The 118459-nt window shown below is 34.2% G+C and overlaps 1 protein-coding gene and 7 pseudogenes across 1 annotated transcript; 2 read left to right on the forward strand and 6 right to left on the reverse strand.

Annotated features, from left to right (window-relative positions):
- Nucleotides 1-5066: 5066 nt before the first annotated feature.
- Nucleotides 5067-17013, reverse strand: LOC110685949 (actin-related protein 2/3 complex subunit 2A-like). The gene is made up of 11 exons (XM_021862505.1): nt 16656-17013; nt 10783-11012; nt 9585-9651; nt 9175-9382; nt 7924-8093; nt 7700-7777; nt 7405-7543; nt 7227-7318; nt 6684-6740; nt 5690-5761; nt 5067-5599 (listed from the first exon to the last, which is right to left on the reverse strand). The coding sequence occupies exons 2-11, from the start codon at nt 10842-10844 to the stop codon at nt 5543-5545; spliced, it is 1002 nt and encodes a 333-aa protein (XP_021718197.1). The 5' UTR covers nt 10845-11012; nt 16656-17013; the 3' UTR covers nt 5067-5542.
- A 17646-nt stretch (nt 17014-34659) lies between these two features.
- On the reverse strand, nt 34660-36679 carry LOC110686286 (annotated as a pseudogene).
- A 2534-nt stretch (nt 36680-39213) lies between these two features.
- Nucleotides 39214-43601, reverse strand: LOC110686287 (annotated as a pseudogene).
- A 6249-nt stretch (nt 43602-49850) lies between these two features.
- On the reverse strand, nt 49851-81850 carry LOC110685951 (annotated as a pseudogene).
- Nucleotides 60418-62038, forward strand: LOC110685954 (annotated as a pseudogene).
- On the forward strand, nt 64216-67325 carry LOC110685955 (annotated as a pseudogene).
- A 10100-nt stretch (nt 81851-91950) lies between the features above and the next one.
- Nucleotides 91951-104628, reverse strand: LOC110686289 (annotated as a pseudogene).
- An 11751-nt stretch (nt 104629-116379) lies between these two features.
- On the reverse strand, nt 116380-118170 carry LOC110686290 (annotated as a pseudogene).
- Nucleotides 118171-118459: the final 289 nt, after the last annotated feature.

A 118459-nucleotide genomic window follows, 5' to 3' on the forward strand; every position in this document is an offset into this window, starting at 1 on the left:
TCAATTTAAAATCTTCCTCAAATTCTCAAAACCACCCATTATTTTTCTTTAATATCCCCAAATATACCCCTTTTACGTTTCTGAGTTTTTAGACCAATTGAGTGTAGTTTGCTCATTTCTATGCTCACACTACAAACTTGTGTCTCCATATTACATAAATGAACCTACGTGGGATTCAAACCCACATCTTTTGTGCATTTGCACAATGCTCTACCCTTGAGCTACTAGGCTAACGTATTCAAAACATTCAAACACACTCACAAATGAGCATTAATTTGACAAAATGAGCAAGAATCATTTGCTCATTTGACAAATGAGCATTAAATAGTTTGCTCATTTGACAAAAGAGCATTGAATTTTTTGCTCATTTGATAAATGAGCAAAAATTATTTGCACATTTTTGCTCATTTGATAAATGAGCAAAATATTATTTGCTCATTTGACAAATGAACAAAAAAATCATTTAATGCTCATTTAAATGAGCAAATAATTGTTTGCTCATTTGATAAATGAGCAAAAAATTATTTACTCATTTGATAAATGAGCAAAAAATTATTTGCTCATTTGATAAATGAGCAAAAAGTTATTTGCACATTTTATCAATATAAAATGTGTTTCCTAATATCAATATTCTTACATTCATTCCTAACAACTAACTAAATTTTACTTACAACAAAACAAATAATTCTGGTGTTCAGAAGGTATAGGAACTTCAGAGTCCATGTTCGCTTATTGTTTTTCCTGAGTGGTTCAGCCACAACAAAATAAGATGACAGAAGCTCTTGAATTTGTGTTATTGAATTTGATAATTTGGGATGTGTGACTTTTGTGCATATCTTATTTCACGAGCTAATTTATTTATTTATTTTAATTTGGAGATGGAAATGGATTGGGCCGGCACTAGGGTTTAGACATGACACCAAAATGGTTCAATCCAGCACGAGCAAGTCATAAGTCTAGCACAACACGAGAGGTATGCCATGAGCCATGGTTGTGTATGGGTTTCATTTACAAAATTTAGTACGAATCCAGCACAAGTACGACGAGCTAACTCACGTTTTGGCTCATTTTTTTTTTTTTACCAATTTACCAAAATATATACTACTTCGTATATCATATTAGGTTATTTAGGTGGCCCGTTGGCACAACACACGGGCTAAGTTGTGTATGAGGTCCATTTGTGAAAGATTGGTACGAGCTCGACAAGACACGACTCTTTCTTGCTTATTCTAGGTACGGCTCACTTAAGCACGAGATGCGCTAGCACGACATAACTTGTGCCTGTCTTTGGCCCATAAAATACTAAATAAAATATAGGTGTAAATTATAGCATGAATCTCCAAAATAATACGCCATAATCCGATTGTCGAAGTGACTAGATATGTAATTTGATCTGCATATATAGAATAATTTAGCATGATTCAAATCTGAAAACAACCCAAATCAATTAGATCCAACCCTAACTGATGACTCGAATTAACACCTCTTCGGCATTTTATTAAAAAAAAAGAAATGCGCATACATCCTTCTTACTTGAAGGATTTCTCTCATTATAGAATTTTTTTTCTTTTTCCTTTTTTTTTTATTACAAGAAAAAGAACATTATAAAATTGTTAACCAACGTTATTGTCTTTTTGAAAAATACCTTAATTAAACGGTATATACTCTTCAACTCCAGTCCGCATACGACTAACTAATCTAAGTAAATAAATATTAAACTTCGTAAAAGATCCAGACTAAGGGCCCGTTCACTTCACCTTATTTTTGCTGAAGTGAAATTATTTTTACTGAACTGAAATTATTTTTGCTGAACCTTAATTAATTTTACTGAACTTAACTTATTTTTACGGAACCGAAATTATTTTTGCTAAACTGAAATTATTTTTACTGATTTTCTATTATATATCTTCTTTAATTTTACTGATTTTTACGAAATTATTTTTATTGAACTAAAATTACTTTTGGTGAACTGAACTTATTATACTGAACTGTAATTATTTTTACTGAATAATATTTTTTTAAGGTGAAGTGAACATGGCCTATTTCTATTGTATTTTTTTTAGAAAAAAGTATTAAGTACTTGTAAAATCTAATGTAATCAACATTTTTACAGTTTAATTAAGGAAAAATTGTGACAAAGGTCTTTTTAAAGTGACTCTCTTGTCACAAAGGTCCTTATAAAAAAAAAGGTGGCACTAAAGGTCCTTATAAGTGAGTTTGGTTGTGCAGAGGGGCCTTTGACCGAATTCCGGCCAACTTCCGGCGTTGACTTCTATTTTCAGGCCAAAAAAAAAGGTCTTTTTTTTTTTCCTTTTTCCTTCTTCTTCCTCGATTTCCCCTTTTCCTCCATTATTAACATTTTCTCTCTCCTAATTTCTTCATTTTCCTCCGTTTCAGATACACCTTCAATTCCATTTTTCTGGAAAATATTTTATAGTTTGAGCTTAAATTACTAGATTAATTGAAATTTGAACTTAATTAGTTAAATTAATAGAAGTTTGAACTTAATTTGTTGGATTAGTTGATGTTGTTAATCTTATTATTATGAGTGTCGGAGCTGGAAAATGTTGGATAGTTCCGACATTGCCGTGTTGACTCTGATGGTGATGTCAATGGCAGCAATACAAGTTAAAACTCAAGCCAAGTTCAGAGCAATAATGCTCAAGGGGTTTTTAGAGTGGGTTGTTCAGGCCGGGGAAAGGGGATATTTAGGGGCGGGTTTTTCAGGGCGAGGGGGGTTTTGGGTGGGCTCAAGCGTTCAAGCCACCGCCGTTTGTGGGGTTGGGTTTGCAAGGGGTTATGGGTGGCTGCTGGGGATAAGAAAGCAAAGATGAGGATAGGGTGTTAATGGAGGAAAAGGGGAAATCGAGGAAGAAGAAGGAAAAAGGGGGAAAAAAAAGTCGTTTTTTTTTTCAAAAGGAGAAAAAAGAAAAAAAAATTTAAAAAGCAGTCACGTGCAAGGCATGTGATAATTTTTTGCCTGAATTCAAAAGTCAATGCCAGAATTTGGCCGGAATTGGGTCAAAGACCCCTCTGCACAACCAAACTCACTTATAAGGACCTTTAGTGCCACCTTTTTTTTATAAGGACCTTTGTGACAAGAGAGTTACTTTAAAAGGACCTTTGTCACAATTTTTCTTTTAATTAATGTTATCTATGTGATTAAGGGTTAAATAAATAAATAACATTCTTTCAAAAAAAGAAACAAATAAATTATGGAAAATCTAATTTTAAGATGTATAACCATGAAAAATTAAACTTTAACTAATTAGCAGAAAAAAAAAAATAAAAAAAAAATAGAACCTTCTATGAGAAAGCAAAGATATACAATAATACAATGTCATAGTTTCATAAACTCGACTGTGATCCTAACATCCTTTCTTCACCTCCTTGGTGGCAAATTAAAATTCGAACCAATTTATGCACTGTGAGACAGTATTGGCAACCTCATTATTAACAATGTACTATCCTTAAAATATGAGGCATATTATATTGTCATACTACGAATTAAAATAACACAAACTTAAACAAATAAATATAGAATAATGGCTTTTTTTCAAAATAGAGATGCAAAACTTAAGGTTGCTTTTTACGTTCTTGTTAATTATAGGTGTGGTTGAAGGGGAGAGCTGTGGGAGTTCTTCATTTGGTTCAAGGCGTACGACATCCACCAAAACCCTTCGAACTCTCATGTCACCCCGACGATGCTAGGGTCTTCGAAGTTTCGTACGACCATTCGAACTAGCAATCCTAACCATGGAACAACAATAATATCTCCAAACTCTACTGCTTATCAACAATCTGTTAAGCTAGTTTCGTTTGCTTTTGCTTTTTATACATTTTGGTTTTTGGTGGTATTAGAAGATCTACATAGTCAATTGCAAATTGTTATAGATATTTTGTTATTATTATTTGTATATCTAACATACGTATATGACTTATGATGTTAACCGGTAACTTTCCAATAATTATGTACATATATTATGAATCATGGAGTATAAATCAAATGTATAGTAATGATGCCTTGAAAACACTTAAAACTATTGTTGTGAATTTGTAATCTTGCCTTTCAGTCTAGCTAATAGCTGGTAAAACAATTTAGCTGAATTAGTTATATTGGTTATTTGACAGCCAATATTTAGCTTGAAAGAGAACGAACATAATTTTATTTTTATTGTTCTTCACTTTTTTTTTTTGCTTTAAACACGAAAGAGAAGGAAAGAGCGAAGAGGTATGATGGTCATTTCCATCTACATGTGAGCTTATTGAAGCTTTGTTGGGCAAATACAATCAAAGGGATGATCAGGAAATTGCTCATAATCTTGAAGTAAAATATTAAACTTCCATTAAAGGATTCCATAACATAATGGTTTGCAACAAAGTATTAATAAATTCACTTAAAATGAGCAAGGGGGATTGTTATTTTAATTACTGTAGTCGTCTGACCCTTAAAACATAATTACAGCTGTCATTTCTAACTTCTGAGAAGAGTAAACAGGAATGTCTTGAAAGTGTAGCAGTAGGCTTATTACAGTAAATACGAAATACTGTACAAAACTGTCTCCGTATAGATAATCTACTTCTCTCTCTGTAATGAGATTAAAGCTGACTTAAAACTTCAGAGGGGTTTTCCTGAGGCTACTCTGCCATCGGATGGCTAACTCTTATACCTTCAAGGGGTATGCAGCCATCCGGCGCAGGTTTGTACTATTCACAAGCATTACTCTTTTATGGTTCATTAATTCAAACAAAGAAACACTGTGCAGTACATTACTATCATTAAATGACGTCGGGATTCTATGGATCGGAAGACACCCACACCCAGCTCCTGCGTAGAATTTGCAATCTGTTTACAGTTTGTTTGTCAAAAACACTCCAGCTGATGAACACAGATCAGAAACTTATTTCTTCAATGTAAACAAGTAGCACATTTTATTTCTGAATTGAGGTGTGGACATTCACCACAAACTATTTAGGTTCAAAAAGAAGCTCGACGTTTCACAGGAAAGAAAGTAGGGGTGCTTTTTGTAGAGGCATTCATGTTCTAGGGCAGAAAAAACAAGGGAAAGCATAAACTGAACCATAATGTCCTATCTCAAAAACTACAATGTACAAACAGCTTTCAAAGTCATCAGACATAGAGGACCATTGACACTATGCCAACACCAACTAGCATATGATAAAGAATTCTAATTTCAATTAGTATCAACTACAAGAATCAGTTTCTCACAAGATAAATGACAAAATATACCTAACTTCAAGACTATGAAAAAGAAAAGGAAAAAGAAAAAAAAAAAAAAAAAGGCTAGGAAAAATGGAGCATTTGATCTGCTCAGCTTTTAACTCCATGGGCATGAAACTCGTACAAGATAGCCAGAAGGATTGATAGAAAAGTTAATAAAATTGCACCTTTCTGGAAGTTGAGCAACCACATGAAATGACGTGCCAGGCACAATTTGTCAAAATCTGGAGCTGAAGCTATTCGATGCAAATGTGTAGAGCTCTAAGTTTTCAAGGTTACCTCCAAAATTAACCATAAAAATTATCTCCAACTGGCTGAAGCCTTTGAATTTGAATTGCTCCGAGAATCCTTTAGGCTCTAATCAACAATGGAAATCAAATTATCAGGGCAAAGTTCTAACTTGCTGATACTATCATTTTATGAACAAAAGAAGCATCACAGGCTTACCAGTCGCTTAAAGGATGTTTTAGTCCCAACTTTCTTTGTCTTCTCCGGATCTGATTTGGCACGATCAAGTGCCTGAGACATGTAAGTTATATGTTACTATGCATGCGAGAGAGAGAAACTAAACATAACTGATTACTTCTAAAGCTGTTGTCTAAAAAGAACCAAAATGATTACAGAACAAGTATACATCTTTACAGCAGGGTCTACTAATTTTCTCCCCCTGTTCTCGGTTATTTATGAGCACTACACTTGGAGAAGCAAGGGTGCATGCATCAAGGCCATCAACTCCTTTTTGGCTTTGTGCCTCAACATAGGTGCCAACGTGCCAGGTGGTAACTTTGTAAGTGAAACCATTCAGCAATATGCAAAGCTAGTATGCTAATATCAAAATGCTACCCTGTGTACGCATACTCTTTATTTTACCAAAAACGTGTCAGATTCTCAACACTTCAACATCAGTAAGGACTGTCGAGCACGTCAACAGTTCACATTATACCAAAATTAATACTTTCTCCATTTTAATTAAACAGTTTGACTTTCACACTTGTCAACATATTTATTGTTCTCTTAGTAAAAACTAAAAAGTATTAAAAAGCTGATATTCTAAAAATATACATTGTGACTGATCCAATATCAATACATATTTACATTCGTTTTATATGCTAGTAAAAAATACGGTCAAAGCTAAGGCAAATCCGACACGCATTGTTTTCTGATATGATTTTTCAAGTACTGGTAACATCGATGTTTTTTTTTTTTTTGAAGAAGTAACATCGATGTTTGTACACTGCATCCAACTTATAAATAAAATTTAGCAAAGAAAATGCAGGGACATGGAAGTAATATAATTGCCCATTAATTCCAACAGAATCCAGTGTCAATTGGGAATGACTCCTCATACTATAAAATTTTAGTCAAATAACATCCTATCACAATGACTTGAGGAGATAAGTGGGACTACCAAAGTAAAAGGAGTGCTACATAAAAAGGATACCTCAATCAAAGATTCCACGCGACGCCTCATTCGAGTATGCATGAATCCTTCAGAGCACTGGTGGCAGAAATGTGAGATTCAGTGAGATGCAAGTCACGGCATTCCAAGACAAGTCATTTAAAGTAAATTAAAACAAAATAAAAGTCACGTGAGATATGGAGACTTGTAAAAGAACGTTAAACCAAGTATGAAATTTGCCCAACTTGGTTGTTAAATTAGTTTTTTTGACATCAATAAGACTATCACACAGCTGTACAGTATTCCCACATCATTGGTTTATGCAAATAAGAATCACATTACAGTATTTAGGCTTGAAAATAATATTTCTTAGTAGCAAATTTTTCTAGGGAGTAATGAGGTTAGACTGAGTTCATGCACAAGACAGTACAGGGCTTCTCAAATGTATTCTAGTGCTGCCGCAGAGATGATGACAACTACTATTGGTAACTACAAACTTGAAATTTTCAATTAAAATACAGCAAAGTAGTGAAAACTAGGGGCATAAAAGTAGATAAAGTTGGACTTGAGGATGAGGAACATTACCTTGACATGGTAACTAACATATGCATGAAAGGTTGACAAAAGCCATACAGTTCTATCTATCTTCTTGATGTCGACATGGCGTGGGAAAATGACTAAGCATTAATGAGGAATACAGTTAGACATAAATACAAGTATAAGAGTGAAAGGACACATGTTATGTAGCTAATGTGAACATTACCAAAAGAAACAAAGCCAGCATTTGCAGATAACGCTTCTGCAGGCACTCCTGCAAGTTCTTCAGGTGGTGAAGGTGACCATTGACACGAAGGAGCATTATTCAGTCCAGCACTAGCACTACGACGCGCTTCAACGAATTCCTAAACAAGATCAAAGAGTATCAAGCAAGTCAAGAGAGTCCAATGCACTATGGCAATATTTTAGTAAACCACGACGTCTCCAACACCATGTACATTCCAGCATATTGTCTCAATGATAAAATTGTGCACACTTTCAGAAATTATTAATAACAATACCTGCAGAAAAGAAGTGGCCAGACATGTATCTGTGGAATCTTTAAATCTCATAGGATATATGACTGTCACTTTTTCAGTCTGCCACAAGAAAATGCTAATTGATGTTACATTTAGAAAATCTGTAACAAGACTACAAATAAAAATTTAGCCTCACATTATTTAGTTGTGCAGCCGAACAGCTCAAAATCAAACTTTTGCCAAAAATAATGAAACAAAACTCAAACCTGAGGAATAAGAAAGAATGCTTCATTAGGCCGATGCACTAGAGCAACTAATTGATCCATATCAGGAGCAAGTGATCTTGAAGCAAGATGTTTTAAGATCACCCTTAAAGGTGCACCAAGGACCACTTCCCTAACAGAGGCAACCTTCATCAACAGAGCCTGTCTAGTTTCTGAAAAATGACAAGCAGACAACTGTCACAAGAGTGTCACTGAGAAGATGGCAAAAAGAAAAAATCATTCAAGACGGACTTGGAAGGCAAACCGAGTTTCAATCAAGTCATTGATGGTAAATGTTCACAGTTGACTGAATTTTGAACAATATCTTACATTTGAAGTCGAGACCAAAGCAGGTTAAAACAATTATTTGTGCAATATATTTGTGCAAGCAGGATATTATTCTCATTGCTATAGACCAAACACACATATTCTACATTCTCCTCCCCCCCTCCCTTCTAATCTTCCCACCGAAAGTGCTAGTAAAACGAAATTAGCACTGAATTTTCTGTCTACATACCACAAAGCATTTATCTTATAAAGGCTTTAAGACCCTATCCAAATATTATGCATGCAATTACTTCTTAATTGAAACAACACATGCACACCCCAAAGACATGCATATATACGAGTATGGTAAACATAGCACATCAAAAAAAAAAAAAAAAAAATCAGGCTTTGCAATTCTATTCATGGTACAGTCTTGCTTAAACAAACAATTTCTAATAGCTATTTCCTCTAGACCATATTCTATTACAACCAGGTTATATAAGGTGATTAGGAAAAGAACAGAACCAGTGTCCTCTACCTCTCCTAAGAAGCCTCTAGGATTATAAAACTCTAGCATAAAAGTAAATACTAAAGGGCACACTATCCAACCAAAAAGGTACTTCTTCCCTAAATGTAATCTAAGTTGTTGTGAGGATTTGAGAACCTTAAGCAAGAAATATGGGGGATGTAACATTTGAGTAATGTATTGTATATATATGCAATAAAAATGTTCCTTTCTACTCAACTTTCTATACATTACCAACTCCTTGGGACCAAGAGACTTTATATGGTGTTAAAAATCAGCTTCCTGATAGCAATGAGGCACTTTGAGTTAGAGGAAAAAAGTGAAGAAATCATAATCTAAATTATGCAGGTCAAAACGCAAAAGATATTTTGACAGGGAATTCACTGAAATGTAAGAGATCATATGATTCAGCTAGTCACAGCAAAGATCATAATGACCTTAGAAAGAAGAACTCGTAAGACCTTCATCAGAAGAAAGCTTTGAGAAATTCAGCCTCAGTGTGAGATTAAATCCATCTTTTGGAGGGTCTAGCATTTTCACCACTGTTCCATATGCAGCTTTTATAGCTTCTATAGCTCCACTAGGCAGCCCTCCAACAAATATAGCTCCAGGAGGTGGTGTAGGTAATGATACTGACAACAACAAGATGAGTGGATTCTTCATAGAAGTCTGCAAAGACAGCACAGATAATATAGTGAAACATGAAGCATAAATAAGCCATAATTTCTCATCACTGACTGTTATTCTGGTAAACAAGACAGTTCACTATAGACAGATAATATAATACAGTACTAATCTATGCCTGATATAATTTCTATCAAAACATATAAGGCCTTACAGTAATTAACTGTAATGAAAGACCAAAATATACCTGGACGTTGAATCGCACATCATCAAACTCAATCCATTGGCAGTCCAGTTCAACACCTTTGTCAAGGCTGTAGAGCACCACAGTAGATATTAGACAGCATGAAGGCAAAACAATACAAAAAGAGTCATAAAGTTTGAAGTTCAAATTACACGGAAAACATATATTTCCTCCGTTTCTTTTTAGATGCACTACTTTCTAAATAAGGAAAGATCAGTTTGGCTCATGTCATGGGATGTGACAAAGTTTTACACTGGCTGTCACTGGCTTACCGAAACCCTCCTCCTTTATATGGGACTGGCAGCGGGAAACCCATTGGCGGGAGACCGAAAATGACTTGGTTGGAAGGAGTTCTGAAGGATATGAAGTATATGGATGTACATGAGAATGAGGCATTGGATCCTAAGGGTTGAAGAAGGAGGAGGTTCTTTGTTGATGATTACACGGAATAATCAAATTTGGTTCATATAGCCGACCCCACTTATGGGATTAAGGCTTTGATTGATTGATTGACTGACTTTCTAAATAAGGAAATTCCAATTTAGATGCATCACTTTCCTTTTTAACTAACTAATTCTTTTTAAATCTCTCCTATCACATGGGCCCCATTTATTTTTCTCTCTAACTCTCTCTACTCCAGAATTTGCCTAGGAATCCATAAAAACCAAAATGACGCAACTAAAAATAACGGAGGAATTTAGATTTAGCCCCTGCTTTACCCTTCCCATGTCCATCCATAATATAAGAATTGTAGCTACCAGTTAATCCATAATATAAGCATACATGGACATGGTACTAAATCTCGGCCACATCATCGCTTTTTTAGACTACAACAGCCGCAAACCATCCAGTCCCACAAAATTGGTTCTGCAATCATAATTGTGATTGCAACTGTGACTACATCTGCATCCTAGATTTTAACCATGTCCAAGGGCACGATTAGCTATCTTTGTACAATCCTTAATGTTCTGGTCTAATTTCACCATCTCATATCCAGGGTTTCAAGCACCAGATGTCCATATCACAATTTCCATTAGGTTGTAGAAAAGTAAGCATTTACGACATAAAACAGGATAATTGTGATCTGTTCGGAGAAAAATTAACAGCAGCTCATATTTGTCTAGTAAAACCTAAAATTGCTGAAGATTCAAAAGCATAAAGTTTATGATCTTAAAATCAAGGTAGAGAAATTACAACTTACTTTTGAAGGCGATTTGTGAGGAGTTGGAGAAGATACTTCGAATGGGATTGCAGGAGTATCATTTGATAACAACCACTGCCAATCTATAGCTCCCTCAAAAGCAAAGTTAGTAGATCAAAAGAAGCCAAGCTTGCAAAATTTGGTTTCAATAACCTAATCCTCTTCTAACAAGCAAGCTTATTATGCTTGTCACCACAACTTCATAGGTTAAATTATCAAAAATTATAGCCCTATAAATTAACAAAGTTTGCAAAGGTCAGTATAACTCCCATATTAAGAGCATAGTAAGAATATTAATCTAATAGCATATCATAATATATTACAAATACCACAACAATTGTTTGCAAAATTTAAGTGTGGCATTTTCAAATGTCTTTTTTAATTTTCATAATGCTAGTTAATTTTTCTGGGCCCAAACCAAGTTCATACCACAGCCATTACAGAATTCTATCTATCAAAAGCATATTTTTTCTTTTTTATTCACCACTATCTATATAAGACTTTTAAAAACGAATTTAATGATGGAAATAAAATTGAGTTATAGGATATTTATAAAAAGTTATGATTAATTTTGTATATATGAACTATTAGAATTCTATCGATAATAAAACTCTATACAACAATTTTATCTTAAACATCTATCCAAAAACCGCTTACTTAGCATCATATGTGTCACAATAATAGCTATTTATCTCCTACGTGGTGCGACACTTGGCGAAAAAATGGAATGCCAAGTGTCGCTGTCTCGTGACCTAGCTGCAAGACCGGCTTTATTTATTAGTAATATATATATATATATATATATCCAAGATTTTTAATCAGGGGTAGCACACAATTGTTTACGAAAATTTAAAACCGACAAAAAAAGAATTACTAGAAAATCAAACTAAATTTAAGGTGGACATTATTGGAAAATTTCACCAATTATTGTTAGCAAAACAACAAACTGTATTTACTTTGCCGATTACTTCTAATTCTGGTGGTAATAATGGCCGAAAATGGAGTGATGTTTAAGGGTAGTAGGGATGAGGGGTTGGATTTGTCTCATCAAGGGAAGAATCAGGCTAAAAGTGGTGAGCATGGAGATAGTAGAGTTTGAATAACAATGGAGGATGTTGAACCAGAAATTAATTTCTGGAAATCAGCTGTTGTATGTTATGTACTAAGCTCAACTTTACCTCTTCAAATCATGAATGGATTTGTGCGAAGATCATGGGGTAGGTTTGGGATTGATAGAATTTCAGCCATGGAGAATGGAGTTTTTCTGGTGAGATTTAAGTCGATTGAGGGTAGAGAAAAGGCTCTAATGGCGGGCCCATTTTCTTTGACAAGAAGCCATTAATTGTTAAGAAATGGGAACCAGGAATCAACCTTAAAAACAAAGATGTTCATGAGGTTCCTGTATGGATGAGAATGCAAGGACTGGATTTGAAGTTTTGGGGAAGATCATCTCTGATGAAGTTAGCTGGAATCCTGGGAAACCAATCAAAACTGATACAGTTACGGCAACAAAAGAATTAGTTGGTTATGCTCGGATTCTGATTGAAATAAATGTGAGCGATAAACTGGTGGAGGAGATTGAGTTTTTGGATGAGAATGGAGATGTGATGTCCCAGAAAATTGTTTATGAAAGGAAGCCGATTCAATGCTCAGTTTGTACTGGTATAAGGCATTCTGCTGATCAATATCCTAACCATAAAGTCCGGGCTAATAGGAGGAAGGAGAGGGTGGATAAGGCATATCTAAAGGAGAAGAAAGTGTGGAGGCCTATTCAGAGAAATCCTGGTGGGGATGGTGTTAATCTGTTCCCTACTGTCTCTACAGGAAACAGATTTAGTGAACTTGAGAAGGATGATGATGATACTTCTGATATAGAAGAGGGTAATGGAGATGATAAATGGAGTAAGGCTGGTGATAACATGGCAATGGTTACTAGTGGAAAGGTGATGTATGGTAGTATGGAAGGGGGGCAATGCTTCTTGTCTGTCCATGGATAAAATAGGATTTTGAAATGTTAGGGGTATTAACAAACCTAGTAAGTTGTGGGATGTTTTATGGTTCTTGAGACACCACAATATGGGTTTGTTTGGCCTCTTGGAAACGGAAGTAAAAGGGAAGAAGTTTGGTAGGGTTTTGAGAATTTTGGAAAGGAGTGGTCTGTTATTACAAACCATTCTTTTTGTAAGTTTGGTAGAGTGTGGATTGTATGGCTGCCTAGTATTTTTACTATCTCTAGCTGTAAAATGGAAATCCAATTTGTTCATGTGTGTGTGACTCATAATGCTTTGAGGAAACAATTTTGGTTGACAATGGTTTATGGTTTGAATACTGCAAAAGAGAGGGAGGTTTTCAGATTGCTCCTCCTGCTGATGAACCTTGGATTCTTTGTGGAGATTTTAATAATATCCTTAATCTCGAGGATAGGATTGGTTCTCAATGCACTTTGAATGAAGTGGAGAAGTTTAGGCAATGTTTGAGAAGTAATAATCTCACTGATTTCAATGTGGGTGGCATGTTCTTTACCTGGACTAATAAGCAAGAAGGGGAGGATAGAGTTTGCTCGAAAATAGACAGAGTTATTGTGAATAATGGCTGGATTAATTCTTTTCCTTATTTTGCTGCTGAGTTCCTTCCAGAGGATCTTATGGATCATTCTCCATGTTGTATGAGATTGGATGGTCAAGCTGGGAATGTAAGGAAACCTTTCAGGTTTTTCAATATGTGGACAGAAGCTCCAAATTTTTTAGAAATTGTTAAAGCTGCGTGGGATGTGCCTATTCAGGGTACTGCTATGTTCAGGGTAGTCAAAAAGTTGAAGGCTGTTAAACAACAGTTGAGAATTTTGAATCTAACTCATTTCTCTTGCGTAGAGGGTGCTGATATTGCTGCTGGGAAGCTTCTGTTTGATATTCAGAAAAAGCTCAATTCTGACCCTACAAATGTTGAGCTGAGGAAACAAAAGCATGAAGCTAGATTGGCTTATAATGAGGCTCATACAGCCAGATATCTCTTTCTTAAACAGAAAGCAAAAGTACATTGGTTGAAGGAGGTTGATTTAATTCTAGTTATTTTCACTCTTGTATTAGACAGAGAAGAATTGCAAACAGGATTTGTAGTATTCAAGATCAGGATGGGATGCTTATTAATAACCCTGATGAGATAGCAGCCTCTTTTATTTCTTATTATAAGGGTCTTCTTGGTACTGATATAGGAGAGGCAAGACAGATTCACATGTGTGTTATTCATGAAGGTCCTGTTCTTTCTGAGACTCAAAGAGTTGATATTTGTAGACCCTTCACAGAAGCTGATACTAAGAATGCTGTTTGGAGCATTGATGAAGATAACTCTTATACTAGTAAATTTTCAAAAGTGCATGGGAGATTGTTAAAGGTGATGTGTGCCAGGCTGTCTTGTCTTTTTTTTATCATGGCAATTTGCTTAAGCAGGTTGACTTTGATTCCTAAGGTTGCTATTGCTGTTGCTGTGACACAATTTCGTCCTATTGCCTGTTGCAATGTGATATATAAGATTCTGTCCAAATCGCTTTGTTCTAGACTTAAGGAGGTATTACCTTGTATCATCAGTGAGGAGCAGGGTGCCTTTGTTTGCCTTTGTTTCTGGTAGAGCTATCCTTGACAACATTATGTTGTGTCAAGATCTTCTGAAAGATTATAAGAATCAAAGAAATCCTCCTAGATGCACTATCAAAGTGGGCATTAGGAAAGCTTATGATACTATTAAGTGGCCTTTCATTGAGAGAATGCTTGTTGCTCTTGGTTTTCCTAGTGTGTTTGTGAAGTGGATTATGGCCTGTGTTTCTTCTCCTACTTTCTCTCTCTTGATCAATGGAGGAAGTCATGGGTTTTTTAAAGGAGCCAGGGGAATCAGACAAGGAGACCCCCTTTCTCCCTTACTTTGACTTTGGAAACAACACAATCAGTTATTTGATTAATATGTTGTCCCATCATCGTCCATCGACCGCATATAATATCAAAAAAGTTAGTCAAAGCTTGTATAATAGTCAAAGCTTGTATCATCGTCCATCGACCTTGTACTATACAACACCTGAACTCTAAACCAAATCCCTGAAAGATCTCAACCTAAATGTTCAACAATCAACACAAACTTGAATACACCTTTTTCGGGGTCTATGTCAATGCAAATCTACTTCCCTTGTACGGTATACATGGTCTCATGACAATTAGTCAATGTTTGTTAAAACAAATCTCATGCTTTAAAACTCCAAGTTACCAGCAAATATTCTACCTCAAAGCTCAGAAATTCAGAAGCATTCATATCTATAAACATCATTTTCTATGGATGGCAAGCATTACCATTTGAACTAAAGTAATTTAAATGAACTATATAAGACACTCCCATACAGTCACAGGAGAATTGTGCATAAGTCATTGAACAATGCTACCAAGACAAAGTTCACCCCTATTGGCCCTATTCAATCATCAACAGTCACTAATCCTTATCAACTACCCATTAAACTATAAAAATAACCCCTTTACACACATCTTATGCTAGGACTGCTCATAATTTAATTAGGAAGCTCAATGCAGCAAGCTATAGTTCATGTCAACTTACAATCAAAAACTCAGAAAAATAATCCAATCTAAGTTATAAAGGATGCTCTAGAAATGAGTCAATGCTAGTGAGTTTCTCAAAAGTAGGAACTCAGCGGGCACTACAATGTTATTAATCTGCCTTTCTTAGTGCCCATGGGCTCACACAAATGCCACTCTATTTCTTAATATCTTCAAATCTCTGGAGCGTTCATCTCAAATTAAACTATAAAATAAACATTAAGTTATTTTGTCTCGGGTAATCGTACAGGGCTAAAGTAAACATTGCCCTCCAACATATCCAATCAGAGACTAAAAACTTCTTACATAATAAAGCTAGGTTCTGATCGAGCTTCTTCTACAATTAGACTCCAAGCAAAAGCACACCTGCAACTATCTCAATTAAGAGCTACTTAATATTCAGGTCTTAATTGGGTATGTTTCTGGCCCCTGCATCTACAAAGAAGGCAGTCAGATGAGATATACCAGAACACTAAACTTCTCATAAGTTCATTCGTTTATTTCACTAACATTTTCATTTTACAAGTTCATCCAACATGAGTTACATAACCCAGTGAGTGCAAAGGGAAACTCAAGTTATGAGGAAAGGAACAAAAGGAATTCCTAATCAAATCTAAATCATACAAGAAGGGTTCTCTCAAGGTTATTAAGACAAAGGTCCCCAAGTCGAGCAATTCTACCCTGTCTAATATAATCGCAGGTGAATGAGAAAAGATTAGGCCACTAAATCTTACTCATCAAACATTTTCACAATTCCTAGCTTCACTCTGTTAGGCTAGATTAATGGCCACTACATTATATGTGTCCGCCTCTGCCTGCACCACCACCGAAACCACCCTCCTTCCAGAGCCACATGAGCGCAATAGACCCCCCGCCCCAGCCCCACCAACGAACACCGCCCAAAACTTGAATTCCCCAACCCGAAACCACCCTAAACTCCCATCCCTTTCCCCACCCGAAACCCCCACCCCTTTCCCTCACCCGAAACCGCCGTAGACTCGATACTCCTACCCCTGAAACCATTCCCCCACCCCTCGGAATTTGTGAATTTGTGTTTTTCCTATAAAATAAAATAAATAAACTACAATTCACAAATTAGCAACCAAAATTGACTCAATTATCAAACTAATTACGTTAAATTCTTCGAGTATCTATAACCAATAGTTCAATTATCCAACTTCGAAGAACCCTAAATTGAGTATATACTGACAATTAAATACACGATTAACACTAGATTGTCAAAATTAATATTAGATGATTAAAGAAAAAGAAGCATCTAACCTTAGAGACTGCTTCAATGGAGGAGAGAAAGCTCAGAAGCCCCTTCAATGGAGAATTTCGAGTACGCTTAAATGGAGGAGAGAGAGAGGAAGGAATACAGCGAGAAATACATCTAAAGGAGTACAGAGAGAGGAAGGAGTACAGCGTGATTCGTGAAATTTTTTTTTTTTTTTTTAATAAAATAATAGGTTGTCCTGGGTCCCACTATGACTATACGTGGGTCCGTCACTAACTGCAGAGATTATACATGCTAAACAATATCAATCCACATAATAAATTTGATGACATTTGAAGCAAAACAATGAATAAATTGGATTTTTTTTCCAAACTAAACCATACTAGATAGAAGTCCGTGCGATGCACGGTTTTTTCATCTATTTTTAATTATTTGATTTATTGTATTTAATAATTTCAGACAACAAAAGTTTAGTATTTATTTATTTTTTACTATAATTTATAATGAATTTATTAAATATAAATAAATTGTAAATATGATATTTTTCCATTATATAAAATCTTTAATGTGAAATGATAAATTTTTAATAATGTAAATCCTAAATCATTATTCATTGTTTTACCATATCTTTTATTTCGATAGAATCACCAACCTCGTCCACAACCAACCTACTACATCAATGGATAAAAATGTTAGCCAAACTGAAATTGATATAAATTAAATCTTTACATTTATATAAAATAAATCAATATATTTACCAATAAATGAAAAATTGTTGCGATATAAAATCAAATCTATGCATTGGAATTTTTTCATCATCTCTAAAAATAACCAAAGCCATCCATATATTAAGTATACAATATTTAATCGTATGTCATTACATAAACAAATAATTGTTAAGTATCCTAAATAAATACAATGTAACTAATAATAACAAATATAAATTTAAACATAAGATATTAAAAATTACCCGGACATTGGTGACCTAAAACTAACACAAAATTACTAACACAAAATTCGCTTGATGGGGTATTGTATTGATATGAAATTTTATTTGTGTCGTATGATGTGTTAGATGTGCATGTAAAAAAACATTTAGTAAATAAAACATAAACATATAATCGTTGAGTATCCCAAATTAATACAATGTAAGTAATAATTATAAATCCTAATTTAAACATAGGATTTTAAAAATTAAGCTAAAAATTACCCGACCATTAATGACCAAAAATTAACACAAAATTCTCTTGATGGGATTTTTTATTGATACAAAATTTTGTTTGTGTCGTATGATGTGTCAATTTATAATGGTAGGTATCACAAATTTTAATTTAATTATAATTAACGAACAATTTGTATTTCTTATCATAAATGCTATCAAAATTTATCTTATATGATAGGTTTCAAACTTTATTATAAGCGTTTATCATTTAAATATTTTTTAGTATATTTTTTTTGGATTTACTCGTAGTTTGAATTAATAAATTTATCTCTTCCTATATTTTTAATTTATTTTTTTCATTAAAATAATTTAATTCGTGGACTATTATCTACGTGGCATTAAAATTTTAGATATATCAAATCTAATTCGTTACTTTTATCTAGGTTTATATCAAGTCTATAGGAAGTTTTTTTTTCATACATAAATCTCAAGAAAAGATATCTTCCTATAGACTCTAAGTTTATATATATATATATATATATATAATTATTTGATTTCTTTTACTATTTAATTATTTTAGACGAAAAAAACACATAATAATTTAATTAAAGTGCTATTGCCTATTACAAAAGTATAATTTTTTTTAATGTAATTTATTATGCGACTTTATTTATTGTTGTTTTGTATTTTATTCGTTGTTGTTAGTTATATGACAACTGAATTTAGTAATATGAATAAATTGTAAATATGATATCTGAAAAAAAAAATTGTAAATATGATATTTTATCGATTACATATTAGGTTAAAATCTTTAATGTGAAACGATAATTTTTTTTCATTTTTTTTTTGATAATTAAATTTGATTTATTTTAAAATTTAATAATTTCAGGCGAAAAAAAAAAACAAATAATAATTTAATTAAAATGATATTGCCAATTACAGAAGTATAATTTTTTTTAATGTAATTTATAATGCGACTTAATTTATTGGTGTTTTGTATTTTATTCTTTGTTGTTAGTTATATGACAATAATATAATATCTTTCAAAAAAAAAATTGTAAATATGATATTTCATTGATTACAATATTAGGATAAAATCTTTAATGTGAAAAGATAATAATTTTTTATTTTTAAAATAATTCAAATCCTAAATCATTATTCGTTGCTTTTTACACTTGAAATTAAACCCTCAAATCTATATATCATTTTGTATATTTCTTGTGATCTCTTGATCTCTAACAAATTATCTGTCTTTTCAATTTTTTTAAACATAAAATGTTTAAAGAAGGTAAAGTTTTTTATTGCGTTATAAGCTTTAAATTTTTTTTATGAATCAGGTATTTAGATAAAAAAACATCTCCTGGATAAGCTTCACGCCCAGGCGGCCTTCGTAATAGAAGCGACATTTGTCGATAAGCTTGTGCTTGTTTGGAAAGATCATCATAAATGATTAAAGTGTGTCGCTCACGGTACATAAAATATTCCGCTAGCGCCGCTCCGGTATAAGGAGCGAGGTACTGTAATGTAGCGGGGGAATCCGCTGTTTCGGATACCACAATAGTGTACTCCATTGCCCCCCTTTCCTAAAAGTTAGTAACTACCTGCGCAACAGAAGATGCTTTTTGTCCAATAGCTACATAAACACATATTACATTTTGTCCTTGTTGGATGAGAATCGTATCTGTGGCTACTGCTGTTTTACCGGTTTGTCTGTCTCCGATAATTAATTCTCGCTGACCACGTCCTACAGGGATCATTGCATCAATAGCAATAAGCCCGGTTTGAAGAAGCTCATATACGGAACGTCTCGAAATAATACCGGGAGCGGGAGATTCAATTAACCGAGATTCAAAAGCTGCAATTTCACCCCGACCATCAATAGGTTTAGCTAGAGCATTTATAACACGACCCAAATAAGCCTCACTCACGGGTATCTGAGCAATTCTTCCAGTTGCTTTTACAAAACTTCCTTCTTGTATCATCAAACCGTCACCCATTAATACAACACCAACATTATTTGATTCCAAATTCAGAGCAATACCTATTGTCCTCTCTTCAAATTCTACTAACTCCCCTGCCATTACTTCATCAAGACCATGAATACGAGCAATGCCGTCACCCACTTGAAGTACGGTGCCGGTATTTACAACCTTTACTTTCTCAATTATATCCTTCAATACGTTCACGGATAATTTTGCTAATTTCGTCTGCTCGAATGGTTGCCGTGAATCTTTCTTAATTCGTTTTTCTTTTGGAAACAAAAAAATAATACCTACATACAATTAACTAGAAGGACTAATCAGTTATTTCGTTCATCGCACCAAACATGCCAATATTAGCATTGATAGTCCGTAAATGTAACTCATTGTTCAAAGAACTATTTAGAGTCCCTAGAGCTCCTTGTAAGGCTTGTTGAAAAACCCGTTGTCGGACTTGATTAATCGCTTTTTGTTGTTCAAACTGAATGATTTCGTTTTTATAATTTTCGAATTGTTCTAAAATTTTATAAGTTGAATTAATTAAATTCATTTTTTCTCGTTCTATTTCAGAATATCCATTCACTCGAAATTGATTCGCGTCTATTTCCACTTTCTTTAAGCGAGCCCTGGCTTTTTCCAACTGTTCAATGGCCTTTCCGCGTAGTTCGTCTGAATTTCGAATAGTATTCAAGATCCTCTGTTTTCGATTATCTAATAAATCACTTAATGAAAGTGGATTATCTTTCCATTCATTTCAAAACATTCATGACCCCTTCCCGAACCAAACTTGAATCTTTCAATTCATTTGGCTCTCACGCTCAATTACTTCAATTATTTATGGCAAATTTCCATATCTTTTTTGACTGTAATGAACCTATCCTCCCTTCTCTGTTCATATGCGAAAAAAAGAAACCGATCATTAATCAAGACTAGAAAATTCAGAGGACTCTTCTGACCCAAACAAAAATAGAAAAATAGATAAGTCAGCAAAGTTGTTTTTTTTATTCAAATCCAAAAATTTGTGTTACTTTATATGTAGGTCATCGACTTGGCCTTTGGCATTTATTTCCTTAATAGTAATAAAAAAAGCATAAAAGTTTTTTCAATAACAAGAAATTAAGGGATTCAAATCATTTTATCGACATGAGTGTTCTATATCGAAAGATTTCTAACTATTTTTCTTTATTTAATTGAAAAAAATGTCTCGGTATTCGGTATATTAAGTATTAACAGAGTGGTAGAAAGAATACCCTGCTGTATTTGGACTTCAAACAATTTAAGTTTTAACCATGTTATGGTAATGATCCCACATTATTATTATTGGTTGATAGAGAATCAAAGTATAGTTACCAACAAATCCCGAAATGCTATAGTTCTTACATATGATTTCTTTATTTATTATTGATTTCAGAAGTCATTCGTGAAATCATGCAACTTCCGCCCTAATTATAAAGAAAAAGCGGGAGAGTTACAGTTGGTTGAATCCAACCTATTCTTGAAATAAACAACCCGCACACACTCCCTTTCCAAAAAAGATCAATACACCAAGCACTACACTGAGATTTATTAGATTTGTTGCTAAAATATCGGTATTAAACCCGAAACTCCCGGCGGATGGCCAGTGACCCAAGAAAACGAAAGAATCGGCTACATTTTTCATATGATCTCCTCTAATAGATAAACTAAAAAATCGTTGTATTTTTTAACTTCTTTACTACTTCTAAATTCGAAATGAATTTTTTTTTTGAATTGAGATTCCCAACAAAAAGAATACTTAATTTATTGGAATAGAATTCCTAATTAGGTACTCGGTTTCGTGTGAATTGCGAAATACTCCTTTTGTTGCAACACTTCTCCCTCGAACTAAGAAGGGGAAGGAAGGAAGAAAGCGAGTGGGTAACACGAATTCTTCATCCTCAAATGAAGTCCTTCCCGCGTATTATTTTCTCAACGAATAAGTAATTCTGTAGGAGCAATTTTTCACCATAAATGTGAAAAAGCAACCTCCAAGTTCAAGACTAGAAAAGAAATACGTATTTCTTATATTTATTTTTCTTTTCTCGAATTAAACAAAAGGATTCGCAAATAGAAGTGCTAATGCTACAACCAATCCATAAATTGTTAAAGCTTCCATAAAAGCTAAACTAAGTAATAAAGTACCGCGTATTTTTCCTTCTGCTTCGGGCTGTCTGGCAATACCTTCTACAGCTTGTCCCGCGGCAGTACCTTGACCAACTCCAGGTCCAATAGAAGCAAGCCCTACAGGCTACAGCCAATCCAGCAGCAATAACGGAAGCGACAGAAATCAGTGGATTCATGATAAGTTCCTCACACAAAAAAAAAAAAAATGTCACCAACTTTGCTATTGTTTTTTAAGGATATTTTTTTTATTAATTTTATGTAATTTATTCCCCTAATAAATATTTTGATAAGAACATTAAAAATAATAGTTATTAGATGTAATATTTCGATGTAAAAAAATTTGTATTAAAAAAAAAATTCGATAGGATCACCAACTTTGTTCACACCCATATCTCTTCCATCTAATAAAAGTGGATAAATATAACATGTTAGCAAAACTAAAATTATATAAAATTAATCTTTATAGTTTTATTAAAGAAATTAAAATATTTACCAGAAAGTGAATAATTGTTGTGAAATTAATCTAAAAATTGTAATTATAAAAAATTAAATCTATGTATTGGAATTTTTTCATCGTCCCCAATCGCCCAAACAATAGTATTTAGGAATATTGAATCATTATTTTGTTGTCACTGACTATGCGTGCGATATTGCTTCTTATTTGTAGCGACTGAAAAGTATTTAATGGAGTAAACTTTTCCTTCAATCAATTTTGAACAAAATTGTAGAACAAAGTTGACTTTAATTGAGGCATGAACGTAATTACCCTGTAATTAAAAATACAAATTTAAGTTATTTTATTACTTAATTAAGCTACCTAAATCACAAAAAATTTGTGTTAATCATAAATTAATTGATAAAAACTAAAAGGTTCATTAAAAGATTAAATAAATGTAAACGATTTACAAAGATATAATACCTCCTCATCCAATAGGATCATCAGGCGAGAAACTCGTACTTTGATATTCCAAAGATTTTTGCTCGAGTATAATTTTCTGATTAAATTAGATCTGCATGTAGAAACAAAATTCAGTAAACAAAACATAAACATATAATCATTAAGTATCCCAAACCACAATTTAAGCAATAATCACAAATATACATTTAAACATGGGTTTTAATAATCAGGCTAAGAATTACCCAGCCATTGATGACCTAATAAAACTGACACAAAATTTGCTTGGTTTGGTTTTGTATTGATACGAAATTTTGTTGGTGTCATATGATGCGTCAATCCTTTCATATGCAGTATTTTATTCCTTTAAATCTACAATGTATTTTACAAACTGAAATTGATATAAATTAAATCTTTACATTTATATAAAATAAATCAATATATTTACCAATAAATGAAAAATTGTTGCGATATAAAATCAAATCTATGCATTGGAATTTTTTCATCATCTCCAAAAATAACCAAAGCCATCCATATATTAAGTATACAACATCTAATCGTATGCCATTACATAAACAAATAATCGTTAAGTATCCTAAATAAATACAATGTAACTAATAATTACAAATATAAATTTTAACATAAGACATTAAAAATTACCCGGACATTGATGACCTAAAACTAACAAAAAATTACTAACTCAAAATTCGCTTGATGGGGTTTTGTATTGATACGAAATTTTATTTGTGTCGTATGACGTGTTAGAGCTGCATGTAAAAAAACATTTAGTAAATAACACAAACATATAATCGTTGAGTATCCCAAATTAATACAATGTAAGTAATAATTAGAAATACTAATTTAAACATAGGATTTTAAAAATTAAGCTAACAATTACCCGGCCATTAATGACCAAAAATTAACACAAAATTACTAACACAATTCGCTTGATGGGGTTTTTTTATTGATACGAAATTTTGTTTGTGTTGTACGATGTGTCAATTTATAATGGTAGGTATCATAAATTTTAATTTAATTATAATTAACGAATAATTTTTATTTCTTATTATAAATATTATCAAAATTTATCTTATAATGATAGGTATAAAACTTTATTATAAGCGTTTATCATTTATATATTTTTTAGTATATTTTTTTTTGGATTTCTTATACTCGTAGTATTGAATTAATAAATTTATCTTTTCCTATATTTTTACTTTATTTTTTTTCATTAAAATAATTTAATTTGTGGATTATAATCTACGTGGCATTAAAATTTTAGATATATCAAATCTAATTCGTTACTTTTATCTAGGTGGCGACATAATTTTTTAATTCAAAAAAAATAATACAAATCTTTCTTCTTATTGGTCGTAATAAGTATGTTTCTTACATGGCGCTCCAAATGCTCTCCAAAAATGTCTACTTTATTTATATATATTAGATTAGATTAGTTGAAAGTCCGTGCGATGCACGGTTGTTTAATACATAAATCTAGAAAAAAAAATACTCCATAGATTTCTTATTTAGACCTAGATTTTTAATTATTTGATTCATTTTACTATTTAATAATTTAATTAAACCGCTATTACATATTCAAAAAGTCTATATTTTAATTATTTTTTTAATTTAATTTATTATGCAACCTTATTCATTATTGCTACTTATGTAGTAATTTTCATTTAAAATAATAAATTTTAAATATGTTATCTCATTTGTTAGATAGATTAGGATAAAATATTTTATGTGAAAAGATAATTTTTTTATTTTTTTAAATAATTTAAATTCAAAAAGTCTAAGTTTTTTTTATTATAATTTATGATGTGACTTTTTTTTTTGGGAAACGAGATGTGACTTATTGTTAGTTACATGGTAATTTTTATTTAAAATAAATAAATTTCAAACATGTTATCTCATTCATAAGATATATTAAGATAAAATGTGAGAAAGATAACTTTTATTTTTATTTTTAAAAACTTAGATCTTAATCACTCTTTCTTGTTTTTTACATTTAGGGTGTGTTCTATTTATCTGATTTTTACTTATTTGAACTTATTTGATCTTATCTAAACTTACCTAAACTTATTAAATCTTATTAAAACTTATTTTAGTCATAATTTGAACTTAGACAACCCTTATCAGAACTTATTTTTTCTGAACTGAACTTATCTGAACTAATTAAACCTGAAATAAGTGAAAACATGTATCAGAAAACAAAAAAAATGAAAATAAGGTGAACATAATAGACCCTACAAAATTAAACTCTCAAATCTCACTTGTTAATCTTACCCCCTAAGATTCACAATCTGCTCTATTATTAAAGTATAAAATTAATTCCAACAATAAAACCAAACAATTTTAGAATAATATATGGGTTTTAAAATCCATACCAATCCATTCAAATTTAATAAACCAACAGCATCTTTTTGGTGCAGCTGGCCACACCATGCGACAGGGGTTACCCGAGTTTTTTTTATTAGGGTTTACCCGAGTTATTTTTGTTAGGGGTTACCCGAGTTTTTTTGTCAGGAGTTACTCGAGTTACTCGATCAGGAGTTACTTGGGGGGCTCGGACAGGGGTTACTCGAGGGATTCACTCGGTCAAGGGTTACTCGAGGGGTTCACTCGGTCATGGGTTACTTGAGGGGTTCACTCGAATTACTCGGTTACGGGTTACTCGAGGGGTTACTCGGTCATGGGCTACTCGACTTACTCGGTCAAGGGCTACTCGAGTTACTCAGTCAGGGGTTATTTAAGGAGTTCGGTCAGGGGTTACTCGAGTAATTTGGTCAGGGGTTACTTAAGGAGTTTGATTAGGGGTTACTTGAGGGTTCAGTCAGGGGTTACTTGAGGGGTCACTCAGTCAGGAGCTACTTGAGGGTTTACTCGGTCAGGGTTTACTTGAGGGGTTCGGTCATGAATTACTCGAGGGGTAGGGCTGGTAATGGATCGGAGGTGGATCGGGTGGAGCTCAATCCACCTCCATCATCCAACCCATCCATCACCATTTAATTCTTCATCCGCATCCAACCCGTCCATCATCCGCGGATGAATCGGGTAAATAACGGGTGAAATAAAATACACCACCCTTTATTTATAATACTAATATACATAAGCTAAGAATTTGATATATAGTTTGACAAAATCATTAAATTTCCCACCATTCACACTATTATACAAAGTCTAACTTATATTACTAGTATATATAAAGTACATACTTATGTAGTATTACAATCAAATAGGTAAAAAAACACATTTGTAATTTTGTAAAAAATATAAGCGGATGGATGGATGGGTCGGGTAATGGATGGATGAAGCTCCACCCGAATCCGACCCAATCTGTCACCCAATCCATCCATCATCCATATAGAATCCATGTTTTGTCGGGCTTTCATCCATTTAATCGGATCGGGTGGTTCGGTTATCCATGGGTTCGAGTGAAATTGCCAGCCATATCGAGGAATTACTCGGCCAGGGGTTACTTGAGTTACTCTTGACTGAGTAACCCCTCAAGTAACCCCTGACCAAGTAACTTGAGTAACCCCAGACCGAGAAACTCGAGTAACCCCGGCAACTCGAGTATCCCCTGACCAAGTAACCCATAACCCCGGCAACTCGAGTAACCCCTGACCGAGAAACTCGAGTAACCCCTGACCGAGAAACTCGAGTAACCCTAGAAACTCGAGTAACCCCTGACCGAGAAACTCGAGTAACCCCGGAAACTCAAGTAACCCCTGCCACACGGTACAGTTGGCTGCATACAAAAATTTGTGATAAACCAAACACCTCATATTTCTTACTACCATAAAATTTTAAATGATTCAAAATCAAATCTTATTGAACATATTATAAAGTTTTAAAGGTACATTAATATTAGTACCTCCATTGCTGAAAGTTCAACTCACTTACTATTTATATGGCCATAATAAAATAACTTTGACCATATATTACGATTTATACAATATAAATAAATTAGTATGAAAGATATTATTAGATTCCCCTTATTATAAATTTCCAATATCATCTTTTTATAATTTCCACTTATACATAGCCGAAAATATTTATGGTTAAAGATGTTCATTGAAAACCGCGCAAATGCAAAGTGCGTCGAACTTTCAAGAACGGAGGTGTTAGAGGACCAACTCAACCAAAAGTTTAAACAGATGGTTGAGGCCCAAGAATATGTTTTATACTCTATCACGTCCCTTCACATGAGAGCCTGTTGGGCTTGAAGTGTGGATACAGCATGTGCCCTCCTCATACCCTGTGTTAAATATTCGACTTGAAAGTAGGGGGGGGTGGATGAGATTTGAATCCGTGACCTTTGTGTCACGCTTGCTTTGATACCATGTTAGTGGACCATCTCAACCAAAACTTTAAGCTGATGGTTGAATCCCAAGATCGGTTTATATTGAAAACCGCGCAAATGCAAAGTAAGTCTAATATAATGCTAACAAATTTCATTCTTTGTTGTGGGTTAAAAAAAAATTGAATATATTAGATGTGAAGCCTATGTCATATGTATAGGGCCTATGGTAACCCACATTTTGTTGAAATAAAAATTTAGCACAAGTTTAGTTAAGTTTAAAAGTTAAACTAAATAATAATGATGAAAATTTGATAATTAGAACAACTCCAATGGTTGTAGTTAAGGACTTGCTTGCAATATTAAATAATCCCTAACTACTAGCTTAACCATTGGAGCTAGAAAATGCAATTAGCTTGGCCAAGCAAATTATCTTTGTTAAGCTAATTTGCTTGAAAAAGAACTTGCTAAAATAAAACAAATTAGATAAATAAAATGAAATTTATCAACGTAAATTAAGGAGGTGTGGTCCATTTAAATAGTAAACTATTAGCTAACCATTGGAGCTAAAATGACAATTAGCTTAAAAGCTTATGTAGCATGACAAGCTAAATTAACAATTAGCTTGCCATTGGAGTTGCTCTTACCCCAAACTAGTTCACGTGAAATAAGGTTTTATTTTCATTGGTTCAAATAAGAATTTATATATGTGGTGCACCAAATGCTTCCGAAATATATAAGTAGATAAAAAGTCCGTGCGATACATAGTTGTTTAATACATAAATCTAGGGGAAAAAAAAACTCCATACATTTCTTATTTAGATTAAGTTTTTTTAATTATTTGATTCATTTTACTATTTAATAGTTTAAGACAAAAAACATAATAATTTAATTAAAATGCTATTACATATTTTTAAGTCTAAGTTTAATTATTATTTTTATTTAATTTATGATGCGACCTTATTTGTTATTGCGACTAATGTAGTAACTTTTATTTAAAATAAATAAATTATAAATATGTTATCTCATTTGTAAGATAGATTAGGATAAAATATTTTATGTGAAGATATTTTTTTTATTTAATAAAAATTTAAATTCAAAAGGTCTAAGTTTTTTTGTTTATTATAATTTATGATGCAAACTTATTGTTGGTTACGTGGTAATTTTTATTTAAAATAAATAAATTTTAAATATGTTATCTCATTCATCAGATATATTAGGATAAAATCTTTTAGGTAAAGATAATATTTTTTTTATTTTTAATTACTTAAATCACCGTGTGTTGTTTTTTACATTTAGGGTGTGTTCTATTCACCTGATTTTTTCTTATCTGATCTTTTCTAAACTTACATGAACTTATCTGAACTTATTAGACCTTATTAAAATTTATATTAGTTATAATTTGAACTTAGGAAATCCCTATCAGAGCTTATTTTTCCTAAACTGAACATATCTGAAGTTATTAGACCTGAAATAAGTGAATATAAGGTGAACAAACAGAAATAAACTCTCAAATCTCATTTGTTTAATCTCACCCCCTAAGGTTCACTATCCGCTCTATTACTAAAAGTATAAAATATTAATTCCAACAATGAAACCAAACAATTTTAGAATAGTATGGGTTTTAAAATCTTTACCAATCCATTCTACTTTAATAAAACCAAACTCCTCCTATTGCTTACTACCATATAAAGTTTTTAAATGATTCAAAATCAAGTCTTATTGAACATAATTATATTAACTTTATTACCGTTAACTTATTTGTTGTCTACTTACATTAAAATCATAGGTTTAAAGTTATTCTAAATTAGCTGAAACTTAACTTAAATCAATTTTTTTTTTAGTATATATTTAAGTGCTTATACATAAACCCTAAGGGCTATATATATCATTACCCTAATTTAATTTCTATATCAACATTTTTTTAATCTTAGGGATGCGAGTTGACCCACCCACAAGGCCACAAGAGCAACGTCATTGATATCACTCTTTTCCATCTTTGCATCCTTTAAAGAATCTAAATTAAATTTTCCTTTTATTTATTCTCCCTATTGTTAAGAAATCCACAAAACAACGTCCCGCTTTACTGAAGAAACAAAAAGATTTTCCAATCACTTTGTTTTAACTCTCCTAGTTTTCTTAAAACTGTTGATAATTTTAGTCTACTAGAGTGTATCTGTGTTAACACACACTATTTACGTAGCAATGTAGCATGTATAATCAGAAAGAAAAAAGTGAAAAACAATAGGATATGTGGAAGTTATATAAAAAAAAAAATAATAAAAATGGAGAAATAGAAGTTATTTAATTGATGGTTATGAAAAATAAATAAAAAGACTAAAATGCATAAGAATGAGGAGTGGGATTTTGGAGGGTTGTGGTTAACCGACTCTTAAATTATATAAAAGATAATTTTAGCCAAAGATCAGATTGTTTTCAATTGTTTACAACATACATGCATGTTTTAATTGTCAAATCTAATACACGTTGTGGAGGTGACATAACAGGTTTATAAGGCTTAAAGACGTGACATGACACATATTAGTGAGTGGCATATTCATAGTCCAGTGCTTAAAAAGGTGATACGTGTCCCACTCTTATTGATACACTTTTTTTTTTTTTTTCCTTTAATTATTTATTCTTCATCATTTCTTGTATGTTGTATACTAGGGGTGTGTTCTATTCACCTGATTTTCACTGATCTGAATTTATATGAACTTACTTGAACTAATTTAAACTATCTGAATTTGTTAGACCTTATTAAAATTTATTTTAGTTGTAATTTGTACTTGGGTAACCTTTCTCAGAAATTATTAAACCTGAACTGTACTTAACTAAACTAAACTGAACTTATCTGAACTTATTACACCTGAAATAAGTGAAAATAAGGTGAACAAAACACACCCTAAAAAGACACTTGTATTTTTTTTTATTATCCTCTTAACAAACATGAAGTTAGTTTTTTCAAAAATACAATTAACAGTTCACTTGTGACTCTTGGTTGGTTCTATCAATTTCTTATATAATAGGAGATAGTTGAGTAAAAAATTATTAAGTATCACTTCATATATCTTTTTACGTGGAAATATGAAAAATTGAAAATATGAAAAAGCTTATTATTTTTATTACTATATATAATCTCAATGTACAATTAAACAACCTTTTATAAAATTTAACATGTGCATTGCACTGGCTAAATACTAGTTTTAAATTATACACAAAAATAAGAAGAAAAATAATACAATCGTGTTATACTTATTATAATTTGTATATACATGTTATTAGTCTTATTACCGTATATGACACAGACCTAACCTTCTTAATGTTATTGTAAATAAAAAGAAGTTAGTATATTTTATTTTATTTTGGTGCTCAAAGAAGTTAGTACTCCCTGCGTTCTATAATACAAATCCTCTTTTGGTTTTTGTGTGGGAATTAAGAAAAAAATGAGGCTTTATATTAGGGGACGGAGGAAGTATAATTTATCATTCGTAATATATTATAATATTGACCCTATTATTAAGGAAAGTGATTAAAAAAAACCAGGTCCATTAACCGACTTTCCTAAATGTTCGTGGAAAAAAAAAAGAGAGTTCCTAAATCTGGTTGTTTTAGGTTTCCTAGTTTGCTTAAAAATGTTCCCTCAAAAAAAAAAAAAAAAAAAAAAAGGAAAAAAAAGGTTTCCTTAAAAGCGTTGATAATTTTATTACTCCATCCGCCCACTATTATCTACAACATTTACTTAAAATGGATGCTCTCTATTATCTGTAACAATTTTTTTTTTCCTCTTTTGGTAAATTTTTACTAGGAAATTGACAATTTTACCCTTAGTTAAAAATTTTAACTTTGTTTACAATTTGTTAATTACATGGACTTACCAACTAATCCACCACCTTACCCCAGCCACCTTCGCCGCCCCTACCACCAGCCCAGACGACCCCAGAGCACCAGCACCACCGCAATTCGTCGCACAATTCTCCACCACCTTACCCCAGCCACCTTCGCCCGAGCACCACCGAATTCGTCACCACCTTACCCCAGCACCACCGCAATTCGTCGTCGTGCAATCCTCCAGATCTGGGTTTTGTGGGTTTGGTCGTGGGTTTGGTGGTTGGTTTCGTGGATTTTGGTGGTGGTTTCAGGGGGTTTCGTGGGTTTGGTTTGTGGGGTGGTGGGTTTTGGTGGTGGTTTCGGGGGTTTCATGGTGGGTTTCGTTTATGGGGTGGTGGGTTTTGGTGGTGGTTTCGGGGGTTTCGTGGTGGGTTTCGTGGGTTTGGTTTGTGGGGTGGTGGGTTTTGGTGGTGGTTTGGGGGGTTTTGTGGTGGGTTTCGTGGGTTTGGTTTGTAGGGTGGTGGGTTTTGGGGGTGGTTTCGGGGGGTTTTGTGGTGGGTTTCGTGGGTTTGGTTTGTGGGGTGGTGGGTTTTGGTGGTTCGTGGGGTGGTGCAGTGATTCGTGGGTTGGGTGTTGGTGGTTTGTGGGGTGGTTGTTCTCCATTCATTAATTGTGTGTTTTATTTTAGTTTAGTTTAATTATCCCTTCTCTCTCCTCTTACCTTCCAATAATCTTGTTTAAAAAGTTTTGCCTATGAGTCCAGATTTTAGTCCTTTGTTGCAGATAACTCCAGGCGGAGGGAGTATATAATAAGGGGTATGCATAATATAGTTGGTTGATACTCGCAAAAGATCGAGATAATAAAATTGTTGTCGATTGTTTAGTTCCTTACAATACAAGAGATTGATTTGGGGTTGTTGTTGGAAGATGGATTCAAAGGGGGGTTTTGAAATGAAATTGGTGGATTATTATATAGATCTGAAGACGGATGCTTTTGTAATCAAGCAGAATATCGCAAGGTTAGCAGAGGCAGATGCTCAAAGCGGCCTACTTGGCCAGCCAACAAATCGTCGAGGAGGAATTGCGTGCTCTTGCTCTAGCACAACGCTTGAAAAATACCAAATAATAGATTTATTAAGAGCAATTAATTCATCATCACTTTTCTATGTTAATTGATCATGGACCCTTTCTTTGTTTCTTTTCTTGTTCGATCTCCTTTTCAGGTTTGCATAATTTGCTTGGAGTCATTTAGCAATCTCGGAAGAACAACATTATTAATTGTCAACAACTTATATATTATTCTATAATGTCTTTGTGTATAACCTGCGGCTACATTGTCTATATCATGTAGTCTTTATGGTTCTGTCTACACCATATTTTTTGTGTACATTCCAATTATAAAGATTACATGATATAGACCATACCCCATACTATCTAATTTCATATCTTGGATATCACTTTCAAACTTTAAAACAAGTACTAATACAAAGTAATAGTGAAGTAAAAGAGAGTAGAGTGAGGAACAAACCAAAGATACTTGATTTTTTTTTACAGCATCACCAATAAGACACTCATTTTGAGTAAAGGCAACCCAAGACGGTGAATTCTGTTACCTTGATCGTTGGTGATGATCTCAACACTGTCGTGCTGCCAAGCTCCGACACATGAGTAAGTCGTTCCAAGATCGATTCCGATTGCCTGGACTTTTAACTTCTTTGCCATTCATTGGCATCTTTTAACACCAAACAAATAAGAGAAAACACTGGTTTGTCTGCCTATTTTTGATCAGCTCTGGTTTCTTTCTCTGTTACTAGTCTTTCCTTTGCTGCCTTGTTTTGTAGCAGACTTTTCCATTTCCAAGTCAATGTTAATCTAGTCACCATACGTGAACTAATCTATATTATGCTCATTAATAATTTTTTTTTTCCTCAACTAGATGTTTCTTCTATGGAAGGAATTGGATTTAAAACTTTTTAGTGCATATTTGTCCTCAAGCTGCACAACATCGGGCATGAACAAAAATAAACACGGTAACACCAAACTAATCATGAAACGTGTTACTAAAATTAAAATAGTACTCTGTAAATTGTATATCACTTGGAAAGAAAGATCATATATTAAAAGTAGTCGGATATAATGAGAATCCGAGTTGCAAAAATCATTTGATACTCGGTAGTAAAAGGAGGTAATTGAAAATTTTGACATGAATTTGTATACAAAGATCCATGATAATGCATATTCATCTCAAGTATCTCATTTTCTTTATAAATCTCTATTACCATCGAATACCATATGGGGGTGGGGTACTAGTCGAGCATGCAATTTTATAGAGAAAAAAATTAGTTTGGGGATGATATGACATTTCTATGAACAAAATACTAACAATTCATAATATTACTTTCCTTGCCAAATTACACTAAGATTCATTCCCAAAACTGTTATTTAACACCGGCTACCAAACAGATTAAAAGAGAAAATACCTATGATTTAAGAAGAGCATGACCTATGCCATAAGAGGAAAAAACAAGGCAGCACTTACAAATTCTTCAAGTAATTGGCAAAGCTATCAAGTGCAGCCTCTAACGAAATCCAAGCCTCAGCCTTGAAGTTGCTGGCCTCTCGAAGGTGAGCCAACTGGGAAGACTTCTGCCTGGCAACATCGACTTGAGGGCATATGGAGCGAATTAGCCTACCAAGGTCTTGATCTGCCAAGCTGAGATCTTTTTGCAATTGAGATTTGCAGTTCATTAATTTGGCTATTTCCTTATCTGTTTCAGCTATTCTTGACCTGAGCTGATCTCGAGAAGATGTCTTCTTTAATATTTGATTCTTAATAGTAACAAGGTGGGATTGAATTGCACCAGCTTCTTTAAGTTTCAAGGGAGCAGCAGCCTCCTTTCTAGTCCATTCCATGAATTGATGTTGTGAGGCCAAAATATCTTCTTCAAGAGACTTAATGACAGTCAGCGAATGCATAGGCAGGGAGGGATGAAAGCCTTTGAGTAATTGAGACATTTTCCCTGTGAAGTGAAGGTCATTTGGATTGCGCCTTATATCTTCCTATGCTTCAAGAAATGAGCTTTCGAAGAGGAGATAGATATGGATTTTTTCTTGGATACCTTAGATAGGTTCTCCAGCAGTGAATCAATGTCGTTTAAGATTAAAGACGTAGAAGATTCCTGGACTGAAAACAGGAAATGTTGAAAACATGAGTAAAATTAAACACCAATAATAATAAATTTTATTGTGGAGTTGGATGAAAGAAAGGTGTCAACCCCTGAATTGTACTGCACTTCTCGTCCTATTACAGGGAACCAAAGAACTTTCTTTAGCAGCTGCACCTGCAAGATTCAATTATGCATACTATTAGTCTATTGAGTAAAAGACCTCAGGTTTTGACCAAATGGGAAAGTCTCAGCTCCAATGATCTTTCCTGACATACTAAGATTACAGCCTCCTTCATCTGGCCCAATCATTAAGATATTATTAACATAATAGTACAACAAATAAGAAACATTATATGAACACTTGTGCACAGCTGCACACACACGCAAGGGGTTGATATGAAGCAACCTAAATCAACCTCCCATCACTGTTCAAGTGCTAAAATAAGCATCAAAAGAGATGATTAAACCAACGAGATAAGACTTTCTAGTGAGGGGGAGATAAAGTCACCAGCATCAAAACATTTTTACCAGTGTACAGTCGCTAACACCACTAACAGCCAAGAAAGGGGTGATAAGTGCACCCCAGTAACCCAAGTCATGAATAATGATGCCGATGATGCATCTCCCCCTTCTCAAAGGAGGGTGGATTTTTTTTTTATTATTTTTTTTTTAATAAAAATATAATAGAGGAGCATATATGTATCTTACCAAGATGAAGCTCAGCACTATAAAAAATAGGAGAAACATCAACATGACTTAACATTGCAGCATGGATGGCAGCCCCATAAGCAACAACCTCCTCACTGTTGATGCTATTGAAGAGCTCCTTCCAATGGAAAAACTCTTGCAACATCTGCTGCACTTTAGGGATCCTAGTCGACCCACCAACTAAGATAACATAATGAATGTCTTCCTTTTCCAACTTGGCGCTCCTCAAACACTTCTCAACAAGGCGCATACAATCTTTGAAATTTGAATAGCTAAGCCTTTCAAAGTTTGCACGAGTGATAGTTGGAGAAAAATAATTACCCGCATAATGAGAATACAGTTTGATGGCAGTCTCTGAGCATGTAGAGATACTTCTCTTTGCCCTCTCACAAGAAGCTACCAACCTTCCAAGATGTTCAGGGTTTTCACTGATACGAAAAGACCTGTACAGTTGGATAAAGTAGCTCGCCATTATTTTATCAAAAGCATCTCCACCAAGTTCAGGATCCCAACAAACTGCTTTAAACTCAACTATATCCTCATTAATTGTTAGCAAAGAGACATCAAGGGTCCTACTACCCTGGTTGAAAACCAAAACATTATTACCCAAGAAGCTAGAAGCAAGTTGCTTGTGCAAACCATAAGCAATGATGACTGCCTGTTGGCTCGTTAATAATATGAACAGATTTGAGCCCGGCCATAATTCCAGCATCTTTTGTTGCCTGCCGCTGGGAATCATTAAAGTAAGCTGGTACAGTAACAACTGCATACTTTACTTCCACACCAAGATAGGCCTCAGCAGTCTCCTTCATCTTCATTAGCACCATAGAACATATCTCTTCAGCAGCAAACTGTTTCTCCTTACCCTTGTACGAAACCACAATTTTAGGCTTATCATTTGCACCAGCAATAACCTTAAATGGCCAACTCTTGATGTCATATTGAGCTGTTACATCACTAAATGTCCTTCCTATAAGCTTGTACGCATCTGTAATTTGTTAATATGCACAACACCAAGTACGAGAGAACAATTCTTTCAAAAAAAAAAAAAAGTATGAGAGAACAAACTGACAAATAGACTTACTCATATGAGCTTCAAATTATTAATTTTTTTTTAAAAAAAAAAAAAAAAGAGAAGGAGGTGGGGGGAGGAGATTCCTATTCTACCATATAAACCAAGGGCTTAATTTAGAGACATGTATAAACAAACAATCTATGGCAAAACTGAAGTTGTGATTTATAGCCCATATGAGATTATAAATTGTGGGAATAACGAATTTGTAGTGTCCTTTTAGACAAAGTGATTCATATGATTCTCCATGGTAGTGCATTTCCAACCCAAATACGTGTAAGGTGTACAGCTAGCTTCGATTCTTATTGTCACTTACAAAAATTAGAGGTTTGCTATGATTAAAAGTCTATGAAGAAAAAGGCATAATGAGAATGAACAAGGTTCTTCAAAAAAGCACAAGAGAAGTAATGGAAGGGCAATAGAGCACAAATTAAGTAAAAGCAACTATTTCCACCAAGCACACATTAATCAGTGTAAACATATAAGATCATAACATTGAGGTCAACAAGTCTTAGTTGTATTATAAATTTGGCATCTGTGTAACTGGAAAACAAATAAATATCTCAATAGAAGTAGAGAAAGGAACACAAACCAAATATAGTGTTTGCAGGGTTTTGAGTATTTTGGTTCTTGGCAGCATCACCAATAAGGTGCTGATTATCAGTAAAAGCAACATAAGATGGTGTTTTCCGGTTGCCCTGGTCGTTGACTATAATCTCAACTTTACCATGCTGCCAAATTGCCACACGTGAGAATCTAGCCCCCAGATCAATTCCAATTGCCGGCCAGCCCCAATTACTCTCCATCTTTCTATATAGATGTCCTAAAACCTTAACCTGAAGATAAACAGAACATCCATAGACATAAATAAGATAATGCACAGATAGACAGAGAGACTTGTTCAAAGTATCATACGGAGTAGTGAATTTGAAAACTTCTACTGGCACTAATAAGAAAACATGGTTTAAATGGCTCAAAAGAATGGCTTAATTTTAAACATACGAATGATATGATATATCTAATACTATATTAAGGGTGTATCTATTCAACTTGATTCAATTTAAGTATTCAACACAATTTATTTGAAGTCACTATAGTTAATAATTTGAAAAAGGCAAACTAAATGGATTTTAATATATAATCGCATTACACTGCATCTCAAGAAATTGTACAAAACATGTCTAGGAGAAGCCCGGGTTGCAAAATCATTTTTCACGTTCATGTGTGAGTGGTTTACGAGGCTCTAGCTCTACCGCTCTATCGAACTAAGGCTCCATTTGTTTAGACGGAAAACAATTTTCACCGGAAAGCACAATTTTGAAAACAATTTTTCTTTATACGTCTCCTTGTAAGAAAAGGAGGAAATTTTAGCATTCCTTCTTTTTCAAGAGAAAAATGCTTTCTATCAGTATTGTACGGAAATTTATTTTCACATTTTGAAAAGTTCTTTAGGAAAATGTGTCATACTTTCTTAAGATTAAAATGTTTTCCATTTTCATATACCAAACGTTTTCTGTAAAACAAACAGATTCTTAGCCCTATATGAACTTATTAGCCCTAAATTTGAAGTATCTAAACTGTGAATTGTAATGGGGTAATTTGGAATCCCTTACCTAATTCTTACTTGAACATTCATAAAGACTCAAAATTTCGAGCTTATGTCTCCCATATTAGAAATTTATTTCAAGTTTAAGTCAAAAGTACAACGCCTAAACAAGAGCAAAAAATTAATTAACCCCAACACACCAAAGCAATAAGTGTAACAAAAGCATAAAACTAAGAAAAAAGAACTTTAAGCTTAGTCTAGTCTAGAAAATAAACGCTAAGAATTAAGGCATTTGAATAATTTTAAATAATTGATAAGAAAAGTTGTAAATTTTTTAACCTGAAGATGAGCAAAAATTCAATTCTGCAAAGTTGTTGAATCCAAAATTTGAAAAGGTTTTGGCACTGTGTTACACAAGAGCTTTTATATAATTATTTTTATGCCTCTGTTCTTACGCTTCCTGACTTTTGATTTTATAAGATCTTTATTTTTGAAGCTGTCTCTTCATTTCTCTCTACACGTCACCAATGCTTTGTTGATGATCATTCAATTCCATAGGCTTTTGTATTTAATTGCAACAATTTGACTAACCACTATGGTCTACAAAGCATTGAGTTACCATATTGGTGTATTTTTTTTGATCCCGTGCTTTTTTTTTTTTTTTTTGTTGTTATTTTGGAATTTTTGCAATGCAAATGAAATGTTTTGTAAAATTATGGCCTCTAAATAAATATTCTTCCTACTTTAATTTGACCATAAAATAGTCAATGTAACAAGACTAAGAATAGCAATGTTTAAAGTCTGAAGGAGTATTCAATCTTCTATGACTACAAGTCTACAACTAAACTAAAAAACAACTTACATTATCTTTGTACATGTGTCATTATCTATGAAAAAATAATTCTGTCAATATTGCTTACTCCCTCCGTCCCTAAAAGAACGATCCTATTGGGGAGTTTTCACAGGTATTAAAAAACTTAAGTTAGAAGTATAAAAGTGCATGGGAAAACTAATAAAAGTATATTAAAAAAAGGAAATTTACATGAAATTTGCAAAAAAGTAGAGAGAGAAAGTTATAAAAGTACATAAATAAAACAAAATTTGTATAAAAATAAAATAAAACCCTCTTATACTATGTATGTGAGTTGTATAATTTGTACCAAAATGACTCTATTGGGTACTTTAGACTTTTAGAATCTCTCCTAAAATCAGAATAAACTCAAGTTAGCAAATATGAGTTAAAAAAAAAAAACAAAGTACCATAAAAACTGGAAATATTATAGAGGAACATACATGCCCTAACTTGGTGTATTTATCCTAAATCAAAATTATATCACTTTAAATCAAAATTGTACTCCGTATCACTTTGGGAATAATTAAATAAATATAAGAGACACAGGTTTCTTCAATTCTTCCCATCAAAAAAGTAGAATTCTTTAGAGATCAAAAATTCCTGTACGGTAACAAATCTAACAATAACATAGCAAATTGGCTTACAATAGATAGCATTTGAGCATAGTTTTTTTTAGTGAGGAATGGGGACTAGGAACTTGTCGACTCATCTTGAAAATAAAGAAAAGGGAGTCACAAAAAGATTAGCCTATTAAGCAATTCTTTGAATTTTGAAGATATCTCAAAAGCACCTCTGCATTGCAATAATTACCACTAAAGTAAGTGTTCAAATTCTAACAGCTATACTGCTGTTTGCAACTAGACCATTGCAGCAATTACTGCCTAAATAAAACTTCTGCTAAGAAAAGCCTTCAAAACATACTCAACCACCTTCCATCTAATCTATCCCAAACCAAAAAACTTCAGAACCCTTGAGACTCCAGTCCATCCATCAAATTTCTTTCTGGCAGCAGTCCTCTCGGGTTTATCGGAACAAGCAGTGTCATATTCAGGTTTAGATGCTTCAGCAATTATGGGCTCACAGATAACTTGAAGCTCATGCATCTTTTCTTCAAACTTGGATGCTTCAGCTAGCTGAAAATTCCAGTCTAGCCACTGAATTGTCTTAACAATGGCATTTTTCATCCTCATATTATCCTCGAAACTAATCTTCTTTGCATAGTCTCCCAATGTCTCCCACATTTTGTTAGCATAGTTCTCCAAATCATTCTTAGCCTTCACCTTCTTTAAGTATTTCTCATCCTCAGCCCTGTACTTTTCCGCCTCTTCCAACAATTTATTAACCTCCTCCTCTGATAACCTACTTCGATTAGTAATGGTGATCTGGTTCTTGTTCCCGGTATCAATGTCCTCTGCGGAAGCAGTAAGAATCCCATCTGCATTGATCTCAAACCAGACATCCAATTTCGGAACATATTTTGGTGCAGGAGGAATGTCAGAAAGCACAAATTCGCCCAGAAAGTTGTTGTCTTTAGCAATTGATCTCTCCCCTTCATATACTGGAAATGACGCGACAGTTTGATTGTCGTAAACAGTAGTAACTCTGCCAACCTTCTTTGTTGGGAGAATAGTGTTACGTGGGACAATAACATTCAGCCTATAATCAAAGACCTCAATACCAAGCGATAAAGGTGCAACATCGACAAGCACCACATCTTTCTTAGTATTCACACCAGCCAAGACAGAAGCATGTACAGTGGCTCCATAGGCAACTGCCTCATCTGGGTTAATGCTTCTACAAAGCTCCTTTCCATTGAGAAACTCTTGCAAAAGTTGCTGGATCTTAGGAATCCGGGCTGATCCTCCGACAAGGACTACATCATGAACATCACTCTTCTCCATCTTAGCATCTTTCAAGCACTGATCAACTGGATCAATACACTTCCTAAATAAATCAATATTCAACTTCTCAAATCGAGCACGAGTAATAGTTGATGTAAAATCAATACCCTCAAAAGGCAATCAATCTCTACAGTAGTTTCATGAGCAGATGAAAGGGTTCTTTTGGCTCTCTCAGCAGCTGCTCTCAACCTACCAAGAGCCCTTGAGTTGTTACAAATGTCTACATTGTGTTGCCTTTTGAAGTCCTCCACAAAGTAACTCACCATGTTATTATCGAAGTCTCCACCTCCAAGATGTGTGTCACCACAAACTGCTTTAACTTCAAATACTCCTTTTTCCAAACATACTAATGATACATCAAATGTCCCACCACCAAGATCAAAAACCAGTATAATTTTTTTGCATATGTCACTCTCATTAAGCTTCTTGTCGAGACCATATGCAATAGCAGCTGCAGTTGGCTCATTGATAATACGCATAACATTAAGTCCAGCAATGACTCCTGCATCTTTTGTAGCCTGACGCTGAGAATCATTGAAGTAGGCTGGTACTGTGACCACTGCATTTTTCACCGTTGAGCCAAGATAGGCCTCTGCTATCTCTTTCATTTTTACAAGAACCATTGATGATATCTCTTCAGGAGTAAATTGCTTCTCCTCGCCCTTGTAAGTCACCACTATCAGTGGCTCCTTGTCTTCGGTCTCTTCACCTGAATTAGGCGGGGCAATGACTTTAAATGGCCAAAGCTTAATGTCATTTTGCACTGTTTCATCAGTGAATCTCCTGCCTATAAGTCTTTTGACATCTGAATGTTAACAATATGCAGAGCATTAAAATTTTTAATATATAAAATAATAAATACAGAACAAACAGAAAGAATTCCACAAAAAATTTAAACTATCTAACCAAGTCTCAGTACTAGGATCTCTTTGATTGCTCTTCAAGCAAGCTCATATGGTTAATTTCTGTGAAGTTTCCAAATAGCTACAGGCCAGGTGACTTTTAAGCGAAAGATGAGCTTATGGCATTATATTGATAACATTTAAAAAGTCCAAAAATCTGAGTGGAATTCTATAGTGAAAGTCCAACAGTACAAGAACAGGAAAATAAGTAAGCCATGGTGAAGTACATGCCACTAAGTGTCAAGGATAACTCTTGGAGGTCTGCAAAGGAATGGTGCTTACGAAGAAGAAATTTGAGTATGCCAAATGCAAGTTCAGAATTGCCCGTGTTATAAAGCAAGCCACGTCTGACAAAGGAGAGTTTGATGAAACCAGAAAGGATTAATATGTACTCGTACTACGTAAACTGGAAGCATTTACTGACAAGATGTATTAAGGACTGCAAAACATCTACATAGTTCTTTGCAGACACATTTTTTAATATGCATATTCTAGAGGTCTTTCGAGTTTTTTTGCTATCATGCTGGTTAATCCTCAAGCTCCATGTATGCATTATATCAGGTGGTTACTCAGCAGACTCAATTAGAATTGTTAAGATGATTTCCTTTTCCATGATCACTTTTCTACAATAAGATCAACACATAGCACAGCCACCCATCGCAGAGTACATGCCACTACATGTGGAGAGGACAAATTCTTTACGACTAGACAAAAAAAAATAAAGAAAAGAGCAGATGAAGTCAGGACTGAAACTCTCCCATACATCACAGCAACTTTGTTTTACAGAAACCACATTATTTACAATTCGAAACTGTTTTCAAATTTGTACCATCACATTATCATCTTATTTCTCTGTAACTAGTTATCAAGCAATTAATCTTCTTAAACTCCATGTCACAGTATGCACAGCTTACTTAGCGAATTCTAAGGAGAGTGGGCTAGAAAGGACTTCTATTATAATCCTATTCTCATTATAAGATTTATATCTTGGAGTAGAGCTTTCGTTTAATTTCCAATGTCTTTCTATTAGCTTCTAATCAAATCTCAATATAACAATAACATAACCCCTCCGAGGCCTCTTTTCCGTTAGCTTTTTTTAATAAAGGTTCACACAAAGAATAGCTCTTGAAGCAATATCTGAGCCCTTTGTGCACAAAAGACCACTCATTGTAAGTCTACCTTAGCCAGTATTACACCAATTTGTTTCAACTAATGCTATTCCCACCATTCTAAATACCAATTGTTCACATTATAACTCGATCTCAACACAACCCGACCTTGAAAACAAAGATATTATTTTGACTTCTCTTCTTCTACAACTGGGAAAAGTAAAATCTCCATTATTGTACCGAATGTGGTTTCATATCCTTTAAAGGGTAAATAGTTTTATCCACCAAAGTGCTCCTAAGTCCCACAAATAGTCACATTTTGCCATAACATTTCTTTCAAATTATGTTTAAATAACCAACTTAAGTCCCACATTACTCTATTTCAACTTCAATTTCAATGTTAAACAAACCCCGCATTTTAAATAAAGCCAAATTGTAATCCTAACAAAAAACTAAAATAGGATATACTCGAAAATTGTAAAAATTAACAAGGGAAAGAAGATGATACCAAAGATAGTATTAGAGGGGTTGGAAGTGACTTGGTTTTTGGCAGCTTCTCCGATTAGTCGTTGAGTTGGAGTGAAGGCAACCCAAGACGGCGTCGTTCTGTTACCTTGATCATTTGTGATGATCTCAACACGGTCGTGCTGCCAAACTCCGACGCAAGAGTAGGTTGTCCCGAGATCGATTCCTATTGCCGGCCATTTTTCGTTGTTTTCCTCTGTTGAATTTTCCATCTTGGAAGAGCTTTGTGAAAATTGGAGAGAAAAACTGAACAAGGGGGAAGATGGATGGGTAGAGTAGTAGAGTACTAGAGTGATTAGTAGGTGGTTTGGGAAATTTAAATGACATTTCAATGTTCATTTTTGAGCGGGATAAAATTAAATTTCTAAATTGAATTTAGTCAATTTCTCGTTAAATTAGGAGTGTTAAGGTTCATCGAATCTAATCTAATCCAAATTTAATAAGGTGATGCTCAATTTAATTGAAGGTTGAGTTATTTTTGGAAAATTGTTTCCTTTATTGGAGTTTTGATTGGAAAGGCTTTAGCTTGTTTTTTCTTTTTTTTTTTTTGTTTTTTTTTTGGGAATATATGGAATAAATAGAATCACTACAATTGCGAAAATCTAATTACGGAATATAACAATTTTCATGCAGTGCTCGATTCAACTTTTTTTTAGACAAAATGCTCCGTTCACCGATCTACTTTGAAATTTACGGAATTAATTTGTTCTGCCTTGATGATTTTCAAACTCAACTAAATTTTTAATTTTTTGTACACTTATTATTTGGATTGAACTACTATTTGACCTTAATAAAAACCACTCATAAAAGTATAAATGCATAAATGTAACCATATTACTCTGTATAAAGTTTAATTCTATAAAAGCGTATTCTAATTTATAATCAATCAATAACATAATACTAAAACAGACATCATGAATGACACGTGTCATTTTCTGTTGCTGTTATTTTCCCTCCAAAACACTCTTTCCCTTTTTTTTGCAAAAACTTCTTTGAGAATATTAGTATAATATTATTGTCATAATATTATTCCAAATCTTTTATACGTATCTTTACTTTATAATTATTATTTCATTTGCTTATTTTGTTCTTTCTGTATTTTTCATTAAAAAATTTCAAAATTTTCTTATTATAAAGAATCTTCCTACTTATTGCATTTTTTTTAGACAAAAATAACATTATTCTATTTTTTAATTTTAAGCTATTTATGTATTATTTATTTAATTCTACTATCATAAAGTGTATTGTAAAATGTGTATATTGGTTTTTTTTTTAAATGCTTTAATTGGTTTCTCGCCTAATTCTAACACGAGAAACATAACAAATGAAGGAATTATAAATATATAGCTTAAAATTATCAACACTTTATCTATGCACGTAATCATGAAAGAAAATTGATTGATTAGTATTTCATTCTTTTTTATTAGTATCCCAATACTTTCATATATTATCATATTTTAGGGGAAAAAATTTGACCAAATATCATTAATCAGGGATATTATTCCTTCCCATTAGGTGTAGTACATAATTTTGAATACTTATTTATTTAATAAAAAGAAAATTGATATCAATTTATTATTTAATTTTAAAAACATTCATATGGTGTAATATGTAGTTTTTATATACTCATTTGTCAAATCAACTCTTTCGCTATATTTCATGTTTCATTTCATTATATACGCAAAATAAGAATATAATAAAATTGTTATAGTTGTATTTTATCTATGTTATTTTTAATAAAAAGTTATTTTTTTTCTTTTATCGATTAATTGCAGTGAAATTTCCATGCATGGCACGGGGCTAACTTAGTACTCTGTAAAAGATTACTTCATAGTGACTTATAGAAACTGCAAATAAGGTTTAAAGTTACCCAAATCGGTTACAAGTTAGGTTGGCTAATAATGTGAAGTAAAATAACTTTACACTAGGTATTCCCAATTTTTTTAATTTTTTTTTCAAAGGAGATGTCATCATTAAATTAGATTCATATTAACGTGTAAATTTTTTTTTTTCTTTTGACAGTAATGTGTAAAATTTCAAATATGAGAGGTTAATTTTTTTTAATTAAGGAATAATAAAAAATATTTAATGATAAGTAAACTCGAATAGGAAAAAAAAATAGGATGTAATCATTTTTAAAGAGTTAAGATAACAAATGGGGTCAACTTTTTGATAAATATTGTTTTTGGGTCCAACTTTTTTTTACTTTGTGTTTGGGGTCTATGCTAGAACTTAGAAATTCCGGTGAGGTAACCTTAGTTTAACTCATCATTAACCTAAGATAAAAAAAGTTAGACCCCTAATCTAATAAATTTAGACCCTTAATGCACTTAATTATAGAAATGGGTGACTAAAACTTTTTTTTTTTGAATAATGACAAAAACATTTTTATTAAACTAAATTGATATTTTTTTTTTGACAATACAACTGATTTTATTTTAAATGACAAATATTTTAGTGATACTTTGTAAATTTTAATAATTAATGAAAATAAATGTCTTTCATCAAAAAAATATTAATATCATAATTATTTACAAAATAATTTTTAATTTTTTGTTGTACCTGAATTATCTAGAACTAGTTTTGTGCCCCAGGCAATGCCCAGGTTGTTTATTGAATTTTTGGATAAACCTTTTGGCTTGAATGTTAAATACGTCATATAATCACTTTTGATATTGCAGGATATTTAGACATGCGATATTATAATTAAATTATTTTTAAAAGTATTATTGCCGATTAAAACTTATTTTACTAATTCTCTATTATTTTAAATATATTATAAATAGATCTTATTTTAAAGAACTTTTTAAAACGAATTTGATGATGAAAATAGAATCGAATTATAGGATATTTATTAAAAGTTATGATTAATTTTGTATACATGAATATTAGAATCGAATCTAAGTTTATAAAATAAGCTTCATATTTTATTAAATTCTTAGTTTATTAAAAATTTAATTCTTAGTATTATTATCAATTTTACACTATTAATTAGTGAAAAATAGTCTAACAAAATTGTGAAATATAACAAAGTTTATTTATTTTCTTCTAAATTACATATTCAATGAAATGAAGCTTGAATTATTATTAAAGAACTAATTAGCTAAATAAGTATTTTAAAAGTATGCTTACACTAAAAAAAAAAGGTTAAATAATTATTTATAATAAAAAGTATAATATAGGAAACGTTATTACTATAACTAAAAAAATACTAGATTAATCAAAAAAAAAAAAAAATGAATACTAAAAGGGTCCAAGTTTTTCGATTTTTCTAATTGGTTGTTGTATTTTTATTTTTTTAAAAAAGAAATTGCTTTATTGGTTAACTAGAATGGTCCAAGTTTTTTAACTAAGGGTCTAACTTTTTTGCACACAATTAATTAAATCTCACCGGAAAAACTATTCTAGACCCCAAACACAAAGTAAAAAAAAAAGTTAGACCCCAAACACAATATTTTCCAAAAAGTTGGACCCCTTTTGTGATCTTAACTCCATTTAAAAATAAGCAAATATTTGCTTAAATAAACTGAATTAAACATATAATTTATAAAAAAGTACATCCAAATAGTATTTTATAGTCATAGACTCATAGTTACTGAAGAAATTATGCAGTGTAGATAGTAATTAGGAAAGTTTCTATAAACCCCCAAAGCAGTCTTTCTTCACAATCACCCTTACAACCTGAAGGCTCCACCTTGATGATATTTTTATTTAAGTTTATGATGGAAGTCAAAACATATATTAATATATTATGTTGCATTGGACTGTACGAATTGGTTTATTTTTAAAGCCCAATACGCATGATAGATTGGATTTGTTAGTTTGGATGATTATATTATTTTGCATAAATATATTGTGATAATTATTCTGATCATTTTATCTCTAACAAATTAATCTTCTGTTTTGATTATTTATCTATATGATATGATTGAGTTTGTTAATAATATTTCATAATTATATTTCTTATCTATTTAATTTTTCAGATTATATTTTGAATAAATTTATCCTTATTACCTAACCTTGTTTCAAGGAAGTTGTTAGTCTTGCTGTTGCACAGGATAAGGCTGAAAATTTATTCAAGGATATATTCAAAGATAAACGTTGAAACAGAAACAAACAGCTAGCAACGTTCAAATTTCAAATAGCCGAAGGTTGTTGAAGAAGCAAGATTAAAGGAACTCGGTTGGTGTTTTTCAAAGGTTTGAAATCAAATCTACAACGTTTGAAATCAGTCTTGAAGCCTTATAAATAGCGTCAAGATATGCTGAAGAAATAATAACGACAAGAACAACAACGTAGAACAAGAACACTCAAGAATTATCAAGCTTCATACACTATAGCAAGAGTGTTAAATATTTTCTCTCTAAGTTCTTTAATACCTTATTGTGTGATTAAATTGAGAGAAAAGAAAAGTGTATCTAAGAGTGGAAAAAGAATATATCAAAAGAGTGATATACTTAGAGTAAATTTATAATATTCAAAGTATAGTAAAAGTGAGATAGTCTTTTATTTCTGGGAATTGAGTTGCTAAAGTGTAACCGGGTGGTTGCGGAGAGAAGAGAGGTTAACTTCTAGGTGCTTTAGGACTCTAAGGGAAGAAATAAAAGTGGTTAAAATCCTACGGGTTGGACAACCCAAGGCGGAGACGTAGGCCTTTGTGCTGAACTTCGTAACAATTTTCTGTGTCTTTATTATTCATTCCTGCATTTATTTTTACGCTGCTATAACTCATCTCTAGCTGATCAAACAGAACGTTTCTAACATTCTGATTAGCAATCGTTTTACTTTATAAACTGTTTTCAAAGTCTTGAATTTAAAACTGAGATTAGTTTATTCCGCCTTGAAACTAATCTCAAGACCTTGACATTTTATGTTTTGCGAAAATTTCCCATACTCTATTCAACCCCCCCTTCTAGAGTTTTATTATGTTTATTTCATCACCAATGTGATCCTTTCACAACCCTCTTCCTTCATCTTGTAACTCGATATACCACCTTCGAATGTAGTAATTAGGTTGACCAACTCTTTTTTGACAATAATTGGATAACACTTTAACCCAAACCAACCCAGCAAAAGCACCTCATCATATACAAACTCCAGCAAACTTAATATGTAAATGAAATTTCAAGTTGAACTTTCTTGCCCTCAACTCTTGCTGTGTATATGTTGCCTACTTGCCTGCGGTATTTATCATTTTGAAGTTTAACTCTGAACTGTAGCCAACAGTTGTTAAACACAAATTATAAGAAAAGAGCAAGCAGATTGTATTGTTCTGTAGTAAAAGGCTGCAAAGAATGACACACAATTTTTTACAAGAAAATCCTACTTGTAGTAAAACTTACGGGACTAGAGGCGAACACATATTTTCTCACAATCAAAAGGATGTTACACAAACCCGATTCCAAATCCAAAGTGGGTGTATACCCAACCCAACGATAACAAAGCTGAACTGTAAAAAGTTTGATGTTCGGTTTAACCTGAGTTTCCTGACTAACCAGCTGATTCAAACTGTGCACATCAGTTGAAGGCCGAAAGTCATTGCCAACCTAAAGGTCCTAAACCCTCAAATCTAAAGTATTTAGAGGTGGTACTATTCAAGATATGGAATAAAATCTTGTTTACATCGTTTGCTATGTATGACACTCTCAACATACAACACACTTAAAAAACAAAAAAAAAAAAAAAAGTATAACTACCGCATTCAGTGAGAACAAAAACTAGACAGCTCATGAACCCACAAACCATAAAAAGAGGCTGTCATGGAAAGGTTTATGATGTTAAGTAATTCTCGTGAACTTTACCCCTTCTACATTAGATCGAGAACCTACCTATCGAAGTTGGAAGGCTAAAAGGTTAGTGTAAAAACTATATAGACGTCTCAGAAAACTTAGTCATTTAATACAAATACTAGAAAACACAATGCTTATAAGAGTGCTACTTCGTTAATTAACAACAAGTCAACAGGAAATGAGGGCGCCCCCATTACTCACTGTGAGAAACGTTTTTGTTTCTCACAGTGGCAGTTTCGTAAATAAAATGTACCACTTTAGTCACGGTGGTACATTTTATTTACGAAATGGATGATAAAATTGTACCACTTTAGTCACGATGGTACATTTTATTTACGAAACTGCCACTGTGAGAAACAAAAACGTTTCTCACAGTGAGTAATAGAAATTTACTGACAGGGAATTGCGAATTAAGCAATATCAAGGTCAATCTACCCTTCCAAGCTGAGGTCTTTGCCATCTACCTGACACTTACTTGGATTAAAGGAAAGGACTGGATATCAAGCAAGCTAGTTTCCGAATCCAAGAGAGCAATAGCGGGAGTAGATAATCAGCACAATACAACTAAACTAACTTCCTAAGTCCAAAAATGCAGGGAACTTCTACAGAAGATGGAAAACCTGGAACTGGTCTTTGAAGAAAGAATCAGAATGCAGTGGCTGATATTTTGGCAACGGAAGCTAGATGTAACAGACATACAAAGCTTGTATCAGCCTTGTATTTTATTCATTCGGGACTTTTTACCAAATTGAGCTTTGTTGGCAAATTATTTACCAAATTGGTCTCGTGGCAAAAGTATTTCCCAAATTAAGTTTCTGGGGTAAAACGCTGTCCGAGACAGCGTTTTATACCCAGATTTTTTAAAAAAAAAATCCAAGAAGTAAAACGCTGTCTCAGACAGCGTTTTACCTATTTGACTTTTTTCTCAAACTTCGTATTTCATATTTTATAAAAAAAAAACCCCAATAAACGCTGCCTCAGGCAGCGTTTATTGTACAGAATAAAACGCAGCCTGAGGCAGCGTTTTCCAACATACAATATTGCGGGACTTATATCGAATTGCAGCTGCGTTTAATTGGGAATAATACTTTTGTTGTAAGTAAAACGCTGCCTCGGGCAGCGTTTTACTTTTTACATACACAAAATACGTGTATTCCAATATATTTTAGCAAAATACATACAAAAGTCAATTAACTATAAAACGCTGTCTGAGACAGAGTTTTATGTCTTAAATTTTTTTTTTAAAAAAAACTGGGTTTAAAACGCTGTCCGAGACAGCGTTTTACCCTAGAAGCTTAGTTTGGGAAATACTTTTGCCACGAGACCAATTTAGTAAATACTTTGCCAAAAAAGCTCAATTTGGTAAAAAGTCCCACTCCACACAGATATGTACTACTGCGTGATGTAATACGACTAAGTAGGAACTCTCCTAATGTACGAAAAGGTGATACACCATATCAAAACTCTACTACTGTGCTATGACCTTAATCTAAGCATCCTTCTCTTATAAAAAATAAAAATAAAAATCTTCTGAAAAGAGTATGATTTATTCCTTCAAAATTCAATAACCAATTTACACAGAAACATCTTAAAATCAACTTTTAGCATAACATTCAATCAAAATTAAGCACCAAAAAACTTGAAAAATCCAGATACCCTTGTCGCACCAATTTTTTTCTAGTTAAGACTCAATGTTGAAGTTCTTGCAGGACTATTTAGAGAATGAGAATACGCGGAGGTTACAGGAATAATGGACTCACAGATGACTTGAAGCTCATTCCTCTTTTCTTCAAACTTGGAAGCTTCAGCTAGCTGAGTATTCCAACCTAGCCTCTGGATTGTTCCCCATCAAAAACAGTAGAATTCTTTAGAGCTCATAAATTCTTCTAAGGTAACAAATTTAACAAAAATATGGCAAAATTGGCAAACAATTGATAGCATTCAAGCATAGTTCTTTTGGCGAGATAGGAACTTGAAGATTAATCAAGCATTGAAAACAAAGAAAAGGGAGTCACAAAGATTAGGGATTTATTGAGCAATTCTTTGCATATTGAAGATATCTCAAAAGCACCTCAATATTGCAATAATCATCACTAAAATAAGTAATTCTAAGAGAGCTATACTTGCCGTTTGCAACTAGGCCATTGCAGCAATTACCAGCAAAAAAAAAAAAAAAAAAAAAAAAAAAAAAAAAAACCTTCCGGTAAGAAAAGCCTTCAAAACATACTCAATCACCTTCCGTCTAACCTAAACAAAAAAACTTCAGAAACCTTGAGACTCCAGTCCTTCCATCAAATTTCTTTCTGGCAACAGTCCTCTCAGATTTATCGGAACAAGCAGTGTTATCTTCAGGTTTAGATGCTTTAGCAATTATGGGCTCACAGATGACTTGAAGCTCATGCATCTTTTCTTCAAACTTGGAAGCTTCAGCTAGCTGAAAATTCCAATCTAGCCACTGAATTGACTTCACAATGGCATTTTTCATCCTCATATTATCCTCCAAACTAATCTTCTTTGCGTAGTCTCCAAATGTCTCCCACATTTTGTTAGCATATTTCTCCAAATCATTCTTAGCCTTCACCTTCTTTAAGTATTTCTCATCCTCAGCCCTGTACTTGTCAGCCTCTTCCAACATTTTATTAACCTCCTCCTCAGTTAATCTACTCCGATTATTAATGGTGATCTGGTTCTTGTTCCCGGTATTAATGTCCTCTGCGGAAGCAGTAAGAATCCCATCAGCATCGATCTCAAACCAGATGTCAAATTCTGGAACATATTTTGGTGCAGGAGGAATGTCAGAAAGCAAGAATTTGCCGAGAAAGTTGTTGTCTTTAGCAATTGGTCTCTCACCTTCATATATTGAAATTAACACATCAGTATGATTGTCCTCCGGAGTAGTATCCCCGACAACCTTCTTTGTTGGGAGGATAGTGTTACGTGGGACAACTACTTCCATACCCCCACCATAGAACTCAACACCAAGCGATAAAGGTGCAACATCGACAAGCACCACATCTTTCTTAGTATTCACACCAGCCAAGACAAAAGCATGTACAGCGGCTCCATAGGCAACTGCCTCATCTGGGTTAATGCTTCTACAAAGCTCCTTCCCATTGAGAAACTCTTGCAAAAGCTGCTGGATCTTAGGAATTCGGGTTGATCCTCCGACAAGGACTACATCATGAACTTCACTCTTCTCCATCTTAGCATCTTTCAAGCACTGATCAACTGGGTCAATACACTTCCTAAATAAATCAATATTCAACTTCTCAAATCGAGCACGAGTAATAGTTGATGTAAAATCAATACCCTCAAAAAGGCAATCAATCTCTACAGTAGTTTCATGAGCAGATGAAAGGGTTCTTTTGGTTCTCTCAGCAGCTGCTTTCAACCTACCAAGAGCCCTTGAGTTGTTACAAATGTCTACATTGTGTTGCCTTTTGAAGTTCTCCACAAAGTAACTCACCATGTCATTATCGAAGTCTCCACCTCCAAGATGTGTGTCACCACATACTGCTTTAACTTCAAATACTCCCTTTTCCAAACATACTAACAAATGTCCCACCACCAAGATCAAAAACCAGTATATGTTTTTTGCATATGTCACTCTCATTAAGCTTCTTGTCAAGACCATATGCAATAGCAGCTGCAGTTGGCTCGTTGATTATACGCATAACATTTAGTCCAGCAATGACTCCTGCATCTTTCGTAGCCTTACGCTGAGAATCATTGAAGTAGGCCGGTACAGTGACAACTGCATTTTTCACTGTTGTATTAAGATAGGCCTCTGTTATCTCTTTCATCTTTACAAGGACCATTGATGTTATCTCCTCAGGAGCGAAGTGCTGCTCCTCACCCTTATAGGTCACTACCATCCTAGGTTCCTTGTCTTCACATGAATTAGGAGGGGCAATGACCTTAAATGGCCAAAGCTTTAAATCATTTTGCACTGTTTCGTCGCTGAATCTCCTGCCTATAAGTCTCTTGGCATCTGAGCAATATCAATATGCAAAAGTATTAAATACTGAAAACAATAAGTACATAAAACAGGGGGAAAAGTACACAAAACCTTGATCTTTGACCATAGGTTATCAGGACAACTGTGCAAGGATCTTTTTTATTTCTTTTAACTCCGCAGTGGGTTTTCCTGCTGCCAGTCCCAAGCCTAGATAAAGGAGGAGGGTTTCGGTAGGCTAGTGACAGCCAGTGTAAAACTTTGTCACATCCCATGACATGAGCCAAACTGATATTTTTGTGGGGCGTTCCCTACTCAGCGACGCGCTGCACTTCCTAGACCCGGGTGTAGTGATAAGTATGCAAGGGTTGCTAGGTCGTCGCTCGGAAGCGACGCGCCACATTGCCCGAGTGTGGTGTCAAATGAGCAAGGGCGTGCCATTTGGGCCGTTTCCTACTGAGCGACGCGCTACACTTCCCAGACCCGGGTGCAGTGATAAGTATGCAAGAGTTGCTAGTTTGTCGCCCGGAAGCGACGCGCCACATTGCCCAAGAGTGGAGTCAAATGATCAAGGGCTGGCGGAGGGAGCGTAGTACGAGTGCGCGTGGTATGAGGGAGCGTAGGAGAAAGGAATCTAGTTTGCGGATTGGTTCTTGGAATGTGGGGTCTCTTACGGGAAAATCAGCAGAAGTGGTAGAAGTGATGAAGAGAAGACGCGTAAACATCATGTGCCTCCAAGAGACAAGATGGACAGGAGAAGAAGCTCGAGGCTTGGTTTTGGAGTATAAGGTGTGGTACGTGGGGCAAGAAACGAGCCACATGACTAGGAATGGAGTTGCTATGTGGCAAGGAGATTGTGAATGTTATTAGTGCTTATGCTCCCCAATTTGGTTTGGATGCAGAAGAGAAACAACAATTTTGGGAGGATTTAGACGAGGTGGTTCAAGGTGTCCACCACTCAGAGAAATTATATATTGGAGGTGATTTAAATGGGCACGTTAGGGCGAGTCGAGATGGCTATGAGAGTGTCCATGGAGGCTTTGGGTATGGGCAGAGGGACGCAGGTGGTGAAGCTATTATGGATTTTCCCCAAGTTGCCTAAACTGCAAGGTCATTCTAGGAGAGAGTGTGGTCACCCAACACCGGCTTTGGTAATGACTATTCGTTTGAAAGAGAAGGCGAAGAAAAAAGGAAAACAAGAGGAGCCAAGGATAAGATGGTGGACTCTAAGGGATGCAAAGGCTTAAGTTTTTACAGAAAAGATAATTAAGAAGGCGGATTGGAATGGAGAGGTGGATCCAAACATGACTTGGTTACGAATGAAGAACTGTTTCCTAAGAGTGGCCAAAGAGGTCTTAGGGGAATCAAGGGGAAGAGCTTCGATATAGAGAGATATTTCGTGGTGGAATGAAGGGGTGAAAGCAGTAATTAAGCAAAAAAGGGAATGCTATCAAGCCTTGGGAAAATGTAGGAGTGACGAAACCTTTGCAGCGTATAAGAAGGCTAAAAGTAAGGCAAAGGTAGCTGTTCGCCAAGTTAAAGAAAAGGCTTATCATAAGGTTTATGAAAAGCTTGACTCCAAGGAGGGAGAAAAGATCATTTATAAGATGGCAAAGAGAAGACAAGAGGCAAGGAAGGATATTGGCATGGTGAAGTGTGTCAAAGATAAGAACCAAATGGTCCTAGTACAAGAGGAGGACATTAAGGATAGGTGGAAGGGGTACTTCGATGAATTCTTTAATGGAAGTAATGGAGTTGTGATAGGAGATACCTCCGTGTGTGATGAAGAAATCAACATGGAGTATGTGCGGAGGATTAGGAGAGTAGAGGTGGAGATTGCACTAAAGAAGATGAAGCCTAAGAAGGCGGTTGGCCCTGATGGTGTACCGATAGAGGTGTGGAGGTGTTTGAGTAAGATTAGTATTGATTGGTTAATAGACCTTTTCAACAAGATATGGACAGCTACAAGGATCCCGCTTGGAGGAAGAGCACCTTGGTCCCGGTCTGTAAGCACAAAGGAGACGCTCAAGATTGTTCTAACTATCGAGGGATCAAGCTTATGAGCCACACTATGAAGTTGTGGGAAAGGTGATTGAACATAAGTTGAGAGCATGCACAAGCATTTCGGATAACCAGTTTGGTTTTATGCCGGGGAGATCTACTATGGAAGCAAGCCATTTGATAAGACAAATGATGGAGTTTTATAGGGTAAAGAAGAAGGATCTTCATATGGTCTTTATTGAATTAGAGAAGGCCTATGACAAGTTGCCAAGAGAGGTACTTTGGTGGGCAATGTTGAAGAAAAGTATCCCACGAAGGTACGTGGATCTGGTTAAGGATATGTATCGGGATGTGTCAACAAATGTGAGGACATGTGGAGGGTTGACAAAAGATTTCCCTATTACAATCGGATTGCATCAAGGAACTGCATTAAGCCCTTTTCTATTTGCAACGGTTCTAGATGAAGTAACTAGACCAATTCAAGATAAGGTTCCATGGTGTATGTTGTTCCCAGATGATATCGTTTTGGTGGATGTGGTGAGTTTGGATGGAAATGATTTAACCATCAGTGAATGCTTTAAGTATCTAAGGTCGATCATCTAGAAAAATGGTGACATTGACTAAGAAGTGGCCCACAAGATTAAGTCGGGGTGGCTTAAATAGAGAGCGGACACGGGAGTGTTAGTGACCGAAGCATTCCCTTACAGCTAAAGGGAAAATTCTACAGGACTGCCATAAGACCATAAGACCAGTGTTGCTCTATGGTATAGAATGTTAGGCTTATAAGAAGGAGCACATTAAGAAAATGGAGGTTACAGAAATGCGCATGTTAAGGTGAATGTGTGGGAACACACTAAGAGATAGAATCAGAAATGAGGTTATTCGCAAGAAAGTAGGTGTGGCAGACATTGCAGATAAACTAAGGAAAAATCGCATGCGTTGGTTAGGGCATGTAAGACGGAGACCCGAGGGTGCACCGGTGCGTAGAGTGGAAGAGTGGGACCATGGAGGGGTTATACGAGTGAGAGAGAGACCGAAAATGACTTGGTTGGAAGGAGTTAGGAAGGATATGAAGTGTATGGATGTGTATGAGGATGAAGCATTGGATCGTAAGGGATGGAGGAGGAAAATTTATGTCAATGACTACACAGAATAAGCAAATTTGGTTCATGTTAGCCGACCCCACTTATGGGATTAAGGCTTTGATTGATTGATTAAAAATAAGTTTGTAATTTTTGACAGTTACACAAGCAGCAGCTTTGGATAGTTATAGTTACAAAGTTTATTTTTCTTTGAGCAATAACTTTGAGTAGTGAGTACACAGTAACACAAACAACTATTTTCTCCATTTAACAGGTAATAATTTCTGTAAAGTTTCCAGATAGTTGTAGGTGACAATTTTAAATAAAAGATTAGCTTCCCCAGATCCAGACCTCCAAGCATAGGTTCTATATTCGATTCACATCGACAGTGTTTGACACTATGTACCTCAATTCTACACGTACTAAAGGCCAGAATACGATTCAATCTCACGTATAAAGCATAAATTGTCCTATCCAAAGAAATGTACAAAATTATTCATAATACCAAATATTATTGTCTTTCTAAATTAATCATACCAATCAATACCAAATTTCATAACTCATGATAATTAATACAGTACTAATATAACAGAGAAATAATTATAAGCTATTGAGAATATTGATTATTGGTAATAATTTAATTTGTTAAGACTATCATTATTCAATATGGCATTAATTAAAGGGTTTGAAGAACATACCAAAGATAGTATTAGAGGGGTTGGAAGTGACTTGGTTTTCGGCAGCTTCTCCGATTAATCGTTGAGTTGGAGTGAAGGCAACCCAAGACGGCGTCGTTCTGTTACCTTGATCATTTGTGATGATCTCAACACGGCCGTGCTGCCAAACTCCCACGCAAGAGTAGGTGGTTCCGAGATCGATTCCTATTGCCGGCCAAAGTCCGTCCTTTTTTTCACTGTTTTTTCCCATCTCTGTACAGCTGTGGGTTAATTGGAGAGAGAAATTGAACAAGAGGAGTATATAGGAATTAGATTTCGATTTTTATCTTTACCACCGGATAAACTTAAATTTTTATGAATTAATAAATCAAATTTAGTCAATTATTTTCTTGTAAGGATTAGGACTTAGGAGTTTTGTTAGGAATTTCAGTTAAAATTGGTACTCCTCGGTCACTATTTTTATACAGATAAAAAATAAGCGGTAAATATTTGATACTCATAAGTCATAACAATAAATATATAATGATATGAATTCAATAAGATTTCACTTAAATTGGAATTTATTTTAGGTATACGGAGTATTAATTTTCATGAGTATATGATATTATTGGGATAGTCGAGGTCTAGTATTAGGATATAGATAAGCTTTACTAAAAATACTTGGAGATAAGCTAAGTTTATACGAAGTAATATTTATAAAATTGGAAATATATACCTTGTAATTCAATTAGGGATGAGCAAACTGGATGCTCAATCAAAATTGTAGCAACCGTACCTGGAATTGGTTGGGACCGATTTCTTATATGCGGAATCGGTCCAACCAGTTCCTAAAATTTTGGAATTGGAAATGGAACCACTGGATATTGGTTTCGGTTTCAGTTACATGGTCATATAAATAATTGTTGAAAAATAATACGAGTACAAATTATTAGACCTGGCAAACGGGTCGTTCTGGTCGGGCTCGAGTCAATTCGGATTTCGGGTCGTGTCAGTTTGGGTCGAGTCAGTTCGGGTCAGGTCAATTTTTAGGACCAATTTTCGGGTCAATTTCGGGTCGGGTCAATTTTGAGTCAAGTCAATTCGGGTCGATCGAGTCAATTCGAGTTGGGTCAGTTCGAGTCAAGTCAAGTTTGTGTCGGGTTACCAAAATAAATTCACTTAAAAAAATAGTTAGAAAAATAAAGTACAATCGTTAAAAAAAAAAACGTAAGTACCTATTACTTAGGAAAGAAAGAAGCCCTAAACTAAGTAATTAACCATTTCATCCTATTCACTTCAAGAATCGGGTCACTTCGGGTCGGGTCAATCAATTCGGGCTAAAATCGGGTCAGGTCAAGTTCGGGTTTCGAGTCAATTTCGAGTCGAGTCATTTTGAGCATCGGGTCACGTTTGGATCAACTCCATTGTGGGTTGGGTTCGGGTCATTTTTGGGTCAATGATTTCGGGTCAACTTTCGGGTCGAGTCGGGTCAGGATTGCCAGGTCTACAAATTATATTATTATTATGGTCTATTTCATTTATATTAAGCTTGTATTTTTATCAGCATTATAAAGCTACATTTTTTTGTGTGTAGGTTTTCATAATAATTTTTTCATATTATTAATAAGTTACGTTCAACATATATTTGTCGGGTAATTAGGTACCCAATCAGTTTCGATTTCAAAAAAAATTGAGAATTGTAATTGAAACCGTTTGCAACCAATTTCAATTCAGTTTCAAAAATCTATCTATACTATATATTAAAAGGCGTTTCTAAAAATGTCGATGTGCCACATAGGCTCTTTTAATCACGCCACATCAGCTTCTGAGATTCGAACACCCAACCTCTTATAACAAGGATGACTATATAACCATCTAAGCCAATTACCAACCACAATATCAATATATATATATATATAAAAGTATATAAAGCATAAGGTTCAATTTTTTTTAAAAAAAAATACTCAAAGAATAAACTCAATAAGTATTCAATGTAACTATTACCTCATACCTCATAGGGACAAAAAGCCTGACAAATTCATCTATATAACTATAATATGAAAACTATAATACAATAATATATAACGTATGACCCAAGGCATCACCAGGGCTAAACACTAGTTGACATTTGAAATTGAAACCGTTTACAACTGGTTCCTTAATTTATTACCCGGAAGACCGAAATTAGAACCATCAGGTTCAATTCCAATTCCAGGCCCGTTCATATGGTTCTTCACCGGTTCTGGTTTCAATGTCGAGTCCCCAGAATTTTTGTCACCCCTAAATTCAATATGTTATCTTGGTTTCCAAAAAAAGAAATTAAAAAAAATCAACACGTTATGTGTGAATAGTGATTACAGATAATACGAAATGTTACAAGAATAAATATTTAGTGGATTGCACAAGCATTTTCTTGTAACATAATTAGTGGTCATTTGGTTGGATTATTTGGAATGGAGTTAGAATCCATTCCATCTAGTTTTCTGTTTGGTTGAGTTTTTTTTTAGTAATGGAATCTCATACCCAAGGAGTTCTAAGAGCATCTCCAATGGCAAGCTACATGCTTTGTAACTTGCTTTGCCACATCAATTTTTAAGCTACAACACTTTTTAGCAACAATGTGTTTAATGGTAAGCTACAACTAACATCTTGTAGTTTGCAAAAAATAAAATAATTGTACACATGTTATGATGTTACAATATGAGTGGAGTTTATATATTTGTCTCTTTTTCAATCAAAGGATGTAGCTAGTTTTGGCTATAGTTGCTTAATTTTTGTTCTCCAATGGGAATCCATTCTATTAATTAATGAAGTATACAAAATACAATCCTTTCCAACAAAAAAACCAAACAATTTTAGACTAGTATGAGATTTAAAATCCATATCTTTTTAGTATGAGATTCCAAACCAAGTGAAACTTTTGCATGCCCCCGATTTACAGTAATTTTACTGTACATCAAGTATTTTGCACGTGTGAACAATAATATTAGTTTATGTTTTTTTTTTCCCCAAAAGTGACCCATAATCTCACTAGCTTTTGTTCTTTTTTTCTCAAAAATGACCCATATTTTTACAAAAGTGACCCATATTAACAAAATAAGAATACATTAACATGGAAATCACTAAACATCAAACTAAAAATGCAAAACGGAGCTTGAAAATCAAGTTTCAAGAAACCCTACTAGCACTATCTTTGGTTTGTTCTTCTTTCTTTCCACCCATCTTAGTTTTTTTTGTTGTTTAATTATAACCGCAACAATTAGACTTTTTCATTATTACTTGAATATATATATGGGACATTTGCTAAAGTATGAATAAAGAAGTCTGTATTATGCAATTCAATGAATGATTAGAACTATTGTGCTATCTTGCCTTATTTGCCGGTCTCGAATTTGTCAAAATTATGAATTGAATTTTTTGTATTCAAGGATTTGGATGACTTAATTTGTTCATTAATCTGATAACTAACAAGGTTTAGATGCGTCATATAATAGAAGTATAGGTTGTTATGTCAGTTGATTACTTAATTTGTTCATTAAATTTTGACCACAATAAAACTAATATATATGGAAAAATAAGTTAATGTATCTTGCTAGATGCGTCATACCATCTAGTCTAGTATTATGATTTCAAACTTTTTTATACTTCATATATTTTAGTAACAGGTAGCCTAAGATGCTGACGGCATGTGTTATCTAGATATCGTGAAAAAACAAATGAGACAAACATTAAAGGGTATAGGAATTCTCTCATGGTGAATTATGTACTTGGTAATTTGGTATTACAAGAGTAGGCAGATTTTTAAACTTTTTGTTTAGGGTTACAAATTATTTGCTATTAGGACATTCACTCTTAAGCTGAATAATGGAGTATGTTTGCTTGGCGTTTTAATCTTAATATTGAGGTCTTATGCTGAACGCTGTCGAGTATTGATCTGGACTTACTTTAAACATATACCTTGCCCTTTTAGCTTGGCATTATTCTCTTTTCGAGTCTTTTTTACGAGTTTTGCTTATGGTACCTTGGTACTATTGAGTGTTAATAGGAGGCCTACTGTATGCTGTGCTTTCAGTCTTGTATTTGATTGGGTTTTGAAAGACTTCAAAAATATTTTATCTTTTACTTCTAAATTTCTAAGTTCTAATTGGCCGTTTTTACATTGTATGGTGCATCCTAATTAATTACAGATGCAAAGAGGCTTCTTGGTAGGACATATAATGATGAAAGTGTTCAGAATGACATGAAGTTATGGCCTTTTAAAGTCGTTGCTGGTCCTGATTGTGATGAAGATCGAAAGCCATTGATTGCAGTGACGTACAAAGGTGAAGAGAAGAAATTTGCTGCAGAAGAGATTTCATCAATGATCCTTACGAAGATGAAAGAAACTGCGGAGGCCTATCTTAGCACACCTGTAAACAATGCTGTTATCACTGTACCTGCCTACTTCAATGATTCTCAGCGCCAAGCAACTAAAGATGCTGGTTTCATTGCTGGGCTCAATGTGTTGCGCATCATCAATGAACCTACAGCTGCTGCCATAGCCTATGGTCTTGACACGAGCTCAAGTAGCTCCACGAAGAATGTGTTGGTCTTTGATCTTGGAGGTGGGACTTTTGATGTGTCGTTAGTCTCAATCGAAAAGGATTTGTTTGAAGTGAGAGCTGTAGGTGGAGATACTCATCTTGGTGGGGGTGATTTCGACAACAGATTGGTTAGTAACTTGGTGGAGGAGTTTAGGAGGAAGCACAACAAAGACATAAGTGAGAAGCCTAAGTGTCTTGGGAGATTAAGAGCTGCTGTTGAGAGAGCTAAAAGGGAACTGTCATCGACTACTCAAACAACTATCGAGATTGATTGCCTACTCGAAGGCATTGATTTTACTTCAACCATAACCCGTGCTCGATTTGAGAAGTTGAACATAGATTTATTCAAGAAGTGTGTGGACCTTGTTGACAAGTGTTTGAAGGATGCTAAGATGAAAAAGAGTGATGTCGATGAGGTTGTGCTTGTTGGCGGGTCTACTCGTATCCCCAAGGTCCAGCAGATGCTGCTGGACTTCTTTGATGGTAAGGAGCTTTGTAAAGGCATTAATCCTGATGAAGCTGTTGCTTCTGGAGCAGCTATTCATGCAGGGGTCTTGTGCAATGTAACTGATATTCCTGGCAAGGATATGGTTCTTGTCGATGTTACTCCTCTATCGCTTGGCGTAGAAGTAGGAGGTGGTTATATGTCTGTTGTTATTCCAAGAAACACAACCATCCCTGTCAAACAACAGCGCGTCTATGGAGCTGTATCAACAAAGAATGAAGACCCCTCCCCTGTTTTAGAAATTGCTGTGTACGAGGGTGAGAGACCGAAAGTCGAAAACAACAATTACTTGGGAGTTTTTGAGCTGTCTGCCATCAAAACATCTTCCAAAGGTTCTACATTGATAAATGTTTGCTTTGAGATTGATAAAAAATGGAATTCTGAATGTGTCAGCTGAGGACACAACCTCTGGGAGTAGGAGCGAAATCACGATCACCAACCGTAGCAGGCTGTCAACAGAAGAGGTAGAGAAGATGATGAAGGAGGCTGAAGAGTACAACGCGCAGGATAAGGATCATGAGAAGATGGTTAAAGCTAAGAACGCGCTAGAGGACTATGCCAATGAGATGTCAGAAATGTTGAGTGATTGTGGGAAGAATATTGCAGCCGAGGATCAAGAGAAGATGACGGATGCCATTGAGGAAATACTGCAGTGGCTAGACTGGAATTCTAAACACATTTACGAGGCTTCAATGTATACGGACAAACTCGAAGAACTTCAGAATATTTGCAAGCCTATTGTTTCGAAATTGCGCTGAAATGGATGAACTAGTTCCTGTATATTGCCTAGTAAAGCTATGGTGAAGTCTTTTGTCATTTAGATTAAGATGTGAATTATCAAGTATTTTCTTTGTTTATTGAACGATTTTAAGATTGTTTTCTGATTGAGAATTTCAGACTATTAGTATTGCTAAAACAATCCATTTAGTTTTAATTTGTGTTCATGATTTGCACTTTAATTGGTGTGGGTTGTGGATGATATTCTAATTTTTTCCCTAAAGCACACCTGTAAGGCTGTAGATAATATTTCTTTGTTTTGAAAGATTTAATTTTATGAAATAGAAGAGTGAAACAAAAACAAGGAGAAAGCTCAGGTTTAGTCCAGGTTAATCTAATATTCAACACCCAAAAATAAAAAGATAAATTTGTATTTTCTCAAAAACAAGATACCTGAATTTGGCAAAAATAAAAATAAAAATAAAACACTCTGGATATCTTATCTTACTGAGTATTTTAATGTAGAATTATGTTAGATAATACAAGTATAATGTTATCTTAGGAAGGTTTAGGTTGTTTAGGCCTTATAGAAGTTAAGCTGGTAATAATGCTTTAATAGAGATTCGAGACCATTAGCTATTGTATAAATTTTTTTTTAAAACTTTTCTCAAAATTGTAAAGTAAGTTTACAGATAATTTAAAACAAAATAAAAATAAACAAATAATCAAGGAGACTTGTCTTGTTAAAATTTTACCCTTACTAACTTTGCTATAAGCCTTACTTATAACCGGCACAAATTGAAAGCTTCATCCTTTGTTATTCTGCCTCTGGAATATTGGGTTTCGATAGACAGGAGAATAGGGTAAAGTAGGAGAGCCGGAGTGGCCGGTGGTAGGAGTCGATCTCAGTACAACATACTCATGTGTTGCAGTCAGGCGTGACAATCGTGTCGAAGTCATAACAAACGATCAGGGTAACCGTACAACACCGTCTTGGGTTGCTTTCAATGACTCCGAACGCCTTATTGGTGAAGCTGCCAAGAACCAATTCTTTATCAACCCTACCAATACTATATTCGGTTTATCCCTTTCTCTCTTATTTTCTTGTTTTACTCAATTTTTTAGTACTAAAATACTATGGAGTCAGACTCAATTTAGCTAATCACTTAGTAATAACTTTGCTATTTAGAGTATAAAGTAATCCCTATGTTCACTTTTGTTTGCCCCAATTATGTTTTTAGTTAAACAAAATACGAATATACTCTGGGTCATCACCTTAATTTTGCTAATATGGTTTGATTAGTCTAAATTTATTTTTTCTAATGTCTGAACTGATTTTTTCTTATATCACTTGAAATAAGTATAATAATAAGATGAATTAAACATAGCCTAAATCCCACCAATTTTATGTCGGGGTATTAATACAAGTCAAAAGTTAAAATATATATGCAGATTATATGTTTGTATGGTTTATGGGTATTTGAATATATGTTTATATCTAGTCAATGGATAGTTTTTGTCCAAGGGAATTAATTTCCTCTAATTAAATTTACATTTGTAAAATTTGTTCAAAAAAAAAAAAATTACATTTGTAAAATTTCAACTTTTGATTTTCAATCTTCATAGTCCAATCCATGTTTGATGTTTTTCCCCCATTATTTATCTTACTTGATGTCTTCATCATAGTTGTTTTTCTTTGAAAGACAATGTGAAGTAGAAATTGTAGTACAGACTACAGAGTACTAGCTACTTTGTATAATTTTCTTAATGGATTTCTTCTTGCTAGATGTGGCCAGGTTCGAACCTGTCTTTATGCATTAATTGCGATATGATAGTGTCTATAAACTCTATTCTTAAGTTTGCTAATACTAAATTTTTTTTGTAAAGATGTTCCTTAAGGGATATGTTCCTTAAGTTACCTAAGTCGTTTCTTTCGTTACATCAAAATTTTGTGATTTATGTTCAACCGTGCTTGTTGAGTCATTATCTGCTACCCTGTGACCGGAAAGTTAGATCACTGCAATTAAATCCTAAACTTCTAGCTTATACTCATTATTTTGTTATTCCTGTATTTAGTTGCTTAGGGAATCGAATGAACTCTTGCATGGATTTTTGTACCATAAGTTTACTACGAAGTATTTAGTTATGAATAATGCTTTGCCTGATTATGTGTTTCTTCCTAATATTCTACTCTTCTAAGCAAACACCTTCTCTACATGCATGTTGATCAATGACAGATACAAAAAGGCTTATTGGTAGAAGATTCAGTGACGAAACTGTACAAAATGACATGAAGTTATGGCCATTTAAGGTTATAGCTAGTCATGCTTCAGATAAGCCGATGATTGTGGTGACTTACAAGAATGAAGAGAAGAGATTTACTCCTGAGGAAGTGTCTTCAATGGTTCTGACAAAGATGAAAGATATTGCTGAGGCTTTCCTGGGCACCTCAGTGAAAAATGTTGTGGTCACAGTTCCAGCATACTTCAATGATTCCCAACGTCAAGCAACTAAAGATCCAGGAACCATTGCAGGGCTCAATGTGGTTCGTATCATCAAGGAGCCAACAGCTGCTGCCATGGCTTATGGGCTTGACAAAAAGGCTAATAGAAGCAATGCTGCTTCGAAAAATGTTCTAATTTTTGATTTGGGTGGTGGGACATTTGATGTTTCCTTGGTGATCATTGTAAAGGGTAAATTTAAAGTCAGGGCTATAAATGGAGATACTCACCTTGGTGGTGTGGATTTTGACAACCGGCTAGTAAGTAGTCTCATCGAGGAGTTTAAGAGGAAGCACAGAAAAGATATCCTTAAAAATGTTAAGGCTATTGGAAGATTGACGGCAGCTTCAGAGAGAGCCAAAAGAACACTTTCATCGACTGCTCAAACTAGTATTGAAATCGACTGCCTTTTTAAAGGAATTGATTTTACGTCAACCTTAAGTCGTGCACGTTTTGAGAAGCTGAACTTGGATTTGTTTAAGAAATGTATGGACATTGTCGAAAAGTGCTTACAAGATGCCAAGATGGAAAAGCATGAAGTTGATGATATTGTCCTTGTAGGAGGTTCTACCAGAATTCCGAAAGTTCAGCAATTGTTGCAAGGCTTCTTCAATGGGAAGGAATTGAATAAAAAGTATCAATCCAGACGAGGCTGTTGCTTATGGTGCTGCTATCCATGCTGCCAATTTGAGTGGAGTGAGTAGTAGGAACAAGGATTTGGTTCTTGTGGATGTTACACCTTTATCGCTTGGTATCGAGGTTCATGGTGGTGCCATGAATGTAATGATTCCGAGGAATACACCCGTTCCTGTAAACATTACTGAACAGCGTGTAACTTCACACAATAATCAGACCAGTGCGAGGTTCAGAGTGTTTGAGGGTGAAAGACCCATTGCGAAAGAAAACAATTTTTTGGGCGAGTTTAGCATTGTTGGATTTCCTCCGAAACCAAAAGGAAAGACCAAATTTGATGTCACATTTAATATTGATGCTGATGGCATTCTTAACATGTATGCAAAGGAAAGAGGCACCGGAAAGAGTAACAGCCTCACCATTCTCAATAACAAAGGGCGGCTTTCAAGCGTTGAGATAAAGTGGATGTTAAAAGAGGCTGAAAAATACAAGGCTCAAGATGAGGAACATAAGAAGGCAGTGCAAGCTAGGAATGCACTAGAGAGCTACATGAACAATGTGTGGGATGCGTTAGACGATGATGTGAAGATCCAAAATCGGTCAGAGGAGGAGGAGAAGATCTTGAAGAAAGCCCTTGAGGAGACGTCACAATGGCTGGAATGTAGTCCTGTTCTTGCTAAGGCTTCCGAATATGAGCAAAAGCTGAAGGAGCTGGAGAACATTTGCAAGACAGTTAGTTATTAAAACTTTGGATTCCATGAACTGCTACTTGGAATTTGAAGTATGCTAAATGGATTAGAGCTTTTTTTTTTTTTTTTTTATTTGGTTTTTGCTAGAAGCACATTATCCATGTTTTCAGAGTTGTTTAGTATGAATATTTTGTCACCTATGGAGCTTGATAATCTTTGAAACTGTTGTGTTGTGATCTCAATATAATTTTGTTTCATCTTTGTGGTTTCTTTTTGTTCTTACTCTAGGAACATGTTGGATTATTGTTGGTTGTAATTTTGTAAACATGATGATTTCTGATGTAAATGCTGCTAAGAACGGGTTGGAGGACTGCTAATGAGATGTTGAAAATGTTAAGCAATTGTGGGAAGAATATTGCAGCAAAGTACAAAAAGATAGAAGATGACGGATGCCATTGAACAAAGGTTGCAGTGCGGCTATACTCAACAAGTTCGGGTGGCTGCAACGTATATGGACAAATTCGAAGAACTTCAGAATATTTGCAAGCCTATTGTTTCGAAACTGCATTGAAGTGGATGAACCACTTGTAAATTGCCTAGTAAAGCTATGGTAAATCTCTTTCTTCATTTATTAAGATTGAAATCAGATGTGATATATCTACTCTACTATTTGAACTTGCTTTAACAATCCAATTTCTAGTGGGTTGTGATTGTGGAAGAAATTCTCTGTTTTTTTTTTTTGTTCCTCTATGGTAAAAGTGTAAAACACATATGTAATGCTGTTATGGGTTATTCTTTGTTTTGAAAGATTTTTGCAATGCGTAGTAAAAAAGGTGAAGGCTAACGGAAGTCTTGCTTATGCACTTTGCATTTTGTATATGATCCAACAAAAGATATAGAGTATTTCTTTTTTATTTTTTTGAAACCAACAGAGTATTGAAATCATAAAAAACGATCAGGGAAATCGTACAACACCGTCTTGGACTCTTGGGTTACCTTCACCGATTCCGGCTGCCTTATTGGTGAAGCTGCTAAGAATCAAGCCTTCATGAACCCCTCCAATACTATTTACGGTACGTTTTAGTGTACTCGCTTTGTTCTTTTGTTCTTTAAGTTTTTGTATAATTGTATTTGTTAATTGTGTTTCGAATTAAAAGAATTATGCTTCGTCTCATTCTATGCTTAGTCTTTGAACAATTTTTTTTTTTTAATTTTTTTACATTTTGAACTTCAAACAATTTTTTTTTTAATTTTTTTATATGTTGATCGTTGATAGATGCAAAAAGGCTTATTGTTAAAAAGTTCAAGGATGAAACAGTTCAAAATGACATGAAATTGTGGCCGTTTAAGGTTATAGCTTCGGATGAAAAAGATAATAAGCCAATGACTGTCACTACCTATTAGGGTGAGGAGAAGAGATTCACACCCGAGGAGATATCTTCGATGGTCCTTTCGAAGATGAAAGATACTGCTGAGACTTTCCTTGGTATGCCTGTCAAGCTAGAATGCTGTTGTCACAGTTCCAGCGTACTTCAATAATTCCCAACGCGAGGCAACAATAGATGCCGGTACCATTGCAGGGCTTAATGTGGTTAGTATCATCAACGAGCCAACAGCTGCTGCCATAGCCTATGTCTTGACACAAAGGCGGCTATTGGCGGAATTGGGCGTGCAATCAATGTTCTAGTATTCGACCTTGGTGTGGTGGGACATTCGATGTTTCCTTGGTAACAATTAAAAAGGGTGAATGTGAAGTAAAAGCTGTAAGAGGGGACACCCACCTTGGCGGAGTGGATTTTGACAACCGAATGGTGAATTACTTGGCCGAGGAATTTAAGAGGAAGCACAAATTGGACATTAGTAACGATCCTAAGGCTCTTGGGAAATTAAGGGCCGCTTCTGAGAGAGCCAAAATGGTACTTTCCTTGACTACTGAAACTTGTGTTACAATTGATAGTCTTTTCAAGGGGATTGATTTTACATCAACTATAACTCGTGCACGTTTTTAGAAGCTAAACTTGGATTTATTTAGGAATTGTGTGGACACTATTAAAGAGTGCTTAATTAAGTGACGCCAAGGTAGAAAAGCATGAAATCCACGATGTGGTACTTGTCGGTGGATCAACTCGAATCCCAAAGGTTCAGCAGTTGTTGCAGACCTTCTTTGATGGAAATGAGGTTTGCAAAAGCATGAACCTAGACGAGGCTGTTGCTTATGGTGCAGCAGTCCATGTTGCTGTGTTGAGTGGGGTTGGTAAAAGTAATAAGGATATTGTTCTTGTTGATGTCACACCTTTATCACTTGGTATTAAGAATTATGCTGGGGATATGGTTGTTCAGATTCCAAGGAATACAACCATTCCTGTAAAGAAAATTTCAAAGTTCAATATTTCGCATTTATGAGGGTGAGAGACTCATTGCCCAAGACAACAATTTCTTGGGTGAGTTGAGAGTTTCAGGTTTTCCTCCTAAACCCAAAGGTGCCATAAAGTTTGATGTCTGCGCTGAAATAGATGTTAATGGTATTCTTAGAGTGTCATCAAAGGAAACAACTACTGAAAGTCAAACCAAATTACCATTCAAAAACACTCGGGGTAGCTTCAAAAGGACGAGATAGGTAGGATGATACAAGAGGCTGAGAAATACAGAGCCCAAGATGAGTATAATAACAGGAAGAGGGCAAAAGCTAAGAATTCTTTAGAGAGCTATGCTAACAGTATGTGGGAAGTAGTGAATTACGTAACAAGGATATTGGAATTGATTCGGAGAAGATTAAGGATGCTATCGAGCAGATATTACAGTGGCTGGAACAGAACTCTGATCTTGCAGAGGTGTCTATGTTTGAGAAGAAGTTAGAAGAGCTTCAAAGCCTATGCGGCCATGTGCACTCAGTCGACAGTGGCGGATCCAAAAAATTTGCTAATTGGATGAAACATATATTTCCAAAACAAAGAAATTAGCTACAACTAACTAACACTTTCCCATCCTCTCGATGACTCCAAGAGGTGAATCCAATTCAATCAGCAAGCTATGCCCGATTCTCACATCCAATAACTAATTCGTTACCAAAATACAAGTATTTGGGTCCAATTCAGTCACCACTAATTGGGCCGGCCCAAATGATTTAATTACAAAAGCCCAATGAAAGGTTCAACTCTCCAAAAGCATGCTAAGTCAGCCAAGCCCAGTTAGCATGACAAGCCCATCTGACTTCAAGGGCCCAATCCTCCTATATTGAGCAAAGGTATAAAAGCTATCAATTGTATCATCTTATAGACATTCACAATCAGCCTTAAGCAATTAATTCTCTTGCATAGTATTTACTCTCAATATACTGAACTGACTTTAGCATCGGAGGGGCCTTCCTCAGCAACCACCCCGAGACTAGTTTACATGTGTTTGCTGTGTAGGAAATCCTCGACCCAATCATCACTTGGACCGAGATCCGTCTTCTCCCTCGAAAAGGATCTGCCGAAGGTCCTATTGTTTTCATACCAAAACAACAAGAAAGGTTCAAACTTAAAACACAAGGCGCATGGGCAAATTGTTAATAAAAATTAAAAGGCTATGATATTTCAACACTGCCGTCTTTCTTATAATTAATGACCATAAAAAGATAGTTTAAGGCCGAGTTTAGACAACTAACATATCTCGATAACAAACAAGAAAATAGCTAACATTAGCATCCGAAAGGCTATCGCTCTTCAAGCCAACAAGCCCTTTCAAGAACTTGTGGTTAGGCGTTTTGTTAGGGTTTAATATCACATACATTAATTATATATCTTCCTGAAATGTTACGAATTATTAAGAATTTGCAGGGGCCAAGTACCAAAAGTATAACAAAAAGCAAAAACAAAAACAAGATAAAGAACGAAATCAGTAAACCAAAAACATGGGCCGCGGGATTGGGTTATGGGGGCCGGGGCCCTGTCAGCTCCCTTGTAGCTACGCCCCTGCAAATAGGACAAGTTTTGTGCTTACTTAGCCATTCGTCGATACATGACCCATGAAACTTATGCCCGCATTGCTCCAAAACCTTGAAACCACCACAATTATCCTCTTTTTCGGCGTCAAAGCCTTCCAAACATACGACACAATCAGCACAATTCTTAGAAATTCCTTGTAATTTCTCCACGTCTATTACTACTGAATTCACATCCTCTAGATTATTTGGATGTTGTGCTAAGTTGGTCGCCGACACACGGGCAGGCCGAGGAGCTCTTACACTGACAGCAGCATCGTTCGAACTAATTTCATCTTCATGAAAGAAATCGTTACAGCATGAATTTATGACCATTAGGAGGAACCAAACAAGAAAAACGAGAAGGGGGATATCCACGACAGGAAACATCGGGAGTACTATGTTGATGCACGACGGGGCACTTGATGGATACAAATTGTGTGCTATGTATATGATACACGAAGATTTAATGACTGATAATATAACAAGGAATCTATTTTAATACTAGCACTGCTAAAATCTTAATCTTGAACTCAATCACGTTTATTAGAGTTCTATTTGAATTAGGAGTTTCTATCAAATGATTCAAATTTTTAATTTCTTAATGAAGTAAATATATAGGGTGATTCAAAAGGTCACTGCACAATTTGTAACATAAAAAAAAAAGTTGTCACAATAATTGAGGGAAATACGTACAATTACACGCAAGTATATATAATAATTATTATTATTTTTTTTTTGACAAGAAGTATATATAATATTATATACGAGTGTATATCATTCACTTAAAAATAGAAAAATAAAATCATGTAATTTAAAATTAATACAATAAAGTTATCAAGCTAGTTTATATCTTTTATTTAATTTTAAATCTAGTGATATTTTGTGGTGGATTATCTTTATTTGATGGGAAGATTTGATTTAAATTTAAATGTGATTTTATTTTATTTTATTATTATTATTATTATTATTTTGGTATATATCTCTGTATTTCGATTGAGATCAAGTCTCAACTTCCCCAATTAAGAATGGAGATCGAATTAGAGAAAGAAATTGTACCAAAAATTCTCATACTAATTAGATTAATAATTTTAATTCATTTATATTGAATCGATTATTTGCAGATATAGATTTGTGCTTTACAAGTACAAAGAAAAAAAACATTATCAAGTGTAATGTTATTTTTATCATTTTTTTCCAGTGTACATTGTAAAAAATAACAACCTTACAAGAACCAAACTATGCACTTGCCTTAAAGGGGTCCCAAAGGCTTAAATAACTAACAAAGTTGCTTCCCAAAGTTCATATCATTCGTTCTTAAATTACAACTGTCTCAAAAACATGCAATGTGACAAATTAAAACAAAGCCCAATTTTCACATCCATAAACCACAGATAATCTCCTCTCCAAGATTACAAAGCAAAACCCGAATACGAATATAAACACGTATGCTCACTCATACTAAGGAGAGCAACTTATAAAGAAACTTCAGGAGACTATATATGATAACTTTAATTTTGGCTCGCTAGCATCCGAAAGGCTATTGGAGCCGACTAGCCCCTTCAGGGTTCTTAATTAGGGTTTAATATCGATCACATACGTACATTAATTACATTCTTAGGTAATATACATAATAATCCAACTCTTTGCTTAAACTTCATGCCTTAAGGGGCAATACACTAGAATAGACATATGTACGACAAATAGGACACGTCGTACCATACTTTCTTAGCCATTCGTCGATACAAAACTCATGAAACTTATGTTCGCATTGCTCCAAAACCTTAACACCACCATACTCATCATCCTTTTCTACACCAAAACTATCCAAACATATGACACAATCACCGCAATTCTTAGAACTTTCCAAGATTTTTTCGATGTCTATAACTACTGATTCTGCATCACGGTTGGGCTGCCATGATTGTGATTCCCCTAGATTTCGATGTTGTCTTGGGTTGCCTCGTACAGGTAGAGAAGATCTCGCTTGGCCTTCAGGTTGTACTAGGTTGGCCGATCCACAGGCAGGCCGGGGAACTGTTATATTGACAGCCGCGTCATGATTCGTACTATTTTCACCGCAGCAGCATCTAAGGCATGCTTTCACGATGAAAACGATGAACACAATTAAACCGGGGGCAAAATATGCAATTACACTCACAGATAAATTTGACAGAGCCATTATTATTGTTGTATAAGGCTTAGTTTGGAGTTTTGGACTGCCGTGTATGAAACATGAAGGTTTAATGACTATATTAAAAAGGATTAAGGATTATATTGTATGTTAGTGCTTCTTAAAGTTAATGAAGTTAATCACGTTAATCAGAGTTCTACTTGAATGAGAAGTTATATAGACGCTTTGTTATGATGAGTTTTTACTAAGATTTTAGCGTGTAACATAGAAAATCATTAAGTTCTAGCTAAAAGGAAATAAATTGCGATTTCTTTAGAATTATATAATTTGAGTACCACAAAAGCAAAATTAATGAACATAGACTAGATTAATTAATAATCATAATATTATCCTTTAATATTACAGATATTTATCCAACTTCTTTTCTTGGAATTTTCCTCATTTGGATCAAAAAAAAAAAAAAAAAGATATTTATCCAACAAAAAAAAAATAAAAAAGATGTTTATCTAAATATCTAACAAGATACAGAAAAAAAAAATTCCAATTTTTCTATATTAAAAAAAAAAAATCAAGAAAAAGTAACGAATAAAATAAAAATCTGTAAACTAATCAACCTATTTTCAGAAATAGGTGATACGAATATTCGACAAAGGCGCCCTTCATTTCACCTTATTTTTGCTAAACTGAAATTATATTTACTGAATTGAAATTATTTTTGCTGAACTTAAATTAATTTTACTGAATTGAAATTATTTTTGTTGAACTGAAACTATTTTTAATGATTCTCTTTCATATTTCTTAATTTTACTGGCACGAGAATAACTAACATATATGGATGTATAGGGAATCTTCCAATAACATATTTCTATAAATATTTTGTCAATATCCTATATATAAAGTAAAGGGGGGTTTAGGTTATAAAATTTACTTTTCCAAAATACTTTTTTTTTCTTTTCTTTTTTAATTTTTTTTGAGAAGTCAAATTTTATTTATTTAGCCAACATGACAATATGACAACATCAACATATTTTTTTAAATAACATATTTTTAATTATTTTTTTTGGTGTTTAGAGAGCCACAAGGGCGAGTGGTGAGAATCGATCCCAAGATCTCTTGGAATCGGGAGGGGAGCTCTAACCACTTGAGTTATCCCTTACTCTCATTTTTAATTATTCTTAATCAACAATAACTAACTAATGGTTTTTAATTAGAAATTTAGAATTAAGGAGATATATTGTGGTTTAAAAAAACATAGAATTGAGCTTGATAGATTACTTATATTGCTCTTAGCTTGTGTTTTTAATAATAAAAAAAAAAACCATGTAATCTATCTATTTTAAGTGTTACAAGGATTTTTTTTTTTAAATAACCACCTACAATTCTTCTCATTTTACTAATAAGCACTAACAATTTTTTTCAAAAACATTGAATTCCAAAGTCTCCTATAAAACGTCATTGTGGGCCTCACCAATAGATGTTTTTTTTTGGTTTTTTCATTATACACAAACTATTGGGTGCGTCCACCCACACCCAATAGTTTGTGCGGCCAAACTGCATTTTTGCTATTTAAGAAGAAAAGTGAATCTTTCTCTCTCCTCTGCCATCACCTGCAAACAGGTCGAAGTCGAATGCCCCCTAACATGGAAGATCGGGCCACCGTAAGTTCTTGGTCAAGACGATCGCCGATAATGGACATGGAAGATCGGGCCAACGTGAAATGGAAGATTGGTTGGAGGTGGTTGTTGTGGGGATGCGGGTTTTGGTGGACGGAAAATTAAGGGGTTGATCTGCTTGTGATTAGTGGTCGATTGGGTGGTTTGTGGGTGCGGTGGCCTGGTTCGATGGTTTATGGGTGCAGTGGTCTGGGTTCGGTGGTTTGTGGGTACGGTGGTCTGGGTTCGATGGGTTGTGGTTGAGGTGGCTTGGGTTCGGTCGTTGAAGGAGAACGAAGGAGATGGAGTGAGGGGCGTGTTTGAGAAGTTGCTAACAGGATGGAGAAAGAAAGAAAGAGAGGAAGAGGGGGAAAGAGGAGAGAGAATGAAATTAAAATAGTTTGTACTTGTACATACTTTCTATATCAGCTAATACAAGTAATATATCAGCCAATTGAAATTTTGTATCAGTCAACATTAAAAACATTAATAAAACGTATCAGGCAACATAACATACATATCAGCCAACAAGAGGAGTATATCAGCCAACAGAAGAAACATATCAGCCAACAAAGGATGCATATCAGCGAACAAAAGGATGAAATCAGCAAACAAAAGCAACAGGTCGATGAGCCAACAAAATAAACATATAAGCCAACAATTAAAATATATTAGCTAACAAAATAAATATATCAGTCAACTAAAGAAACATATAAGCCAAATCATGTCTAATATCAGCCAACAAAAGGAAAAAAAAACATATCAGCCAACAAAAGGAATATATTAGCCAACACAAAAACCATATCAGCTAACAAATGAAACATATCAGCCAACACATGAAACATATCAGCCAACGAGTCAAATATATCAGCCAAGCCTCCTGCACTATACATCAGTTCGTGTATCCATCCGCATGCAATACCTTCTCTTTATTGTGTGCTCATCAGTTTCTTAACTGTAAATTCAAATATACAAATTGAACACAAAATTAGGTACCTAATTTATGAAATTGGGGCTAATTATATGATGGTGTTCTTCATTTAGGGTTTTCAAATGAAATTGAGGATATATTATTTAGGGGTTGTTTGGTTGGGGGTATTCAACAAAGGGAAAGGGAATCAACTGTCATGATTCCCTTTGTTGATGTTTGATAGGCAAATTCAATCATTCCCTTTACCCCTCCCATTACCCCATTTTCCTCTATTTTCATTCCCCACCCCCCAAGGGAATCACCCTAACCCCCAAACTCCTCTTCACCCAACTACCTTGACCAACCTTGCTTTTAACTACCTTGACCACCCTCAAAACACCAATTGCCCGCCGACGCCACCGCCCAACCACCACTAGAAACATCGTCTAGCCACCAACAAATTGTCGACACACTAACGCCACCACCCAGCCACCACCGAAACTACCCAAAACCACCCAGCCACCACCGAACCCACCGAAACCCCTCGCCTCACCCTCGCCCACCACCGAACCCCCTCGCCTCACCCTCGCCCACCACCGAAAACCCTCGCCTTACCCTCGCCCACCGCCGAATTGGATGGTGGAGTTAGGCAGGGAATATGGTTGATGCGCGTGGGAGTTGTGAGAATGGGTTGTAGTGGTTGATTGGTGATGAGTGGGGGCCGATCTGATTTCGTGGGATTTCACGGCTGCTACTTAATCGGCATAGGGAGGGGGCCGATCTGATTTCGTGGGGTTTCGTGGCGGTTTGTACAGGGGCGTCGCGGCGATTGCGGTAAGGGGAAGGGAAAGGGCTTGGTAGGAAGTAGGTTAGGGTACTGGTAGGTGGTCACCGACATTCAGGGGTGGTGGTAGGTGAATGGTAGATTTAAGGGGTAGTGGTGGTTGACTGGTTGTAGAAGGAGGAGAGTAGTGGTGGTTGCAAATGTGATTCCCTTTGTTTATGTAAAACAAACAACAATACAAAAATGAGGGATTAGCTTTCCTTTCTCCTCCTTCCCTTTGTTGATTCCATTCCGTTTACGTTGTGCGAACCAAGCGACCCCTTAGTACTCTAGCTATTGAAAAAAAATATTCATGTTAGATATGCTTGTTTGATACATCACCAATTCACCACAAGCAAATTAAATAATTTCTAAAGATCCAACTTTCTAGGTTTTTGTTTTTCATCACATTCATATCATTCTCAAAAGTTCAACAATATTTTCCACTCACTCACTTCTACACTTCATTAAACTTTCGGGAACAAAGAAAATATAATATAAAAACTATGGATTTTGTGGCCGTGACCACTAATGTCACCACGAAAATTAAGTTTTTTTTTTCCTCACGATTGTCTCAAAAATAATATAAAGGAAAATGTGGCATGTCCTGTACTCTTCATCTTATTTTCACTTATTTTAACTCTAATAAGTTCAAATAAGAAATAAATTCTAATAAGGGTTATTCAAGTACACATTACAATTGAAATAAGTTTTAGTAAGATCAGATAAATTCTTATAAGTAAAAATTAGGTGAATAGAACACACCCTAAGTAAAAATACTCTTTTCCTTTCCGCTGCTTCAAAGATGAAACAAAATGCAAACAAAACCTAATTTTCACACACAAGAACCGCATAATATTACATTGTAATAATCTCTTCACCAAAATTACAAATAACCCCAAATACAAACCTTAAACACACTAATACAATATAATTAAGTGAAACAAGAATATAACAAATATTTTGGCTAAGCCAGCATCTGAAAGGCTATTAAAGCCGACGAGCCCTAACAAACTTACAAGAACAACCTTATGATTGTCGTTTTTCAAATGACTGCTATAGAATTTTCATTTAGTTAGGGTTTAAATAGCACAACCATCACATGAAAGTTGCAAGATTCATTACACAATGGTAGAAGTTAGCCATACGAATAATAATGTACATAACCATCAAACTATTTGCTCAAACTAGCTCTACGCCTTCCCTTAAGGTACGGAATACATTAGAACGGACACACGTTCGACAAAGAGGACAAGTACGGTGCTTACTTAGCCATTCGTCGATACAAAACCCATGAAACTTATGCCCGCATTGCTCCAATACCTTAACACCACCATACTCATCATCATCTTTTTCGCCCACAAAACTATCCAAACATATGACACAATCATCGCAATTCTTAGAAATTTCCTGTAATTTCTCCACGTCTATTACTACTACAGATTCTTTATCATGGTTGTAACTCGGTTGCACTTCCCCTTGATTTCGATGTTCTGATCTCGGGATGCGTGGTACACGCTGAGATCTCCCTTGACGTTGAGGGTGCGCTAGGGGGACCGACACTCGGACATGCTGGCGAAGAGCTGTTGTTGTTACATCGACATCATCATCTTCGTCGCCGCAACAGCAATGATAACATGCTCTTATGAGCACGACGATGAAAAGCAAAGTTATAGCGGCGAAGGGATATGCAAGAAAACTTGCAATTATACCCAAGACGTCCGTCAGATGAAACATTATCTTTGTTGTATGATGTTTGATTCCGATATAATGACCGAAAGCGAACAAGTAATATATATATATAAGCAGTTAAGCCGGCTAAAATTTTAGCTTTGAATTTAATCTAATTGATTAGAGTTCTAGCTTAATTATATAGTTGAATAAGGAGTTGTTTCTTTAGACTTACCTAATATGGTACATATATACTAAAGTTATAGTTGAGTACACGCTTTGCTTGGGATACAAGTTTTAAGATTAGGAGAAAATTCCCGTTAATTTATGACCTAAGATATAAAAGTATTTTTCTTACTCAACAAATATATACTACCTCCGTGTTTGTAGTAGACACGTTTTGACTTTAGCAATATTCACACATTCCTCTTTAATCGTATTTTGTATTTTATACGTAATGAAAAAAATACTCATGTGGGATTTTGTTAGATTCGTCACAATAATATTTTCAATATCAAATTTTCAGAATTTTTACTTATCGGTAATTAAAGATATTAATGGTTGAATTTCTGTATTGACAAACGTGATTAAATATACGTGTCAATAAAAAAAAACCGGAGGAAGTATATCAAAACAAATTGAAAATCTAATTATCATTCATGGCTGTACGGGAAAATATTATAAGAAACTGCACAACTATAACTTATATAAATCGATTTTGCCAAATAAAAAATCTACTATCTTTTTTAATCCTAATCCTTATCTTAACTGAGTCTTAGATTTTTAGGAATTGCATGTCTTTATAAGGGTTAAATTTATTTATTTTAAATATTAGTAAAAGTTTGTACTGCTAAAAAAAATTGAGAATCTAAAGAACCCTTGTTTGGTGAGAAACACTTTTGACTGTTTTTTTTTAATTTTTTTTATATTTTGAACTTTGAACAATTCTTTTTAGTTTTTTAATTTTTTTATATGTTGATCGTTGATAGATGCAGAAAGGCTTATTGGTAAAAAGTTCAAGGATGAAACAGTTCAAAACGACATGAAATTGTGGCCGTTTAAGGTTATAGCTTCGGATGAAAAAGATAATAAGCCAATGATTGTCACTACTGTTAATTAGTGGTGTAAAATTTTCTCTCAAATGCCTTTTTCCTTTATTTTAGCTAAAATATAGGAAAGTTTTATTATGTTTGACTAAAATTTAATTATTTTCTATTGTTACATACATTCAAGATTTGAATTTATTGACCTTTTTTTCCAAATTTTAATAAATTTGGTCAATAGTATATTAGTATTCTTATCTTTTTCCCGTCTTTTTCTAAGATAACGTTTGTTAAATTTGTTCACATAAGGGGCTAATCCTAGTGTTTTCCTAGCTAACTTTCAATGCAGTTGTAATAATTTATAATCAACCTTATAGTTATTTTGTATAATCTTAATTAATATATATCTTTTTAATAATAAAAGGAAAAAAAAAAACTAGTACAACTTTTTTAAAAACATATAGATGAGCAGTTTAGGGTTAAGCTAGTTTATTATACAAGTAACATCATCCATTCCTTACAAAAATAAAATGTATACAAAATAAGGTCATGTTATTTTGAGCTTATGAGCAGAGCGAGCATTTCAACAAAGCAAAGTAGCTCTAAAGAACAGGGTCTACTTTGTCTCATTTTCTTTTGTTTTAATGATTAAAAGAAAATTTCTAACTATTTATAAGGGTAACTCTATTTGTCCATTGTGATAACTAACTCCTCATATGTCGATGTAAAGCCATTTGATCACCGTCATAACTCTAATTAATCAATTAAATGCGTATATGTGAAGTGGTCAAACCATCAACTAATAGTGCGACTTTGATTGTGTGACTAGTCATATATAAGAATTTCTTATGAACAAATCGGTTTTAGGTAAATGCACTAGAGTAAATTTTTTTACAATATTATTGATATTCATAATTGAAGGGGATGATGAAGGAGTGATTAGAGGTTTATTTTTTAAATGGACAATCAAACTAATATACATATAACATACAAATTGAAAAGCAACAGCTAAGAAGAATAAAATACTGCAATGACTACAATATTTTTTGTTGCCATTGGTAATTTTTTAAATTAAATTAACCTCTTCAAATCTTATAAATAAATTTAACAACAAAAAAAAATCATCTCACCCAAGAAGTACATCAAGCACTTCACAACTTATGCAATTCCAATGCTAATAAGAGGATTACCGTCGATGATCAAGGTGTCAACGGCCACAATCAAGAATCCAAGTCAGCCAAGTCATTGCTGGTGTTAGTTCTAACACTATGTTACTGTGTTAGTGCTCGTGCCATGCACTGAAATAATTAACACTATGTTATTTCATTTATTTAGAACCTCTTATTTTCAGATTTAAAATTTGTGCTTTACAATCACAAAAAACATTATCAAGTGATTTTATTTCCAATGTATATGTTAAAAACATCAACCCTTTGTAGCCAAGCTTGAACTAGTGAAGTTGAGTAAAGATGAGCATAAATTGACCCTTTAACCATTAATCCTAATTATGTAAAGGACAATTGCTACGAGTTTATGTGTATAATACGGGACAGATTGGGCAGTAAGCCAGAAATACTTTGTCACGCGACGGCACTAAATCAAAATAGTTAGTTCTAACATCACAGCCATGATTCATAATTCTATATACAGTATTTGATAGCTTCTAGGCTAGAATTTGCTACAAAGTACAAATTGGTTAGAAGACTTAAAATTCAGAAATAAAAGCAAAACGTATCTGATCAGTCACTCCTTTACGTGCTTGAATATTGCACAGGATAACTAATAATCAATTGAAAACAATACAAGACATTTAGGAGAAAATAATACAAAAGAAGCACAAAAGCATAGTTACCTATGAAACATGCTGAAAACAAACATTTCCAGAAACTTGATCAAGCTCAACACAGCAGATGGTTCATAATCACAAAGAGGATAATATTGGCTAATTTCCTACTCAATGAGCCAAATTGCAAAATACTTCGTACCAAAGGAAATAAACAAGTAAATTACTATTTACTAGTATAGAAGACATGCTTCCAATTCAGCTACTAGTGGTTCTAGTATTTGTAATAATGTTCACAACAAAATACTGCAATTTCAAGCAAATTTGGCAGAGTAGACAGTAGCAGCTTCAGCATGTAATAGCTACTAGTACACACTAAAGAATACGCTATTTGTAGCGGCTTAGAGCATCAATAAACCAAATTGATGACAAATGCTTTCCAGCTCCTTCAACTTCTCCTCAAACTTTGAAGCTGTAACAAGATCAGAATTCTCTTCCAGCCATAAAAACGTCTGCTCGATGGCATCCTTTATCTTCTTCTCATAAGTGTCAGTCCCAATATTACCAGAAACATACGCAGCTTCCCACATGTTGTTGACATAATCCTGGAGTGCATTTTTAGCTTTCACCATCTTCCTATGCTCCTCATCTTGAGCCTTGTACATTTCAGCCTCTTTTATCATCCTTTCTTTGTCTTTCTTTAAAAGCCGACCTTGGTAATTGAGAATGGTAATTTGTTTCCTGTTTCCAGTGCTTGTTTCCACTGCTGATACGTTAAGAATACCATCAACGTCAACATCAAAGCAGACGTCAAAGTTGATGTCACCTGCCGGTGCAGGAGGAAAACCTGAAATAGTAAACTCCCCCAACTTATTGTTGTCCTTGGCAATGGACCTCTCACCTTCAAATACAGAAAACATCATACTTTTCTGATTGTCAATTATAGTATACCATTTCGTATACATCATGGCTGGAATGGTTGTATTCCTTGGGATCACAACAACCATGTTATCTAAATAATCTTGAAGTCCAAGTGACAAAGGTGTGACGTCAACAAGAACGATATCCTTATTACTGCTGCCAACACCACACATGACAGCAGCATGGACAGCTGCACCATAAGCAACAGCCTCATCTGGATTAATGTTTTTGCAAAGGTTCTTTCCATTAAAAAAAGTCTGCAACAATTGCTGAACCTTTGGAATACGGGTTGACCCACCAACTAGGACGATATCATCAACATCGTGCTTCCCCACCTTGGCATCAGCTAAGCACTTCTCAACAGTGTCCACACAATTCCTAAACAAATCTATATTCAGCTTCTCAAAACCAGCACGAGTTATGGTAAATGTAAAATCAATGCCCTCAAATAGGCAATCAATCGAAACAGTTGTCTGGGGAGTTGAGGAAAGTTCCCTTTTGGCTCTCTCTGAAGCAGCTCTCAATCTTCCAAGAGCTCTATGATTATGACTTATGTCTTTTTTGTGCTTCTTCTGAAACTCCTCCACAAGATAACTTACCATTCTGTTATCAAAGTCTTCTCCGCCTAGATGGGTATCACCACTAACAGCTTTAACTTTGAATTCGCCCTTTTTAATGGCTACCAAGGACACATCAAATGTCCCACCACCTAAGTCAAATATTAGAACCTTTTTTGCAGGGGCACCCACACCATTAGCCTTTGTTTCAAGACCGTAAGCCATGGCAGCAGCCGTTGGCTCATTGATAATACGAATTACATTGAGCCCTGCAATAGTTCCTGCATCCTTTGTTGCCTGACGCTGGGTATCATTAAAGTATGCTGGAACTGTGACAACAGCATTTTTCACTGAGGTGCCAAGGAAAGCCTCGGCAGTATCTCTCATCTTCATCAAGACCATTGAAGATACCTCCTCAGGTGTGAATCTCTTCTCCTCACCCTTGTAGGAGACCACAATCATTGGCTTCGATTCTGTTCCTGGATCACTACTATCTACAACCTTGAATGGCCACAACTTTATGTCTTTCTGCACAGTTTCATCACTGAATTGTCTACCAATAAGCCTCTTTGCATCTGTCATTGATATCATGTAGGGAAGGTTATCAAAAGACTACAAAATTTAAAGGAAGCATAAAATTAAGCTAAACAATTTATCACATTCTAAAGGGGAAAAAGTAGTAAGGGATATTAGAACAAACCTGTAAATGAAATTATTTTAACCATCTAAGCTTCTGGAGTAATTATGAATGTTTGACAGACAGAGACACACACACACACCCACACACACACACACACGCCACACACACACACACACCCACACACACACCACACACCCCACACACTCACACCCACCACACACACACCCCACACACACACACACACACACGTGTGTGTGCCTTATGTTAGTCACTAGTTGTGTAGGTGGGTATTGACATAGGAAAATCAGAAAATGTGTAGATGCTTCTAAGGGAAGAGGTTAACAAATGAGTAAATGACCCCTCGATGGAGAAGCTAAAATGAGTAATAGTGAAAAACATTCAGCTATATCAACATACAATGATATCATTTCAAAAACATTCAGCTAAATCAACATACAATGATATCATTTCAAAAACATTCAGCTAAATCAACATACAATGATATCATTTCAAAAACATTCAGCTAAATCAACATACTAGTATATCATTTTAAAATTTTCACTTTGATATCCAGGTATCTCAATAACTTTTCAATATATTCTTGTTCAAAATTACTAGCAAAACATATTAGAGTTTTTCGTGAACAAGTACCTATTAGGGCTATTACTACTCTATTAGGAATAGGATAATAGTTGTGATATTTCGAAGATAATATTCCAGCATTACTGATTCAACAAATTTCCGTTAATGGCCACAATACAATAATTAGAAAATCGAATCAATTAATCAACCCCCTCCCCCCCATTATGAAATCCCCCATCACGAAACCCCCATTATGAAATCCCCCATCACGAAACCCCATTCCCCCTTCTAAATCACTGAACAATTACCCCTAATTGAACACCCCATTTATATAGAATTGACCTATTTCCATAAATTGTAAACCCTAACCTGAAAATCACGAGCTCTTTGGTAAGCAATTACTAATAAACTAGATATATAATTTGGCAATCCTTCATATAATTTGGCAAAATGATTTACATCATAAATGTCCTTAATAACGGATAAATAAAAGTGTTTCATCTAGAAAATGAGCAGATTTAAGAAGTAAACAATACAATTATGAAAATAGTACGAGTACAAAGTACTCCGTATAATACAAAACAGCAAATAATTTTTTTTTTTGAAATACGAAATAAAATGAAACTAGCCAGCAGGAAAATGGACGATAATATAAATAAACAAACCAAAGATAGTGTTGGCGGTGTTGACAGAGGCTTGGTTCTTGGCACCTTCACCGATAAGGCGGTGGGAGTCAGTGAAAGCAACCCAAGACGGTGTCGTACGGTTGCCCTGATCATTTGTTATGATTTCAACGTGGTCATGACGCCAAACTGCAACACAAGAGTATGTTGTACCGAGATCGATTCCGATCACCGGCCACTCTCTAACATTTTCTCCCATTTTCAAACAACTCTCAAAGCGGCAGGATTTCTTGTCTTTTTACATAGAAAGATGAAAAGGTTATACGGGTACGAGCAGAAAAGTTGGAAAGTTCAATGGTTTTCCAGTTCCCAAGTTTAGTCAATTGATGCGGATAGGTCTCAATACCTTTTCATCTCTATTAGCCATGTTAGAGGAGTCAATTCGGATAATCGAAAGGGGTTTGGGTCGGATCTATTCAGGTCGGATGTGTTCGGGTCAAAATTATTCTTTTAACTCGGATCGGGTCAGGTCGGGACAGATTCGGGTCATGGTCTATCGAGTCCGAGTCGGATATGGGTCCGGCCAACTCCAGATTGGTTCATGTTCGGTTCGGATAAATTCGAATTGGGTTCAAAACAGGTTTGACCGGGTTAATTTCAGGTCAGATGAATTTGGATCAGGTTGATTTGGGTTCGGATAATTTCGATTCGATCAATTTCGGTTTGATTAAGATAAGGTTGATTCAGTATTTGGTCAATTCCGATTCAAATCCTTTCCGTGTTTGTCTAGATATTGGTCGAGTTGACCAAATTCAATATCCAAATAAGGTCATTTTTAAACTAGAGTAATTATTGAATTTTTACCTTATTATTGGGTTGATATCAAGTAATTCATGTGTCATTTCTCATATTGTGTGGTTAATTATCACAAAATGCAAAGAACTAGTTTTCTCATTCAATCAATTCTTGTGTAATATTTATCTTGGAGCCAAATTTAAATTGAATAATTATCAATAATTTATCATACCTACGTACATAAGTGAGACGATTAGTAATGAACTAGTTATAGACTGATAGACAGATAGATAGATGATAGTCACATATGGTGATATACAAAAAAGAATGTCCTCTTTTTAAGGTACTACTCTTCAATTGATTGATCTCACGAGGCTACGAGTACTATTAGTTTGCTTTTTCAATTTGTATAAAGTTTTGTTAGAGTTTTAAACTTTCTAACTTATTAATAATAATTAACAAATTTATAAATATATAGTAGTATATGAACTTGAAAAAAAATGGCCAATTATAGGTTAGGCTTAAAATTATGGCGGGGTTTAAATCGGATCGGTTTAAAATTGGGTCGGGTTAATATCAGTTCGGGTTAAAACAGATTGAATTAAATCGATTATTTTCAGGTCATTTTCGGATCGGGTTGAGTTCAAGTCGGGTCAAATCAGTTCGGTTTGAGTTCCAGTCGGATCATATCGGGTTCGAGTTGAGTTTAAATCGGGTTGAATTCGGATTTGGATTAAGTTTAGGTCGGTTACAGATCAGATTTGGGTCCTGAATTTCTCGGGTCAAATAGAAAGTACTACGTGATGAGTTCGAAAAGTCTGTCAACAACTGTCAGAAAAATGACGACCCACCACCTTCCTCGTCGAGCGGAAAGGTGGATTTTTTAATTTCCAGCGACCAGAACAACCGGCGTACAAAACCGGTCACCCGGGACGGTAATCAATTGGTTTTCAACACTAGTTGACCACGATAACTGGCATCCAAACGATTACCATCCCGGGTGACCGATTTTGCACTCCGATTGACCACGGTTGACTGGCGTCCAAAATTGGTTACCGTGGTGCCGGAGATTTAAAAAGAAAAATGATTGGAGGTGACGCAATTCATTACCTCTGATCGTCGCCGCCGCTTGTACAGACACTGTTGTATTGATGGTGGTTAAGAAGCGGTAATTGTGGACCCTATGGGTGATGAGAGAGAAAAAAAAAAGATGGATGGGGGTATAGTAAGGCGTATTGATGTCCATTCACTTTAAATGTCGGCAGAGATAACAATTGTTAGCGGTGTTTAACACCCTCCTATAAACTAGAAGTAACATAAAGAATATATATATATATATGAAAAGAACGCCGATGGGATATGAAAAACATATAGAGAATTATATCAACTAAAAACAATAAGATGGTAGCATCTGATAAAATGGAAGATATATATTACTTGCTCTATTTTTCTTTTGCGGCCGTATTTTATTACTTGTTTTATTTCATTTTTTTGGTAACTTTAAAAAATATTTTACTATTTACTTTTCCATAATTTGTCCTCTCGTATCATATTTTCATATTTTTCATATTTTCTATTCTCTCCCCTTATATTCACATTTGTTTTTTTTTAAATTTTTTTTGTATTATTAAACCAACCCCACTTTCATAATACTCCCTCCGTTCCCTTTTGTTTTTGGGAAATTGTTCCATGTAAGGATGTTAACGGGGCGGGGCGGATGTTGGTTTTCCCATCCCCATCCCTGCCTAACATTCTCATCCCCATCCCCATCCCTGTGGCGGGTCCAAAATTCATCCTCATCCCTATCCCAACGAGTACAATTCCAAAACCATCCCCGCCCGACCCCCCACCTGATCCCCACCCAAGACCCACCTAATCCCCGCCTCCCAAATACAACATTACTACGTAATATACTAATATAGATTACAATTAAAAAAATCATTGTTAATATTAAGTTCATTATAACATATAATATTTAGTTATTATCTGCTACTTTATTTTACACAATTTTTTTAATATAAAATAATATAAAAGTGTATAATTTTATTTAAAAATATATAGATGTGGGGGATTGGGCAAGTACGAAGTGGGGGGATAGGAATGGGGCAGGTACAATCTAAAATCTACCCCCGCCCCATCACCCATGGCGGGTAAGGTTTTCATCCCCATCCTCGCCCCACCACCCACCAAATCGGGACTCATCCCCGACCCACTAGGGCGGGGATGGGGCGGGTCTCCTACTTAACCCGCCCCACTGACATCCCTAGTTTCATGTATCCTTGAGGTTTTAAAAAATGCGCCGTGTACCCCTGAAAACTTTTAAATACACCATGTATCCTTGAGGTTTGTAAAAACTTGTACCAAATATCCTTAGACTCACAATAAATGTTAATTTTGTTAAATTGAGACCCCTAAGCATCAAATTCTATTAAATTATTACAGTTTAATGCTACTATATATAATGCTAAACCATTTAATTATAAAGTTAACTTAATTAATAAAGCAAATTCTAACACCCAAAAGTAGAATGATCAACAGAGTTTAAATTTTGATATAATTTATACTTTTAGGCGTTTTTACTGTATAGATGTAAAGTACTAAAAGTGAGTCACTGTGTGGGCTTGATTTTAGTTTGATAAGTCAATGATATGTGCATTTGTTAGAGGATTAGGTTATTTGGTGCATTTATTTACAAACCTCGGGAGTACATGGTGCATTTGAAAGTTTTCAAGGGTACATGGTGCATTATTTAAAACCTTGAGGGTACACGGAACAATTTCCCTTTGTTTTTTACGTTTCCATTTAAGGTATTCTTTTTATTCTTTATATTTAGTATCTTTCCTTTTTTAGTGATAAATTTTGGACAAACTTACCGTTGCTTTACAATCTAAATACTTTATTCTCCTTACTTCATGCTTCATTTGTACTTTTTGTACTCCCTCCATTTGTTTTTTAAATGCATCACTTTGACTTTAGCACTATTCACATACCATGGTTGACTTAATTTTTTTCAATTTTTACTAATAGCCTTTCTCGGCAAATGTGCCCTTGAAAAACATTACTAATATTAATGGTCAAAATTATGTCTTGGCAAATGTACCGATCAAACTAATGCATTCATAAAAATTAAAAACAAAAAGAGTAATATTTTAATGTTTTTTCAATACTCATTATTGCTTTCTCTCTCCTCTCTCTTCTATTACTTTTTGTACAATTTCATTCTCCCATCTTTGAATAAAATCTTGTTCTTTCAAACTAAATTAATTTGAATTGAAATGAAGTAATGTGGACTGAAGTCAACTGGTCAAATTAGATCTGCATTGAGCTTTACAAAAAAAAAAAAAAAAAAAAAAAAAAAATCCCTCCAATTTTTTTTTTTATATATTTTTAATCAAATCTTCTTAAACAATTTTTTTTATCATCTAAGATATTTTTTCCATTATAATAAACATTTATATATCTTTCATATTTTTTTTCATTTCAACTATACCTTTTATAGGTATTCGTATTTTTCAAAACTGATGACCCTAAATAAGGTAAAATATATTATATATAAAAATTAGGCCAAATTTGAAAATAACACGTGTAAAAACACCCAAATTTGATTATAACACCAAAACATTTCGAAATTTTATTATAACACCACTTAAAATTCCAAAATTTTGGTTTCACCACCCACTAACGGATTTTTGGATGGAAACTGTTAGTAGGACCCACTAGAGACACGTGTCAGTTGTTTATTGGCTTAAAAATAAAAATAAAAATAAAAATTAAAGTTAAAAAAAAACCCCTAAACTCTAACCCAGCCAATTGCCCCACCACCGCCGACCGTCACTACACCGCCGGAGACCCCCACTGCCGTCGGATTCCCTTCCTTCACCGGCGAAACCACCGGCCGTCACCCCCACCAACATCAGCCCCCTCGTAAATCCCCTTCCCCCTTCCTTCTCCCCGAAAAATCACCCCCACCCACCACAACCCTCTGCGAAAACCACCTAGCCCCTTTGCCTCCTTCAGACCCACAACCAAACCCTGAGACCCGACGCGGACCACCACTCCTCCTCCTACCCACGACCCACAACCCTCCTTTTCTATCTCCTCTGAATCTCCAAATCAGAAAGTGATTTCGGTTCAGGTGTGTGGGGGTTAGGGTTTCGGTTCAGCTAATGGGGGAGGAGGCGGAAACTAGACGGGAGAAAGGGAGAGGGGCTGAAAACGGGGCGGTGGTAGGGACTGCTGGCTAGGTTTAAGTTTCGGCTGAGGTAGTGTGGTGGGGTTAGGGTTTCGATGGAGGTGGAGGTGGTGGGGTGGTGGGGGTGGCTAGGCTGGTGTTTAGCGTGGTCTGGTTTCGCCGGATTATGTGAGGGCAGAGGATGTCGGCGGCAGCGGCGGCTGGGGAAGATGGTGCCGGTGGTGGGGCTAGCTGGGTTAGGGTTTTTTTTTTTAATGTTTCTTTATTTTTAAGCCAATAATTAACTGACACGTGTCCCTAGTGGGTCCCACTAACGGTTTCCATCCAAAAATCCATTAGTGGGTGGTGAAACCAAAATTTTGGGATTTTAAGTGGTGTTATAATAAAATTTCGAAATGTTTTGGTGTTATAATCAAATTTGGGAGTTTTTGCAGGTGTTATTTTCAAATTTGGCCTAAAAATAATATTATTGTGGATCTGAGGTTTATATACATGCAACTGACGTTATATTGAACATAGTGATGCCTAATTTTAATATAGTTACTTCAATTTCAACATAATGACCTTGACCGGTATATTAAAAAATTCAATAAAAAAAATTAACCTCTTATAACTTTTATAATGTCACAATGACTTTTAATTCAACATAGTAACCTTTATTTTAATATAGCGACATTTATTTTGGTACACCCCAGTTGGACTTTTTAATCAATGATACACTTACTTAATTTTTGATTATCAGCGGTACACCCAAGGTTTCATGTAATTAACATAACTTATGCAGGTAAGTGGAGTATTAAAAATTATAAAAAATAATAGTGGGGTTAATAATTTAATAAAAAATAATGAAATTTGTAATTTATTTATTTAATTTTTGGTCATATCAATCTCTAAGAACAAAATTAAAAAAAATTACAAAAAATTGAATATGGTGGGCTATAATGAAAATTAACATTGGTACTTCCTCTGTTCCAATAATATTGCAACAATGAGACTTTTGCACTATTCATCACTCTTATTTGACCATATAATATGATTTATACGTTAAGTAAAATATAATCATGTGTGTTCTTGTTAGATTCGTCTCATAAAATATTTTTCCAATATCAACTGTTTATAACTTGAGAGAGTATTACCACTATTGGGAAATTATATACAATACTTTTTTTTTGGTGTTCCATCCGATTCACCCTTTAGGCTAATTCGGATTCGAGGATTAGTTTTGGATGATTAGGTTACAGTCCCATCCCAATTGTTGTTGCAGGGGATCGAACACGCGGTTCTCCCTACCAAGTGTAGCCCCAACCCCAACCCCAATCACCACTACACCAATAGTCAATTGGTGGGAAATTATATACTTTGTACATCATGAGTTGCTAAATTGAGAAGTTGGTTGAGTATCACGATTTAGAAATTATATATAGCAATCTCTAATAAAATACTCATTTTTATTTTATTACTCAAAGTTGAGTCTCAAAATAATTGAAGATGGTAATAAAATAAGTATTAGTGGAGTTGTGTAGAATCTTTATAGGAGAGAAATATAATATTAAAATGTAGTTTTTTGTCGAAAAAGAAAGTGTAACATTTAAAAAAACATAATCGTATTTAGTAAGTGTAATACTTAAAAAAAACACGGAGAGAGTAATATAGAAATTAAATTATAATTTGCTCTTGGTTTGATATTATATGGTTTGATCTCTATACCAACTGTATGTGGTCGACATATCAAACCCAAAGGGATTACAACATGAAATTTATCAATGAGATTTCAAACTTTTTATTTCTTTCTATGTTATGCTAATATTGCAACATGTAGAAAATTATGCAAAATTCTAATTGTTGCAACATTAAGATAAGACGCAAGTAAAGGATCATATCAATAGAAAATGACTATTAAGAACACAGAAAATGAGAAACAATTATAAGCTAGCTCAGTCATAAGTTGATTTTTGGTTAACTAAAATTAAATTGAACTAAGGGGTATTTCTATGGAGACAAATGCTAGTGAGAGACGAGATTCGACACCTACTAAGCCAATGAATAAACCCTAAGTACTAATATTTTGGATGTACGTGTATTTTATAAGAAAATGACTGTTAAAAAAAACATTAAAGACCACGAAACTTTATAGTTGTGTAAGATAATTTTATATATATTTTTTTGGTATTTAAAGAGTCACTAGGACGTGTGTTGAGAATCGATTTCATGATCACATCAAATAGGGAGGCAAGTTTTAATTACTTGAGCTATTCCTCACTCTCAAGATAATTTTTTATGAAAAAAGTAAAAAAAAAAAAATAGAATTGTGTGGATTATAATAGAATTACTAGTTTAGATCTCGTGCCATGCACGGTTATTGTGAAAGTTATTATTAATCAGTTTGACAATATTTAACAAAACATCTTACACGTAACACTAATTACGGTTTTATAAAAATTATTGTTTACACAAAGGAACAAAATACACCCAAAAGTGTTTCTTGCTCAATTGATAATTAAATAAACAATATTTATCAAATGAGTAAAAAGTAATTTCGGTATACATTGTACCCAAGTAAATATAAGAATCTCAATTTAACTTTTGCATAAATTACATACACCACATTGACTAATGTTTATGATATATACATGAATTTATATATTGTCATATAGATACTACCGTCTCAATACATGTGTGGTTTTCATTCAATTACAAAATAGAGGGGTATAATGTTTCATACTTCAAACCTTATTTCACACAATAACAAATAAAAAAAAATAGAACATGCAGGGGAAAAAAATTGGCAAGTGGAAATCGCTCTATGAAGTCATACTTATTTTAATCAAATTAAATATTAGTTCTTGTCGTATTTGTTAAAATTAACAATTTAGTTAGAGTTTCCATAATAATAACAGGAAATAAATGGGAAGGGAAAAAAAATATATATTGAAATAAATTATTTTGGCAAGCAAAATTTGCTCTTTAGTATAAAGTTAATGTTACATAATTAGATAAATATTTAGGTAAATCATAACAATGATAATTTTTCTTGTAGTACAAAATGTCACAAAATATGTTAAATCTGATTACGGAGTATTTATTTATTTTATTTATAGTTGTCAATCTTGTATGTTTAAAGATACGGAATATACTACATCTTTTTTTTTAAGTAATTACTATATTAATAAAAATAGTCATTATTTTAGTATAAGATCTTTTTAAAATATGTTTTTTTTTACAAAAATAAATAAATAAGGACACACTAGGAGATGATATGTGTCATTGCTGGTGTATCTTTTAGTATATAGTTATTGATGTGACACATCATTTTAGGACATCAGGAATACATACGCATCAGGAATATATGTTTAAGGGGTTGACTTATTTATGGTTGAGTTCACAACATTATTTTATTATCTCAAGTACGGCACTAAAAAACCATCGTGCTTCAGAATAAAATTACAGCTGTAAAAATATCAATTCATACATTGAGCCGAGTCTATGGGCAACGTTGTCCTTGTCAGCGTACAACATAAAACAATAAAATGGAAACACAAAAGCAGATCACACTAATATAAGCTCCTAAGCTATCATGCTAAAATTGGCATTTCCATAATTTTATCAAGCAGATGATTTCGAATCAACAAAAGTAATAGAAACTAGGAAAGGAGGAAGTGAGATTAATTTTAGCATACTTCAAAGTTGAATAATAACAACAATATACGTAGTACTTCAAATAGCATAAACCCAATTTAAGCTAATTTAGTAGTTCAAATATTTTTAAGATTTCCAAGTACAACAACCAAAATAAAGTTGATGATGTACATCAAAAGGAACTAACATTACAGCAACATGCAATACCTAGCATGTCTTTGCCCTCTTTGAAGGAACATGTTGACAAACATTTTCCAGCTCCTTCAACTTCTCCTCAAACTTAGAAGCCTCAGTAACATCAGTATTCTCTTCCAGCCATTGCAATGTCTGTTCGATCGCCTCGATAGCATCTTTGGCCTTCACATTAGCTTCCCACATGGAGTTGGCATAATTCTCAAGGGCATTCTTAGCTTTTATCATCTTCCTGTATTCCCCATCTTGAGTCGCGTACTTTTCAGCCTCTTCTATCATCCTCTCAATGTCCTCTTTTGGAAGCCGCCCTTGGTGATTGAGAATAGTGATGTGGTTCTTCTTTCTTGTGCTTGTCTCTACTGCTGAAACAGTCAGTATGCCATCAATGTCAATATCAAAACACACATCAAACTTTATGACACCTTTTGGTGCTGCAGGAAAGCCGGAAACGCTAAACTTGCCCAGCAAATTGTTGTCTTCAGCAATGGGTCTCTCGCCTTCATATATGCAGAATGTGACAGCCTTCTGATTGTCAAATGAAGTCCACCATTCCTGATTCATCTTTGCTGGAAGGGTTGTATTCCTCGGAAGGAAGACTTTCATCTGCCTTGACGAATAATCCTCTATACCAAGTGATAAAGGTGTGACATCTACAAGAACAATATTCTTATTACTCTTACCAGCCCCACATAACACAGCAGCATGGACTGCTGCACCATAAGCAACAGCCTCATCTGGGTTCATGCTTCTGCAAAGCTCCTTTCCATCAAAGAAGTCCTGCAACAATTGCTGAACCTTTGGAATTCGAGTTGACCCACCAACAAGGACAACATCGTGAACTTCATGTTTTTCTATCTTGGCATCACTTAGGCACTTTTCAACAGTGTCCATACAATTCCTAAATAAATCAATATTCAACTTCTCAAAACGAGCACGAGTTATGGTTGATGTGAAATCTATCCCCTCATAAAGGCAATCAAATTCAACAGTAGTTTGAGGAGTTGATGAAAGCACCCGTTTAGCTCTCTCTGAAGCAGCCCTCAATCTCCCAAGAGCCTTAGAATTCCCAATAATGTCTTTTTTGTGCTTCTTCTTAAACTCCTTCAAGAAACTACTTACCATTCTGTTGTCAAAGTCTACCCCGCCGAGGTGAGTCTCTCCACTTATAGCTTTGACTTTGAACTCTCCCTTCTCAATGGCTACCACCGAAACATCAAATGTACCACCACCAAGGTCAAAAACTAAAATGTTTTTTGCAGCAGTGTTGCCACCAGTAGCCTTTGTGTCAAGACCATAGGCCATGGCAGCAGCTGTTGGCTCATTGATAATACGAACAACATTCAGCCCTGCAATTGTTCCTGCATCCTTAGTTGCCTGACGTTGAGAATCATTGAAGTATGCTGGAACAGTCACAACAGCGTTCTTTGCTGTCTTCCCAAGGAAAGACTCTGCAGTATCTTTCATTTTCATAAGAACCATTGAAGATATCTCCTCAGGAATGAATCTCTTCTCCTCACCCCTAAAGGAGACTGAAATCATTGGCTTATCTTCTTTTCCGAAATCAGTACCATCTATAACATTAAATGGCCACAATCTCACGTCATTTTGTACAGATTCATCACTGAATCTTCTACCGATAAGCCTTTTTGCACCTGTCATTGATTAGCACACAGGGCCACAGGGGAGGTGGTTATAATGAAATAAATTAAATGATTGATAAGCCAATACAATATTAAAAATTCAACTTCTTCGCGTTTTCCAAAGATTAGGAGAAGGCAGAGTGATTCCTCGTAAACAAAAGTCATTTAAGCATCATGCATACTTTGATTACTGTTAATAAAATTTCTTGGAAATTTCAACTTCATATAAACAAGGGGGAGTGTCTATTCGTATATTACAACACATTTATATCTTATGACTAAGATAAGATTTTAAAGACAGAGGAACTGAGGAAGTACTTTTAATCACTCATGTTTCACACTAAATTCTTATAAAACTGTTCATTGTATTGAATATCAATTTAATTTTACTAGATTAATAATGTATTGCAGAGTATATATTTTGAAAAGTTCATACTCAATGTTTTCAAGATTATCATATGCTGTGAAAGATTATCATAATAAATCAAATGGAAATAATTATACATAGAACTCAGAAAATGCTGCCCTGCATCCAGAACTAGTTACAGGTGAAGCAAAACAAAAAAAAAATGAATAAATAAAAATTACTTGTATGGTGTTTCACCAAGCACCAAATAAACAGCACATGACCCAAAACAATACCACAATAAATCACAATGGTTCCCAATTTATTAACTGTGAATCCATGTAACTGCCAAACAGGGTCGTCTGCAAGTTCGACTTACTTCACATAAAAGCCAAAGGCTGTAGTCGTTAACTCAGCCTATTTCATGTTATGTTATTGCAGAGGTTAATCAATCAACAACTTCAGTATATTATGTTGCTATAGGATAAAACAAAAATTAACAAATAGTAAATTGTGTGACGAGGAAGAAATTGAAACAAGTCAAATTAATTTATTGTACAAAGAACCATCACCTGCAGTGAACTTAGAAAGGGGTAAATTAGGGATAAACAATCAGGTTCCACAACGAAAATTAGTAAACGATTAAAAGAGGAACATGAAAGTACAAAATCAGAGTTGTGTGATTGAACAATGAACACACAAAAACCAACAATAATCGAAATTCTAGCAATCTCAACACAGTAGATCTCAAATCACAAGAAGCAGTACAAACTAACAAATAAGACATTTGCATGATTCCAAGCTGACAAATAGATAAACCTCAGAAAATGATGGAAAACATTCCTCTACTATTAATATTAAATCATGTAAAATTCTAGGCTATTTCCACTTTCATCTACTAACACTAGTAGTAGATCAATTTAAAGATTAGTCAGTTTACAGGTAAAGAGACAAAAGTCGGTATACCAATCACTTTTGGATCTCCAGACTGTATCAAAATACTAATATTGTTGCATAACTTGGTGCCAATCAGCAAGCCTTAGAAGGAAAATGTTGACAGATGCTTTTTAGCTCTTTCAGCTTGTCCTCAAATTTAGAAGCCTCGGCAACATCAGGATTCTCTTCCAGCCATTAGAACGTTTGCTCGATGGCATCCTGTACTTTCTTCTCATTAGTGCCAATCTCAATCTTCCCATAATCATACAATGCTTCTAGCATGTTATTGGCATAATTTTCAATCTTCTTATGTTCCTCATCTTGAGACCTTGTAAATTTCGGCTTCTTCTTATAAAGAAATGATTTACTTTAGCAATGGGTTGCTCACCCTCAACACATAGAAATACACATATGTTGGATTGTCTCTTGCATTGCACCGACTTTGATACATCTTTGCTGGGATAATTGTATTCCTAGGTATCACAACACTCATTTTACCATCAGCATAATCCTCAACACCAAGGGAAATAGGTGTTGCATCCACAAGAGTGATATCCTTAAAACTGCTACCAACACCACACATAGCAGCTTGGATAGCTGCACCATAAGCAACAGCCCCATCTGGATTAATATTTTTGCAGAGCTCCTTGCCATCAAAAAATGTTTGCAGCAACTGCCGAATCTTTGGTATACGAGTTGATCCACCTACTAAGACAACATCATGAACATTGTGCTTTTCCACCTTGGCATCTTATAAGCACTTTTCAAATGTATCCACACAAGTCCTAAACAAATCCAAATTTAATTTCTCAAACCTTGCACAAGTTATGGTTAAAGTAAAATCAATACCCTCAAAAATGCAATCAATTGCAATAGTTGGGTTAGGGAGCTGACGAAAGTTCCCTTTTGGCTCTCTCCAAAGCAACCCTCAATCTTCCAAGAGCCCTATGATTGCCACTAATGTCTTTTTTGTGCATCCTGTTAATCTCTTCCACGAGATAACTTAACAATCTGTTGTCAAAGTCCCCTCCACCAAGGTGGGTGTCACCACTGACAGCTTTAACTTTAAATTCACCCTTTTTTATGGCTACCAAGGAGACATCAAATGTTCCACCACCAAGGTCAAATACTAAAACAATTTTTTCAGGGGTGTCACTACCATTAGCCTTTGTGTCAAGACTAGTTATACGAGCAACATTGAGTATTTGAGTCCTGCAATGGCACCAGCGTCTTGCCTGACGTTGGGAATCATTAAAATATGCTGGAACTGTGACAACAGCATTCTTCACTGAAGTGCCAAGGAAAGCCTCGGGTGTGAATCGCTTCTCCTCACCCTTATAAGTGATCACAACATAGGCTTAGCATCTTTTCCCGAATCAGTAGAAGCTACAACTTTGAATGGCCACAACATCATGTCTTTGTGTACAATCTCATCACTGAATCTTCTGCCAATCAGCCTCTTTGCATCTGTCATTGATTATCGTGCAGGGAAAAAGAGTAAGTTGAACTGAGAGCAATCTATTAATTGCATTTAAGAAATTGAACAACTTGAATTATTTCAATCATCTAAGCCTTCTTTTTAAAGCAGTCAAAAAATACGCACAAAGAGTTAATTTTAATTATTAGAGTAGTCATGAATTACACACAAACACAAATAAATTAAATAAAAAAAATATATGTTCTTTGTAATGAAATTTTAAAGATCATCCAAACGCTGAAAGAGTCCCTTAACAATTTACAAACCCATTGAATGGTTTTCCATCCCCTACCCCTGCCTGGGGAAGAAAGTAATCCCGGATCGGATCCCTTTTATAATCCTACATTCTAACCCCTTGAGCAGTTAACAACTTTTCCCTATCATGAGTAATGCTACATGGAAGATTTGAAAAGACGTAAATACCCCATTACCCCCTCCCAAAACATCCAGATAGGTATATTCAATTGGCACTTTCTAACATCATCCTAGCCCCTCTCAAGTCTCAACTTTCTTACTCCTTCCCAATTGTTCACTGATTCACGTATCCTAACTACTAATTCACATTGTCTGCGATTAACCAATAAAAGCAGATAAAATGAAATAAGCAGGAAAATGAAGACAATCCAAAGATAGTGTTAGCTGTGTTGAAAGAAGCTTGGTTCTTGGCACCTTCTCCGATTAGCCGGTGGAATTCAGTTAAAGCGACCGTCGTGCGGTTACCCTGGTCGTTGGTAATGATTTCAACACGGTCGTGCCGCCAAATTGCAGCACAAGAGTAAGTGCGTGGTACCGAGATCGATTCCGATTACCGGCCATTCTCCTGTAATTTCTCCCATTTTTTCCGACTCTCATGGCAAGAATTCTGGTGTTCTAAAATCTAGATATATACTATACGTCTGTACTACCGTGAGAAAGATTGAAAAGGCGGTTGAAGATAAATCAATTATTTTCCAATGGTTTAATTTTAGGAAAAATTGCGAGGAAGTTCCTTTTAAGGAGTCGAGCTTGCGAGAAAAGTTCTTTTACGAAAAAAGTTGCAACAAAAGGTTCTTTTATGGACTTTGTATTGTGAGGAAAATTTTTTAACCAAACTCCGGCGTTGACTTTCAAATTCCGGCCAAAAAAAAGTTACATGCATAGCACGGTGACTACGTTAGATTTTTATTTTATTTTTTCCATTTATTTTTTCTTTAATCCTTCTTCTCCCACCTCACCCCCTTCCTCCATGTGAACCACCGTCACCACCACCTCCAACACATCACCACCCATCCACCCATCACCACCGAACTGAACCCCACTCCGAATTTGACACAAACACCACTAGACTCAATAACCAAGAAATGTCAGAAATGGTTGAGATGAAGATTCAATTCGAAAACAAAAGATTTCCACTCAGTTAACATTAATTCCACCATTTTTGACTTCAAACAACATCTCGTGGACTCCACTAACGTCCTCCCTAAAGGCCAACAACTCATTCACAAAGGTATCCTTCAATCTTGATCATGGCTTAATCATTTTTTTGAATTAATATTAATTTTGATTTTTATTTGTAGGAGCTAAATTGGTTGATTCAAAAACATTTAGGGATTCGGGTATTATTAATGGGTCTAAAATCATGGTCACGGCTTCTGGTGGTAAATTTCAAGGGGTATTAATTTCTTCTTACTTCCCTTCTTTGGTGGGTTGAGAGGCGTCGCTGGTGGTGGGTTGAAGGGGACTGACTGCTCAATTGATGCGGGGAGTTGTGGTGGGATGGAAGAGGAAAGGGTTAGGTGGGGTCGCCGGCGGCTGGGTCGTCTGCAGGTGCTGGGGGCTGGGGATATGCAAGTACTCCGATAGCCGCACCATTACCAATCCAGGTGGGGTTTCGAGGCTAGGGGATTCGAGATGGGGTTTGGACATGGCAGTCCCTTCCCCTTCCCTCTCCCTTAATTCAGGCGAGGTTTCGGAGTAGGGGTTAGTTTGGTGGTGATGGGTGGGTGGGTGGTGATGTGCTGGAGGTGGTGGTGACGGTGGTTCACATGGAGGAAGGGGGTGAGGTGGGAGAAGAAGGATTAAAGAAAAAAAAATCTAAAATAGTCACGTGCACAACACTGAAATTTGGTCATAAGACCCTCCTCACAACCCAAAGTCCATAAAATGACCTTTTGTATCACCTTTTTTATAAATGGACCTTCCTCGTAAGGTCGACTCCTTAAAAGAACCTTCTTCGCAATTTTTCCTTAATTTTACAATATGGGTCAGTTAACTAGTCTTGGTCAATACCTTTTCATCTCTACTAAGGCCCATGGCCCGTTCTTATGAATTCATTTTTACTTTTCTTTTTCATAATCGATTTTTTCTTCTTCTACCTTGATTCCAAGTATTTATTTACTAAGGAAAAGACATAGCATCAATAATAAATTAATAAGTCATATGTCATTTTTATCGATCATCGAGATACGTAAAATACAGATTTAATAATTTGACACAATTTTCATAACCATAACAATTAATTATAAGCATACTCTAGCGAAGCTCCATCTCTACCGCTTCAAGTTTGACACGAACAATAATATCCTTCAATGTCTTTGTAACTTTCCACATGGAGGCTTTGACATTCTAATTCCATGTTATAATTGTTTAAATTAAAAAATTGATGATGACCTTAGCTTAAACCCTTTTGAATACAAATCACCCTGGATATTTTTACCCGCCACGTAGATTAATTAGAGCGTGACACGTGTCACCCTAGGGAGAGTCTAAACTGGACCTACTTGGGCTAGACACGTGGCAGACAGATACCCCATATGGAATTGACGGCCTTCAAGGCTCAATTCCCTAGACTGCCCTAAAACAACGCAGCCTATTAGTCGTAGGTTTCCATAACCTAAGACAGGGGCACAAATCCCAATGACCTTATAAATAGGAAGATTTACCCCACTTTGTGGACACATTAAATGATAGAAACACTGAATTCTCTCACCTCAGGAAACACCAGATCTCGAAATCCGAGAAGATATCACTTTACTTTTAATTTAGTATAGAGTTGATGTTGTTCGGATTAAATTTTAATGTCATGTTAATACCAATTAACTTAATTTGCTTGATTTTACACTATCCATGTCAAATTAATTGTATTAAAACTTCTACAGGTAATGTGATTCAATGAAAAGTCTACTAAAAAAGTTTCATTAAGCAAGGTCTGGTGCAAGCACAGAAAGTTAGGAGCTGGGTCAATGCTGAAAATAGTCTGAACTTACATACCATTTCATGTTGTATCTTGACAATCTTGTATTGCTTGATAATTGAGCAACTAAAAACAATACAAACCAAAGTAGTTAAAAGGGTCTTCAAGGAAGCAAGAACTGCAAACTCGTATTTATAAAGGACAACTATTTGTGATGGAAAAAGAAACAAGTCAAAGTGATGTACAAAGAAACACTACCTGCAGAGATTTTGATTAGGGGAATAAAATGTAATCATGTGAGCAAAAAAGTAATCTGACTTAACAAGCAATTACAGTTTAAAGATAAAGATTTGTAAAAATGCTATCAAATTCAATTTACGTAGCATATGAATTAAAATCACACAAAGTAGAAGGAAGTTGAGAAATATCAGCATAATCCAAGAGTCCAAATTCCATAGCCAAAAACTTGAAATGACAGAACAATATTCTACCTGAAAAATCAAGTAATGTTGTCAAGCAAAATAGTCAGAAGTTGGTAAGCTACAGACATTTGGATAACACATATGGAATGTACGTGTAATTAAGCAAGACCAAATCATTGATGGTATTTCGAATTTACTTCCTCCAATACCACAATAATATAGTGTTCCTTTATCAATTTTACACGGACGGAGTGCGTAATTAATTAATTAGATGATCGTAGATAACTAAATGAATTGTGTCATTTGAGGATTTCTTATATGCAGGGGTATTTTGTATGGAATGGTAAAAAACGTGTTTTTTTTTTTTTTTTTTTTTTTTTTTTTTTTGTGAAATTACGTAGGTAAAAAAATAATGCATTTAATAAAAACTGAGGGAATATTTTTCACTATTTTTCCGTATCTAGAGAAAGGAAGCAAGTGATAAAATACAGAGAGAGTAATTGATACAAATATTATAATGTCCTATAAAAAAAGGGTAATTTTAAAGATATACCAATGTTACCATCATGTCTATTTTAAAATCAACTTCATTTATATAATCAAGCACTCAAATATTTTTAAATAAAAAAAAAGCGTGTAACAATTAATGTTGTTTAAATTACGTGAATCTAGCTTCAAACGAAGTAAAATTGAGAAATTGAACAGGCAGAAATTTATTTATGGACTTTGAACGCTAACAATATTCCTTTACCAAGGTCGGTTATATAAATCAGATATTTGTTATGATTTCAACACGATCGTTACGCTTAACAGCAACACAAGAGTAAGTTGTACCAAGATTGATTCCAATTACAGGCCATTCTTTTCCTTTTCCTACCATTTTTCCTTGTTCGTCAAAGTAGCAAAACAATGAGAAATAATTTTAATTCTAAAGAAAAGCAGAAATAAAACAAGGGAAAAAGTTTTTGAATGAAGTTTGAGTTCTGAAGTTCTTAATATTGGTTAAGTTGCTATTTTATAGCTAGCAAAGTAAGGTTGATAATATCTCAAGAAAATTTAAATTTGTGACGGCTGATTTCCCTGTATCTTGATTTGCAGATAAAATTATCTTTTTCTTTTTTACAGAGATTGGGAAAAGACGAGTGCCTCTTCGTAAACTGAAGTCATTTAAAGTACTACACTTCAATTTAAAGTAAGGTATGAAAAAATAAACATTAAATCACACGGAGTACTTACGAGTTACGAGTACAAAGTCTTGGTAAAAAGTACAAAGTCAACATTAAATCTACCATTTCATGTTCTATTACTTCATAGGATACCTGAGCAACTTAAAGCAGTACTAATTAAGGTTGTTAAAAGGGTTTTCAAGAGAAGTAAGAAATGCAATGCAGTTCGCTAAACTCGTAGTCATGAAGGACACCTATTTGTGATGAAAGAAGGAAATGTCAAATTGATGTACAAAGAACTATCATCACCTGCAGAGATTTTGGTTAAGGCTAAACTAATTGATTGCTGTACTTGGCATAGGAATTCTAGTGATAAGTTGTTAATGGCAACAATAATTGAATCATCAATTGCAGGACAGCATTGGCCAACACGCTTAACATGGTTCTAATATTCAATAAAATTGAAACATAAAAACAGAATAACCTGACTGTAAAAAAAATTTAATAGAAATTCTATCAAATTCAATATAGCATATGATTTGAAATAACACCAAGTAGTAGGAAGCGAGAAACATCAAGCATACACCAAGAGTCTAAGTCGAATAGTCAAAAATTTACAATGATAGATAAACAATATTCAACTTGAAAAACCATGTAATGTTGTCAAGCAAAATAGTCAGAAGTTGGTAAACCACTGACATTTGGATATCAAAACATCCAAATATCTTAATACTTGAAAAAAAGGAATTGCCATTCCTTTCAAATCTTCGAACTTCTCAAAATTTAAAGTGTCGATCATATCAGAACTTTCAGAAACCCTTCAAGCAATAAAATGTCTGCATTGTTGATCTTCTAAGTGACATACAATCTCAGTAACAACTTTCATCATCTTCCCAGTATTCCTCCTCTTGAGCCTTGTATTCTTCAGCCTCTCCTGTCATCCTCTCTATGTCCTCCTTTGAAAGCCGCCCTTGGAGATCGAGGATGGTGATTTGGTTCTTGATTCCTGTGCTTGTTTCCACTGCTGACACGGTAAGAATGCCCTCAACATCAATATCACAGCAGACATCAAATTTAATGTGACCTTTGGGTTTAGGAGGAAAACCTGAAACACAGAACTCACCCAAGAAATTGTTGTCTTGGGCAATGGGTCTCTCACCCTCATAAACTTCAAATGATACACATGTCATATAGTCTACTGAAGTAGACCACTTGAGATTTTCTTTGCAGGAATGGTTGTATTCCTTGGAAACTGAACAACCATATCCCCACCAAATCTTTTTAGACCAATTGATAAAGGTGTGACGTCCACGAGAATGATATCCTTATTACTTTTACCAACCCCACTCAACACAGCAGCATGGACTGCTGCACCATAAGCAACAGCCTCATCTGGGTTCACGCTTTGGCAGAGATCCTTTCCATAAAAGAAGGTCTGCAACAACTGCTGAACCATTGGTATTCGAGTTGATCCACCAACAAGGACCACATCATGAACCTCATGCTTTTTCACATTGGCATCATTTAAGCAGTTCTCAACAATGTCAAGACACTTACGAAACAAATCCAAATTCAGCTTCTCAAAACGTGCACGAGTTATATTTGACATAAAATCAGTTCCATCAAAAAGACAATCAACTACGATAGTTGTTTGGGTAGTTGAGGAAAGTTGCCGTTTTGCTCTCTCTGAAGCAGCTCTCAGCCTTCCAAGTGCCCTAGGATTATCACTGATATCTTTTTTGTGTTTCTTCCTGACCTCTTGCACAAGATCACTTACCATTCTGTTATCAAAGTCCCCTCCGCCAAGATGGGTGTCTCCACCTACAGCTTTGACTTTAAATTCACCCTTTTTAATGGCAACCAAGGAAACATCAAATGTCCCACCACCAAGGTCAAAAATTAAGACATTTTTAGCATTAAAACTCCTACAAGTTTTCTTTGTATCAAGACCATAAGCCATGGCAGCAGCCGTTGGCTCATTGATGATACGAACAACATTCAGCCCAGCAATTCTGCCAGCATCTTTAGTTGCCTGACGCTGGGCATCATTAAAGTACGCAGGAACAGTGATAACAGCATTCTTCACTGGTGCACCTAGGAAAGCTTTAGCAATATCTTTCATCTTCATCAGTACTGCTGCAGATACCTCCTCGGGAGTGAATGTTTTCTCCTCGCCCTTATAGGTAACCACAATCACTGGCTTATCTTCTTTTCCTGCACAAGCACCAGGTTTAACCTTAAATGGCCACAATCTCATGTCATTTTGTACGGATTTGTCGCTGAACCTCCTACCTAGAAGCCTCTTTGCATCTGCCATTGATCATCAAGTGCAGAATTTTGTTAGAAGGATACTAAAAAGAAGAATCTAAAAAATTATACAATCCCTTACTCAAGGGGACAGAATAATAATAACAATATCCAGTATCTACCAAAATTCCTAGTACATGAATATAATATTAGAAAACACTGATAAGATTCAATAAGACGATATCAAAATATTGATAGAGAATCTTGTATATCAATCCTTAAACAATACAACGATAAGCATGCGTGTTTGCTCAAACATTTTAAAATCTAATTAAGTTCATCACTAAACTTCCTTACACTTGATCATAACAAAATACTTGTATTTATATAAAGCTATACTCTATTTAAAGTAAGTAACACAAGAAAACAACGCAAGTAAACATAATAAGCAGGAAAAGAGGAATAAGGATAAACCAAAGATAGTATTTGAGGCATTAACGGAGGCTTGGTTCCGGGCAGCTTCACCAATTAGGCGTTGTGAGTCATTGAAAGCAACCCAAGATGGTGTGGTACGGTTACCCTGATCATTTGTTATGATTTCAACACGATCGTGACGCCAAACAGCAACACAAGAGTAAGTAGTACCAAGATCGATTCCAATCACCGGCCATTCTCCTACTTTTTCTCCCATTATCAAGACAGCTGCAAAACCAGTAACTAAACAGAATAATAAAAAAGGAAAAAAGTTGAAATAACTTTGAGCTTCAGAGTTACGGACATGGTATAGTTGTCAATTTATAGAAGGATATTACTCATGTTAGCATTGCAAAAATTATGCTGATTTTTGGGGGTAAAAATTGAACTTTTGGCAAAATAAAACTAAAAAACCCTAAACCCTGACCTTTTTTTTTTTTTTTTTTTTTTTTTTGAAGAACCTAAACCCTAACCAAGTAGTTACTAACAATCAAACAAACAAACAAAATTGAACTATGACAATTGACAAATGACAAATGACAAATGACGTACAGAAAGATAAACAACATACAATTTTGCAAAAGATAAGATTTTGGAAGGGAAAAAAATGATAATCTAAAACCCTAACTAAGCAGTTACTAGCAAACAATCAAACAAATAGAATTGAAGTATGACAAAATTTGATGATGTAAAGGAAAAAAATTAGATAAACAACATACCTTATAAGCAGATACAGTATTAATTAGGCCGCAAATTTGTAATTTTGGGTTAATTCCAATTCGAAGATTAGGAAGATGAAGTACCACAAATATACTCTGGCTTGAGTGGCTTCTAAAGGATATAAATAGTGAAGTAAGATGGACTAGCGCCAAAATGAGTTTTATTATTTGTCCAACACACATACACGACGTCGTTTTAGGTGTTGTACTTTTGTAATTTCCCTTCCCTTTCTTACCAACCCTTGATTTTGAAATTGTGATTATAACATAAAAAAGGACCAACTTTTCATAAATTAAGGGAATACTTTTACTATTTTAAAATAATTGATACATTTAACATTTTCACTATTTATATAATTTTTCATTTTCATTTAATTGACACGTTAAAACTTGAAATAGACATAAAATTTAAAAAATGTTTGAGTGGGTAGTTTTATGAATTATTTATTGTAATGTGAAATTAGTAGAATGTTATTTTATTTATAGAAAAAAGTGGATGCGCCATTGCAAAGATAAAGTTAGTGCAATGTTTGAATTGGGGATAGAGATTATTTTAGTATAAACCTTATAAGTGATGGGCATTGTGTAAGATAGAAAAGTAATTAAATCCACCTACCTGATTCTGAAAACAGAATTATCCTGGGTGAGTAAGGGTATTCTAGGTAACAAAATGTCCAAGACTCAATGTCCAAACGTACTTGAGCTTTGCCTTGCAATTAAGGGTGTCTGAGAGCTACGCTTGCAAGAAAGAGAAAGTAAGTTACCCCGGGGGTTGACTCGGGAACGTCTCTCCAATGCTCAAGTCAGTGAATGTACTTTTTAGAGAGAGAAAGTAGAGAGAAAATGAGAGATTAGAAAAAGTTATCATCATTAATTATTAATTATTGGATTGCTATTTATAGATGTACTTTCAGGTGGCAAAGCTGTACCTTAGTGGACAAATTAAAGGTAATTTCATTTGTTAGCTAAATTATTTTCTGGGTCTTCTTATACAAACTCAAATGTGTGTGATTTCTTTAATTTGGTTTTGACTTATGTTAGCTGAGAGTTATAGAATGATCACCTTTTAGTTTCATGCTTTTTGAGCTAATATTTGAGTATCTGCAACGTAATTAGCAGAAAAGTTTTGAAGTTCTTTAAGGTTGTTATGAATTTGAAGAGGAACATTATATTGTATGATTTGTATCTTCTGATAACTAATTACTTGATGAACAACAACTTTTGGCCTTTGTATTCTATTTATAGCAACCGAAATACCCTTAGCTTTTGATTGGCTTCAGTAGAATTTTGTTGACTATGTTTCGACTCAGATATCTTTTTGAACTTGTAACTAACCCACACGTGTCCACTAATACAAGAAAACGACAACCGACTATCCAATAAGGAGCTACATATCTAAAACCACTATATATATATACATGTACATACTTGCATTATTATTCAAGCAACCTAAAAACACACAATTACTTTCCCTCTTTCAAAATTATTGTTAATTCTCGACAATAATAATAATAATGAAGGGTTTGATCGGAAAGATAGTAAGGAACAAGGAGCAATCTTCATCGTGTTCGCCGCCTCCATACTCAAGATTGTCATCATGTTGTGAGGATGAAGTGAAGAACAAACATCAAAGACATGATAAAGTGGCTAAAAAGAAAGGGTACGTGCCTATTATGGTAGGGAAAAGTGAGGAAGAAGAAGAAAGATTTATGGTGCCTCTTGGTTGGATGAACCATCCTTGTATTGTTGAATTGTTACGTGTATCCGCTAATGAGTTCGGTTATCATCAACAAGGTGTTCTACAAATTCCTTGTGAACCGCAACATTTTAGAGTTGTTATAGAGAGTATTTCTTGCAAATAGAAATTAAGGAATCTTTAATGTAAACGCTGTAATTTTTACAGTAATTTTCTTTATTATTATTTTTGAACGGAGTAATTTTCTTTATTTGTTACCTTAAAATTAATTTTAGAAGATGTAGTAGTATATCGTTTATTTTTTATTTTTATTTAGGTACTTTGTGTATATAGAGTATTGATATATGTATAAGAAAGGGTATTAGTTTTAGAATTGAATTTTAATCAGTACTATAAGATCGATACAATGATTATTGGTTATCACTTTTCTTTATTATTTACAAGTAATTTTTTAAACTTTTCTTTGATTTTTATCTTATATTTCTTATTTCGTCAAGTGATAATTTTTTTTTACTTTTTTTCTTTGAAGAATTTGAACTATATAGGAAAAAGGTCCCAAAGTTTACAAATTAATTAACTAAGTAATTTATCCAAAAAAAAAATTAACTAAGTAAGAATGATTAGCTTATTTTGACGAGCATTATTATTATTAGCTTCTTTATTTGCTAGTGATTATCGATCTCTGTTATTAGGGCAAGCTAATCCAAAGCATGACTATGTGTAATTGCGTAGGCCAAAGGCAACTTTAATTGAATTTAATTTTACACTAGCCCCAAATTTTGAACATCAAATTTGTGACAATATTGAAAATGGATTACCCAAAAGGGATTCGGAGAGGGAGAATTAGATTAAATATATACAAGCTCAAAGGAGAGTTATTATATCAAAAACCATTAGGCAATTAGGATGGATAACTCTTTGAGCTCATATATACTGAGTTATTTCATTCACATTCTTCAATATGGGAATTCACCTCTAGTCAAATGTGGGTTGATCATGGGAGCTAATCAACATTATCGATATTATTGTAGGAGCATAAAAAGAATTAGTCATAGTATGACTCGCTTATGCAACATAAAATCTGCATACATTTAAGGGGATATACAATAATGAAAATATTGATCGGTTGTTGCTTTGAAATAATTTTGGTCGAATTGAATCAACTAGTCGTGGTCGAAGAAATTAAACTTGTCGTGACAGTGTGACACTACACAAATATGTACGATCAGTTTGTTACATATATAGTTACTTCCAACTAGACATAATTGGTGTTATTTCATGAAAATCAAGGTTAGCCTAATTGGTTGAAAGCTCTCATTCCATTCCTATAAAAGGGGGTTCGATTCTCAGTTTTTCACCCCAAGTACGTAGGATCCCCAATTTTCCCCATACTTGCAAGGGTGTTCTCCTTACCTACTACTACAACAACAACAACAACAAAAATAAAAAAAATAATAATAAAAAAAAAACTAGACATAATTGGTAATTCATTATGAAATTTCAATTAAAACTCATGAAAATTTAAATAATTAATTAAGCTAATTGAAACATTAAAATTTTATGTACACCTTGAGTTCTTGAATCTTGAGTAGTCCCTGAAACTTTGCCAATTAATTTACTTGATATTCACCATTATTTACAGATTACAAGCTCAATTATAAATTTGTAGCATTGGATATTGTTTACATTGTTAACAATATTATCATTAAAATTGCATTTAAAAAAAAAACAATATTACTAAAAAAAATCGAGATAATTTCTTCATATTTTTATTATGAGACTCACTAGAGAGGGAAACAAGAGAAAATTTTCAAATGAGCTAAATCCCTAAAATACTTGTTCAGCCTCATTTAAGATAGAATTTTAACATCTTGGAATAGAGAATATTTAAGAATAACTAGTGTCAACAATTTGGCTAGTTTTTTTTTTTTTTTTTTTTTTTTTTTTTTTAAAAAAAAATATTATCGAGATCAACCTCTAGTGCATCTTTTGGATTGGAATTATATACAACAGAATAAAACTCGAAATTATTTCTCAAAAAATGTTCTAATTTAGAACCCATGGCTCATATTTTATTTGCTAAATAGAATTATACCTTTTGATCGTTTATTTATGCTAATACACCATTAGTAGTATAACGAATTCAAATTAGAAGTTTGTATTTTTAGCAACCCTACTTGTCTTTTGATTGGCTTCGGTAGAATTTTGTTGACTGAATTTCAATGCTCTATATCTTTGACTCAAATATATTTTCAAACTAACTTTTAACCTACACGTGTCCACTAATTCAAGAAAACGACAACTGACTATCCAATTAAAAGCTATCTAATTAAAAACCACTATATATATATATACATGTACATAATTGCATTATTATTCAAGGCTTCAAGCAACCAAAAAATTAAACACATACTTCGTAATTACTTTCTCTCTTTCAATATCATTGTTAATCCACAACAATAATAATAATGAAGGGTTTGATCGGAAAGATAGTAAGGAAGAAGGAACAATCTTCGCCGCCTCCTCGATACTCAAGATTATCATCATGTTGTGAGGATGAAGTGAAGAACAAACATCAAAGACATAATCAAGCTAAAAAAAGAGGGTACGTGCCTATTTTGGTAGGGAAAAGTGAGGAGGAAGAAGAGAGATTTATGGTGCCTCTTGGTTGGATGAACCATCCTTGTATTGTTGAATTGTTACGCGTTTCCGCCAACGAGTTCGGGTATCATCAACAAGGTGTTCTACAAATTCCTTGTGAACCACATCATTTTAGAGTTGTTATAGAGAGTATTTCTTGCAAATAGAATTAGTGGAATTTTTAATGTAAATGCTGTAATTTTTAATATTTTTTGAAAAAATTTATTTTTAGAATGTGTAGTTTCATTTATTTGGTAATCGATTTAATTTAGGTACTTTGTGTATATTAAGTATTGATATGTGTATAAGAAAGGGTATTAGTTTTAGAATTGAATTTTAATTATAGTACAATGAGCAATTAAGCATCGGTGATCAATTTTTTTTATTTTTTTTATTTGCAAGTAATATATTATTGATTTTCTTTGTTTTTTATTTTACATATTGAAGCTAAAATAATTATTCATAATTGATTTTTACTTTTTCTTCTTTAAAGAATTTGAACTCTATAGGGAAAAAAAGTTCCTCCGTTTGCAAATTAATTAACTAATCTAGAATGATTAGCTTATTTAAATTTGACGAGCATTATTATTGATTAGGTTCTTTATTTGCAAGTGGATTATCTCCATTAGGGCAAACGAGCTTATCTAAAGCATGATTATGAGTTGGCCGAAGGCAATTTAAATTATATTAGCCCCATAATTTGAACTTCAAGTTTTGAAAATATTGAAAGTGGACTACCCAAAAATGATTCGGAGGAGGGTAAAATTTAGGTTATACAAAGTATACAAGCTGGGCCGAATTTTAACATGACAAAACCAATAGGCAATGGAGGGATAACTCTTACCTTTTCCAAAAAACATAAAATAAAATAAAAAAAAAGGGATAACTCTTTGAGCTTATAGTGAATTATTTCATCTACATTCTTTAATGTGGGAAAACACCTACAATAATATATGGTATAATCATGGATTAATCGACATTATCGATGTTATTGTAGGAGCATATATATAATGCAATGTACAATCTGTATCAATGCAATTGAGGGAGCTAAGAAATAAAATAAAAATAATTGATTTATCAATTGATTGTAGCTTTGAAATAAACTCGATTGAAATCAACTAGACGCGGTTGAAGAAGTACTTAACTTGTCATGGTAGAAGTTAAATTACTTCCAACTAAATATAATAGGTAACCCCCCTTTCTCTCCAAAAAACATACAATACGAATTGAAAATGGAATTTCATTATGAAACTTAACTATTTAATTAACCTAATTGACAAAAGTTGATAGTTAGCAAATCAAAACTTGTTAGTCTGGCCGGGACGCCGCAACAAGTGGCGGTGGCGCCTGGCTAGGACGCCGCCACCATGGTAGTGGCGTCTCGGCCAGGCGCCACCACCACGATAGCGGCGTTTGGGCCAGACGCCACCGCCACGGTGGTGGCGTCCTGGCCAAACGCCGTACCCCTACTTTTTGTAATTTATTTTTTTTTTATAATTTTATTTAAAGTTTTTGTTTTTTTGTTTTTTTTTTTTTGTGGTTTTTTAACTTTGATAAATTTGAAATTAAATATGTGTTAATAAGTAAAAATAAAATAAAATTTTGTTTTAATTTGAAATTATGTTTTAAATATGTGTTAATAAAATTATGTTTAATTTTGTATGTGTAAATTAAATATGTGTTAATAATTTCAAAAAAAAACATAAAATTATGTTTTAATTTTGTATGTGTATGAATACTTTTATACATAATTATGTGTTAATTTTGTGTTAATTATGTGTAAATTTAGAAATTAAATGTATTATGCGTTAAATATAGAAATTAAATTTACAAATAAAAAATTTAGAAATTACTTATGTGTTAATTTTGTGTTAAATGTATTAACTTAATATTTATATAATTATATATATTTAAAAGTAATATGGCATTGTTGCAGGATTATGGTGGAGACGAAAATGATTATAGTGAGATTTTTGTACATGATGGTCCCTTCGAAGATGCTCAACAAGCGATTGATTGGGAAAAACAGGTTGTAATTAGATCTGGTTTTTGTTTAATAGTAGCAAGTCATAAATCTCTTGAGGACTCTAGACGGCGACATGGTATGATGTATCGAGTTCATAGCGCAAAACCCAGCCGAGAAAATGAAAAGGGATGATCTGAGTAATAAAACAAAACCAAATTAAATGAAATTCTGCAAGATTTGAGATTGTCAATCAATTAGACTAAAACCCAAAATAATTGAAACGTAAATCAACTAAAACGCTCAATAAACCCCATGCACGCAACATGCCATATAGTTAAACCCTAGATTTAAATACAATGGCTTTCTACTAGTACACAATAAATAAAAATTCAATGTAATTTCACAACAAATCAATAAAACCAAGTATATCTGAATGATATTTAAGCATAAAAGCAAGGAAATTGATTAGAAAAAGAACGATATTACCATAAATTGAAGAAATTAACAAGTAGCGGAAGAAATTTAACACGACTTCGACCCAAATTCGGTAACCTTGTATTTGTATTGCTATTTTTATTCCAGTTATTTATTTTTTGTATTCTAATTTTGACTAAATTTATATCTAGCATGCATACTAATTAGTATTTGCGCGTTACAAACTAAAAAGATAATGTCAAATTTTAAAAACTTAAAATGATAATGTCAAATGTTACAAACTTAAACGATAATGTCAGATTTTACAAACTACTATGATAATGTACAAAATGTTCTATAAATAAACTGCCAACAGATCAGTGATCCCTCTTTGATGCCCACTGCCACTGCGCAAAGTCCTCGGCCGTTTTCTGCTTACCGCAGACACAGTGGACGTAGATGATAGATATGCCCGATCTACTAACAAATCTACCATCTCTACCCTTACGCACATATACCCTATGCGTCTCATACATATCATCAAGCCTCTGACTGAATGGACCGTAATCATCATATGGTCCACTCTGATCATCTACATCCTCGTCTGCGTCCTCCTCCTCCTCACCATCATCATCTTCATCCTCCTCAGGATGGTGAACCCGTTCTCTGCGAACCGAGGGCGAAATACCACGTACCCGATCTAACGTGTTTGGGCCCCGAGCTCTCCATTGAATAGTTTCTACTACTAATAACTTCCATACTCTTCCTCGTACCAGGTCGAAAATGCGATACCTAACTCCATTAAAAAAATTAAAATATATATAAACATAAAAAAAATAACGAACCGAAAAAAAAAAAACAAAAATAATACTAACAAATTGACATAAAAAAAATTAACAAACCACAGCAAAATAAATAAAAACAAAAAAAATACAAAATAAAAAGAAAAACATACAAAATTACCAAAACATAAAAAATAAATATAAACATAAAAAAAACAAAAAAAAAAACAAAAAAATTACAACAGAATTGGAAAAAAAAAAACATATAAATAATTGAAAAGTAAATATAAACATAAAAAAAATACAACAAATTTGAAAAAAAAAAATAAAAATAAACAAAAAAATATACAATAAAATGAAAAAAAATATAAACATAAAAAAAAAATCTGAAAAAAAATTAAAAAAAAACTTACAGAAAACTGAAAAAAAAATATAAACAAAAACAAAAAAAATAAAAATAAAGGGTGGCGGAGCCCACGGAGGCGGCGGCTGGGCAAGACGCCAGAGCCACGACAACGGCGCCCTCACAAGACGCCACCACCGTGGCCCTAGCATCTCGCCAAGCCGCCGCCGCTGTGGGGCTGGCGTCTGGCTTGGGCGCCGCCACCGTAGCCACAGCGTCCTAGCCAGGCGCTCCGCTCTCTTCGAGGTTTTTTTTTTTTTCAAAAAAAAAAATACCTTGCCACCGTGACCGGCTGACCGCCTTCCTCCGCCTCCGTCGCCCCCAATCCATGCGGTAGAAAGAAGATGGGTGAGAGGTTAGGTGATGAGAGTGTGTGAGGTTTTTTTTTATATTAAGGGCAAAAGTGTCAATTCAATGAAAATTTGTGGCCTTTACGTGAAGATTTACGGGCGATATTTAGCAATCCACATTCTCCTTACCTCCTCCTACTACTACTTCAACAACAACAAAAAATAATAATAAATAATAATTAAAAAAAAACTAGACATAATTGGTATTTCATTATGAAATTTCAATTAAAACTCATGAAAATTTAAATAATTAATTAAGCTAATTGACACATTAAGATTTTATGTACACCTTGAGTTCTTGAATCTTGAGTAGTCCCTGAAACTTTGCCAATTAATTTCCTTGATATTCACCATTATTTACAGATTACAAGCTCAATTATAAATTTGTAGCATTGGATAATGTTTACATTGTTAACAGTATTATCATTGAAATTGCATTAAAAAAAAATAATAATTACTGAAAAAAATCGAGATAATTTCTTTGTATTTATAGTATGAGACTCGCTAGAGGGGGAAACAAGAAAAAATTTTCAAATGATCTAAATCCCTAAAATACTTGTTCAACCTCATTTAAGATAGAATTTTAACATCTTGGAATAGAGAGTATTTAAGAATAACCAGTGTCAATTTGGCTAGTTTTTTTGTTTTTTTTTTAATAAATATTGTCGAGATCAACCTCTAGTGCATCTTTTGGGTTGGGATTATATACAACAGAATAAAACTCGAAATTATTTCTCAAAAAATGTTCTAATATAGAACCCATGGCTCATAATGTATTTGCTAAATAGAATTATACCTGTTGATCTTTTATTTATGCTAATACACCATTAGTAGTATAACGAATTCAAATTAGAAGTTTGTATTTTTAGCAACCCTACTTGTCTTTTGATTGGCTTCGGTAGAATTTTGTTGACTGAATTTCAATGCTCTATATCTTTGACTCAAATATATTTTCAAACTAACTTTTAACCTACACGTGTCCACTAATTCAAGAAAACGACAACTGACTATCCAATTAAAAGCTATCTAATTAAAAACCACTATATATATATATATACATGTACATAATTGCATTATTATTCAAGGCTTCAAGCAACCAAAAAATTAAACACATACTTCGTAATTACTTTCTCTCTTTCAATATCATTGTTAATCCACAACAATAATAATAATGAAGGGTTTGATCGGAAAGATAGTAAGGAAGAAGGAACAATCTTCGCCGCCTCCTCGATACTCAAGATTATCATCATGTTGTGAGGATGAAGTGAAGAACAAACATCAAAGACATAATCAAGCTAAAAAAAGAGGGTACGTGCCTATTTTGGTAGGGAAAAGTGAGGAGGAAGAAGAGAGATTTATGGTGCCTCTTGGTTGGATGAACCATCCTTGTATTGTTGAATTGTTACGCGTTTCCGCCAACGAGTTCGGGTATCATCAACAAGGTGTTCTACAAATTCCTTGTGAACCACATCATTTTAGAGTTGTTATAGAGAGTATTTCTTGCAAATAGAATTAGTGGAATTTTTAATGTAAATGCTGTAATTTTTAATATTTTTTGAAAAAATTTATTTTTAGAATGTGTAGTTTCATTTATTTGGTAATCGATTTAATTTAGGTACTTTGTGTATATTAAGTATTGATATGTGTATAAGAAAGGGTATTAGTTTTAGAATTGAATTTTAATTATAGTACAATGAGCAATTAAGCATCGGTGATCAATTTTTTTTATTTTTTTTATTTGCAAGTAATATATTATTGATTTTCTTTGTTTTTTATTTTACATATTGAAGCTAAAATAATTATTCATAATTGATTTTTACTTTTTCTTCTTTAAAGAATTTGAACTCTATAGGGAAAAAAAGTTCCTCCGTTTGCAAATTAATTAACTAATCTAGAATGATTAGCTTATTTAATTTTGACGAGCATTATTATTGATTAGGTTCTTTATTTGCAAGTGGATTATCTCCATTAGGGCAAACGAGCTTATCTAAAGCATGATTATGAGTTGGCCGAAGGCAATTTAAATTATATTAGCCCCATAATTTGAACTTCAAGTTTTGAAAATATTGAAAGTGGACTACCCAAAAATGATTCGGAGGAGGGTAAAATTTAGGTTATACAAAGTATACAAGCTGGGCCGAATTTTAACATGACAAAACCAATAGGCAATGGAGGGATAACTCTTACCTTTTCCAAAAAACATAAAATAAATAAAAGTAAAAAAAGGGATAACTCTTTGAGCTTATAGTGAATTATTTCATCTACATTCTTTAATGTGGGAAAACACCTACAATAATATATGGTATAATCATGGATAAATCGACATTATCGATATTATTGTAGGAGCATATTTATAATGCAATGTACAATCTGTATCAATGCAATTGAGGGAGCTAAGAAATAAAATAAAAATAATTGATTTATCAATGGATTGTAGCTTTGAAATAAACTCGATTGAAATCAACTAGTCGCGGTTGAAGAAGTACTTAAACTTGTCATGGTAGAAGTTAAATTACTTCCAACTAACATAATAGGTAACCTCCCTTTCCTCTCCCAAAAACATACAATACGAATTGAAAATGGAATTCCATTATGAAACTTAACTAATTTAATTAACCTAATTGACATAAAAGTTGTTAGTTAGCGAATCAAAACTTGGACCCAATCAAATAACAAAAGTAATGACGCTTCTAGTATAGTGATCAACTATGGTAAATATTAATCTGAATCGTTGATGATGTTAATTGTTTCATCTTAGCCTTTTAACATTACATTTTTTTTAAATTAAAAATAATATTTATAACAAAAGATGCTAGAATTTTTGACAAAAGTAATTTTTTATTTGGTAGGTAAAAAGTGGTGAGAGGGAGAGAGAGGCCAGATGGGTGACTTAAGACTTTTATGAGTTGTATATTCATTATTCAATGGACTTGATTTTTAAGTGTAGTATATTTAATCAAAAATATTTGTGTAAAATCGGTTAACAATAATATGGTAAAAAAAAAAAAAAAAAAATTGATCGATGATTATTTGTGTAAAATAGTTACCAATCAAGTGTTTTAGTTACCATGGTAAAATCGGTTTACAATAATACTTGTTAAAAATTTGTTGATTGATAATTAATTGTGTAAAATAGCTAGGTACCAATCAAATTGACTTTCACACAAAAGTTTATTCAATCAGCTCAGTTGATTTAACAATTGTATCAAGGCTTTACCCTCCTCTTACCACTACTTTACAAGCTAAGCAAGGAAAAGCTGGTAAATAAAAGTTTGATTGAATGTTCTCAAGTTTGTAGCTAGTGTATATGTCAATATGTGTATTTGGAGACATTATAAATTAATTTCTCAAGTTACGCTCTTGAGTGAAGACATACCTAATATTTAAGTGTATTTTATTTCTAACAAAACATTATTGTTTGCACGGCAAGAGGACACTAAGTATAGTGTAGATGAAACAATATTAATTGATTATGTCATAGAACTAAATCAATGAGCCTTTCAAAATTATTTGCAACAAGATCGAGCAACAATAGTGATGTTACACACAAGCAAAACAATAGTGATGTTTACTGAATGGCATCCTGCCTTTTGTTCAGCTGTTCTTATTCAAAAACGAAAACTTTGAAATAATTCTTTTCAATAATCCTCCCACAAAATCATCCTTTACTACTTCTTCCATCATGTTGCCAAAAGTATCAGTATCAGTTGTCCACCTTTGATGATTGAGAATGGTGATTTGCTTCCTTTGCTTTGTTCGAGTTTCCATTGCAGACACAGTAAGAATTCCATAAACATCAATATTGAAATATACATCGAACTTTATTTTGCCTTGTGGTAAGGGTGGAAGATATGAAGTTGTAACCATGTCCAAGAAATTATTATCTTTTACTGTTACTAAAGTACTTTCGCCTTCGAACACTGCGAAGTCTACACTGGTTTGGTTGTCGTATGCAGTTACATAAACCTGTTTTTTCATGGCTGGGATTGCTGTATTCCTCGGAAAAAAAAAAACATCGAAATCACGGTTATTTTTTTTGCCCTTTATACCAAGAGAAAAAGGTATGACATCGACTAGAACCAATTCTTTACCAACATCACTCAGAATCGCGGCATGTACAGCTGCTCCGTATGCATGCGACGGCCTCATCTGGATTCAAGCTTTTACAGAACACCTTTCCGTCGAAGAAACTCTGTAACAGTTCCTGAACCTTGGGATGCGGGTTGATCCCCCAACAAGGACAATGTCATCTACGTCTTCCTTTTTCACCTTTGCATCGTCTAGGCAGTTTTTAACGGTTTCAACACATTTTATGAACAAGTCCATATTCAACTTCTCAAAATTAGCACGGGTTAAGGTTATTCGAAAATCAATGCCCTCGAAGAGGCAATCGATGTCAACTGTAGTTTGAGGAGCTGATGCTGCTCTTCGCTCTCTCAGCAGCATTTCTTAATCTTCCAAGAGCCCGAGGATTCTTACTGATGTCTTTTTGGTGCTTCCTTTTAAACTCCTTGACCAAGTGACTCAAAATTCTGTTATCGAAATCTCCTCCCCCTAGGTGGGTGTCCGCTTACAGCTTTTACAGTGAATTCACCCTTCTTGATGGCTACTAAGGAAACATCAAATGTCCCACCACCAAGGTCGAATATTAGAACATTGATTGCGCTGCTGAATCTACTAGTAGCCTTTGTGTCGAGACCATAAGCCATGGCAGCAGCTGTTGGCTCGTTGATGATACGAACCACATTAAGTCCTGCAATGTTGCCAGCCTCTATAGTTGCCTCACGCTGGGAATTATTGGAGTCTGCCGGAACAGTGACAATAGCATTCTTTACCGGTGTTCCAAGGAACTCCTTGGCGATTTCTTTCATCTTTATTAGGATCATTGAAGATATCTCCTCGGGTGTGAATACCTTCATTTTGCCCTTATAAATCATCGGCCTATCTTCTTTTCCGGAGTCGTTACCATCTATAACTTTGAAAGGCCATAACTTCATATCGTTTTTTACAGTTTCATCACTGAATCAAATTAACTATCAATAAGCCTCTTTGCATCTGTTAAAAGCCACTATTACTTGATCAAATTTAGAGAATTGAATTTGCATTGACAGAATAACTTTTATAACTGCACAAAGTCCTATTTCGCTAATCCAAATAAAGACCATACATTATTATTAGCCATGTTTTTAGTAATCAATTTGCAAAATCAAAATAATAAAAATACAATATCAACGTGACTATTAATTGAGAAGCGAAAAGAAAGGAATAAACCAAACATGGTATTGGTAGAATTGAAAGAAGCTTGATTCTTAGCAGCTTCACCAGTAAACATCTCAGAATCTGTAAAAGCGACCACGGTGTCGTTCGATTACCCTGATCGTTGAATTATTTTTGTCAATTTTTCCAATAACAAATTGAATTGAATTGAAGATAATATTTTTTTTACTCACTATTTATCGGGATATTAGAAGATATTTTTGTGTTATAAATGACGCTAAAGTATTTTGACAAATACTCCGTATCTCCTAGGAATTGATCGAGGATTTGGATACATCTGACATCTCATTCATTATACTTTTCTTTAATATAATAACTAGTTATTGTTGTTGTATTTAGATTTAAAAATGATAGGAATTGAAGTATATAGATAAACTAATTAGAGTATTCATACAAA

The sequence above is a fragment of the Chenopodium quinoa genome, unplaced genomic scaffold, assembly GCF_001683475.1.
Source record: "Chenopodium quinoa cultivar QQ74 unplaced genomic scaffold, ASM168347v1, whole genome shotgun sequence".
In the NCBI taxonomy this organism is placed as follows: Eukaryota; Viridiplantae; Streptophyta; class Magnoliopsida; order Caryophyllales; family Amaranthaceae; genus Chenopodium; species Chenopodium quinoa.

Bases quoted from the DNA above. Each gene is read 5' to 3' on its own strand.
- LOC110685949 (XM_021862505.1), bottom strand. From the start codon at position 10,844: ATGATACTCCTGCAATCCCATTCGAAGTATCTTCTCCAACTCCTCACA. The intron at 6,741-7,226 runs GTAATGTTCCTC...TTCTGCCACCAG, and splicing joins ATGTTAGTTACCATGTCAAG to TGCTCTGAAGGATTCATGCA. The intron at 5,600-5,689 runs GTAAGCCTGTGA...ATTGTTGATTAG, and splicing joins AAACATCCTTTAAGCGACTG to AGCCTAAAGGATTCTCGGAG.